A 144,179-nucleotide genomic window follows, 5' to 3' on the forward strand; every position below is an offset into this window, starting at 1 on the left:
GCTGTGCCTCTGTACTTCGGGGAAACCGCAGTTTTACAAAAATCAACACCCTTTTTATAAACCAGCAATAACCTGCTAGAAAACAGAATGGGGGAAATGTTCCCTCTCCCAATTTCACTGTCACTGAGGAAGGACATTTAAAGTAAGGGAGACCTACAGGATGAGATGGAGACAACTATGTGAAGTGGATGTGAGGAGGTAGGGATAAGCATTTCTGGCAGAAGGAATAGCAAGTACAAAGCCTCAAACCTTAAAGGCACTTGATGTCCAAGGGCCATGAAGGAGGCTTGGTGAGCGAGAGTGAGGCTGTGAGAGGAGAGAGTTCAGAGAGCAAGCTGGGGCCACTCCATGCCAGGCTCTAGGGGGCTTGGCGTGGGAAATCATTGGAGGCCTGCTAGCGAGCGAGTGACAGGCCTAGCTTATAGCAGAGCAAGCGATCAATGAACGGATGGTAAGGAACAAGAATGGACGTCAGGCGGCCAGGTGAAAAGTTGGAGCAGGTGTGTGAGCCATGAGGGTAGCTTTGGGGATGGATTCCAGCAAGATGCAAGTATTCAGTGGGCATGGAGGGCTGAGTTTCAGGCAGGGAGGAGTGCCCGAGGGCATGCACTTGCTGGGGCACCACAACCTGGATGGCTGTGTTAGCCAGCGGGGCTACGGCGATGAAATGCCACAGCCTGGGGCATGGGCATCAGCCGTGTGTTTTCCTGCAAGTCTGGAGGCTGGAAGTCCAAGACCCAGAGGCTGGCCCATCCGGTGCATGACGAGGGCTTCTTCTGGGCTGGCAGAGGCGTCTGCGGTCACTCCCGTGCACAGTGAGGGAAGCCTCTGGTACGGCCTCCTCTTCTCATAAGGACACCAGTCCCACAGAATCGGTGCCCCGTTTTCTGACTTTTCTATTACTTCCCCAAAGGTCTCGCTCCAAACACAGTCACATCCTGTGTGATGGCTTCATGTGCACTTAGGGGAAACCTAACAGTCCACCACCCTGCTTGGACAATCCAATGACCTTGCCTACCAGTTCTGGAGGCTAGACGTGCAAGAGCAAGGTGGGGACAGGGCTGGTGTTCTCTGAGGGCTGTGGGGGCCTTGCTCCCAGTTTCTGGTGCTTTGCTAGAAGTCCCAGGCATCCCTTGACACACAGAAACATCACCCCCTCTCCGCCTTTGTGTTACTTGCTATGTGTCTGCATCCAAACCCCCCCTCGGCATGAGGACACCAGTCTATTTATCAGGGCCCCCTATTTGAACAAGACTTTATCTGAACAACCCCATTTCCAAATAAGCTCATGATCAATCCTGGGGGATTAGGGCTTCACCACATGAATGTTTAGGGGACACAACATCTCACACCAGGCCTCTGGCTCGTGGCCTAAGCAGGGGAACAAGGCCTGTCTGCGTCCTAAAGGAGCCGGCTGTGGCACTCGCAGCCTCAGGGCACCACAACGTGAGCCTATTATTAGGCTTAAAATGTCAATTAGGCACCAAGCTTTGGAGTATAAACTGGGAAGTGGCCTAGATGATTCTGGTTCAGTAACGCCACGTGGTGTGAGACCCATTTTCCCCCGGAACAGTGCCGCAGTGGACAGAGGGGTACTGGTCTCTCTTGAACGAGCTTTTTTCATTTTCTTTGGACACACACACACTGGCGGGACTGCTGGGCCATATGACAGCTCCACTTAAACGTGTGTTAGGGCCTCTGTGCTGCTTTCCGTAGAGGCTGCACCAACTTACATCCCCAGCCACAGTGCACAAGGACCTCCTTTTCTGCACACCCTCAGCAACACTTGCTTCTGGTCTTGCAAGCAGCTGCTCCGGCGGGCATGAGGTGCGTCTTGCATGGTTTGACTTGCATTCCCTCTTCGTCAGTGGCGTTGGGCACCTTTTCATGGACCTATAGACCATGTCTATGTCTCTTCAGAAAACACCTACTCAGACCTTCTCCCCATTATTTAATTGGATTTTGCTTTTCAGCTACCAGGCCGTGAGAATGGTTCACCTCTTTTAAATATGAACCTCTTGTCAGAGACATGGCTTGCAAATATTTTTTCACTGGGTAGGCTATCCTCCTGTTGATGATTTAAGGGATGACTTTTCGCGAGGGCAAGCATCACAGCATGTTTGCGTGGCGACGGGGCTGGCGAACAGAGGGGAGATGCGGTGATGGGAGGGCTGGGATCCAGCACACAGGGAGGTTGGCCTCAGAAGAGAAAAAAGGATCGATTGAATACAGATGAAGACGATCAGCTTGGCAATTGGATGAAGTGGAAATTTCTACTCCATATCTCCTAATTTCTAAGCTGAATATGGACAAGTCAAGCAGGAGGGAAGATGAAAGACATGGAGGCTTGGAGCAGCGCACAAATCGCCGTTCTGAGGATGGGACTGGCAAAACACAAGTCACAGAAATCCCGAGGCATCCCAGGGTGAGGCCGAGATCATAAACCCAGAGGGGCGCCCTGGGGACCAGCCTGTGTGGTTCTCTCTAGCAGCGCAGACACGCTTAAGTGCAGGCACACAGAACACAGGGGTTTATCCAAGGTTAGGGATTTCCCAGTCAAGGGCGGAAGCGGGAAGAGGGCGTGACTGCAGGATAGGCCATGGCTCTCAGGGCACGTGGGGAGTGGAGAAGGGAGAGCTACGCGGGGGCGAACCAAGGACCGGCCTGAAATCCTGAGTAGGAGAATGTGCCAGAGTCTGGCCCAAAGTAGGTGCTCAAGAAACGGGGCCTGAAGTCACAAGGGAGGCCGCAGGAGAGCTGCAGTACTGCAACCAAACGCCAGGGGGCAAGAACTGGCAAGCAACGAGCCCCACTGTGCCCCACCTAAATTTGGGGGGCTGTGTGGCGAGCGCGCTAGTGACCCTCCTGCCACCTCTAAGCTTCCCTAGGGTACCGGGGGCGGGGGCATGATGGTGCCCACCCAAGCTGGAGCCTGCTGGAGGTCCCGCCAGATGGCTGCTGGTGGGATGGTGGGCAAGAACCGAAGGAAGCACGAGCGCTAAGACGCAGCTAAGGGAGCCACCTCCCTGCACCCGCACTGCGCTCCTGGAGCAGGTCTGAGTGTCCGGCAGTGCCCATGCCCCAAGCAAGCAGTGGACACGCGCTAGGTGCTCCTGGGCGACCTGAGGGAGAGGGAGCTGGTCCCTGAGACGTGCCGGCTTTGGGGACCATCAAGCGGCCTCGGTAGACACAGGCTGGCTCCAACCTAGAACACCCAGAGCTCAGTCCCCAGGGCCCGGGTAGGGGCTGACGCAAGGGAGGGACCTGGGAGCCTGGTGGAGAGGAGCGCCCATCACCCCACGGAGCTTCCCTGGCAACTCCCTTCCAAGCAGCCCAGGCGGGGAAGATGATGTGACGCGGACCACACGGTCAGCCGGCCGCACCTCGCGCGCTCCTTCCCTCGGCCCGGCCCGGCCCGCCGCACAGCAGCAAAGGAACCCAACAGTTCCGAGCACGAGGGTGGACCGGGGAGAGGGAGTCGGGGCCCAAGTGGCAGCATCCGCATGGGGGACGGGACGGAGACACCTGTCCGTGGAAGGAGCGTCTCCGGGGCTGAGGTCTGCTCCCAGCTGGGGACGGAGGCTGCCTGCGGGAACGCCCCCGGCAAGGCGTCTGCTCTGCCCCGGAATCGATGGCTTAGAGGCCAGTGGGGAGAACAGGGGTGGGAGATTGAGTTGGGGGGCCATAGCTCACTCCCAGCTAGGGCTGGGGACTGGAAAGGGGGCCCAACAGGAGTCCAGAGGAGGAAGTGGGGGTACAGGTGGCTTCAAGGGGGCTGGGGTCCTGAGCGGTTGTCAGCCAAGCAGAAAGGACAACAGATGGCCCAACTGGCCCGGAGGAGAGGGGGCACGCACGAGGCGAGGAGGGCATGCCTGTGGTGTGTGCACCCCCTCGGGGCCCAAGCACCCCGTTTCTGCTCCTTCGATCTGAGGAGGGAGACACAGGGGTCCAAGTGGCAAGGGACAGACACAGACAGACCTTTGTTTGCTCACTCACTCACTGGTCTTCTGCTCTAGGAGGCCCCGGATGCAGCTGGAGCAGCCTCCTGTGCGTGAGGGCGACGAGGCTGAGGTAAGATCACCTGCCCAAGGCTGCAGGGCAAGTGGGTAGCAGACAGAAACCCCAAAGTCAGGTCCAATGTCTTATCTTCCTTGGCAGCACATCCCAGAGGGGAATTGGCGGGCACTGCGTGCAGGCAGGGGAGCAGAAGCGAGGACAAAGCGGACGGAACTGGGTGGGCCCCTTCCTTCCCAGGGCACCTGCTGTCCAGACACCAGTGTTTTCCTTGCCCACCAGTTGTCCCAGGTTCCAAGCGCACATTTCCCTGGGGGGGCTGGCTGTCACCTCAAGTCCCACGCCATGTTAGCTGAGCCACCGAAGCCACCACACCCACCCTCCCCATGGGGGGGGCCTAAGCTGTTTACACCAACATGTGACCTCACGACTGTAAGTCCTGCAGGTCATCTGTGCTCCGCTGACCTTCGCCTGCACGCCTTTGACATGGTTTGATTCTTCAGGGTTGTGGGTCTTGCTGCATCAACAAGGTGATGTGGTTAATTACCCTGTGACCTCCAGGTCAGGGCCTCCCTCTGGGCAGGAAATGTCCACGGCCCTGAGAGTTTCAGTCACCTGGCACAGGGCTGGAACTGTCCATGCCCCTCTCCCTGCAGGGTGCCCACCGTGCCTGCCCACAAGAGGTGTGCTGAGGCTCACAGGAGTCCCCACGGGGACACTGGCCAACTGGAGCAAGTACGTGGCACTTCCCACGTGGGCCCGCTCTCTCGCCACCAAGCAGGTCCTCCCCGGGTTGGCCAAGGCATCCACGCTCCCAGCCTGGAGTGGCCCTGCCTCAGCTTTCCTCGGCTGCTGCGTGGTTCCCTCCCTCCACCCATTCCACCTGCAGCCTCGCCGAGCTGGGGGCTGGACTCCAGCCCGGGCCTTCTGCCCTCCCGGGCCCGTGAAGCACTGCTGAGGCGGCCCCCGGCACACAGCTCATGAAGAGCAGTGGTTGCTCGGGGTGTGCATCACCGCGGGCAGCCACACCGCTCAGGCCCTTTGCCTAGACCCCGTCTCGTCGTCAGCCACCTTGCAGCCGGGGTGAGAGGTTGCTGCTGCCCCGATGGAGGCGCGCAGCGAGGTCAGGAAACTCTGTCGAGGAGCCTGCGTCCAAAGCAGGCGCCAGTGAGTAGTGGGGAACCCCGGTGTGTTCAGGACCTGTGGCAGGATCCTGCTTCTCTGGAAAAAACCAGTGACTGAGGCTGGAGGTGGTGGGAGCAAGGCCACCTGCAGCCCCCCAACCCAGACGTGCCTTGTGCCACTCTCCCCCACACTGAAGAGACCCAGAGTGGAGCTGAGGGGCGGAGGCAGGTGCTCAGGAGCCGTCTGCTGCACATGACGGGCTGGGAAGGAGGGTGATGGACAGAACATGGTTGAGCAGCTCCAGGTGTGGGGTCCATTTGGCGGCTCCCTGGGAAAATGTGGTCTGGGCGGCCGAGTCCCCAGAACGGCTGGCAGCAAATCAGCACAGAGCGCACGGGGACAGCCATCGCCAAGTCCGTCTGGAGCTGTGCTGGGAGGCTCAGCCCATTCATGGTTTTCAGGCCCACACCAGAGTGTCCTTGGTAAAACCCGAGAGGTGGGTGGAGCCCAGAGGGCCAAGAGCATGGTGATCTGTGGGCACAGGTCTCCTGGAGCAGGAGTCCCAAGCCCTGGTCCTCCTCCCGTCCATACAGCCCCCGACAGCCGCAACGTTCAAAGCAGGCAGCCCCAGCACCCGGTGTCAGTAGCATGGTTTTCATCACGGTGGCCAAGCTCCCTCTCCTGTCCCGGTTAAGGCAGGGAAAGGCTGCCCGCCATCCTCCCTGGCTCACAAGTTAAAGTAACACAGGCTCACTCAGGTCTGACTGTGCCGTCCCTGAAGAACACAAGCTACCCCTCTTTCTGCGGCTGCCACTGCCACCCACGGGCCCCGCCGGCCCTGCCCCTTCCAAAGCCTGAGAGCAGACAGAGAGCGCCCTTGGGCTATGCCATCAGGCTATGCCCTTTGAGCTGAACTAAGGTCTCAGCTCAAAGCAAGCGGATGGGATCTGGAAGGCCCAAAGCAGGAACTGGACTCGAGGATGCTTAAGAGGTCACAAGGAACGTACCACTATCATTGGCCTTTAGTCCAACAGAACAAACTCACGACAGGACCACCCTGTGCATGCCAGGTGGGCTTTCGGCTGCCGCCCCCACCCCTTCAACCAAGTCATTCCTATGGGGGAAAAGCAGGTCCTCAAATCTTCTGGCCACCTGGCTCTGGCACTGAACTGGGAGCTAAGCAGCTGGTTGAGGCAGAGCCTAACAGTACCAGACTCCCTCAGCCCAGGGCTCATGTCTGAAGTCCAGGGTCCGGGGCAGCACGCATCACCAAGGCTGATCAGACAAGCCCTGCCCAGGCACACTCTACTCCCGATTCACACAATCACCACCACCCCCCAACCGAAGACCTTTCTCACAGGCTCTTTCGGCTGTCCATTCTGGTTGCCCTCAGCCACGGGAACAGCCAGGTGGGAAAGGCACTGTCTCCTGTTTCCGGTGTGTAGATGAGCAGAGTCAGTCCAGTGACTGGCACCTGCCCTCCAGCATCCAGGCTCCACCACGAGGCAAGGGAGGAGGCACAAGCACTGTCTCCCCAAAGGGAGTCATCTAGGCCAACTGTTTTGGGACATGCTGCCCTCATGTCATGGAAGGAACCAGCTCCACAGGGGTCCTGGCACACACCATGTGGGAAGGCCACAGCCACTGCCTCTGCAAGTGTGGTGGGGGGCTGACCCAGAGGTTGAAGGGAGCTGGGCCCAGCTCCAGGGAATGAGTGCTTCCCTCAGGCCTGGTCTGCTCACCAGTCAGCTGAGTCAGGGCCATTTCTAGGTTCCAAAAGCCACTTGTAAGTTCAGAGTTGCAGCAAAAGACCAATTTTATTCAATGAAGCTGATTATTTTAGCGCTAAGCACCTCTCTGTTACAGAACTTATTTCAGGTTCCCACCACCAGAATGTCATTACCACTGGGTTTCCCCAACAAACAGGGCTTGACAATCAAGGCTAAATTTTTGTGGTTTAAGACAGAATCACTTCTTGGAAACCACATTGTAAAATAACTTCCCAGCCAAAAAAAAAAAAAAAGGGTGTTTTATGTTGATACCACTTTTCAGCTTGCCCACCCCCGGTAGAGGAGATGTGTGAGGCTGGGCAGGGCAGGTGGGAACAGCGGTTTAGGACACGAGACCACGGGTATACCAGAGATTGCAGGCTGCCCTCACAGCTCAACTTCTAAGAAACAGGCTATATTCTACTAACAATTGCAACAAGAACTTAATCAAGGAAGAAAAGTTAAGTACCTGCCCCCCGCCCCCAACCCTCACTCCAGGGGACTCTTAGTTTTTGAGGTCCCCTGGTCTTGCAGACCTTGGCAGCCTACTTCTCCCTCCATTCAAGGACCAGTGAAGCATTGCTGCTCATCCACGTCGGACGGCTCTCCTGGCGCAAAGAAGCTCTCCTGGTCTGGCAGAGGGTCAGCAGCTTCCTGGAAAGCCTCTGGTTCTGGAGAGCTTTGGGCTCTGCCCGCAGGGGCTTGTACCTGCTGGGAGAAGGGAGACAAGGTAGTGTCCCTTGGCCCATATCCTAGTGATGAGGGGCTCCTTCTGTTCAAGTCAGCAAAGAAGAACCTCTTTGGAACACAAGCCAATGAGGTACGAGGCGCTGACAGGAGAGAGACCTGGGGTAACTGGGGTAGAGCCTCACCTCTCTCTTCAACAGTCCCTAGGTTTGAAGATCAGGAGAAGCAGGACTAGGCTTTCTGGAAGTTGTCTTAATGCTAAGGTTGCAGATCCCACGTCTCACCCCCAACCCCTACCAGGCTGCACTGCTAGTCACGGTAACAAGTCAAGGCCCATGAAACTTCCCTGGCCCCCATCCTTGGACCTGCTATTACTCTGGTTGAACCGAGTAACTTGCAAGCTGAGTCTAAGCGGCAGCTCTGGCCCACTTTAATGATGATGGGAGAGGCCAGGGAGGGGGAAGACGGACAGACACAAAGATGGCAGCACATGACACAGCTGCTGGAGTCCTTTTTGCTTGAGAAAAAGGAAACCCTAGGACTGGGTCTGGAAGGTGAAGCAAGAGTGCAGCCAGTAACACTCCAGAGGGCAGAGAAGACAGAAGCGGTAAAGGAGCAGGGAGGAAACCTGGAGGCAGCTGGAGACCCCGGGTAGTGGAGAGGACCCCAGTCAGGGCGGAGAGAGCTGGGGTGCAGTGGACAGAGGGCCCATTCTCCTGCCCGTGGCTGCTCCACTGCACTCTCCAATCTATATCACCTTCCAGGGGCTCCCTTCTTGCGCCCCTGGAATGTCTGCTCAGTTTAGGCCTGGCTGTGTCTCAGGGCCCATCCCGAGGGTGAGTGCCTGGAGAGCAGGGGAGAGGAAGGGGCTCGCTAGCGTTGGCTTGGAAATTGAGTCCCCCCGAGCTCTCCAGATGGACAGTCTTGCTAAGTTTGCCTTTCCAGAGGGCTGGCAGCCCAGCTCGACAAGATTTGTGCCTTTAGTAGTTTAAGATGCCAAATTCCTTCATTCTGCCTTAGCTAGCTGTTTTATCCTTCTTGTTTGTTAAAAAACAAAACCAAAAAAAAAAAAAAAAAAAAACTAAAGAGCTTAGGCACAGTAAAATCTCTGATGCCAGAGTCAAAACACCCTTTGTGAGTGCTGCCAGACTGAAAGCATGTGGTCCCAGAGGGGCCTGCTGGGAGCAGACCCTGCTGTGCGAAGCCACCCCACTACTGCCTGGGAGACATGGCCACTGCAGGTGGTCCCTGAGGTAGGGTTGAAACTGAAAACACAGGCACCCCAAGGATGGACACCAAGGACATCCCACAGAAGGATGCTTGTCTTATTTCTGGCAGGAGGAAACACACATACTGGCCCTGGATTTTTGTAACAGAACCAAAGATGCGTAAGTTCAGGAAGGGGCTTGGGCCAGGACAGAGGGCTTGGCATTGGGCGTGACTCTCTCCCCAGGTCACATTATCTTCAGGATTCCTTATCAGGTTAACTTACTATCAACTGGTCCAGCTCACTTTGTCACTGCAGCCTACAGCTCTCCCCTCAGCACCAATCCTACCAGCGCATGAGTGACCGCCTTCAAACGTACTGAGCTTTGCAGTGTGGCTTGTCATCTGGGGCAGGTAATCCCCTTGTGCACACACACCTTTCAGGGAAGGGGCCCAACTGCCAGGTAGAATCCCATGACTTGTGCTGGGGGGCAGAGGGGCAGAGGAGTTGTACCTGGAGCTGGGTGGTTTGATCCTGCAGGGTGACCTGCTCGCAGGAAGGCCAAGGGCTCACCTGGTGAAGCTGAGGCTGTGGGTCTGCCAAGTGCTCCTGCGGGGTCTCCAGAGGAAAGGTGTTCGAGTCAGAACTTATGGGAGACTGAGGAAAGCTGGTGGAAGAAATGGTCCCGGGATGTGAGTGAGACACCATTGACAGCACCATCAGGAAGGACTCCTGCTGGGCCTCAGGAAGAGAGCTTTAAGAGAAGTCCCCTGAGTCCAAAAATGGTGGTCCAGGACACACTGTCTCACTTATCAACATCCATCTGTACCCTCACTGTGGTCTGGGGAAAGCCTCAATTTGCCACAGAAGAGCAAATGTAAACATTGAGAGGAATGGCAGTCACCTGTCTCGAGGGGTTTTACTTCTAGCACGTGGATAGTCTGGTCCTACCATGGTGGTGGTCACTTTGATCTCATGCAAGTCACCTTGCCTACGCCAAAGTCAGTGATGTGCCCTTCGTCATTAGTACTGAGTAGGACTGCAAGGTTAACTTCCTAGCTCCAAGTCCAGTGTTCTCGCTACAACCCCAAGTATGGAATTGTTGGGATAAACAGAGCTTTCTGGACTGCATTGTAGACTCTGAGACTGCACTTTCATCTTGATGCTTGCCAGTTGGAAGACATAACACTACCCACCCCTTCTGTCAGGGTCCTGATTCTAAAGGAAGGCTCAGAAGAAAGTCTGGAGAACCCTGGGAGGCCTACCTCGAGAGAGCTGGCATCCCTGAAAAATACACACTGGACCATACAACCCCTTCATTGCTGAGGGGAATCTTTCTGGCATTTGGGACCAAAGACTTCATCTCTAAACAAAAAAATTTGTCTGTGTCCTCACAGTGACTCCCAGCACTGAGACCTTCTGTAAGCCTGGCTCTGTGTGTCTGATGGCAATAGAGTAACCACCTCACACCCACCGATCTCCTAGCGTCACAACAACCATCAGTGCCATGGAGACCCCTTCAAGTGGTGTCCTGCCATCGGCGGACTTCAGGGATGCTGGGAGATTCCCTTTAAACACCCTGCACCATGGGCCTGGGCCTTGGTGGCTGAAGCCAAGCACTTGGAGCTCTGCTCACTGATTCCCCAGCTGCTCCTATTTTTACTAAGATCCTCTGGTCCAACAGTGAGGCCCGGTGTGGACCATGCATGGAGGGGTAGAGGAGCCAGTGGCCACAGAGCAAGTTGAGTGTGAACGTTGATAAGGAGTGCCCGCAGGCATGTCACCTATGGCTTCAGGCATGGTGTCCAGATACAAGCAGCACCATTCCATGCACGTCTTACCTGTGAGCCCCATCTTGATCTCCAAGGCTTTCATCTTGATAGCAGTCAGAAGGCGGTGGCTCAGCTACTAAGTTGACAGGCATAACCTTATGCTGGGTCTGCATGAATGGAATGGGATCATCACAGAGGGGCACAGGTATGCTGGTCTGCTTAGACATGCATATCTGCAGCATCTGGCCCTCCACACTGACAACATGCTGCTCTGCTAGCTGTTCCTCCTGCATCTGCTCTTCCTGCATGTGCTGCTCCTGCATCTGCTGCTGCTCTACCTGCTGTTCCGGCAGCTTCTCCTTATCCATGTCCTGCTCTGGCAGCTGCTCCTCTTCCACCTGTTGCTCCAGTAGCTTCTCCTCATCCACGTACTGCTCCTCCATCTGTTGCTCTGGTAGCTCCTCTTCCTCCATCTGTTGCTCCCGCAGGTTCTATTTTATCAAAGGAAAGAGATCAAAGTACCTCAGTGTCTGCAAGAGTCTTCCAGGGACTGATTGAACACGCTCACTTCATTCTCCCAAAACACAAGTTGACAGCAGTCCTGCCTTTCTGGGCATCATGGTCTGGGTGACTATCTCCTTGTTTGGCTGGCGACTCCTGGCTGGGAGTAGCTGCCATCCAGCACATATGAATGTGTGTAAGTACATACGTGTTCAGATCTAAGGAGCTGCAGATCTTGTACCTCAGGCACATAAATTGTAGCCTACCGGGCAGTCACCCTCCTCAAGGGAACCAGGTGATCCCCAGTCTTCATGAAAGTGAACCCCTTTCAGCCACACAATTGAAACAAACAGGCTTGCCATACCTCAAGCTCCTCAGAGATTTTGACAGAGTGGGATGAGGCACCACGGAAATGTTTGACCTCCCTGAGATCAGGGCGATTTGAACGAGACCTCTTCACTTGTTTCTTGGGCACTGGCTCCAAAGTCTGCAGCTCAGGACTCTCAGGGCGGCATGAAGCAGGCAGCTGAAAGGATGCAGTACACAAAAGCCTTATTCAGTGACCACTACTTTCCTTAGGGAGGGCACAAGACACACTGAGCATGGAGTAGAGTGCCCAGGCATGCCCACGGGAAGCCACATGTCACTGCAGGGCCTGGTTGGGCCCATCTCAGTTCCTACAGCCAAGGAAAAAACACAAGATCAAGCCCCAAGTTCCCTGGCTAGAGATCAGTCCAGACGTCCCCCGCTGCTCAGAAGGAGCAGCCGTCACTACTAGGAGATCCTCCTGACTAGCTCTTTGACGACTGCCAAGCTGCCTTTCTCCTCTCCCTTCTGCCACTTACATGGACCTGATATCTAACCTGGTACTTGTGCCCCTGCATGGCCTGAAGCTGCTGCTTCATCGCTTCCAGTGCACTCCGTTGGCTGGTGAGGTCAGCCTGCAGCCGGCGAGTCCTCTCATCCAGCTGCTTTGTGAACTTCTTCATCAGTTCCAGCTCATGTCTGCTGATGTGTGGTGCGACTGGTGAAGATGGCTGTAATGGCTGTGGGGAGGAATCGCTCATGGTTCACATAAGGGGACACCAACTTCTCCAAATCCTACCATGATGCTTTATTTCAAAGGTTTGAAAGTCTGAAAATGCAGAGTGGCACTCCAATCCCGATTTCCAGATTTCCTTCACTGCTAGAAAGTCTGAAGAAATGTTCTTGGGGGCCTCCCTGGTGGTGCAAGGGGTTAAGCACCGCACTATGAAGCAATCTGCAGCCTCTGCAGCACGAGATCGATCCCCAGCCGGCCAGGGCGCTACCCACATGGAGCAGCAGACCTCTCCTGTCTCCCCGCTGCTCCCCTCAGCAGTGTATTTTGGTCCGTCTGCCTGTTCTGTTCCCCACTGTGTCCCTGGTGAATACTCTCACTCCCCGCTTCTCTGGCCTGCACCCCAGCTCTTGTATGCATAAATAAATAAATCTTTTTTTAAAAAAAAATGCTCTGTAGAGAATCCAGGAATTCTAAATGAGAAATGGATCATGGGGATCATTCTTCCATCTGATTGCTGGTTACTTTGACTATTTTAAACAAAAGTTATATTTAAGCTTTAACTATAAATTAATTCAAAGAAGAGAAAGCTATCAAGGGTGACAGCCTTTAACGTTTTAGCACAATAAAGACACGTTAAGGACAAAATGGATTTCTATAGAAATTTTCTTTTAGTTTAAAGTATTTTCCTAGCACTCCAAAAACCCATGCAAGGCAAACAGACTATTTTAAGACAGAGAAACTGAGAATCAATGACGTGCCAAGGTCACACTGCTGGGGCAATCCTCAAATATTGGGCTTCTGTGCTCAGTTCTCCCCACTGCATGGGGACACCCTGTCACTGGGAATGGAGTAACAACTCAGGCTTGGTGATTATTACACAGTTCCACATAACAGACTACAAATTTGTTATCTAGGCTGCCAATCTGATTTTAATAATCCTGTCTAATATAAAAGATGACTATCCAAATCTGTGGTTACATACCCAGATTTAGGGGTAGGAAAACCACAGAGTAGTTAGTCCAAAAGTTTTGATTTGGCTTCAGACCACGCATTGGTGCTGACACTTGAAGGCTGGATATATCTAACGTTCTGAAAGGTATGCTTTAACCCAATAAAAATTCCACTGGGAAAATCCAGCTGGCAGGCGTGGGGAGTGTTGCTTATAGGAAAATTGTCTTTCCGTGAGATAGACAGCATCTCCTCACAGGTGATAAGAAGCACGGATCTTAAAAACACTGCCTTTTCTTAGTAGTTAAGCTTCTCACTTGGCTCAAACTCTCTCAAGCACCAAGTGTCTGTGTATTTCATATTAAGAGAGGTAATAAGGATTCGGTCTTAGGGAACCTCCAACCTCCCTTTTTCCTAAGGCCCAATGAATTCTTATTAGCTTCATCTGAAAATCCAGTACAAGACAAATGGTGATAGTTTTAAAAAGACAAACAAAAAGAGCATGTTTTCCATAAAGTAAACCTTGAAACGAGAGTGGAAATGTAGAGCTTTGCAAGTTAGTGGTCCAGACAAGTATGTGAAGCAAGATTCCCAGGTGTACCTGAGGACTGATGTCAACAGCCACACTGGAGGATAATAGGGTCTCCTCTTCCACCTGGTCCACCTGTCTCTCATTAACCTGTTCTTCCTCTTCCTCCCTTCCTACCTGCTTTGCTTCTTCCTCCTTATCCACCGGGCCCACCTCTTCTCCCTGATCTAGCTCGTCTTCCTGGTCTGTTTCTTCCCCCTGACCTGCCCCTCCACCCTGGCCTGCCTCTACTTCCTGAACCACCTGCTCCATTTTCTCCATCTGCTCTGTATCTTCCATTTCACGCATCTGGTCCAAATCTTCCTTCTGTCCCACCTCTTCTGTCTCATTCACCTCATCCATCTGTTCCATCTCAGGTTCCAACTGAAAGCTCTGCAAAGATGATGTAGCTGAGAAAGAAAGCACAGTGGAATTCATGATTAAAAAAAGTGAAAGTACCAACATTATCGAAGAGATTATGTAGATTTCTTTTCTTATTTTCTTTCATAAGTCCTATAAATAGAAGAATAAAGTTTTATTTCACCTAAAGGAAGCCGTGCCAGGTACCAGGAATAATTCAGAACATTAATTTAAAAAGTTTTAAAAAGTTCTTCGTATTTGAAAATGAAGGTAGTGTGTGGTTTTCTTTTTAACCGCCACCCAGGTAAGCATAAACTGATACCCCAAATCACAAATCATTACAAAATTCCTTTGACTCTACTTTTGGAAATTCGGTGCCATGCAACTGACAAAGCCCTTTTAAGCCAAATCAGAGGAGTCATTTCTTAAAAATTAGGTACCCCAAAGCATGGGATTCTCAGAAATACTCAAGGTGCTCGAGGTGTTTGTGACACGATTCTCCTTCAATGGCTCTGAAAAGCACAGCAGCGGACACTATTTGAATAATGCAAACTGGCAGTGTTTTGGCGAATGCTTTTGCACTTTCTTTCACACACACATTTCCCGTCTTATCCAGGTCCCACTCCCAGGAATTGACCCAAGTGAGTTAAAAACTTATATTCACACCCAAAAAACCTCTTGGAAAAAAAAGTTTAGGATAGCTTTATCTACAATCACCAAAAACTTGGAAATAACCCAGATGTCCTTCTACAAATGAGTAGATTTTTTAAAAAAACACTGTGGTCCATTCACCAGAGGCAGTACGATTTAGGCGAAAAGAAAGAAAGGAAAAAAAAAAAAGGAATGAACCACTGATTCATGCAACATGAATGAATCCTAAAAACATTTTACTAATGAAGCCAGACTAAAAGGGCTAGATCATGTGTGATTCTGTTTGCATGATTCTGGAAAAGGGAACCCCGCAGAGATGGGTTGCAGGGCAACGGCGGCTGGAGGACGGGGGCACAGCTGAACAGAAAGAGATGACTCTAAGCAATGTGAGGGGTGGGGAGGGGGAGCTGTGCCGCTGGTATTGTGGGGGTAGATACATGACTTCGTCTGTGTCAAACCCATTATTCCTAATAATTAGTCATCATAAATACCAATAATTCCAATAAAAACGGTAATATCTAAAGAGTGAATTTTACTGTGTGCAAATTTAAAACTAAATTGCTCTTACACATTTCAGAAATCACAATCAGGATTTCATGGATTTTGACCCCCCCAAGTGCCCCATCAAATGTTTTGAAAGGATTTTTTAAAACAAAGCTTTGAGACGGATAGTAATAATGGAAGTGTTGCTATCTTAAGAGTATTTTAAAAAGTTGTTTGACCAATATATGAGGATTCCACAATACAAGTTATCTAAAATACGAAAAAATCAGATAATTGGAGCTCATGGTCTGCACACTACTTTGTATTTTTTATATGATATTCATGAAATATCTCAACCATTGAAGCTTATATAATGAACTAGCTCTGTTTTTGAGAGATTACCCAGTACAGCTTTGAAAACAAGAGGTTTCTTTGGGCTGTACCTATTACGCAATAGCAGAAAAGACTGCTTGAGTATGAAAAGATAAAAGGATTACTCCTCCTAAGACTGAACTACAGCACCCATCTTTAAAAGGGTAAAATTAAATGGGCTAGAATAGTGTGGTTCCCAAGCACTGAGCTATTGATGAGATACTCATTTTCATTGCTCTTAAATCATCATCTTAAAAAATTTACACGGGCCTCCCCGGTGGCGCAGCGGTTGAGCGCTGGGTTGCGAAGCTGCCCGCAGCCTCTGCAGCACCGGTTTGATCCCCGGCTGCTCCCCGGCCACCGGAGGAGGGTCCCACATGGCGCGCAGACCCCTCCTGCCGCCCGCTGCTCCCCCCCCAGCAGTGTACTTCGGTCCCTCTGCCTGCTCTGCTCCCCGCTCTGGCTCTGGTGAATTCTCTCACCCTCCTGCACTTCTGACTGTACCCAGTGCTTGTATAAATAAATAAATATTTAAAAAAAATTTACACAAGATGAACAAAGTTAGAATTCACGCTTGCAATCTTGCACGACTATAAATAGAAACCGCTTGCAATCTTGCACCATTATAAATAGAACATTTAATTTGAGAAACTATAATTAACCTTTTTTTTCCCTAACCTTTAGTCCCTATCCAAATAACCAAATGCACCTACCTGGCGATTCAGGTATGGTGTTCAGAGATGTGCTGGAGTCAGTAGGTGAATCAGAATCTATTGAAATTACATTAGAAGAATCTTGAGGTGCATACTGAGCAGCAGTTACAGTATCGATTTGATCCTAGGAATTTCCAAAAGAGGAAAAGATAACATTTCAATTTGGAGACAAGTCGATATATGAACAAGAGGAAACATGGGCAGAACACAAACTCTGAGGGACCAGCATTGGTTAAATCAACTGAATGCTTAACACAAAAACATTGTGAAACATGTCCTTGAAAAAACACTGTTGGCTGAGCACAGATCACGGGGGCCACATGCTATACACTGGCACTATCAAACAACAAACACAGTGTAGACATGCTAAGTACACAAGCAGAAGAAAACTGTGTGCAGATTAAAGTGGCGGTAAATATAAAAATGTAGATATCCCTTTCAGAGGTGCTGGGAGGTCACGGGTAGAGCAGCCAAGGATGGCGAGGCTCTCCTTTTCCATTCTTCCTTAGGAGACCCGCTGACTCCCAGGGGAAGAAGGCTGTGGAGAACCATAACCCTGCTGGGGGGACATGTTCGCAGAGGCCCTGCACTCAGCAGCCGAGGCGCAGAGCAAGGAAAAGTCAACAGGGGCTGCTTAAGCGCTCTGTGGTTTTGGTTTTATCTGTTTTCTGAGTCTGGGAGAAAGTGATGATGAACATTTATTGATTTGAACTAAGAATTCATTTAATACTTTTATTCTAATACCAAGAGCAGTAAATCCAAGAAAACTTGTATTTTATTTTAAACAATAACATCAGTTATTATATGACGCACCTAAGTAAGAAGAGTGAATTTTAATGTCATCTTCAAACAATAACGGACAAGAGACATTTGGCTTCCTTTACAGTAGACTGTCACCAGGTAATGACATTTTTTTCTTTTTTGAGGCAATGAAAATGGCATATTTTGTAACAGTTAAGAATGCACAGTTATTTAATAAATTTAAATTTTGCTGAGATTAGTTTACAAATTATAAATTTCTCTATTCTTCACTTTCTTTGCAAAGTTTAGTTCTAGATTTTATCTGAGATGACTGTATAAGATGTCAGAAAGAAACAGGATGTACACAGTGAAAACTGGAAAAGAACAAGTCAAAACATTTTTTTAATGATTTTTTACTATGTAATCTAGTCCCCCTCCACTAGAATGTAAGTATCTTGACAGAAGGGACTGAATCACTTCTCTCTGTATTCCCATTCCCAACTCCTGCCATAGTGCTTCAAATCATAAGTGCTTCCATTTTAAGAATGGGTGACTCCCTGAATAAACGAGGTATAATAAGCAAAGGTATATCCTAAGAGGTGATACTAAGCTTGTATTTCACTCCTGGAAAATCATCTGCAGGAATCAAAGTGACTTTTCTCTCCACACATCCAATCTCCCTCCCTTTTCCCAAGCCTTGTTTTTCCCAAGGCAAGGCTCCTAAAGGCACTTAAATAGCATTTTATGAGAGAGAAAGAGACAAGGAGAAAAGAATTTTGTTTTAAAGGATCAGGGCCACTGAGGCGGATCCCGCCACCTTCCCATTGTGGCAAGTGAGGCTGCTGTGCCCCAAGCAGCCCAGCGAGTCTGTCACGGGACAATGAGCTGGGGTGGGAAAGGAAGAAAGGAAAGGTGAAGAACACCAGACAAAGGTCTCGCATGTATTCATACATTGACTTTCAGTCCACCAGTTTTCCTAATATTATGTGAAAAAGTGAGGAGATTCTCTTGACTTTAAAGAAAAGGCAACGCTTGAAAAATCAATGTAATTTACATCAACAAAGGAAATAAATTATACTATGATATCAATAAATGCAGATGAAGAATTTGGTAAGACTGAACATCCGTTTATGATAAAACCCTTAAAAAACTAGATGGAACATGCCTCAACATAATAAAGGCCATTTATAACAACATAAATCATACCCAATGTTAAAAGAGTGAAAGTTTTCCTTTAAGATCTGGTACAAGACACTCTCCCCACTACTATTCAACAGAGTATTGGAAGTCCTACCGACAGCAGTTAGGCAAGAGAAAAAAAATCCAAAGGAATCCAAATTGGAAAGGAAGAAGCAAAACTATCATTATTTGCAGATGATATAGTATAGACAGCAAACCCTAAAGATTCCACTAAACTATCAGAAACAATAAAACAGCCTAGAAAAGTGGCAGGGCACAAAATCAATTTACAGACATCAGTTGCATTTCTATAAGCAAACAATGAGCTAGAAGAGAAAGAAATCAAGAAAACAATCCCAGTCTCTTATTGAAGTTTTCTAAATTCCTGCTATGAGTGAGACCATCCGGAATTTCAATACAAAGTAAAAATCAAAATCAACAAGCAACTATAAACCAGAGACACACTATGGGGGCGGGGGGAGGGGTGGGGAGCGGAAGGACTAGAGTCAAAATAAGGGGGGGGTGCAATTGTATGGGGAATATAACCATAATGAAAATGCATACATTGTGCAAAGATGAAAAAATGATTTAAGAATTACATAAAATAAAATATTTTAAAAAAAGAAAACAATCCCATTCACAACCACCGCGAAAAGAATTAAATACCCAGGAGTAAATTTAACAAAGGAGGTGAAGGACCTATATAGTTGTCACTTTTTTTTTTTGGCCAGGGGTGGGGCAACTGGGGAGACTAGGTCAGGACATAAAGCCAGGGTGATTCTCTTCTACAAAGAACCAACTGGAGCACACTCACCCAGCTCAAATCCCAGTACTTGAACTTTAGGAAATTATACAACTACACTGTGTAAGTGCACTATTCTGTATTCCTTAAAATAAGCATTATGCCGTTGAAAATGCCTCAATCTTTTCATTATTTAGAAAAACACTGTTGGGGTCCCAGTCACTGAACTGGGGTTTGACCTCTCTCATTCCCCCTCCTCCTGCTCTTTATCACGACCATTACCAATTTAATCACTGGCATCCTGCTCCCTGGATGATTTTCAATAGAAATGTATATACTTGGATGTTGATTAAGGTGCCCATTTTTGTGTGTTCCTATGTTTTACTTTATCAATATAAATGCACTGAGCTTAAAACTGTCAGAATTATCTGTCATAATGGTAATTGGTCTGGAAAGAAACAAAACAAAGAAACAATTTTGAAGCAAAAAGATACCAGTTTGAAATGCAATTAGGACTAAGGCCTGAAGACAAGTCTTTTAGGAGAGGCAGCTAGAAGCTAAAAAGAAAGAGGAGACAAGAAGGCAATTAACATGCTTTTACAATTTTAAGAGGACTTTGGATTCACTCCTATTCCCTAAATGTCTTCATAAAAAGTATTTAAAGAGAGAAGCACTAGTTTTTGGTTTAGATATAGTGTAAGCTTCAAAAGCAGGCTCTAATACCTGACAGTTATGTGAACTAAAAATGAGTGTATATTGCAGGGGTGGCAATCAAGAAGTATGGCCCCCAAATTATCACATTTTTCCCATGATTAGCTTAATGTAAAAAATGCTCTGCCTAATTTTTAAGAGGTCCTTGGTACTTTGCTTTTTGAAAGAGTACTATATGTAAAGATGACAGATTGACTGGATATGGAGGAAATGCTAGATAGAAGAGTAGAGTTTTAAAAAAAATACACTGCATTTAAAAATCATCTCTAGATCCCACCCTTGCGCCACCTACCACCTGTTACTGTGATTCCCTTGAGAGCGAAATTTCTCAAAAGGGAAGTACTCGAATATCACCAATTCGACTGGCCTCTCTTAAGCCTACTCAATTAGACATGTCTCCTGGAACCCCTCTGTGCTCTTACAAAACTTTTCTCAACAAATTCAGCAATGGCTTCCAGGTCCTAAACAGAATGCTCATTTCTGAGCTGCCAGCCTACCTAATCTAACAGCGCTTGACACTGTTCATCATTTCCTCACTTTCTCCACTCGGCGCATCTCTTAGCTCACTTGCTAGTCTCCTTATTGATCATCTGCTGATTCTTTTCCTTCTCTCTAATCGCTTAGATTTGAGGGTTCTCCAAGTTTAGTCCCTGGTCCTTCTACCTTCTATACATAGTCCCTTGGTAATGTCTTCTAAATTTATGCTTTAAGACCATCAAGACTGATGATTCCCAAATTCTTATCATCAGTTCAGCTTTGCATTGCCAATGGACTAACAGGCATTTCAAATATAGCATTTTCAAAACTGACACCTAAGTATTACACCCTGGCAAGCACCCTTAAGCTTATGACTTCTTTCACCATTTTCTCCACGTCAGTTAATGCAACACCATCCTTCCAGATCAAGCACCTCCAAGTCATCCCTAACTCCCCCTTTTGTACACATCTCATCCAAAGTCAACAAATCCAAGGGCTCTTCCTTCAAAATATATCTAAAATCCAACCAACTTCTCACAACTTCCTCTCTTATCTGGTCCAAGTCATCATCTCTCATCTCTCCATAGTCTATTCTCAACACAGTCACTCTTATAATAAACCACTAACTGGCAAACTTTAAGTAGGTTATTTAAAATCAAGAATCCAAGATTTACTATCTCTGAAAAACTGGAATGGTGATGCCTCAGAGGATTGCTGTAGGTCAGATTAAGCATCTAGCCCAATGTTTGACACATTAGAAGTCATCAATGCACTTCAGTTATTATTTTCTATCATACCGCTGTGTCAACCCTTACCCACAATGTGGAGCACTGTGCTGTTACTGAAGTTACTGGGGCCGTACAAAGACGGAACTTAGTGGTAAGTGAAAAGCAATGGTAAGCGATCATTGTCATTAAGTGACAAATACACATATTGATAAACTAAGGCTAAGTGAGAATAAGCAAATTAGACAGCAATTGTGCCACGGTGGTTAATTATGGTTTTCTTATATAAAAAAACAACAACTTTCTTTTCAATGCTATATTTACCTACTAGGTTTTCTAAGTTTTATAAAATGATAATTTTTAAGGGCCTCCCCGGTGGCGCAGCGGTAGAGCGCTGGGTTGCGAAGCTGCCCGCGACCTCTGCGGCTCCGGTTTGATCCCCGGCTGCTCCCCGGGCACCGGAGGAGGGTCCCACATGGCGCGCAGACCTCTCCTGCCGCCCGCCGCTCCCCTCAGCAGTGTACTTCGGTCCTTCTGCCTGCTCTGTTCCCCGCTCTGGCTCTGGTGAATTCTCTCACCCTCCCGCGCTTCTGACTGTACCCAGTGCATGTATAAACAAAACAAACAAACAAACAAATAAATAAAAACATGCCTCTATTAAAAAAAATGATAATTTTTAAATCCAGATTTCCTCAAAATACTAAGTTGAAGGACCGTACTCTTTACACAGCGCACACTGCAGTTGACTCACGACTGAAGAAGTAAGGCTGTCAGTTGTGTACCTGTTAGATGATGGTCAGAACTAGATGGGTGCCTCAGCCTGGTAGCATAACTACAAATTGCTTTTCATTTGAAAAGAACATTGCTCTGCTTAAATTAGCCTTCTATGTAATTTCCTCCCTGTTTCATACTCTCTGGAACAGAATGTCAGGTTAAGCAAAGGAACATCTTCAGAAGGGAGAAAATTTTATCTACATAGCAGTAACTTTTTCAATTACCAATAGTTGGAAAATACAATAGAAAATCACTTCATATTTACCCTATGAGCTCATAGTATCTCTTCCTTACAGAAAAACTTAAAATACTAAAAATATCTGCTGTTTGCACAGCCCCAGGAATTCGCAAATGCTTCCTGGCAAAATCATGTGTGCATCTAGTATTTATGAGTACCTACTATGTGCAGCAAGCCTTGTTCAAGGTATCTGGGGATATGCTAATGAACAAGACAACCCCTACTCTCACACAAGCTTCGTTCTACTGCAGGAATACAGACAATATACTTAAAAATGAAATTCCTCTGAGCATTATTACTATCCACACAAGGAAGCCTTTTCAGAGATCACTACTACTGCCGTATTGCAGGTGAGGAAACGGAGGCTCTCCGTGGCAAAACGACTGTCCTCAGGCCACGTAACTGGTAAGTGGCACATCTGGAACCAAACACTTCTCTTCTGGTATTGAGGCCATCTTCTCTCTGCAAGCACTGTCAGCAATGCAGTGAGCAGCCTAACAGCCTTGTTACATGAGCCCATGGAGTGGCAAGTACGGGGAAAAATCATTCACTGGGAAAACAAGACTTTCTGCAATGATTTTCTGTTCTTCTATAGCGTTTCTCCTGTAGTGAGATCTTATCTCACAGACTAGAGGTGCAGAACTTTGAGGGGAAACCCAGGTTTCATAGTTCTAATTCTGTATATACATCCTTGGAGGGTTCTCTCTAGTAACCTCTGGAGAAGGGCTATATGGGTGATGCCTATGGCTTAGCAAAAGGATGGCGACAATCCAGGCTCATCAGGGACTGGGTTCTGCCTGTGATGGCATGAAGCAGTCTCATGTGTCTACTCACAGTCTACTGAGCCAGGGAGGTAAATAAGCCTTCACTTTAAAATGTCTTACAAGACCAAAAGACTTTAAACAACAATCTCTCTCACAGAGCTTAGCTTAATTCTTTACAAAGGTTCAAAAGGACCATTTCAAATATGGCAGTTACTGGATGACAACAAAATGGCAACTGTGGCACACCCCTTAAACGTTCTGCTCATACGAGATACTTCTTGAAATTAAAGCTCGTGTACATTGGCAATGCCCACTAACTACCCAAAGAGTACAAAAACACTAATTTGCAGGGCTCTATGGACTCCTGTATTCATCTCAGCACTATTTACAACAACTAAGCTATGGAAATAACCTAAGTGCCCACAGACAGAGGAGTGGTTCAGAAAAATGCGATGTATGTGCGTGTGCACACGTACGTACACACAGTCTCTCTTTCTCTCTCCCTCCCTCTCTCTCTGGAATTACTACTCAGCTATAAGAAAAGATAAAATCCTGCCCTTTTTCAACAGCATGGATGGAACTGAAGAGGATAATGCTAAGGGAAATAAATCAGGCAAATATAAATAAATAAAGAATGGTCTCAATGTAGAATACAGAGAAACATAATGAAGGGTCATTCAAAACCAAACCAATGATAAACTCTCAACACCTGACAGCAACACTGAGGCAACCAGAGGGGGAAAGTGGTGAGTGTAAGTGGGAGGCAGTGGTAGGCAGGGTGTGAAAAGATGTATTTGTAGAGGTTTGAGAACCTGTAAGTCCTAAGCAGAGACAAAGATGTACCCCTACTGCACCACGATAAACACAATTTGGAAAAAGAATCATCACCCCACCAGGAAGAAGAATCTAAGTTTAGTCTATGGCTCTACTGTACGTACATCTTCTGCAGAAGCTTCACGTTCAGAGCAAACAGCTTTCATTCTAGAACTTCTTCTTTGGCCTTGAAGACATCTATAAATAGGTAAAAAGAGAGTTAAGCACATTTCACTTGCCATCTAACCCTAAATTTTCTATTATACAGTAATAATAAGGTTTGAATAAGAAAAATGGTATTTTTCTTAATATATAACATTGTTAATCTTGGAGGTGTCATTTTTCCTACAGAGTTCTCCTGCATGATCTGCATGATGTCTATGGAGGCCATCACCCAGACCCTCATTAGAATGAAGTCTGCTGCAGGTAGCAATACCTCTTTTTGACATTGGCGAGCAAAACAATCTCAAAAAAGTCACAGCATACAACGAATGTTCTTAATTTTTAAACCAACTGCAGCTACAAAAAATGCCTTCAAGTCAAATTTAATTTTGTTTCCTGTAATTAGAGAAAGTCTCCATTCTCTAGCTCATTAACAATGGATTCTATCAAAATTATAATTTTGCTCCAATGCCCAAGGGGAGACTGCAGCTCTGTGGCATGGGCTCTGGATGTCCGCCTGCCTGCACCATGTGAGTGGTAGATGTGGACAGGACAGAATATGAATGAATCTTGTTTTTAATAATGAAACTGCTGTTAAGCCTTAAAATGTTCGTGACTGAGACTCTGCTGTGGAAGTGTATTATTTTCCATTTTTCTCTTGCCGCTCACAAAATGAAAACGGCAATCTGATAACAGATAGGATAACAAGCAAGACCTTAGGGTAGTAACACAGTGACAAAATGCTGTGAAATCCTAACTCATTCAGAAGGCTGGACTAACTGGATTAATCTGCTTGGTTTCAGAAAGTGAATACTCATTTAAAGGGAAAAAAAATTTCCATCCTCTATTTCACAAATCCCAACCAAAAAATCCATTTTACTCACATCATTTATTTTCAATGGCAGAAAATTAGGAAAAATTTGGGGAGAAAATATCCAGGATTATCAAAGTACATAAATATTTGTATAGAGGAAGTTTTAATTATTTAAGAAAACATAATATTGAGGAAGTGTTAATTTAATTAGCATCAATAACTAGTTAATGAGTTACTTCAGTCATTTGTGTGTGATGGGGTGCTGTCTAGTAGTCCTTACTAGTTTGACTTTTAGCATCAAGTAACCTGGACATAAACAGTGTCACTCGTGAATCTGCCCCACATCAGCTAAAAATCAAATCCTTAAAAGATTATCATCTGTATTTTTTTTTTAGCTCAGATAACACTGATTCACAACACTGTATATAATTGAGAGGTTTAGAATCCTACCTCTTCAGATATATGTTCCCACCCCACTCCACACCCACCAGGGCACCCAGACTCCTCCACCATAGTCCATTGCTTAATTTTTTCAGTCTGACTAAATGTATAAGCCAGTTTAGTCTAACAGAGTAAGTGCTGGTAATTCACTTTATGACCTTTAGATCTTCTCCCTTGCAGGCTAAGAATGACTGACATCGATCTCCAGAACCCCGTGTGCACCATCGCCTTTAGGACAAGCAATCTGAGTGTCTAACAGACACCCCGACTTGATGAGGCCTAATGAGATGCCTACACCTCTCCCCTCTACTGTCTCTGACCTTGGAAAATAGTGCCATCCCCACACCCGGTCCACAGGACTGACAGCAGCAAGGCATCTTTGACTCTTCCGTTTCCCAGATCTTACTTTTTTTCTGACCCCCTTTTTTACCCAGTGAATTTCCCCAACACACATGCTTGGAACCTCTGGCATCCCCAGCACCTGGCACAATCAGAGCACTTATCAGGTACTTCATGAACTTCAGCCAAGTGAATAAAGGAATAAACTAACTGGTCAACTCAATTAAAATATCTGCACATCTGTCACCCCAGCCCTACTGAGTTTGACACAATTATTGTGAGGGACATGTTGAGGATTCTATGCATTCCTTGAAATCAAATAAATGTCTCCATATTACCTTCTAAATAGTAAAAATACCTACGGTAAACAGCATGGGAATGAACGGACTGCACGGTCTAAGAGATTGGCTATTAGCCATATGTGGCTAAATTAAAATCAAAATTAAATAAAATTTTGTCAGTCACAGTGGCCACATTTCAAGTGCTCAGTAGCTATGCATGGCTAGAGGGTACTGCATCAAAGCAGATTAAAAAGCATTCCTGGCACCAGAGAACGCTCTGCCGGAGAGTACTATACCAAAGGATATCATCAGTCTTACTGGAGGAGACACTGACTTTGACAAGAAAACATCGTAAGGCATTTATGTTTTGCTTTAAACCCACTAGCTTGGATACCAAGAATGTAAAATATGAAGGAGAGCAAAGTTTTCTAAGGAATTTACATATCATACTTTTCTGTAAGTTAACCTAGATGGCAGATATTACAATCAGAATGTAAAAGTACAAACACATACACTACGAAAGAAAAGCATTAAGGAGTATTTCACACCTGAACAAGCTTGCATATGTACAGAATTCAGGCTCAGGATATGAGGATATGTGGTGTGACAGAGGATTTGCCACCTTGTGCATGGCTGTCTTTGCTTAGCAACCGATGAAAACAGAAGTTTCCTTCTTCAAATTTTATCAGTTTATTTTCAGAAAGAAAGAAAATGACCAAGAACACTTTGCTAGATGTACTTACATGAAAAAAAAAAAACACTTTCTAATTTTACAAAAATAAGTATCTCAGTCTCATTACGTCAAATCTCAAAAGGTTACTCTCAAATTGTGCCCTTACATTTCTCCTACTCTCCCATGAACACTAAGTCTTCACGAAGGGCTGATCCTCACTGGGAAAGTACTCAGCACCGTGAATTACTTTAATGGAAGTTTGTCCGTGGCTCCTAAATACATCACTGCTACTTGCTGTCACTTGCTATCTAAATGAGACTGAATATGAAGATGTCCTGTCCTTCCTATGTCCATGCAATATAGACTAAGGTATATTTTGAACAGTGGAGCAGTCAGAAAACTGATGACAGTAAAAATCTAATTCCAATGTCTCCTTAATTTACAGCTGAGATGACCTAATCTGAAGCAACACAAGAAAGGAAAACCAGATTTCTTTTCTTGGCTGCAGGTTACAACCAAAGTTTAAGGCACTAATTTTCAAGATGACTCCAGCCAACGCCAGTCCACAGGTTCAGAGGAAACCCACCACCATCCCCTCATGCAAATGTGAAATTCTGAACCAAATTCCAGGCATCATCGTTTCCTTCAGGCCCAACTGCCTCTCAGATGCCGCCGACAATGACAGGTGCACGAAAAGCTCCAGGCCCCGCCCTCCCACAAGAGTCACAGTTGTTTCCTAGGGATTGTGCCTCACTCTCCTATCTTCCTCAGCCCCCATCATTATGTCCAACATTCCAGAGTGGCTATGGCAGGTGGACAGAAGCTGGGGTCACACACAAACTTAGGCTAAAACCTCAGCCCTGACACTTTCTAAACGTGGGAACTAGAACAGTCTTTCAGCTTCCCCGAAAGCCAGTTTCTGAGTGTTTAAAGTGATTCATAACACACACCTTGAAAAGATACAATCATGTTTAGAAAAAGCGCTTTTCCAAAGCATCCCAGCCAACGCGATCATCTCAAAGGCCCTCAGCCATTCTTACCCTTGATCCTGCCATCCACCTAGGTTTCCTCTCCACTCCACTGTCTTGGATGTGTAATACTGTATTTTGCTTTAAAAATGGTTCTTCCGCAATTTTAATTTTCTCTCCTAGAACTCAAAGATGAGTTCCGCAGGTGCTATCACTCTCCTATCCCCTCAGAGCCAAGACGACTCTCCAGTATTAAGATAAGCAGACTGGGATCGAGGCACATGGCGAGAGATCACCAAGGCCAACATGCTCCTTCTGGCAAGTGGGGGTAGGGAGAGGGAAAGGGGTGCATGTGGCCAACGGGCTTCGCATGCAGTGCACGTGTCCTGTCTTCTGAATATGTGGCAGGACCTTCTGTCTCAATATAAGAACCTTTTAGTACATTAATTTCCAAAAAAGTCTTCTTACTCCGTCCATTTCATAGAAAACATTACTTTCTAAAGGGCCAGTGTAAATTTCTCTAATGTGCTTTCTTTGGTTACACCAGTTTTACACACACACATCAAAAGAAGAAAAAATATCTTAACAGTGCTCAGTGGTATTTCCTCACCCAAAAGGAAAAACAATGGATGCACAATATTCACAGCACATAGAAAGTACACACAATTATCATAAAAACCCTAGTCTGGGGCCTCCCCGGTGGTGCAGCAGTTGAGCGCTGGGTTGCGAAGCTGCCCACCACCTCTGTAGCGCCGGTTCGATCCCCGGCCACTGAAGGAGGGTCCCACATGGCGTGCAGACCTCTCCTGCCGCCCGCTGCTCCCCTCAGCAGTGTACTTTGTCAGTCTGCCTGCTCTGCTCCCCGCTCTGACTCTGGTGGATTCTCTTGCCCTCCTGTGCTTCTGACTGTACCCAGTGCTTGTATAAATAATAAATAAATAAATCTTTAAAAAAAAAAAAACTAGTCTGATGTTCCCTGTACTCTGAAGGGCAAGTAACCTATGACAAGCAGTATCCTAATGCTCAAGAATAAAGGAAAGTGAACACTAAGTAAACAAAAGGCCATTGCTATGAAAATACGGTAGGCCATCAATAACCAAAAAAAGTCAAGGTTTTTTCATCTTAAAAGAATATGTTGTTGGGCCTCCCCGGTGGCGCAGCGGTTGAGCGCTGGGTTGCGAAGCTGCCCGCGGCCTCTGCGGCGCCGGTTCGATCCCCGGCTGCTCCCCGGCCACCAGAGGAGGGTCCCACATGGCGTGCAGACCTCTCCTGCCGCCCGCTGCTCCCCTCAGCAGTGTACTTCGGTCCTTCTGCCTGCTCTGCTCCCCACTCTGGCTCTGGTGAATTCTCTCACCCTCCCATGCTTCTGACTGTACCCAGTGCATGTAAAAACAAAACAAACAAATAAAATAAAATAAATAAATAAAAACATGCCTCTAAAAAAAAAAAAAAAAAGAATATGTTGTTATTGGCTTCTTCCAAACAGTGTAGAAATACTAAGCAAAAAACAAGTCACCTTTAGACTCTGATTACTGTTCTGTGGTCTGCTCCCTTTTCCTTTTCAAATGTGACAAGGCAACATATAGTGCAAGTTGGTGAGTCACTGGAACATGCCTGGACCCCAGCCTGGGTGCCGGCTACTAACACTACAGACATTCATCGGCAGAATGAATGTCAAGGCCACACAGTTCCCCATCATGTATTTGTGGAAAATTCATTCCAGGAGAAATTCATAAATCAGACCCGAGACTATACTGAGACCAGCGCTGTGTGGTGAGATGCAGCGTCTGCTGTTTCCACTACCCGGTCTTGTGGGCCCCTCCCCACAGAGGACAGGGCCTCCTACAGGGATGTGTCTCCTCCTCCAAGAGGACGTCTTCGAAGGACTAGCGCTGACTACTCCAAAGTGTTTTGATAATCCATCTGGTGCCGTATTTACCTGCAGCTTTCATTATTTTCACCTTCCAATCTATTATTTCTTTCAGTGTGAAATGGTTTGAAAACTTCTTTATGAATTAAAGTTCATCACTGTTCAGTCAAAATGATTCCCCGAACATAGCACTTCAAAGGGAGGAAATACACATAACATTCTGACATCACAAAACACAGCAGGACACACTTTTTTTTAATAGCGTCAGTGGCTTCAGAGCAACTGGCTTGGGTGTGTGTGTTCATGGTAAGGTTTTGCCAAAAGCTCATGTTTTATTAGGCATCTCAGTCTTTATACTTTATAATCTACTCTCAATCTTTTCCCAAAGATGACATTCTATGTGATTTTTTGGCAATTTTTACAGGACTATTACTGAGCCAGTTTGGGCAATAAAGCAAAGAAGGTCAGTCAGGCTTAAGAGTGTTAAAAGAAAGAACTTTATATGTGTCTTTGCTGCTTACTGAAGAGCTAATAAGCCTGTGTTGACCCTGTGGACATGAGATAGGACTTTAAATGTTGCTTTATTTTACTTTTTTATTCTGTAATTCAGCCACCTTAATTTCTAGTGGTAAAGCAGACACATGGCTTATCACATGCTTGTATCCTAGAAATCAGAAAGCAAGTTAACGGAGTAAGATGAGTTACTTTCTATACTGACAGGAAAAGTTGAATACAATCTGGATGATTCCCTCTTAGACCTTCTGATTCTCTAGAAGAGCTCATTGGTCCCTGCAATCTTGAGGCAAAGTGGAAGATGTAGACAGAAAAGTAAAAAGCAGGGCGGGGAGAGTTTTTCAGACACAGGTCAGAAAGGACTTAAAGAAGAAGAGCAATGAACTGGTTCCTGACTAGCGAGAGGGTCTGCACACATGAAATGGGCAAGGGAAAGTAAAATGCAGGTCTCCGCACTCTCTGAATCCTTGCTGTCTGAATATTTACTGCAGCAATCTTCTAAGTGACACTAACTTATTTCACAAATGTACTCAATAAATCTGTTTTAGGTTGCATGCAGGAATATGTCTGAATCGTGCACTCCTAAGCAAGAAGACAGCGTCCTGAGTTCATGCTGCTTACACATGTCACGTTTTACAGATACCCCTTTCTCCGCCCCAGCAGTAGAGAAGAGACCACTGAAGGAAATGGGAAGGCTAAGCGAACTAAAGATCCCATGCAGGGCCTCCCCGGTGGCGCAGCGGTTGAGCGCTGGGTTGCGAAGCTGCCCGCGGCCTCTGCAGCGCCGGTTCGATCCCCGGCTGCTCCCCGGCCACCGGAGGAGGGTCCCACGTGGCGCGCGGACCTCTCCTGCCGCCTGCTGCTCCCCTCAGCAGTGTACTTCGGTCCCCGCTCTGGCTCTGGTGAATTCTCTCACCCTCCCGCGCTTCTGACTGTACCCAGTGCGTGTATAAACAAAAACAAACAAATAAATAAAAACATGCCTCTATAAAAAAAATTCTTAAAAAAAAAAAAGATCCCATGCAGTAGAAAAGCTGAGTGGTCAAGCACATTTAGAGTTGAAAAACTTTTCGTTTTTGGCTTGGCCAGACACATGTTCCCAACTCCCATGAATACAAATACAATGAGGAACATCACAAGAAATTTGAGATTATGCAGAAAAAAACCTTGCTGGTACAACTGACCCTGGCATGAACAGACTTGCCACATTCAAGACACAATTATGAAAGCAGTCTTGTGTTAGTCTAAGTTGTAAAACACCAAACAAAGGGAATGCAAACAGCCTGCCACTCTGAGCTCTGGTTCTCATCCATTGCTATAAGTGTAGCTTCAGACAATGGTTCACATTTAAAATCCTCTGGACTCTCCTGCCCAGGAAGAGAAGATTCTCCCTGGATCATTAGATCCAGACATAGATGAACCTCAGACATTTCCTGTTTAACTCATTTCTTCTTTTGCTTCCCCCTTTAGGGACTCAATTTCATTCTTCTGATCATTGATTATTTTTCTCAAATCATTGTTTTCCTTTATGAGTTCTAACTCATTTCTTCTTCAAGCTCTTTCTTGCTAACCTCCTTCCACCGCTAAATAGTAACAATGACCACAGGGCCCCCTCCCCCTTGCCAGACCCCACACAAACATGCTTCAAGCATAAGAAATCTCTCAAAAAATTATCTTGCTTATTTTACATTACTAAGTATTAATGGCATGTAGTATGTATCTGTAATGTATTAATTTACATGTATGTGTCACACAGAAGGAAAATGTAATCTACACTCAGAGTTAGTGCACAGTACTATGGCTTACTACATGCAAACATGCCTACCACTGAGTTTATCAAGTATCACATAACCAGATGGTATACACATAATTTATACTTTGCAGAAATTCTTCACGGTTTGTTAAATAGGTGCACCAAGGGGTTATGCTGAGACTTGGCAAATTGATTTGCATTTTCTTAGGGTAACAAATTCATTTTTATTTTTCCCACCAAAAACAATGGAATATTGGTTTCTGTTCTCTGAATATAAGTTAACAAATTCTAAAAAACAGATTAATTTCACAAAAAGTAAGACACTTGTATAACAGTAGTTACCATAATGCATATTTCTTCTACCACTGAAGTGTTTCAAGAAAAAATAATAAAGTACTATTTTGAAGTGCATTGCCTTAATGTGAAAATCATTCAGTGTCTGTCAGTTAAGTTTGTTTTATTTACTAATATTTACTGATTTTTAATAAAAGAGTAATCATTTGTATTTATATTCAGTTGGGAAAATACAGATTATCTGGGAAAGGGAATTCACACTAGTAGACTGCTCTCCCAGATTCAATGACATGGTTCCATTATGATGGAAAAATATCTTTAGATGCTGTTTTTCGAGTTTGAGTTTTGTTTAACGACAGTGTTTTAGTTTGAGTTTTGTTTAACGACAGCAGCCTCTCACCTGCCCTCTTCAGATTGATACTCCTCATCCTCATCCAAATCTTGTGCTGGTTGAATGTCTTCACTGGTTTCCTTTGGAGTGAAAAACTCCTGGAGAAAAAACTGGCATTTTAGATGCTTACAATGAAGTATGTAGAACAAATACCTGTCACATTTGTATGGCCTGTGGTAAAGGGAGAAGCAATGTCACAGCTGATAAGCATATGATGTGAGAAAGAGGCCCTGTCACAGATGTGAGAACTGAAGATTTAATAGAAAGATTTAATGATTTGTCCCAAGACACACTAGATCAAAGTTGATACATTTCATTTCCCTTCCCATTATGCATCAGCCACACTGTGGGAAAAGACATTCTCCTCCAAAACGCCCTCTGTTCTCACAGGAGGTCTTCTCCAAAACAACTATCACCATGGAACAAATATCCTAGCAATCCAGAGAAAAACTAATAGATCACAAATGGAAATCTTTGTACCATAAGGAGGACTATGGTGAGGATAGCATGAGAATCAGATTTTTCTCTTGCACAGAGAAACAAGGATATTTGGGAGGTGACCCCCAAGATGAAATGTCTGCTTCTCATGGCAGATATGAGTGATCCAAAGCCAGAGCTGCCAGGAAGGGGTAATGGGTGGGACGATCAGAACAACAACTTCCTCCAGTTGCCTTTTTCTCTACCACTTTTATCACTGCCTTAAATTTGGAAAGATGATGACATATATCCCACCTCAAAAAGTGAATGTAAAGGTGTCCTTCAGTTTCTGAGATGCCGTCCATTAAAATCCACACTTCAACCTGAGAGGAAAAGCCCTCTGTGAACCCTAACAATAACAATCAAGCAATATGACAGTAAGAGTGACAGGGTGATTGTACAGTTCACGTTTACAGAGTGCTGACCATCCACGAGGCATATTTCATTTATCTCCACAACAACCCTAAAGGAGGTACTATTACTACTGTCCTTTGTAAAAAAGAAATGGAGGCCAAAAGATATAAGTGGCAAATCCTGCTGCTAGCTAGTAAGGACAGGATGAACCCAATGGCAAGAAGATTCTGACCCAGCTAGTAGAAAAAGTATGGAATCCAGTTGGTAGGAACAGGATTTGAACCCTGGCAGCAGGAAAAGGATACATACTAGGTAAAGGGTGAACCCAGCTGGTAGGAAAATAACTTGAATCCAACGTCTAGGGAAAGGATTGGAAGCCAGGAGTTCTTATTGGGAGGCCTCTCTTGTAAGGGGCAGTTTTTTGTGCTGTACGTCACAGTGTCATCATAATATTAACAGGGCATAAACCGAGCTTTTGATTTTTGCCCCCTGCACTTCCAAATCGCACTGGCCCAGTCCTATTTCATTCTTTTTTTTTTTTTTTTTAAAGATTTATTTATTTATACAAGCACTGGGTACAGTCATAAGCGTGGGAGGGCGAGAAAATTCACCAGCGCCAGAGCGGAGATAAGAACGGCAGAAGGACCGAAGTCCACTGCTGAGGGGAGCAGCGGGCAGCAGGAGGGTCCCACCATGTGGGACCCTCACTGGCGACCGGGATCGAACCAGCACTGCAGAGGCTGCTGGCAGCTTCGCAGCCCAGCGCTCTACCACTGTGCCACCAGGGGAGGTCCCTATTTCACTCTTTACTGGCACTTCCAATCATTGGGCTGCTCAGGTCAAAAAGCTCAGAGTCACCATGGAACCCGGCAATCCCACTCTTGGGCATCTATCCAAGGAACAAGAAAACATAACTACAAAAAAACATGTTTCCTAATAGTCCTAGCACCATTATTTATAATAGCTAGGACACAGCAGCCTAAATGTCTATCAATAGACAACTGGATCAAGAAGATGTGGTCTAGGGCCTCGCCGGTGGCGCAGTGGTTGGCCACTGGGTTGCGAAGCTGTCCGCAGCCTCTGCAGTGCCGGTTTGATCCCCGGCCGCCGGCGAGGGTCCCATATAGTGAACAGACCTCTCCTGCCACCCACTGTTCCCCTCAGCAGTGTTCTTCGTCAGTCTGCCTGTTCTGTTCCCCGCTCTGGCTCTGGTGAATTCTCTCACCATCCCGCACTTCTGACTGTGCCCAGTGCTTGTATAAATAAATAAATAAATAAACAAATAAATCTTAAAAAAAAAAAAAGAAGAAGAAGATGTGGTCTAGATCCACACTGTAGAACACTACTCAGTCATAAGGACGAAATGTGGTCATTTTCAACAAAATGGAGGGAGTTTGAGAGGATTTTGTGTACTGCAGCAAGTCAGAACAAAGAAATACTGGATCTTTACATAGCCGCAAACTAGAAAGTGTAAATTACTTACAAAAACTAGTGGATGTGAGTAAACACGCTGAGGGCTCTGACGGGGAGCGCAGGGAAAGGGACAAGGGGAGAGCAGGGATAGTGGTGGGGGAAGACGAGCTAGTAGGAGACAATACACAGTACTGGTTGCTTACCCTGGTGATTTAAAAAAAAATCAGAACCATGATTTAAAAGGAGCTTCAGTGGTAAAGATGGGAGGGCTAAGAAATGAAATGAAAATTTAGTATGAATCAATGAAAAACAAATGACCTGGATAGGACGGGCTACCCAGGGTTTTAGTCACTGCAATCTACACCTTTCCAAACACGTTGGGAAGCTATTTATCAGAATTAGAGACATTAAAAAAAAAGATGGGCCTCCCTGGTGGCGCAGTGGTTGAGCACTGGGTTGCGAAGCTGCCCGCAGCCTCTGCAGTGCCGATTCGATCCACGGCCTCTGGCAAGGGTCCCACATGGCGCGCAGACCTCTCCTGCTGCCCGCTGCTCCCCTCAGCAGTGTATTTTGTCAGTCTGCCTGTTCTGCTCCCCACTCCGGCTCTGGTGAATTCTCTCACCCTCCCGAGCTTTTGACTGTACCCAGTGCTTGTGTAAATAGATAAATGAATCTTTAAAAAAAAAAAAAAAGGTAAGAGTCATCCTTGCTTTTGCTCTCCACCCCATACCCAGCAGATGAGCCAGGACTTCGGGTTCTATCTCCCAAGTATTTCCTGAATCCACGCACCTCCCTCTCCATTGCCGTGGGCACACTGCTAGCCAGGCGCTGCCTCACAGGCCCCTTGCGCCCGTGCCGGTGAGCCTCTACTCTACTTCCCAGGCAGGACCAAACCTCACTTTTAAAAATAAACTCAGATCATGTCATTCTCCTGCTTTCCAGTGAGCTTGGGGAAACCCGAACTTGTTGCCAGGCTTCCGAAAGCCTCACACTCTAGCCTGCCTCCTGTACTTATTTTCTACTACTCTTCCCTCCTTCGCCTTCCTCTGTCATTCATGGGCCTCTGCTCCCTGGAACACCAAGCTGGTTGCTACTGCAGGAAGTTCCCAGCTGCAGAGCCCTCCCCTTGGCGTGTCCTTTCCTCGTTGGCTGGACCTCATCATCCCCAGGGGGTGGGGGGTTCTCTGCTCAAAAGACGGATCACCAGGGACAGAGACCACTGATTACTTGGTCTCAACTCACTACCCACCCCAGATAAGGCACATGACCCTGTTTCCTCACCCCCACGAGACCAGTCCATGCCATTTGTTTATTGTCTACCTTCCCCAGCACAGAGCCTGGCACACATTAGGTGCTTACTAAATTACTCAGTGCATAAATTCACTGAGCCAGAGTATCAGATGAATTTTAAAAACTGATTTTTCTCTTTAGAGATGGATTCTGTGAGTGCTATATAAGAAAAATGAGGGGGGCGCTACCTCAAAACTCACGTTGTGACAAAAGTCTGTCTTTGTCCATCTACCAAAATGCTCACTTCTCTCAAGATGTCCCAGTCACAGCACCTGCATACCGCCTTCATGTGTTATCAAAACCCCTTCTAAATGAGTGTGCACCTCCTCCTGGTGTGTCCAGAGATCCGCCACATGCTCCCCTCCTAAAATGCAGGGGTTGGTCTTTCCTCATTCATGCCTCCTAGCACAGCGCTCTGCACATACAGGGCCCTTTAGCAATACTGTGAAGTGTCTGAGTGACCAAAGGGGACATGGCCCTTCAAGGAAGCCCACGCTGCCACAACGAGGGGGACACACACACAACATACTCACCCGTAAGACCTCAGCCCGGAGAACACAGACGGACCCCACAAGATAAAACCTATCCTCCAAAGGAAGATTTGCACCATACAACTTGTTGTAGGGCTGGCTGGGGAAGAAGGTGGTGAAGAGCACCAAAGGCTCTAAGGGAGAGAGAGACACACGTGAAAGCCAGGTAGGTCACACAAGCAGACAGACACCCACCACACAGTGTTGCTAGTGACAATTTTCAAAGTCACAGATTTCTTTCCAGTCACCCTCCCACCCTGGTGGTCCCCACCAAAACATGAAGTCATTGCTGAGAAACAACTGTTGTGGGTTCACGGTGGTTTTGTTTTTGTTATTACTCTATGGATGGATGTTTTAGTCTCCAAAAGAAATTTAGTTCCTCTCTCTTACAGACCATGGATACTAAATGAGTGTGATATGTGGTCAATTAAGAATAAAAGAGTATCTTTTAAGAAAATATCTGACCTTTAGTTTACAAGACACATAAACCACATATCAGAACATCTTTGAGTGAGCTAATCTTCATTATTTATTTGCTCATTCATGCATCTGCTGTATTTTAGACCTCAGTGGCATAAAAGTGAGTGAGTTATAGTCCTTGTTTATGGCCTACTATGAACACCTAGTCTTCGCTCTTACTTTCATTTTCTACTCTCTGTCCTTTCCCCATCCACAGGCACCCACATCCACCTGCCACCTTTGACACATATCCTTGTAAAACAGAGTCTTGTTTTATGTACATATGTTTATAAAAGTGTCATTGTGCTGTCTCACCATTTCTTATTTTTTCAATCAACAATATGGTTTTAAGACTGAATTTGTGGTATGCATAGCTAGAGCTCTCTGCTTTTGGCTATTACAAAGTTTTCTGTATTGTGTATTTCCCAAATTTTACATGTCTGATCCCCTAATGATGCACGCCTATGTGGTCTCCAACTTGCTCCTAGAACAAGCAATACCATGACACCCTCAGAACAGACAGAGCACTCTGAAGTTTACCTCTGTGATATTTCTACGCAGCGATGGGACTGCTGAGCCATAGAATAATCAACACAAGTTACTTCAGCCCATCTCTGGGTGGCTTCACGAGCTTACATTCCTATGAACAGTCTGTTCATTCCTCACATCCTCACCAGTATTTGGTATTATTCACACTTCTAATTGCTACCATTCTGATGGGTACACAGCGTTACAGCAATGAATTTTAAGATTTTCATTCCTTGCTTGCTGGTTAAGTTTGAGCATCTTTTCACATATTGGTTGGGCTATTTACCTGATTCGAGTGCTAGATATTTTATAGACCCCAAATCAGCATTTATTTTAATTTCTCAACTTGCTGTTCCTGAAGCCTCAAAAAATACAATTCAGACCAAATTCACACTACACAGATTTGGGTTTTGATTTCCTATAAATGAAACTTTTTTTTTTCCTTCAAATTCTGAGATAGCAAACTTACCTCTTCCTGTCAGCGAGTGGACAGGATTTCATTGATCATTTTAAGTCTCTAGGCTGGTCCTTGAATGGGTGCTAGAACTCCAGTCCCCAATCAATGGAGCCAGGTGCTGACTCAGAATCACCTAGGCCACCACAAAATCAAATTTGTAGGTTTGATCTTCATGGTTCTGTACTTCATCCTTTATTTTCTGGCATCCATGGACTTCCCTTTCTTTTGAGCTTGGCTATATGCTTTTTAAAAATGTTTTAACAATCATGTCCTTGCTTTTGCAGAAGAGTCATTCTTATTAGCTTATGACCTCACCTGGTAAATTTCACTACTAATTTTTTGAAAGTAATCAATGTCTGTAATGAACCCTGTGTTATTTATCACAGAGTCTGAGCGCACCAAGAGAAGGGCATCTATTTTAGCAAAGAAGGGTTGAATAACTCATGAACTTTATCTACATCAGAACAAAAACAAAACTGCTTACCATTAGAAATATCTTTTATACCCAAGATGAATTTCACATATTCATAAGTAATGATGCCACCACACTGAATATTTCCTCTTCTAAAATGACAGCAAAACTCAATATGTCTTCCCACTAAAGGACAGACACAAAACAAAGTTACACTCGTACTTTACTGTATTCTGCAGGGTTATGTCATGACTATTTTCTTACTTACACTAAATTTTACAAGAATATTATTTTCTTTCCATGAACATTAACACCTGCACAGCTATCTAGGTTGTATCTGTAGACCAAGGTTCCAGCTGGAATGTTACTCATGTAACATTAATGCAATGTATAGTATAATGCATAGTGTTAACACTATACAACAGCTGAAATAATCCAGGTTCATGATTGAGGACAAGATTTAACAGAGGAGAAAATTTGTTAACACTGCAACTATAACTTGTGAAATTATATATTTAGTTAAATCGATATATGATCAGCAGCTATACAGGTTCTGATGTCTTTATTTTTACTCCTCCTCTGAGAGACTGTTACCTGTCTCTTTGAATCTAAGAGCACACTATTTGAAAGAAACAATCTGTACCTGAGCTTGACAGAGGATGTTTGAGAGCAATCTTTCTGTAGACTTCACTTTTTTCTACATCAGGCAGAAGGCTTAATAATTTTTTACCCACAACCTCATCCTAAAGGGGACGAGAGAGAATACTTTTTGTTGTATGTGCTAACACTACTATTTACGTCCTCTAGCTCCTCACCTAAAGGAAACACATCATTTCCCCCAGTTCAACTATCTTATGTTCACACTGGCACCTCTAGAAATTCCAATTCACATTGCCCAATCCTGCAACCATCACCTCCTAAATTTCCAGTGCACTCATGCAAGCACCCCACCTCTCCAACAAATACTCCACCTCCCGAGATCACCAGTCCACACACGAGCACGCACACGCACACATGCACACACACAGTGGGGCCAGGGATCCATTTATCTGGTTAATTCCAACAGTTCATTTACCTATGCCTTCACCCAATCAACTGAATGTTTGAAAGAAAATTCTAAAGCATGTTGTGTATTATTTCAAATGGCCACTCATTTCTGCCTAGAAATCATTCTGCATTTCCACAGTGAATACACTCTCCTGCTCTTAAAAGTGACTATTTCTTTTCCTTCTTCAAACCTCCAACCCCCCTCCCTCATATTCATCTGGGGATCTCGCTTATTACAGCAATAAACAAATAGGAAGAAGAAAACATTCCCCTACCACTAATCCTACCAGCTTGTCTGTTCTTGTGGTCTGAGACCAGCTTTACCTCCCATTCCAAAGAAAACATGATTACCTAGGTCTGGAGCACTGTCACAGCCTAGTGACTATTTAAGGACATTGTTTCAGAAGTTCTCCCCCTCATGTTATCCCTCTCCACTGGGTGTTTCCCACGAGCATGCAAATGTTATTTCACAGAAGCTATAATATCTGGCATCTTAAAAACAAAAACAACAAAAAGTTTAAAACCTTCCTTGACACCTCATCCTCTCCCCTCCAGCTCTAATTCTCTGGCCCAATTTGGAACAAAAATCCTTTAAAGGAACTGTATTTGCTATCTCTCATTTCTCCACCCCTCATTCTCCCTTAAAACCACACTAACCAGATCTATATCCTAACCACTCCACACAGGTCAAGCTTGCCAGTGACCTCTATATTCCCAGATCCAAAAAACAATCCTCTACCTTCATCTTACCTAACATCTCAGCATTTGATTCAACCGATCCTTCTTTATTCCTTGAAATACTTTCTTTACCTGGCTTTCAGGATATCAAACACGAGCGGACAGCCTTGTGCTTCACGCTTACTCCTTCAACATTTTTTTTTTTTTTTTGGCTGGATTCTTCTCTTCCTGACTACTTGGTAGTGGAATGTCTAGGGCCTGGTAATTAGACCTCTTCCTTTACTATATACTCCCTCCCTGAGTAATCACTTCCAAGTTTATCTCATTAAATACCAACTATCTGCTAATGACGCCCAACTTCCCATCTTCTGGCCAGACTTCTCCCCAGTAGGATTTCAATTTTAAAATACCAAAACCGCAGCTGACTGTTTCCATCACAAAACAAGTCCTTGACTTGCCTTTTTTCTCTCAAACCCCCACACACTCCAGAAGCAAGCCACTGGTTCTAGCCTTCAAAATCTCTCATCAGTCCACTTTTCAACCCTTGGTTTAAGCCGTCATCTCGAGCTTAGATCATTTTAACGGTCTTAGTTGCCTGGTCTCTCTGGGTCTATTTCTGTCTTGCCTCCAAAAAGCAACCAGAGTGATCCATTCCAAACCGAAGTCAGATCAGGTGATCCCTCTCATCATCATCTTCCACTGGCTACCCAAGTCATTCAGAGTAAATGCCGAAGTATTTAAAACGGCTTTTACTGCTGTATGTTCTGGTTCCTTGCATACAATTGGTCCGCCACTCCCACTCTTGCTCAGTGAACTCCTCACTCGTATTAAATACAAGCAAATCATCTTGGAATCCTTCAACTTGTTCTTCATTCAAAGCGAAACACTCTTTCCCAGATACTTGGAATGACTTTCTTCCTAACTTCATTCAAATCTCTACCGAAATTTAAGTTAAATAGCACCTACTCTATGACACTCTCTTCCTGTCCATTTTTATAATACTTACCACCACGTGACATTAAAAGCACATGTAAAAGTTTATCTGTATATTATCTGTCTCCCCCTACTACATGTAAACTGCATAAGAACAAAAACCACGGCTATCTTACTCACTGCTACATTCTCAACACCTATAACAGAAGTTGGCACAAGTGAGCAGTTGATAAATATGACTTGAATAAATGAGTAATACATGTAGCTGGAATATGCTGACACATGGATAAATCAAATATCACACGTTATATAAGTTTTTAATGTGATGGGAACAAAATAATAAGCAAACAAAGTAATAAAGTATTTTTGTAGCTGAATAATGCTTTTGAATGATGAACCACAAATTCAAATGAGTTTAACTGAATATTAATAATCTGCATTCAATATACAGACGTACATGTTTATGACCCATTTGCAAAAGCCAACCTATGAGTTGACCAATGCTCAAAAATGAACAGATGAATCCTGTCTCAACCAAGAAAAACCTTGGCTCAATGCAGAACAGATGCATCACCTTAATTTAGCAAACAAAATGTCATGAAATTAACAGTCAATAAATATGGACAGTAAAAGTCACACAGAAAGAAATTGACTTCCAAAAGGAAACAGATTTTTTCCATTAACCTTAACTTTTTCCAAAAAAAATGCTCAAATTGGTTTAGTTATGAAGTTCAGTTCTGGTGGCAAAGCAAATGATCTCTGCAGCACAGACTACTCAGCGTTTCAGCCTAACACATGCTCAGCAACGGCTGCGTGCCAGGTACATCCTAACCAACTAGCTCTTGTAATACCCTGGGGAAAGGAAGAATTATCCCTTATTTCATTCACAAGGAAACTGCTGAGAGGCCACAAGCTCAGACATGAGCTACACGCCCCAGCTCCATCCACTGTGTTCCCTGTTCCTTTCACTGTCCCATAGCTGCCTTGAGTCTAATTTGCACCAGGAGCAACCAATGTGCTACTGGGCCAGTTCTTGCATTTTGTACAGTTCCCCCCCTTTTTTTTTAACTGAGTACTGAGAGCTAAAAAAGATGAACCTGATGTTAGTTCTAATTGCAAAAAACATACAGTTCAGTAGGGCAGATAAGACTTGCATAAATAATTATGCAAAGTATAAAATAATGCCATAACAAAGAGGTACAAAGTGCTATGACTCACCAGTTCCTTCATTAGTAGAAAAATGAAGGACAGCATTGTCACGTCAAAGAATTCAAAGTGAGCTGTCCCTTTGGTAGTCTGCATTCCCTTGGACAGAAACAGTGGCAACGAGTTGCTTCTTAATTAGCTACATTCTTTATGAAAGGTGACAGCGACAATGAATGCCCTATGACTGACCATCGACTGAAACAGTGAACATAGTCATCATCCAGTGACCCTGCCCCTCAGTTAGATAAAGGGCAGAGACCTGAAAGTATTAACAACCTCATGTTATTTTTGTAAACCTTTTGGCATCTGCTCTTCGAGACAAAGAGAGCAAGGTGCTTAGAACTTAACGAAGCAAGGATAAATACCAGTGGAAAATCCAGGTTTTTCAAAAGCCACGTTTGCAAATACCTATTAGCTGGCCGATAAATACTAATTAGTATGACAAATCTCAGTCATGCCACAAAAATAAAATAATTAAATAAAGGAATTTACTCCACTGCACGACATTTGCTGAACAACCAAGCAAGAAGAGTATTTCTTGTTGGCAGAGACATTCACATTAAACATGCATTAGAAAACTGTCCAGCTGTAAGGGCACTGAGAAGAAGAGCCTCTGGGTGAGAGTCAGACTGCATCCTCAATCAAACAAGATTCATCGCTAGAAATTCTCTCCTGTGCTGGAAGCTTCACAGTGCAAATAGAGCAGAACTCACGACAAATCTCACCAACCAACCCTAGTATTTATAAGGTGCTAAAAAAGTCTCTTAAAATCTCAGTGCTAAAAACTCTTTCCATGGTGAAATGTATATTGTAAGTTTCGTCTGTTTAAGAACTGTGAAAGACAACAACTATTTGTTCCCAGATTAGTTTTTTTTTTGGGGGGAATGTGCTAAGGCTGCATGAGTAGGGGCACGCTGCTAGCAACAGAGGGTAATGACTACAATTCCGTCCCAAAGAGACCATCAAGGACAGCGAGGATCAGAAACGCGCGCTGAATACCCTGTGATGACGCCAGTCTCTGTGTCAGTCACGGTGCATTCTCTATCGTCATCACTTGGCTCTTCCCATGTTTTGGCCACACCCTCCCCCAATCCATCAGCAAAACTTATTTTACCTACAAACCCCGATTACCATGTTCACCTGAACGCAAGCCACCACCCCCTACTGCCTAGGCTACCAAAACAGCTCTCCAGTGGATGCCCTACCCCCACGCCTGCCCCACAGCCGGGTCTTTACACAAGAGCAAGTCATCCTGAGGAAGGGCAAGTTCAGATCACTATCCTCCAATGGCTTCCTCTCCTCTCAAAGGCAAAAGCAAAGTCATCACAGGGCCCTAAACAGAGCGGCCTTCTGTTACTTTTGCAGCCCAATCACCTCCAAGTGCTTTCTTTTTGCCCGCAGCACCCCAATCACAGCAGCCTCTCGACTAACCCTTCCCGCACTAAGCACGCTCCTGCTTGAGTTCCTTCTCATCTGTTGTTGCTTCTGCCTGGAACGTAACTGCTGTAGTTATCTGCACTGCTCACGCTCACTCTATTCAGGCAGGCCTCTGCAAGTGTCACCTGATCAGGCGAGCGTCCTCCAACAGCAATCAGAGCCCATCTGTCATCTCCACGCGCTCCTTTCCCCACTCCCCATGTGGTGAGTGACAGGGCTGAGTTTTAAACTCCAGATTATTAGACTCCAGAGACCAAGCTCTTTCCGCCGCACCCAACTATCAGTTTAGAGTTGTCCGGTAGACAGAGGTGCCTTGATTTGTTCACTGAACTTGTAGAATCCTGGACGCAGGCAGATACTGTGAAAAGGATCTGGTCCTCATATTAATATAAGAGGGATGACTAATGAAAATTATAACTAAAGCCTGAAAAAAGATTGCAAATTGTTAAAATTTAAGCACAGTTAGTATCTGAGGAGGAAAGTGAAAATGTACCTCAGGCATAGTCCTTCCTAACTCCATTAAGAAAATTTAACTTCATTTTCATTTGATGTTTATGTACAGACATAACATAGTTTAATTTCTAAGTATACCAATCTAAGGTAATCAAATCCATACTTTATGATTAGTTGTTCAAACCCATGTCCCAGACACCCCTACTTTAGGGTAACTCTGTGTGTCTGTATCTCAAATGTAGGGTGAAAGAGTCCCTTGAGAGTGAAAACTCTGAACCAAACTATATAAGGAAACAGGGATAATATTATAACTACCAGCATCATTGTGAAAAATATTCATGTATTAGGAAGTGACCAGTTTTAGTCAATGACTATTTTAGTTTAAAAAAAGCAAATCAGACCTGTAAAATGGATGTTGTGAACAAATCCTGGCATTCATTGTTTACTCAGTATGAGGTAGACTCTAAAGCAATGCACAAAATTAACACACCCCCCAGAAGAGATTCATCCCACTAAGGGCTATGTCGCAAAGCAGTCACCTCAGGGCTTATCCACTGATTCTGAGGAGGCTACCATTTCAAAAAGCACATTCTTCTTTGGGCATTGCCTTCAGAGGACGTTTACAGCCACAACCACAGATACACACACACATACACACACACACATCCTCTCTCTCTCTCTCTCTCTCTCTCTCTCTCATTTCATTACCCATATCAGAGTTCGGCTTTACGGATTTAAAACAAACCAATAGAGGTAATGATAAAACAGATGCACATTTTGACAACACTGTGAACATCTTTTCTGATGAGTTATATGCTCCTGAAAACAAATATTGAACCTTTAAACAACAAGCCAAAAATGATCACTTTCCAAAAACTGGAAAAACTTACTGGTGAATAGCCAAGAAGGGAAGAGATGTTATCAGCCACAAAAATTATCACTCCATCTGCGCTCAGTATTATCATAAAGCCATCTAATGACTAATGAAGAGAGAATAATAATGTAATTAAATAGTGGGACAATAATAAAATGATAGCTTTTATTTCCAAATGCATAAATAATTATATAACAGCACACTGAAAATGAATTGTAAATCTTAAACATCAATAAAGCAGGCACAGACTTAATTAAAATTCCATTATTCTGCCTCCTACACAGAATCTGTTTAACCTTAAGCATGAGATGTTTATCAGCTGATGTGTCACTTAGACAAACAAATTCGATGTACACCCAATTAACACGAAGCTCTCCAACACAAGCTAGGAAGATTCACTCAAGTGTGCAGGTTGTTTTACATTCAATTCAAAATTAATTTCAAAAATACTAAAACATCATGTCTAAATAATTATTTTAAAACCCAGAGCCGAAAAAATTTCAAATAACATTAGATGAAATGAAACATCATGAATGAAATACAGTATAAATAATAAAATCAGATTCAGACACAGAGAGTAGAATTACCAGACACTGAACATGGAATAAGTGTGTTTAACATGCTTAAAAATATGGGGGTCTCCCTGGTGGCACAAGGGGTTAAACACTGCATTATGAAGCAATCTGCAGCCTCTGCAGCATAAGTTCGATCCCTGGCTGGCCAGAGAGCAACCCACATGGCGCAGCAGACCTCTCCCATCTCGCCCACAGCTCTCCTCACCAGTGTATTTCAGTCAGTCTGCCTGTTCTGCTCCCCACTCTGTCTCTGGTGAATCCTCTCACCCCCTGCATCTCTGACCTGTACTCCAGCTCTTGTATGCATAAACAAATCTTTAAAAAAACATGCTTAAAAATAACCAAGGGTTATAGTCCCCATACAATTTCCACCCTCCTTGTTTTGATCCTACTCCCTCCTCCCCACTCACCCTCCCGCAGTGTGTCTCTGGTTTATAGTTGCTTGTTGATTTTGATTTTTACTTGATTAAAATTAGTCTTTTTCCTGGTCCCTTATTCCAAGATGAAAATGTATACACAGTAAGGCAGGCCGTGGTAATCTGTATTTTCACTAAGCTTCCTAGGCAATCCTGATGTGCATGTTCTCTTAATCACACTTTGGAAAACAATGTTCTGTATCTCCTCTTGCATGTATTCTACATACGAAGTGATCAAAGCACAAACCCCCCTCTTACTTGTAGTGCCATTCGGTGAAAGTCTTCATAGCTCTGGAATGATGGAATCCAAGCAGATGCTTCTGTAGATGTTTCTGCAGTGACATTGGCTTTTTAGAAAAAGGGAAAAACAGAAAGGGTCACATTAAAATGATTTAGCTATAGGTACTGGATTTTTCCAAAGCAATGATTTTACAGAAAGGACTTGTGAGAAGATAATGAGTGTTAATGAAGGACTCGATGCAGAACAATTGCTTATAAATAATTATAAACACACAAGTGTTTCAAACTAAAAAAAATAACTTCAAGATCTTCCAATTCAAGTTCTACTATACACATTATGACCTCTCCAAAACTTTATGATATTCAATCTCTGGTTCTTTCCTTTCTTGACTTAAGTCTTATGAATTCTTACAAGCACCCAGTGCCCATACAATGCCAGATAAGGTACAGGCTGTGTCAAGCACATGTAGACACCCCAGATCTCCCAATCCCCTGGCTAAAACAGGAAATTCCATGATTTACTTTCCTGTAATTAAGCTTGGAAGAAGGGCCCTTAGCTAGAAAAGCTGTAAGCCTATTCCCTCAGAGCTGCTGATACTTGCATCTCCCGTCAATCTTCCCATTCTTTTGTGGCAGCATTTCTGCACTTGGGCTTGACTACTCCACCAGCTTCATTAACATAGCCCCTCTCTTACACCTGTAATTCTATGCATGTCAATAAACATTAGCTTCTCCTCCTCACAAGGAAGTTACAGAGCCATGGCATACCGTTTTGATCCTTATTTAAAATGTGAAATCGGGCCTCCCTGGTGGCACAAGGGGTTAAGCGCTGCACTATGAAGCAATCCGCAGCCTCTGCAGCACGAGTTCGATCCCCAGCCCGCCAGGGCGCAGCCCACATGGCAAAGCAGACCTCTTCTGACTCACCCGCTGCTCCCCTCAGCAGTGTACTTCAGTCAATCTGACTGTTCTGCTCCCCACTGTCTCTAGTGAATCCTCTCACCCCCTCCCCCCGCACCTCTGGCCTGTGCTCCAGCTCTTGTATACATAAATAAATAAATCTTTAAAATAAAATAAAATGTGAAATCCCCTGACAAGGATCATTCTGACAGCAGCACTTGATTTCTTAGTGGGCATAAGTCTTGGATCCTTTCCTATGAGTAGATCTGTATAAAGAGGCCAAGCATGAGCAGAAGAGCTCCAGAACTCTAACAAGGGAATGAAAAGAGGAATTGCAACTGCATGGGAAGTAGAAATAATAGGAAAATACACCACATCAATTGCACAACTGCCTTTAGATCAGTATTCCTGACCTCTCCCAGCCTGGAAACTTAATTCTGGGCACATTTCCTGAAATGCAGGAAACAGCTCACCCATGGCACTCTCCCATAGATAATTACTGAAGTCACTTCCCCACTGACTTTCAGCTCCACCTAGTGACTTTTATCTCCTATACACCCTCCAAAGAAATAAAAAAGGCAGAAGTAGTAAGAAGGATGGAGAGCCAGAAGGAGACCCAGAGGAGGCACATGGAGCAAAAATACATGTGAAGAAACTGCACTTGCTTCTTGGCCTTGGACTGGTTCAAACAGTCCAAGCGGGTGAGAGACCCATGGGGAGGTTAACAATGGTGGCTTTTGTCTTGATTTTGATTTTGCTCTTTTCCTCCCAGACTTGCCTGCTGTTTCTGACTCTTTTGTATGGGTCTCCACTGGGATGTACCTTAGACTTATGGCAGGTTTTAGGGCCTCAGAGGCCCTGCTTTGGGCCAACCCTGTTTGGCTGGGCATTTACCCACAAGAGGATGGGTAACTTTGGGTGCTTGATTTGAAAACTTTATTGTCTTTTCTGTATTGCGCAGTTTTTGTATTAAAGTTCCTTTACATTATAGGTCTTACACACTAGGGTATATTTTTGTCTTGATGCAGTGGATGGCAGAATCTATTTAGAATGGGCAGGTTTTGGGTTTTGGGATACCCTTCTCCCTGCCCTGTAACAGAGTACAGATAGTTCCAAGAAAAGAAAACCAACGTATTCAATCAATCACTCGCTCACTGACAAAGGGCTTTTCTACCTCACCCATGAACTTGTTCTTGTTTTGCTTCTAGGCAGGCATCATATCCAATTCTTCACTACATCCCAGGCATTCAGCATAGTACTTAACTTACAATGGGGACCTGGTCATTCTTGCAAAACTGAATGAATTCACATGCTGAGTTCCTACTATGTGTCCCCTCTGCTTTAGAGCTCAGGAGACTGTACAAACAAGAAGGTAAGGTGACTATCCTTTTGTAGCTTATCGCTGGTGGGGTGGTAGAAAGATAATGAGAATAGAAAATGGAACCAATAATTTATACAGGCTGATCACTGAAAGCCCAACAAAGTAACATCGAAGCAAAGCTCTGAAGGACCAAAAGACAGCCATGTGAAGCAAAATAGCTCAGGTGAAGCAAGAAGTGCAAAGTGAGGCAGCAAAGAGATTTGTCCTATTTAAAGAAAGGAGGCCAAAATAGGGTCATGAAGGGATAGAGTAGTAAGAAGTCAATCTGAGAAACAGACAGGGCCAGGTCTTGTAGGATATATGGTAAGGAACTGGCATCATTCTGAGTGGAACATGAAATATTTTTAAGCCGGAGTGTGACACATGTTTTTAAAATATCACAATGGCTTTTTGTGTAAAACAGATGAAACTGGGGGGAGGGGGAAGGGTGGAAATAGAGAGTCTAGATAAGCAACTTCTTTAAAAATAACAGATGATAGCTTTGATGAGGGCTACAGAAATTGAATGAAGTAAATGGATTTGAATACCTTTTAGAGGTAAAGGCAAAAGAATTTGCTTGCAGACTGGGTAAGGAAGGGAAAGAAATGGAGATTTTCCCTTGAGCAGTTAATAAAGTAACTAGAGGTACCAGTTGCTGAAATGGAGAGAACCAGGGTTGGTGGTGAGAGGCTGCGGGTGAGGAATGGGGAGAGTCAAGAGTTCCTTCATGACCATGTTAACTTTCCTATTAGATATTCTGTGTGATGAAATCACATAGGAAATGCTCCGGCTGATTTAATGAGTATGATTCTCAAATATGGAGGTCAGAGAGGCCAGGGCTGGATACATTTTTAAAAAGTGGGGGTCACTGACATCCAGGCACCAATATTAAGGTATTGGATAAGAGTACCTAGGAAAAAAGTAGATAGCTAAGAGAAAAGGTCCAAAAACTGAGCAGTGGGCATATCAATGTTTATATGCTGAAAGAGGAAGTAGGGGACACATTAAAAAACAGAGAAGGAGCAGCAAATGAGCCAAGTGAGTATGTTATCCTGGAAGTCAAGATAAATCTGTTTTAAGAGGGAAGGAGTGGTCACCTGTCCAATATTTTGAAAGATCAAGAAAGATGATGACAGGGGGCCAATAATTTGGCAATGCGGAGCGATGTCGCCATAATTCCTGATAACAGTAGCTATACTGCAGTGGTAGGAGCACCCCCCCCAAAAAAAAAGAGACACAAAGAAGTGGAAACAGGATCTATGCAATCATTTCAAGCAGTTCTGCAATGCCCATGGCACAGAAGCAGGGCAATAAATAGCTGGAGGTGTCATGGGATCAAGAAAAAAAAGTTTTATAAGGTGGGAGACTTTTACAGCATGATTATATGTTTATGGGCGTGACCTACTCATGTGTTTATAATAAAGGATTATAGGTGCTATTTTGCACCTTGGGGGGGTCATATTTCCCTTAGCAATATTTATCATATGCCTTCAAGTACCTTAGAGAAATATGCATTATTATTGCCCAGATAGATTTCCATTAACTCTCATTTCTTTGTTCTACTTTTGCATGAATCTCAAAAACATTTTCAGTATAGACCATAAACAAGCTTACAAAAGCAGAGAAGCTAAATACCTGTGTATCAGAAGGTACTTTATATGATCCATTAGCCATTCATCCCTCCCAAAGACATGTAAGATAAAGTAATCTGTTACCCAGCTGTACCACCCACAGCTAACTCTCAACCCGGCTCATCAAAAAAAAAAAAAATTTAAAGACGGGTCTGGAGCTCAAACCTTCTTCTGGCTGAGGAAGGGCTGTGGTGCTTTCTGATGCTTTAGCTCTGTCTCCTTTTACAGGATAACCATGAGTTTGCAACATGTTGCGTAATTCTGCAAAGAAGGCTCTGAACCGGTCCTTTCTGATTTCAGATTCATCGGCCTTTTCCCTATTTGACAAAAACAATCAAGGTAATTAATAGCAAGGGTATATAGCTGGGAAATAAATAGAAGAAATAAGACGACAGAAAGGGATATGTTAATGTCAACACTTGAACAAAAATCCAGTCCCTGATCACTTATAGGACAAGAGTAACTGTCAACATCAAAATAAGGAAAAGAAAGCCAATCTCACCTTCTTTAGATTGGGAACCTGTAAGTTACATAGGGACCATGTCTGTGTCTCTCTCTTCTATAGCAAAGCCCCACCCAGAGTCTGGCACAATGGCCTAAGAATGACGTAATGTAAATGAAGTCCAAGTTAATTTGTATTTAATGGGTCTTTGTTCCCCTATATTTTCTTACCTGCTTTTACAAGAGTACTTCTTTCTGATTAAAGAAAATTATTTCTAAAGGATCTATAATTACTCAAGAGGCCCTCTCAAAGCCATTGCTCCTTCTCAGAGAGAAGGTGAGCAAGAAAACGCTAATTGAGGTTTTTTCACATTTAAAAAACACAGACTATAATGAAACATTTTGTCAAAACTTTTGATCAGTACACTGGAATTTACTTTAGGTGCTTTAACTAGAAAAATAAGGCTATTTATCTTTTCAAATGTAAATGAATTTAAGTATTGGCCAAGCCAAGGCCCCCCAAAAAGGCTTCTCTAACTACCAGGGGGTGTAAACCATTAATTTAGTGTCAGCTCTGGGCAGCCACAACAAGGAGAGGAAGACACAGTGTGCTAAGGGAGGCTGCCAGGTACACAGGCAATGTAGAATATAATAGGGATAGGGCTAGGAAACCAAATTTCCCAGAGTGAATCAGGTTTCTTCCAAGAAAGTAGGATTTTGCTACATGTGACAAGGGAAAAGAGGATGGGGGAGAGGGCTGGATGGAAATACCAGTCAATTATGAATTCATACCTCTTCTCTTTTTCTCTTTTCTCCTCATCCATTAGTCAATGATGTAACAGAATTCTGAAATCAAAATGGAGCAACATCTCGTTAGTAAATAAGTCTATGATTAAATCACAGTAAAGCAGTAAGGCTAATCAAAATTCTTAATCACAGAGCACCTTTCCCTCAAGCAATACTTCTTTTAAAGATAGAATGTCATTAACTACCAATAATCCTTTTTACATTATGCAGATGAAGACTTGCTTTATTATATGATCCTCAATGAATGACACAATAACATTACAAATTAATATTTGAAAAAATCACAACAAAAATATCCTTTGAAATTACACAACTTAATCCAAAAGGCAAGTATGTATATAGGGTTCAGTCTGTACACTTAAATTCTTTTTCACTCCCACTGACCTCAAGGACTCCTAGTGAAAAAAAAAAAATATGGATGAGGGTTGAAAGCTTCGTATCTAGCTACAATACCATGCTATAATAAATAAGAGTAAGAGAAATTCTGGGATGGGGATAAAAAGTAGTACAGAAATCACCCAAGCCCTCTGCTCTGAACTGTGTAATTACACTTAGACGTCACCTCAATTTCAAAGCCTCAAGGTAGAAGTCAGTAACATACAGCTACATATGTGTTCAATAAGAAGAAACTGCTAAATTATAGCGAGCATTCTTTAAATGATCTCAAGAAAGGAAGGAAAAGCTCAGGGGTCAAACACCAGGAAGACCCTGACCAAGCAAAGTGGGCGAGCAGAGCACCTGTGCTGCTGTTGGGTGGGTGCAAAGTTACGCACCACAAGTGTTTGGACTTGTGCCCTCTGGGGGGAAAGAGAATCCAAGCAGGAAAGTGGCAGCACAACCTATCATACTCTCCCTAGTCTAATGAAGATTCCCAGAGGCTAAAATTTCATGTTAAATATCTCCCACCAACAAAGGAAGAAAACAAGGAACTTTGTTTCAGAATGTTCTCTGGTGGGGGAGGCAGAAGGTACTACTGAACTGATTCAACCTGAGGGTTTCAGGAGGAGCAAAGACAAACCCTCTCTGGAGAGATGATCTCTAAATCCAGGTTCCACAGATAAGGCACTGCTAAAGATGAGCTCACCATGCAAAATTAAAAGATATCTAAGGAAATCTTCAATGTATTCCAGAATTAGAAGACACACACACACCACCACCACCCTCTGTAATAAGAGGCCACCGACTTCAAATGACTGAAATGTCCAAAAGTCATTATAAAGCAGTTGTGTATAAAAATATTTAAAATAGAAGAAACTGGAAACATGAGAAAAGACGACGTAGACATGAAAAAGAACTAAAGAGAAATTAAGTAAAGTGAAATTCTTTAGGCTTACTTAGGCAGTTTTTCTGTGTTCAAAAAGATAGATTAAAAGCAATGTATTCAAGGTACACCAGATGAAAAAATTAGTAACTGAAATACAGAGATAAGGAAATTTACCATATTACCTTTACAGAGAAATAATGAAGTGGGAAATATGAAACAAGAAGCTATGAGACATGAAGGACAGAATGGAAAGTCCCAACATATCTAATAGGAGTTCCAGATGAAGAGAACACAAGAATGGGTGACAGGCAGTAAAGAAATAAAAAGCTAAATTTTTTCCAGAAAGGAAAATATGGCCCAATCTGGTTAAATTAAAATACAACCATATCTAGAAACAACATAGTGAAATTTCAGAAAACAAAAGACCAGGTAGGCCATTCTAGGCCTACAAACAGCAAACCATATTGCTAGGATAACTATCAATTATGACAGCATGATAGATACTGACCCTAATGTAATTGAATTAGAAATGAAGAACAAAAATATAAATTTCTACACTTGAATATTTAAAACAATAGTAATAACAGTTAATATCCTAAAAAGTTCTAGAAATAAGAAAATATTCAGAAGGTAAGTATTTTATGAATATTACATATTAAGACCTACAAGATGCAGCTAAACAAGTACCAAGGAATTTATGCCCTTTATAAAAGTTCTTTAGGAAAAAAAAAATGAGTTACGTTAAACAGTTAACAAAACAGATTGCAAAAATAAAAAGGGAAAAAAAAACAAAAAACAAGGCAAGATAGGACAAGAAAACACAATAAATTATGTAGTGGGAAAGATCAAAAATACCTGATTCTTTTTAGAAAAAACAGTAAGACAAAACATTGCTATACCAAAGATGAAGGAGAGAATACTTATTTTGGCCTGGAAGTGCGTAACTTTGAAGAAAAGACATGGTAAAACATGTTCTGATCAACTTTATTCCCATAGATTTGAAAACAGAAGGCAAAGTAAAATATTGCCTAGAAAAATGTATTTTACCCAAGCCTGTTTAATATTACTAAGAAAATTTGAATAAATCTTATAAATGCAAAGAAATTAATTCTGCAAGTGAAAATTTATCCACAGGAAAGCCGCCTAAGTAAACCTAAACAAAGCAGTCTCAATGGCTTCACAGATAGATGTTTCCAAACATTTAAATAACAGGTTACCACATTATTCATGCAAATTATGCCAGAAAACTCAATTCATTTTAAAATGCTAGTGTATTTTTTATTCCAAACAGAAAAGGCCAGCATCAAAAGGGAAAATTTCATAGGTCAACTTTATTTATGATCCATATTCAAAATCCTAAATACCAAAATTAAAAATTTGGGCTAATTCCAGAAATATCAGGATAATTTCCCATTAGAAAAAAATGTAATTAAACGTATCACACAAAAAAAGGAAATAAGAATGTGATCATTCTCATTAGATGTAGAAAATGCATTTGATATAATTCAATACACAAACATAATTTAAAAATATTCTTAACAGACTTGGTATAGACAGGAACATCCTTAAACCAATAGAATCATTTGAAAACATACACTCTTAAAGGTGGAACAGTAAAGGAATTCTTTAGATTCAGGGAAAAAAATGAATGGGTGCTAAAACATTTACTGTATAATTCTACAGGTACTTACCAATGCATCAAGGTAAGAAAAAATGAGTAACTCTGGGAAAGGAAAAGTAAAATGGTCCCATAGAAAATCCAAAAGATTATTCCATTTACTAGAAGTAAAATAGTTCAGCAAGGTTGCTGTATATTAGACTAATATTTTAAGATTAATTCTGTTCCTATGTAGCAGCAACCAAAATTAGAAAATATTTCCTTAAAGATGCAAAAGCGACACAAATTTATAGGGACAGATGTTTGTGGCCATGGAAAAACTGATATGGGAAAAGCTGTCAAACAACTAGGCCATAAACAAAAATGAAAATGAACAAATTATAGGAAATACCTTTTAAGATACACTGGATAACAGTGCATGCACGTGATCCCTGCTATAGGAGTAAAAAATGAGATGCATAATAAGCTCAGATTTCTACCTAAAACTACTTCCAGGCCAAGGTTCAGGAAACAGACTCCTAAGCAGAAGACAGAGAGAAGAGTTCAGGAAGGTCAAGATGCCTGGAACTCGCGGAAAGGAATACAAGGAAGGAAGGCGCTGTGGCCAACAGGTGCAGAAATCTGAATGCAGGTTCTCTTGGCTTTTGGTCCTCGGAGTGAACTTGCATGAGCAAGGTAATACTCTTTTTTGAGTATTAACAATCAAAAAACAAAACAATACATACAATGAATTCAAAACTGTAACAATAACAGGGTTGGAAGAGAGGAATTTCATCCAGCAGAATGAAGGAAAATGACCAAAAAAAAAAAAAAAAAATGAAGAGAGGCTCAGTATGGGATAATTTCAGGAAATCTAAAATATATATAACTGAACTCCCAGAAGGGAAGACAAAACTAAACAACTGAAAAGCGACCAATTTCTTCCATACTGGATGAAAAATAGAAACTCACATATTCAAGAAGCTCAATGAATCCAAGAAAATAAACAATTAAAAATTCACTAAAGCACATCATAAACAAGTTGCTAAAAACCATCTATAAAAGGGAAACCCTAAAAAGCAAACATAAATAAAAGACATTTAATGTGGGGGGGGAGAGGGCAGAAGAACATCCTCTGATTTCTCATTGAAACAACCCAAAGCAAAAGAAAATGATACCTCCTTGATGTGCAAAGGAGGGGCGTCAACTTAGATTTCTATGTCCAGCAAAAACATACCCTTCAAAGAAAAGTGAAGATAAAATAAAAACATCTTCAGATGAACAAATTCTGAAAGAAGGCCCACACGCAGCACTATTAGACCTGCTAAAGGAAATAAATGAACACCTGAGCAACGTGGGAGCGAAGAGGCTGATGACTTCCCACCAACTCTCCTCCCAGTCGAAAATTCACCTACAACTTCAGAGTCCCCACTCCCCACTCCTTATCAGTGGGTTCTGCATCCAAGAATTCAACCAAGTGCAACACATGCTGCATGATTGAATCCGTGAAGGCAGAACTCCTGCTTATTAGTGAACCCATGTAGTTCAAACCTATTTTCTTCAAAGATCTACTGTAATTCAGGTAGAAGGAACAGATCTACATAGAAATAAAAACATTGGCAACGATATTTATGTGGATAAATATTTTTTTATCTTTCATTTCTTTAAAAGAAAATTGACATAAAAGCAAAGTATTGTAGGTTTCATTATATATACATAAGTATAACCTATGATAATAATACAAAAGACAGGAGGGAAGAAAAAAATCTGTTGTAAAGATTTTGTACTATAGGTGAAGTAGCAAAGCCTTAATTCATGGCAAACAGTAATAAATTAAGATGTACACTATAAACTACCCAAAGCAACAAATGAAATATACATGAGATGTAGATTATAAATCAAGAGATAAAATGGAATACTAATTTTTCATTTCATCAAAAAGAAAGCAGTAAACGACAAAGAATAAAAATCAAATGGGATTAACAGAAAATGTATAGCAAGATAGTAGACTTAAATCTGACCATAGTAATAATTATACTAACTTGTCAATAAATTAAAGACATAAAACATAAAGTCTGGGACTGTCAAAATTGGATTTAAAAAAAAAACCAAGCTGTGTGTTTACAGGTTACTCTAATCATAAAGATATGATACAAGTAAAGGGACAGAAACATACATACTATGGGTCCCAAATGATAGGAAGCACAAGTGGCTAATTACTGGACAAAGTAAACACCAGGGTAAAGAACGGTGGTAGGAAAAAGAGGGATATTTATAATGATAAAGTAGTCAATCAAGAAGACATACAAGTATATACCTAATTACAAAGCTTCAAAATGAAGTAAGATCTGAAAGAAATAAACCCACAATTACATTTGTCGAGTTCAACACACCTCACTGCTGAATGAACAGAACAAATAAACAGAAAATAAATAAAGATTCAGCTGAAGACTCAGAACACTGTCAACAAACTTGGATCCATCTGTTTATAGAACACTAATGTCAAATTACCATAGAACACACATTATCCATTCTCTATGAAATACTCATAAAGATTCAAAATACACTGGGTCAAAAACTAGTTTCAGTAAATTTAAAAGTATTAAGATCATAGAGATTATATTCTGTGAGCAAAGCAATTAAATTATAAATCAATAATGGGCCTCCCCTGGCGGTGCAGAGGTTGAGCGCTGGGTTGCGAGGCTGCCCGCAGCCTCTGCAGCACCAGTTCGATCCCCGGCCACCGGTGAGGGTCCCACAAAAAAAAAAAAAAAAAAAATATATATATATATATATATATATATATATATATAAATCAATAACAAATATGTGGAAAACCCCAAATATATGGAAATTAAATAACGTACTTCTACATAATCTGTGGGTAAAAGAAAAAAAAAAACTTTGGAAAGGTTTAAACAAAGGAAATTAGAAAATATTTCTAAATGAATAATAAAACTTTTAATTCCAAAACTTCAATAATCTGACTGCAATTTATTAAAATTGCATTATACATATTTATGGTATTATTTTCCTGAAGATAAATTTACTCTAATTATTCAAATCACCTTTTCACATTCTTAAATAACATTTTTAGGTTACTTCGTTTGAAAATAAGCTATCCAGTGCTTAATTAAAACGAAGAATGTGTAAAATCATTACACAGAAAATGCCTTTACTGAAGCATATCGAAGAAGATCTAAATAAATGAAAAGATATACCATACTTTTGGACAGAAAGTCCTACTATCAATTTACAGATCTCCCCAACTAATCTACAAATGAATGTGTTTCTGTTCAAAACCTAGTGTATTTTTTTGTTGCTTGCTTTCCTGCATAACCTCACACTTTAATTACAAAATTCCCACATAAAGCATGCCAGAAATACCCACAGTAATTTTGAAGACTGCCACCAATGGTAAAGGATCTGCCCTGTTAAACAGACATTGAGACTTACACAGCTAGAGTATTTAGGGAAACAGCAATGCAAACCTTAATGACAGAATAATGGGACAGAAGAGATCCATTAAGCAACAGATCCAAACATAAATTAGAATTTGATGCATGACAAAGTATTACACTTTTTCAAGTTTCTACGAGAGACAGAGATTTATGATAGTCCTTTCTGTGTACTGGCATTATAATTTTGAAGTTTCACTGTGATGTAGAAACTAGTTGTTGAAATAGCTCTTTTAATGTACTGGAACTACTGCAAGCTCTTTAAATACAGGAGTCATGCTTTATATGTTTTTGATATTTCCAATAGGACCCAAGCCTACACAGAGAAGACACAATGCTAAATATCTGACCACTTTCCTTATTCACCGGACAAGAGAAGCACAGATATCTAATTGCTACTACACTTTTGCCTCTCCCACTCAATAATCCACTACAAAACAAAGACTGTGATAGGAATGTACATCAGGGAAAGAACATGCAAAAACTGGGGGAAAAAAAGGCTAATTAAAAATTCTCAGACCAGAGTAGTAGCCTGACTATGCAAATAATTAATTTGCACAAAAGAGCAGAATTATGTACTGAGTGCCTTTTTCTAAAATCAGTGAAAAATAGGGCCTCCCTGGTGGCACAGGGGTTAAAGACACAGCACTATCAAGCTATAGACAGCCACTGCAGCAGGAGTTCCATCTCTAGCAGGCCAGGGAGCTGACCCACAGGGCGCATCAGACCTCTCCTGTCTCGCCCACTGCTCCCCTCAGCAGTGTATTTCAGTACATCTGCTTGTTCTGCTCCCTACTCTCTCTGGTGAATCTTCTCACCCCCAGGCCCCACCTCCACACCTATGGCTTATGCCCTAGTTCTTGTATGCATAAATAAATCTCTGAAAAATAATAAAATAAAATCAGTGAAAAATAGTCTAAAATCTCATCAAATTTTATTTACTAAATTTGATTTAGTATCATGAAAGGGTCATGCTTGCAAGGATTTCTTCTTTTGGGGTGGTGAGATCAGGGTGTTGTTCCAATTGAGTGTTAGTTTTCCAATGTATGTACACAGTTCACAAGTTCCTAAGAAACCACAGACTATTTAGATTATGAGACTATAACATGAGAGGATTTGTAGAATTAATCATTAGTTCCATGAGGGTGAGAATCACGCAGTTACATTCTAGTATAACAGTTATGATGACACAGGCTGTCAGCGCTCAGTTGGGATAAGATTCACAGTCAAAGGAATCTTCACTCTTAACCTCAACTTCAAAACTGCCCAGACCAACTCAGCACTCAGACTCTCTCTTCAGAATCCATAGCAGTATCAAGCCTTTTTGCAGACAAGCGATTTTACTGATCAAACCTGTATTCCTGCCATTAATGTTCTTGGAACATTTTGTAGGGACCCTATCTGGGGCCCCTGTGACATACATGACACGTGCCATCAATTCCCAGTCTAAGTATTTTAAGACAAAATGACATTGAAGGCTTCATCTTGAATCAGAGTCAAACTGAACACATCCTGAGAACTACTGTTCCATCCTCCTGTTCAATCATCCCTGGAGTTCTTTAGTCTAGGAGTTATTACTCTCACAGCTGCGGAAGGGAAAATGGGCTGAGCAACAACAGAATAAATAAAAAGATCACAATTTTGTCTGGATGCAAAAACTAGGTAGCAGAAAAACCTTAGAATAAGCAAGTCTCTAATATTCTAATTCAAGGATTTTACTTACATGTGTCAGGGCTGATGACTTCTCTAAAAAAATTCTCTACAAATTCAGATAAATACTTAAACTCGTCCACCTTTGCCTGTTCTGCTTGAGGATTTATAAAGCTGAATTTTAACTGTCACATGGAACATCTACATTCTTCAATATGAAATAGAGTAACATTTGCTCAGGACAAGGAGTCCTCACTCCCTAGATTATACTTCTTAAATCATGGAAACGCTCCACATTTGTGGCACTCCCCTGTGGATTTTTCACGTAGTTTTTAATCAATGTAGAGGACACTGAAAGGCATAATTCCAAAGAATCTGTATTATGGAGAAACTACCTGTTGTAATATCACCTGAAAAAGGTGACAATATTGCACCTGCCTTATTCACCCAATCTTGTACAATGTGAAACAAAAATCAACAAAACACTGTATAGAATAGTAGCTGGATTATAATAGCCATGTGCATCATTTTGGGGGGAGGGGAGAAAGAAAACTTTATGTACAAAACTAGGCCAGGAAAGATAACATTCAGAGCTATCTTTGAAAACATTAAAATATTTTTTTGTATGTCTAAAACTTGCTATAATTAGTATGTGTGACATTCGAAATTAAGAAACACTTCTCAATAATAATGTAAGCCAATGCTGAACAGTGAAGAGTGTGGGCTCTGGAATCAATTGGACCTGCGCTCAAGTCCCAGCTCCACCGCCTACTTTATGACCTTTGGTGAGCTCCTTTACTTTTATAAATCGCCATGATTTCAACTGCAAAATCTGAGTCACAGCACTAATATGTCAAGGGTTTTGTGAGGGTCAATTAATGTACATAAAATGGCTAACACTTGCCACCCAATAAATTACAGCTTTGATGAGAAAGACAAGAATTAACAGCTCTATAAAAGCTAAAGAACAGTGGGGACGATGCACTCTTCTCAGAGGGGAAGTAACTGCAAACAACTGACGATACGGAAAGGTTTCTTGATGCCACTTGCTGATACAAAAATGAAAAAACCCGGCCTCCCTGGTGGCGCAAGGGGTTAAGACACAACCTATGAGGCTGTCCGCAGCCTCTTCAACATGAGTTCAATCCCCAGCCAGGGAGCTACCCATATGGCACAGCAGACCTCTCCTGACTTGCTCACTGCTCCCCTCAGCAGTGCATTTCAGTCAGTCTGCTTGTTCTGTTCCCCACTCTATCTCTGGTGGATGGTCTCACCCCCCGCACCTCTGGCCTGTACCCCAGCTCTTGTATGCATGAATAAATCTTTAAAAAAAATGAAAACACCCTCAGGATATCACTCTCCATGCAGTGAGCCAGCTGGGTAAAGCTCGCGGCATCAGTAAGTGGTAGCTCAGGCCTCAGACCCGAGTTAGGCTGTGGTGATGCCTGACCTATGCCATCACAGTGAGCAACATACAACAGAAGAGCATGATTTTGTATATGGCACTGACCACACAGAAGGGACCTTTCTTGCAATGAGCCACATGGAGGCTGCAGGAGAGGAGAGAGCGGACTGAGACATCACAGGGGTTCAGGCCACAAAGATGAACAGGAGGCGCTGCGGCTACACTGGCAAGAAAACGTACTTCAGCTGCTGGGCCACCATGTAAAGGCTAAGGAGGGAAGCCGTGGGCAGCATCGGGGGAGATGTTGACTGAGCCAAGCGGCCGGACAAGTTCTGAGAAGGGCGTAGAGCAAAGGTATGCAGAGTACCACAGAGAGCGAGCGACAGAAGAACAGAAGGTTATGAGCATAGCTGGGGAGAATTCAGTGTGAAAATGTCACCAGTCATTTCTGCTGATACCAAATGCAATCGAGAGAAATATTCTGTTTCATAAAGAGACGATGCATGTTCATACTTTCACATCGGGAGAGGGTGAAGTTAATTAATGAATGTTCTAGAATTCAGGAACAACTGCCCTCTCTGTGGGGTTACCTGAATCCCGGGCAGTCACTGAGAGGCCTATCTGGCCATCTTCAGATTTGGTCTTATTTCAATGGCATCCAGATCCAGGCTCTGCTGACCAGGTTCCCCTCCCCCCACCAGCCTGTCAGTCAGCTTAACCAGACTGACAGAAAGAGAAGGAAACCCTGTGGCCTCCACACTGTAGTAATGACCAGAAAAGTGTTTAGTGCACATAAACATCATTTAAAGTGTTTATACAGAGTTTGAAAGAAAACCAGAGAGGTTCTGAAGAAAAGCAGAAGGCAGAGATGAATACATCTTTGGATATTACTCTGGTTACAATGTTTGTTTATTTTAAAATAAAAACCTCAAGGTATTTGAAATGTCATTGTAGAAGATAATCAAGCCATGTTTTGCAGTTATAAACTTGCTGTGCATTATCAGGATGAGCTCTTTCTTTATACAGAGAAATAGACACTTTTCACTAAACAATTACTTAAGTAAAGGAAAGTGAGCTTTCAAATCTCATGACTTGGCATTTTTATTTTTTAGCTTATGGGGAAAGGGTATGAGGGCATGCTTTGTCAATCTGAATGAAGCCACCTTCCCTTACATCAAGCTTATTAAAGATATTGAATCAGTGGAGAAGAATGAAACAGCAATCTTAATATAGACAGTAATGATGTTAAATGTGCATCGCATACATATATCTCAACCAACTCAGTGGAATTTTCCAATTTATTTCAATCAAAACTTTCCTCAAAAACTGCAACTCATAAGACTGCATTTCGCCAGTTACTCAGCCATCATAAGGGAACCTAATTTTCCAGTGGATAAAATCAAGACTGGAAATGAGCTTAGACTGGATCGTGCCAAGTGTGTGCCATGCGCCAGGCCACACAAACCAGGAAGGGCAAGTGGCAAAGACATGCTCCAAAAGAGATCAAGAAACAAGATCAGGCTTTCTGGTTCCTTCAGAGTACTACTAAGATGAGTCTCCTCTCTTCCAGAGTCTGAGTTTATTCCGCAAGCTCACTGCACAGCAGGGGCCTGGCCTGGGCGAAGTGGCTGGGGAAGCCAGGCAATGAAGGAAATGAGCCGTCTGGCACACACACACACACACACACACACACACACAGGGAAATGCCCTCTCACTCCTAGACCGAAGCTGAGGCTCATGGTGTGGCCCCTACTGAGGACAATTGTGCCCACTGTTATTTTCCAGCACCCCAAACTGTTTCTGGCAGAAAACCCACATTGACTGAATGTTTGGTATGTGAAGAAACACTGACTTCTACTTGGCAAAATACCTATCAGTAGCCACAGGCTGCCGAGTAGCTCTGACAACCCAACTAATCCCATTCTTATATGGCAGAGAGATTAAAAAAAAAGTCTAGGGGCCTCCCTGGTGGCGTACCACACTATGAAGCAATCCGCAGCCTCTGCACTACGAGTTCAATCGCCGGCCAGCCAGGGAGCAACCCACATTGCGAAGCAGACCTCTCCCGTCTCGCCCGCTGCTCCCCTCAGCAGTGTATTTCAGTTGGTCTGCCTGTTCTGTTCCCCGCTCTGTCTCTGGTGAATCCTCTTACCCCCCGCATCTCTGGACTGTACCCCAGTTCTTGTATGCATAAATAAATCTTTAAAAAAAAAAACTAGCAAGATGGCAGCCAAGTGAAGATGACAAGATGGCCTCCTCCATATTTACAACTAAATTGCAGCACAACAAGACGGACAACCCCTGAGAGATGAACAGAGGACTACCACATACATCAAGGACAATGGCCCAGAGGAAAGGGTAGGAAAAGCTGTAACCTAACACTTTGCAGAGACACTGGAGCAGCACAACCCATAGGAGGGAGGCAGAGCTATTGAGCAGAGCCTCCTACAGTTGCTGAGTCTGGGGCACACGCTTAATAGCTATTGAATTAAAGAGGAAATTAAAACAAATAAAAAGCACCTGCAGACTAGTGAATACCAGGATACACGCTACCAGATCCTATGGGCTGAAAAGGGTCTTAAGAGAGAAGGTAACTGCAATACAGACCCACATTAAGAAGCCAGAAAAATCCCAAATAAACTACTTAATATTACACCTAAAGCAACTTGAAAAAGAGGAATAAAGAAGACCTCAGATAAGTAGAAAGAAGAAAATAATAAAAACAAGAGTGCAGGGGCCTCCCTGGTGGCGCCAGGGGTTAAGACACAACCTATGAAGCTCGCTACAGCCACTGCAGTACCAATTCCATCCCCAGCCAGGGAGCTACCCACATGACGCAGCAGGCCTCTCCTGACTTGCCCACTGCTCCCCTCTAAAGTGTATTTCAGTCAGTCTGCCTGTTCTGCTACCCACTCCGTCTCTGGTGAATCCTCTCACCTCCCCCATAACTCTGGCCTGTACCCCAGTTCTTGTATGCATAAATAAATAAATCTTAAAAAAATAAAAGTGCAAGTAAATGAAAAGTTAAAAAAGACTACACAAAGTATCAATGAAACTAAGAGTTGATCAACAAAATTGATAAACCCGCCGCTAGGCTACTGAAGTAGAGAAATTACTGATAAACAGAACTAGCCATGAAAGAGATGACACAGAAATACCAAGAATCCTAAGAGATTACTATGAAGAACTATATGCCAAGAAATCAGTGGAAAAATTTCTAGGGAAATATAGTTTAGCAAAGACTAACCCAAGAAGAACCAGAAGAATTGAAGAAACTGATCACGATCATGGAAATGGAAACAGCAACCACAATCTCAAAAACAAAAGCCCCAGGCCAGACGGCTTTACAAGTGAGCTTTACCACATCTGAAAGCAGAACTCATGCCCATCTTGCTCGAATTACTTTTTAAAATCCACGAGGGTGTGTGAGGGCATGTCCCCAACATATTTCACGATGGCCACATTACCCAAGCACAGACGCACAATAAACACAGCACAGACAACAGATGCAGGATCCCTGATGAACATGGATGCAAAAGTCTTCAACAGAATAACAGCAAACTGGATTCACCAATACAAGGGTCACAGGTCATCATCATGAAGTGACACTTGTCCCAGGGAAATAAGAATGGTTGAATATACATATATCAATGAATATAATACATCAACAAAAGATGAAAATCATATAATCACCCACTTATGATAGAAACTCTAAGCAAGATGGGAATAGAAGTAACCTACTTCAACATAATGAAGGTCACTTATGACAAACCAACAGTCAGTACAATACTGAATGGCAAAAACCTGAAAACTTCCCCTTTAAGATCCAGAACTGAAAGAGTGGCTAAGTGCCAGCCATAGAGGATAAGGCTTTAATAAATATTTTTCAACTAACTGGGGTAAGAGACAAAATAAAATTGTGGTTACCAGGGGTTGAGAGGAGGAGAAATAAGATAATATTTAATGGGGACAGAGTTTCAGTTGGGGATGATGAGAAAGTTCTGGAGAGGATGGTGGTGATGGCTACACAACGCTGTGTATTGATACTTAATGCCACTCAATCTTATGCTTAAATAATTGTTAACACAGGGCCTCCCTAGTGGCACAAGGGGTTAAGACCTATGAAGCTGTCCGCAGCCACTGTAGCACGAGTTCGATCCCTGGCCAGGGAGCTACCCACATGGTGCAGCAGACCTCTCCTGTTTTGCAGTGTATTTCGGTCAGTCTGCCTGTTCTGCGCACACCCACTCTGTCTCTGGTGAGTCCTCTCATCCCCCGCACCTCTGGCCTGTACCCCAGTTCTTGTATGCATAAATAATCTTTTTTTTAAAAAAAGTAATTGTTAACACAGTAACTTTTGCATGCTTTACCACTAGAATAAAAAAAATCCAAAACAAAAATACAGTGTGAAGACAATGGGGGACATTTAGGAAGGTAGGTTGGGGCCACATGCAAAGAACTCTGAATACAAAGTTGAGGGGAATTGTGAACCTGGTAGCCTAGTGCCGCCGAGAGACATTTGGAAGTGTCATGATTTGAAAAGACAGTTTACAGAGATGTAATTGATACTGGTTTTTCACAAAGATCATGCTGAAGTGGATCAGGTGGCCAGAAAGAAGCTGAAAGAAGGGATGTCAATTAAGCTTCTGCTGTGTAAACTATCACCAGCCCAACCCGTGAGGAAATTCTCAGGCTTTCCAAGTCCTGCTAAATCAGAATCATGGCAGTCCCTAAGCCCAAGGAGAGGCCTGCGCACACCAGCTGTGAGAAGCACTGGGTCGGAAGAGCCAGGAGAGCAGGAAGGAAAGGCTGAGGGCCTGCGGCAGGACAGTGGCAAGTAACTGATTGCTGTGACATATCATCTCAGTCGCTCAGGAAACAGAGACCTATAGGTAGCCCAAGGTCACCTGGCTAGTAAGAGACTTGAATCTAGAGAGTCTGGTATTAAAAACTACATGAGACTGCCTCCCACCCCTGTGTCACTGTTTCCAAGACATCTTCCTGGATTTGCACTCTTTCCTTTAAAGATATGTCCTGTGTGCATTAGAATGTAAGCTTCCTCGGGGAGGGGAAGTCTTCCTCTGCATTTTATAGCCAAAGTTACAGAACTGTTCTCCATATAGACAAAACACAGGATTTTTCTTTAATCCATTTAAAAGCACAGAAGTTTAAAATATACAGAATCCATCACCTAGCACGAGAGTGCTGGCGCAAACTATTTGACCACTTTAACAATTCCCCTTTCTCTTCGCAATGCCCACAGCAACAGAATACAGTCCTATACACCCAGATAACAAAAGTGAGGATTCAGAATGCCAAAATTCGGGGCCCCCCTGGTGGCACAGGGGTTAAAGACACAGAACTATCAAGAGATCACCAGCCACCTCAACATGAGTTCAATCCCCGGCCAGGGAGGTGACCCACACATGGCGCAGCAGACCTCTCCTGACTGGCCCGCTGCTCCCCTCAGCAGTATGCTTTAGTCGATCTGCCTGTTCTGTTCCCCACTCTGTCTCTGGTGAATCCTCTCACTCCCCACACCTCTGGCATGTACCCTAGCTCTTGTATGCATAAATAAATAAATCTTAAAAAAAAAAAAGAATGCCAAAATTCAAAGGGATGTGGTCCATAGGAGTCTTGCGATTTTAGAGAATAAATGCTTCCAGAGAAATCCAGCCCATTCAACTTCCAAGGTGAATTCTGTATGAGGCTTACCAACTCTATCATGTCTTGAGATGTTTCAAAGGGTTGGCGTATGGACAGTGGCCTATGGAAGCCTTTACACAAAAAACAGACTCCAAACTTCCTGCAGGTAATGGTTAAAGTCTCACACTACCTTCAACTGGGAAAGTCACCTTCAGTTTGATTCCTAGTAAGGAACAAAGCATATTGACAAGACTTCACTTCCCAGAAAAGCAGAATTAATCTGAAATCTCTGTTGCCCACACGTGTACGCTGTCTTCGCGATAGCTGGAGAACAACAAAATCAAGGAAATTTACCCTGCAGAAATCCAGGTGACAAACAAGATTTTGAGCAGTGCTCGGTCAGCCCGCGGGACCGAGTGCCGTCCCCGTTCCCGAGGCACGTCCTGCAGAACCACAGCAGCCAACCCTTCCAGAAGGAAGCCTAAGCCCTGAGAAGGCAAAAGGAGCTTTACTGACAGAAGATCCGGGGGAACGGCACGTGCTGGCCTTCTGGCTGTCCCAAGGGCACGGTCCCTTCCTAACTGACGCCCTCCTCTGAACAGGCCCGCGCTCCACTACTCCAGGATCAGGATGAGACTGACCTACCTCGGGATTCGAAGAGCAATTTTTTTTTTTCAGTTTTACTGAGGAGTAGCTGACAAACAGAACGGCACATATTGAAGGCACCCGGGATGATGATCTGACCCGTGCACACACTGTGGAATGATGAGCACTGTCATGTTAATTAACATATCCATCACCTCACATAATTGTCTTTTTGTGTGCGATGAGAAGACTTAACAGCCACTCTTTTAGCACACTTCACGTACACAACATCGTATTATTATAGTCAGCAAGTTGCACGGCTTTTTCTCATGGTCCCTACACGTCTAGCTGTGCCACTGTACACCAATCCTGAGTTTCTATTACTCCGCTGTATTTAGTCTTCTTAACTGACCATTTCAAAAAAAACTAGCTAAGAAAGAAGCATCCAGAGATTTTTATCCTCGTTTTCTTTAGACCTTCTTGATTTCCCCTAGACTTGCTATGAATTCTTTGGGGCTAGGACACAGGAGCACACTGTAACGTGAAATACTGAAGTGCTGTGCTTTTTCCCAGTGCATTCCCAGAGCGCCTGCTCCATGCTGGGCTGGCAGTATCGGGCCGAGAAATCCGGAGATGTGGGCGATACAGTCTCTGCCCTCATGAAGTTCACAGTCAGTAAGGGAAGGAATACAAAGCAGTAACTACAACCCCATCACGTTAAACAGTCTGTGAATTCCAAAAGACATGTAAAACTGAAAAACACTGCACAATTTTCCACTTAATTAGGAAGAGGACATCGCTATTATCCTTTTCTTTGAAATTACAAAGAACTAGTGTGGGACTCCCTCAGAATCTTCCAACCCCTTGCCTGGCCCCTTGGAGATGACAGCACCCTCATTATAATTTTTTTTTTATATTAAAGCAATAAACCTCCCTTCGAGTGGGGCTCAGACTCAACCACATCTAACGAATTCAGTTTGACAGTGGTGAGAAAAGATTTTACAAAAATATTAAATGAGGTGATAACATCAGGCAACATGAAGCACTGACTAGATCCCAGACACTACTCGTATCTTCCCCGCGTTCCACATGAAGAAACTGGGGTCTGGAGAGGTTAGCTGCCTTTCACAAGGCCACCTGAGAGTCAGCGGGTAGCTGCGTGATCACTCGCTGGCGTGCCGCCTCTCCATGACTTGCACTGGCCCTTTCTCAACACTCCAGCCAATCTGCCAAGTGTCAGGTGCCATCCCCTGCCTACCCTCTTTGTGCCCTCCCTTGCATTCGCCATCCGTGACCTTGCAGCCACCTAGAAATAAGCACAAACAGCTCGTGTTTCTCTCAATTTTGGCGCCCCAGCCCCTCAACACATGACTTTGAAGTTCTGGAGCAATCACATTTATGCCCAATAACCTTTCTGCGATTGATCATGTCCTTGAAATTCAACAAAAATCATAAATATGCTGACAAGCTGTCTAAACACATCAGCGTCCTGTGCTGAAAAACATAGGGGAGTTTGGTTTCTATCCCAGACTGGCGAGAGCCCAGGCCCCTGACGGTGATTTGTGAGACCTCAGATTTAAATGTTTGAGACTCTCTGGTCTATAGCAAAGGGTGACAGTCTGGGGTATTTCAAGACTCCGCACGGCATCGCTCAACACTCTGCAGGCAGTAAGGATTCGAGATACACTTCGCGGACGCCCTCCCACCTCGTCCCCTCTCCCACGGCTGCAGGCGCCGGGCGCGCAGTCCCTGCCGTGCACCTCCGGCAGAGCTCCCCGGGGGACGGCGGCATCAACCGAGGGTGGTGCTCTGGGGGTCACCGAGATCCAAGCACACGTCGTTGAGAATGTCGTCCCCGCAGCCTCCTGGAGTCAGGTGCTCACGCAGAAAAACTCCCCTGTCCACCTTCGCAGTCACACCGTCCTGTGTCGGCGACTCCTGGACACTGCACGGGTCGGAGCGAACAGAGCGGCGTCCCTCGCCACCTTTCCTGCTCGGTCACGGACACTTTCTTCCTCTCCCTGCTCTTTCTCCCCGCCCCCCCCCCCCCCCCCAGTTAGGCCCTATGTTCCATTACCGGTGCATCTCTAAAAGAACCAACCTGGGAATTCATCAGAAATTAAGAATGAGAAACTCAGAGTGACTGCAAGAGAAGAGGGAAATTGTGAAAAAGAAAAGGTCAACAGAAAAAAAAAATCTCTCCTTGTGATATCCCGGTTCTCTCTACTAGATAGTCTGAAGTGAAAAAAAAAAAAAAAGAGTCTGAGCAAACTCCATCGTGGAAGTAAAGGCAGCTGCCCCTGCCGCCCACCACATCTTTCCTGAAGAGTCATGAGCGGGTCTAATCCCGTTTGTTCATTTAACAGGTGCGCGTCACCGCGTTCCACAGCAGCCTCCGGGGGATAAAAAGCTGAAGGAAATACGGGCCGCCCTCTGAAGATCAGCCTGGGAAATGGGTAACTAATTAGAACGCACGGTCTAGAATGTAATAGGCAAAATTACAGTTACACGAAAAGCTCTGGAAGCCGGGAGGAGGGACGAGAGCAGCGGCGCCCACAGGAACACAGAAACAGACACGGCGCGGCGGCGCAAGGCTGCTGGGCCCGGGGAGCACAGGCTTAGGGTAACACTGCCTCTGAAATGCCAGCCCTTAAATTCTGCCACAGGAAGCTCAGGCCCGCACAAAAGCCAAGGAATACCTTATTCTTTGACTCAGAGTCCACAGATCTGCATAGTACTTTTACAACTCTCCCACGACTCCTCACGCAGGGGGTAACATTTTCTTGCACACTGCATGACAATTTATGGAAACTGAAGGTTATTCGAGTCACTCACTTCTCAAACATTTATAAAAGTGACCAAGATACAACACAACTAAGGTACTCAGGAACTTACATCAAACTTTCATTTTTTTAAACTTATAAGCCTTTACTGGCTCATAAGATAAATACTTAATATAAAATTGTTCATATCACACCTACGAGATGTGCACACGGTGCAGCAGACCTCTCCTGTCTCACCCACTGCTCCCCTCAGCAGTGTATTTCGATCAGTTCTGCCTGTTCTGCTCCCCACTCTGTCTCTGGTGAATCCTCTCACCCCCGCACCTCTGGCCTGTACCCCAGTTCTTGTGTGCATAAATAAATAGATCTTTAAAAATAAATAAATCCAGGAGGCCAGTTTCTGAACAGACTAGAGGTACCACAGGAGTTCTTGGCTACCTTCACACCTGCTGAAGCCTAAATCAAACATCCATGGTCAGGTCTGAATTGTGCGGTTATCTTCTGGTATTATTCTTGCTCAGAACCTAGGGTTCTGAATCTTCCTGGGGAATTCCAAGAACACCAGAGCCAAATGTTACCCCTCATGTCTACAAAGCGATCTGATATATATAACCCAGACTTTCCTAAAGGTCATTGCTCCCACAGAACACTAACAACAATGGAAATTAATAGGTATGAAGCAAAAAATATTTAAAAATGAAATGTTCCTTGGTTGGGTACATTTGGAAGACGCTGACTTACATATAAAGAAGCAGATTTCTTAATTATAAGACATCTCTGGCCTTTTCATAGGGTTAGAAAAATCAGGAAGCTACGAGATGACTTCAGTGTATTCGTCCTGTTTTCAGACTGGGTCTCTAACTGCAGATGTTCCCATTTGTGTTTCATCTGGAAGATAGCTGTGCTCAACTGCAAATTTCTGACAAGGGACTAAGAAGGTCAAACCAGCTTTAGAGAGATGATGCCGGAAGCACAAGCGCACAGGCCCAGGAAAGGCGTGAGTCTAGAAGGTGGAGGCTGCAGAAGGGAGAAGACAAAGTAGTTGCCCGAGGATGGATTTCAGACGCGCTCTAAAGCAGACTGGCATGGGAAGGGACAAAGACCAAGTCAAAGGGCAGAGGTAATAAACACTACCATCAGGGTCTGGGGAAGCGGGAGGGAGCTGAAGGGGTTGAAGATCAGAAAGCCACACATGTTCTTCACTAAAGGGAAACTGAGTTATGAATGAATCTGGAAAGAAAATTCACCAACCATGGGTTCTCTTGGCTGTTTAGGCATTAATGAAATGTGCAAGAAAACAGACCCTCTACAATCTGAGCACACAAACATGAAAGATGGTAGACCGATAACTCGGAGATCTTTCTCAGTGGGGAGAGTCCATGAATCCACAAGACACGTGCACAGAGGCTATCTGACTAGCCATAGGAGTGCCCAAAGGGAGTAGGCTGCGGAGGAGAAGACAAAACATTGGAAAGACTCCAATGGAGAACGGCGGGAAGCAGCAGCATCGAGGAAGAGAGCCAACGCAAGCGAGGAGGTGAGCACAGAGGGAGCTTGGGCTGCAGCAAGGAAGCCAGGGTCAAGGAGAAACTGGGAAGGAACTGTAAACAGCAGATAAAAAGGAAATCTATTTTGCATAACGTCAAAGAACATCTTCAGCACTCCAGAACCCGATGTCACTTCAAGCTGTTTCATCTGAGGAACAGTATGTTCTCCACCAGTATCTTAAATGCAAGGAGTTTTTGCCAGTGTTCAATTCATTAGCAATGGCCTGTACAAACCCATGTTGATCTGCATTTGTTCTAGAAATACCTAGCTGGGGTGAACACCATGCATAAAGTCTATCTGCCTAGAAAGGCCAACTTAAGCTGGCCTGTCTCAGGGACACTCTGGACAAAGAAGAGGGAATTGCATAGGTGGTCAGCTTAGTATAGCTTCTGTCCGAGGCTGCACAGTGTTCAAAGGGCAATTCTCCAACCTGGCAGCATAAACCTAATTGAGAATTTTTGACCCCAAGACTTCAGTGGACCACTTTACTAGCTGACAATTCACAGTGGAAGAATGAATGAGCTATCTCCTTCGGGTAAAGTTAACAGGCCTGCCAGCTTACAGGAGAGGCAGGACAACGGTCAGCCACAGACCCAACAGGTCAGGTACTCTGTTCCAGAACGCCACCACCAGTGCTCCTGTATGCATGCTGTGCGCACACTTCTACAGACAAAGGTCCCAGCTCAGTCGACACATGGGAGAGGGGCTGAGGGATTTGGGGGAAGTAGGTCCCCACAATGCCTCCCAGAAAAACCAAAACTTTTCAGCACCACAGAACCCTTAGACAGTTTTGTAATCATTTCCCATTCAAATGAGGGGAAAGAGCCCGACTTTTGATTTCTTTTGCGATTTCATTTTTTAAAAAGAAATTTTAGTTTTCATATTTTCAAGTGCTGAATTTACCAACTAGAAGAGAAGAAACAATGCAAACATAACTCTGCAACCGAGCAGAAGACATTACCATTTCAGCTGGTTTCTTTCCAGTCTTTTTAAAGCAGCTGTGAAAACCCTGTAAATACAGTTTGTTCTCAGGAAAGTTCTAACTGGCCCCTATTTTTCAGCTACAAAGAAGTCTTTTACAAGTTGGGTGGTTTCTCCTAACTTATCTTAGCCTTACCACCTCAAGGTAACTCCCCAGCCAAAGCCCCAGTTCTCCTGAATTGTGGTCCTCTGTTCCATATACCCTAGGCTGCCTTATGCATAAAAGGAGAGAAACTGTCTCCCAGAATCTGCTGAATAACTTTTCTTTTTAGAAAAGGAGCCATGCCCACGAATGAAAACCCACATGCAATAAAAAGAATTTAAGATTGAAACGTGGGGCCTCCCTGGCGGCACAAGGGGGTAAGCACCATACTATGAAGCAATTCACAGCCTCAGCAGCATGAGTTCAATCCCTGGCTGGCCAGGGAGCAACCTACATGGTGTGGCAGACCTCTCCTGACTTGCCCGCTGCTCCCCTCAGCAGTGTACTTCGGTCAGTCTGTCTGTTCTGTTCCCCGCTCTGTATCCGGTGAGTCCTCTCACTGCCCCCCAACACCTCTGGCCTGTACCTCAGCTCTTGTATGCATACATAAAAATAAATCTTTAAAAAAAAGAAAAGAAAAAGATTGATATGACTTATATGTCAATAGCACATGAAAAATTAAATACACACACACACACACACACACACTAATTTGGTAAAAGGACCTCGAATTAGCCATGCAGTTTTCAATTCAGAAAGAGAGGCCACAGAACCCTGCCTCTTCCTGTATAAAAGGCTGGCCCTCTGCCCTCAGCAGGAATTCACCCCCATCCTCCAGTTGAGCCCAGATCTCTCCCACACAATTCCTTGCCAGGTACTGATGGTTCACACAAAGCACGGGAGAGAGCCCCTGCAAGTGCCCTGGCTCCCCGCTCAGCTCCCTTCAAACACCTCCTGTGATCACAGTGGTTTTGCCTGAAAAAATTCAACTTGTTTCTTCAGGAATCTACAGAAAAATGAGACAGTTCGCACTGAGTGTTTCCAGAGTCTTCATGTTGACTGACTATGAATTTGACCTCCAAGTACAATCATTGTGTGCAGGCAGATACTTTTATTTCACATTCAAAAGCCTGTCTGTTTCTTTAAAGCTTTCCCATTTTAAAATGCTGTGTGGTCCATGCCACTGGGCAAGGTCTCACCTAGGTTTCTTGAGAATATCAGCAAATAGAGCTGATCCAAGAGAAGGAAGAGAGTAAACAGCCTTTCCATAGTCCCGTCTGCACAGGAGTCAGTAATGTTTTGAAGCAGCCAGGGCTCTGCCTGGTGAGGAGAGTGAGGTCCCCCGACTCATCATTCACACCAAGGGACATGTGTTGCTTTCTAGGGAAAACAAGTGACTCTTAGGAGAGTTCATTCTCCCAAATGGGAGACCGGAAGTTAGAGGTAGGCAAGCTAGAAAAAAAAATACACTTACTTTAATTCACACTATGAAAATTATTAATCCAGTGACTTCACTAGAGATTGCAAAACTAAACCATGCTGTTCAAGCCAGAATGCACAGGCTCCAGTTCCACTCTGCACTAGTCATGTGACCTCAACAAGTCACCCGGCCTCTCTGAGCATCTGTAAAATGATGCTAAGGCCTGACCTCCCTACCTCACACATGGTCACCCTCACGAGGATCCGATACCATTAAGGAAAAGTCTGATGACAAGTTTAAGGTCTAAGGTACATTGCATACCCACATATTTGATGAATGCCTCAAATGATAAGGTTCACCTTACCAAGAGACAGGCAGCGCAGCTGGAAGACACACTGGGAGACAAGCAGTTGAGAAGACACACCTCTCAGATGGTTTTCTCCTAAAAAAACAACAGCATTCATGAATTCAATAAATAGTGCAGCAAGTAAAGCATACACCTTTCAAAATAAATTTTCAAGGGAAAATCTCAGAACATTGTGTGCATACATATATTATGGTTAAATATCAATGCAGAGAGAAGAACACTAATCAAATTCATGAATTTATGCTTTAATTTCCAAAGCTAAATATTAGCTTGATTGAGCAATATCTAGTGTGCCTCGATCTTGGGAATTAGCATATGAAAGCGCTGACTGCCCTTAGCTCTCTGCCCTCCCAGAGGTAGTACTGGTATATTTAAATATGGGGTACATTTATTAGCAGTCATGAACACTCTATAATCAAAGAACAACCTGTTACTTAAACAATGTGCTTAATTGTTATAAATAGAATCAGAAGAACACCTCATCAACCTCCAAGGCATCCCTTCCCTAGTGGGACATTAGCTAGACTCAAGTCAGGACACATCCTCCATAAATAGTGACGCAAACAACAAGAATATTCTATTTCTCATAAACGACACGTGTAAGTCAATTTTTATTTATGAAGTGTTTGGGGACAGTCTTACAAGCTCCTAAGCTCTCGGGAAGCACACTCGGCTTCCTTGTAGGTTGTAAACTGGGGCCCACTTCACCGGCTGCCTCTGTATGTCTGCTCTGTGCAAAACCCTGACAATCGCTTGGCTTTCAAAAGATGTTCTGGGATTATCACCTTTGAAACACAGCGGGAGCCCGTGTAGTGCACAGCTTGCCAGCGTCACATTCAGACACAGCCTCAGTCACCTGGGTGTGACAGGAGACAGCAGTTTTTCACGGCTGAAACAGGGAGGCAGGCATGACTCAGTCTTCCTACACCGGAGCTATAAAGAGGCATTAAGAGTCCACCGAAGCCTCGGCCAAGGGGGACTCTCCATGACTCCGGGTGTGTATTTCCTGCCCAGATTGCCCTCATGACCTCAGCCCCAGGAGGCTTCCTAGACATGCCACCAGTACCTCACACTCATGATTAAACCTGCCCCCCGCCACTGCTCTGGCTTCAGAGTTCCCCAACTCAATGAGCGGAACTAGCCAGGCAAGCAAGCCGAGCTACCAGGCCTCTCTGAACAGCCACGGCGCCCTCACCCAAATCTAGTCCGTGCCAGCTCATTCTCAGAGCACTTCCATGGCTCCCTTCTGCCTAAGAAATGAAAGACAGCTCCTCAAACCCACTCACCCTCCAGATGCCTCCTCCACCGGCCCCAGGACTAGCCCCCTCATTCGGTCACCTCCTGTTCTCCAGTGCACCACATTTCTCCACTCCTCCCTGCCTTGGTTCACACATGCCCTTCCTGCTGCCGGCTCCTGACAGGGCCCAACTCATCTCCACAGCCCAATCCCCTCTCAGGAAGGTGCGTGTAGACCAGGCCCCCCCAAGGCCAGCCAGTCACCCTGTCCTCGGAGCGCCCATGCTTAGCCACAATGCCAGCCCATGGGACAGAATCACTGCTTTCTAGGTGCTTCTGCCCCACTACACTGTGGGCTCCAGAGCGCAGCGCCTCTGGCTGCCCCCGGGGTGCCTGTGGCCCCTGAAGGAGCACCGGCTGGAGGGAGCTGACGCTAAACCCGCAGGGGGACACTACTCAGACTTCCACCACAGTGCGCTGCACCAAGGCCCCCCACCGCCGTGATCACCTTCTCAAAGGACGCGCTTTCCGCAAAGGAAAGAGGAGGAGGATGTTTAGCCGTTTTCTTTCCCGCCTCTCTAGAAACTCGGGACTTCTGCATTGTTTTATAAACAACTTGCACACAATGGCCCTGGCCAGCTGCTGCCTGCGGGGTGACTGAAACAAACCGCTGCCTGCCGCCTGCCACCTGCCTGCGCGGGACGGGGACGCTCAGGCCAGGGCGCTCCCTCCCCGCACGGCCACCGCCCCGGGGGAGGCGAAAACTCCGTCGGGCCACCCCGCGGGCTGAGCCTCAGTCTCCGCCCGACCTCCCGAGCCGGGCCGCCACCTCCACGCCGGGACCGCGAGGCGCGTGCGGCCGGAGTCCCGGGAGCCGGAAGCGCGCGGCCCGGCTGCGGCGTCTGCGGAGACCCGAGGCGGCTCCGAACGAGCCCCAGAAACGGCGACGTGCCCGGGAGTAAAACGGCGTCGGGGCGAGGGGGGCAAAAGCGCGGCCCCTGCGGACCAGCGCGCGCCCGTCCCGCCGCCCACTGGCAGCCCGCGGGCCCCGCCGCCCCCCAGACCCCGGCGGCCGCGCGCCCAGCCGGAGCCGGAGCCGGAGCCGGAGCCCGCGCCGCCCCGCCCCGCCCGCCGCGCTCATCCCGGGGAAGGGGAAGAACGACCCCAACTTCCCTTCGGGACGATGCAAACGCTCGCGGGAGGCCAGAGGGAGGCCACGCGACCCGTCCCGCCCTGGCACGCAAGCCCAGCCACCGCCACCGGCACCCCAGCCGCGCCCCCGGCCGCGCCCCCCAGCCAGGAGCATCTCCGTCCGCGGGCAGCACCTACGGGGCGAAGCCAGGTTGTGCGTGGCTCGCGGCAAAACTAGAGGCGCACTGGCACCAGGTCCCCCTCCAGCTGGAGGGTTCCTCTGTGCAACCACTGCAGGACACCCCGGTTCTAGTCACAGAAGGGCTCAAAGCCGCCGCCGCGGCACCTCCTGCCCAGCAGCCCTGAAGGCGCCCCCTTTCTCTGGCTGCAGGCAAGAAACACCCCAAACATCCCGATATGCTTCTCTCCCGCCCAAGCCGGCTCCAAGCCTCAGAGGGGATGGTTCCCAGAACGCCAGTTCTCACACTGGGGTGCAGGCGGTGGGGGGGGGATCCCCGCTGCGCAGCCCGCCCCCACCCTGGCACAAGTGGCCACTGATGCCCGCGCCTCGTCGCTCGGGGGTTGAGGGCCCCCCACACCCACTGTCCATCGCCACGTCACCGGGCCTCTCGAGCGAGCCAGTTGGGCTTCCAGCTCCTGCAGCCCGCCCGCACGAACCCCGCGCCCCTCAGCGGAGCTGGGGTTTAGATGCCCCCTGCAACCTTCTGGAAGTTTCCAAAGAATCCGCAAAAGCGGCCTCCAGAAGCGCCACCTAGGAGGGCAGCCCCATGGAGGCCTCAAAAACGCCAGCTTCCCTGGGGCACCCCACGGGCCCCCGACCAACCCAAGTGCAGGGGTGACGGGTTTCGGCGAGGCACCCACCCTGAAGCCACGCGAAGGGGCCTCACAGGCCAAGGCAGGACCGGCATTCTGAGGGGAACCCGCTGAGGAGACATCTGCTCTCTGAGGGGCCCACACCCCCCTGAGGGGACCCCCCGCTCACCGAGGGGCACCCCAGGGGTCCCCTGCTCAACCGAGGGGCACATGTTCTGAAAAGGCCCGCTCTGGCCTACCGGGCACTGGCTCACCGAAGAAGCACACACTCCCTCAGAAGACACCCGCTCTGAGGAGACACCCGCCCCTGAGGGAACACCCGCTCACCCAGGGTCCCACCCGCACCTCACCCGCCACGAGGGAAAATGGCTCCGCCGCCGCCAAGACTGCCCTCACCTCCTCGAAGCCTCCGAGGTCGCCCGCCACACAGGCCATGGGGCAGAGACAGCGCCCTCAGCGACGAGCGCGCTCTCCTGCCACGTCAGCCCCAAGTGGCACGCAGCCTACGCACCTCCCAGAATGCCCAGCGGGAGCCCGAGCATTTCCGTGCCCCCCCATCCAAGCCACCGCTTCCGGCCCCGCCCCGCCGCCCCCCACGTAGAGCCCCAGATACTACTTCCAGGGCCCCGTGGGCGTGGGGTTCCAGATACCACTTCCGGGGTCCCCCTCCCCCAGGGGTAGGGTTCCAGATACCACCTCTGGGGCCAAGCTCGGCTTCCACAGGGGTGGGCCCCCCCCCACCAAGAACCCCATGTGCGAGCTGCCCGGCCAGGGGTGCGAGCCAGAGGCTGGCCTCCGCCCCTGCGCCGTGGGGGGCCTCAATGGGACCCCGAGAGACCCACATCCCTCGGGGTCCAGAGTGGGTCACAGGCAGCGCCATGCAGGGTGGGCCTGGCATGAAGCCTGGGGATCCCAGCCCGTCCCCGCGGGCCATCGCCTGCTGTCCCGGACAGACGCCTGCCACCCTGCCCCCCAACTCCGTGGTCATCTCCAGCCGGTTGCTAAAAGCCCTGGCCGCCTCCCTCAGCCACCGGTCCTGCAGTGAATGCCTGGAGCACCGGAGTTAGCCCCCTTGTCTGCCCAGCGTGCAAGATCGAGAACCAGCTTTGCAATCCAGCACTTAATGCAGGACAAGAAAAGCAAATACTGATTTAACAGCACCATTAATATTAAGCTTTAGTCATTCAAAGTGCCGACGCCTGCCCCTCGGCCAAGGAGGACAGGTCCAGAGCTTTCCCCCTCGTAGGCGATTCTTCCTGGTTTCAACACCAAGCCACTCAAAATCATTTCACCACGTACACGTACATCAAAGCATCCTGGTGTACTCCTTAAATACATGTTCTTTTTTTATTTGTCGCCCATTCCTCAATAAAGGGGTGGGGGGGTACGCTGAAGGATGGTCTTCGGATGCATTCTTTTCTCCGTGCTAAAACGAAAGATCCTAAACTTCTTTGGCGTTCAGAAAGAAGCTCGTAAACTCGGCTTCAGGAGGCACATCTGAAAACAGCGTGAATTTCCCTAAAAGCGTTTTGAATAGAACATTCTGACTTGTCGCGGTCTTACAACTTTCGGGCCCCACAAACTTAATTATTAAGTGTAAAAGCTTCGGCATGGCCTGACGTCTGAATGACAGAGCAAAGAGCTGTTTAACGAGGCAGATCTTCATGTAACGCTTCTGAAATCCTAACGCACCACGTCTCGCGGGGGCAGAAAACCACGTCCCCTCTCCCCACACCCCTGTCCCTGGATTCTTTCAGAGCCAGATGACATGCAAGGGGGTGGTGGCAACCTGTACGGATCGATGCCTGTCATTTGCAAAACATGTCATCAGCATTAATTAACTTTAATTATGCAATTAGTACTGAGTTGTCAGCGACAACGTTCAAAAGAGGGACTTTAACTGCATTAATCCTAATAACGATCAGCCAAGCTTCCTCGGAAACGAGGCATGACTACCCCCCAAAGCAGAGAGATTAACAGCAACAGAGCAGAGTGGGAAGAGCTTGGGCTGAAGTGGAAACACTGCCTGGTCCTGGAGAATGTAATCAACGTCTCTGAAGCCAGAGCCCTCTCCACATCGTGCGGGATGATTAATGGTACTCGCTTCATACAAGTGGGAGGGTGTAATGGGACGGTACATGCAAATGCCTGGAAAGGGATCTGGCAGGACGGTGGCCCTGGTCAATGAGGCATTAATGACCATCAGGGACCACTATAAGGGGAGAGCTTGCGGACATCGGTCCCCCGCTGGACACACCATGGCGATTTGAGGACCTGCCACCTGAACCTCTGGCCTTGCTTAGAAGTACCTTACCTCAGGTCTCTCCCGCATGGAACTGGCCAACAGCCGTGAGTAGGCACCCTCAGAAAAACAGCATTCACGAGTAACTCTGCAGCAGGCCCCCAAAGTCCACGGAACTCTCCAAAGAAATTTCCTGGAAGACAAAACCAAACCAAACCAAATAAAACAAACTAAAACAAAACCCAAGGGATGTAAGGTTTTATCTCCGTGTGGTTCCCAAACTGCCAGTTGTTTGTTTTGTCTCCCCCAAATGGTAAGTATCTCATTCACACCTCTTGAGAGAAAAGAGAACACTTGTACCAAATTGCCATCAAGTGTCTCCTTGCCTGTGAGGAGACCTACACTCTCGTCCACCTCCGCTTCCTCCCCATGCGCATGGAGCTGGGGTGATTATAGCCTCCCCCGGCTGAAGTAGTCTGATCAATGCATGATTGGAGTTTCCACTAAAAGTCCCCCATTTTCCTGGTATAATATTAATATACAGTTGTATACCTTATTTAAGTATGGCCTGTTTTACTTGTGGGAAGATTCGGTGATAAATACAGGGGAGGAACTTAAGGAGCGCTCTTTTCATTTATTTTGAATTTGTAAAAAAACAATGAATTTGGAAGTATATAGCTTGTAGAGAATGGCCTGGATTTTGTTACGTACAACAAAGTCTCAGTCGACCCAGGAGCAGGTGCCTGCAAAAAGATCTGCTTCTAGAAGCCAGGGCTCTCTTAGGTAACATAGTTGTGGCTCCCTGGCAAAAATCCTGGAAACAGCCATGCTTTCTGGTGCTAAAAATGCCCTTTAGGGCCTCCCTGGTGGCACAAGGGGTTAAGACGCAACCTATGAAGCAATCTGCAGCCACTTCAGCATGAGTTCGATACCCAACCAGGGAGCTACTCACATGGTGCAGCAGACCTCTCCTGTCTCCCCGCTGCTCCCCTCAGCGTGTATTTCAGTCAATCTGCCTGTTCTGTTCCCCGCTCTGTCTCTGGTGAATCCCCAATGCCTCTGGCCTGTACCCCAGTTATCGTATGCATAAATAAATAAATCTTTAAAAAAAATGCCCTTTAGGCAAAAGCTGTGTGTACCCCATGGCCGGCACCACTTTAGTCCACGTCACCATCAGCTCCAGCCTGCCCGCCTGACTGGAGTGCTGGCGCCTTGTCCCCTCCACGCTGTTCTCCACCAGACAGCCAGAGTGCACCTCCAAAACTAAGTTCCTGTCACATCATTCCCATGGTGGGAATACTGTTGCCCAACCCACCAGCCCCTCCACTACTTCTCGCTGTCAAGGAAGACCCAGTCCTACCCTTAACTCCTCCGCCAGTGCTAGATGGGATGACTTCGCTCCTCACTCCACAGCAGTTACGTGCCAGATAGATAGACAGACAGACAGATAGTACTGATGATGTCTAGTTTGGGAGAGGCACCTAGCCACCATAGATGATGGTAGGTAGCTAGAGAGCTTTTACTAAATGTGATGACATGGGTGTGGCAAACTATGGAAGAGACTTGCTCTGGCCTTAAAATTAGGAGAAAAAAATAACGGTCCTTTCTGGTAGATCATTAACTAAAAAGACAAAAAAAAATCATAATACTTAAATATTGTCCCAAGAGAGTCTAAACACCTTTGTTTTATTCTTCCTCTAGCAGTTCTCAACCTAACAAGAGTAAGATTAGAACACTGAAATTACCTGTGTTCGCCAACCTGCAGGATGTCAGGGACCCCCAGAAGGATCTCATATCCAAGCCGGCCCTTACAGACAGCTGCCCAAGCCCCTCAATTTCTAGTCGAGGATATCGAAGCCCATTAAATCTTTCAGGAAGGATTATCCGGAATCTGAAGCTAGAAGGTTAGAAATAACTTGTATCCAGACAAGAAGCTCTGGCTGTTCTCACATTCTCATGGCCATATGTATTCTGCCCCACCCCCCAAAAGGTTACTTTCAAACACAGGGTGGAGAGGTTCCTAACTTCTTCCCAAATTCCCAACAAATAGAAAGATACATGCTCAAGTATATAAAAAATTGCATTCAATGAAAATAGTCTGAAAATCTTAGTTAAAAGATAAAACTGAAGAAATAGACTGAACTGTAGTCTGCAGGAAATGCTTTTACATGTAAAGGTGATGATAGTTAAAAGTAAAATCATGAAAAAGTAGATACCATGCGAATTCCAGTTCTCAGAAAGAGTGACAGTATTACATTAGACTAAGTAGACTGCAGATCAGGACTACTACAGAGTTCAATTCCAGAAGCCGGAGCAGAAAACAATTCCATTTACATAGACAAGAATGCAATCCATACATAGAAATCACCAGAACCAAGGAGGTGCCCCTTCCCACATACCTTGCCCTATGCATCTCGTCCATCTGGCTGTTCCTGAGTTACATCCTTTTATAATAAACCAGTAATCTAGCTTTTTAGAAAAAGAAGAAAGGACAGAAGGGAACGCTCCTGGGGCATTTGCAACAAGGAACAGCCTGGTTCAAGTTGACCTGAGAGTCTCCTGGCTCTGTGCCATGGAAGCCATTTTTCCTCTTATTAGATATTGAAGAGATCTCTCCTGTAGGTACATGGTGCCTGCATGCCCACGCACAGCCAGGCAGTCAGGGTTTCTGGGGAGTTACAGGTGGGCGTGACTAGATAGAGGAGGGTGAGTCGTCATCCCAATTTCCCAAGGCCAGACTTTCATTTATTATTTTATAATGGTGCCCTGAATATGCACAAACAGGATTTTTTTTTTTTTTTTTTGAATAAAGGACTCTTTCGCCACAGCTGCCTCCCAAACTACAAGTAATTCTTTGGGAAAGAAATGAACTCTCTGGCCCACAAATCCTCCCACGTGGGCAGTGCGTTCCAGTTCATTGCAGCTGAGGATCCCTGCCCTTCATCTGGCCCTCAGCGCAGACCTCTGGGCAAGACTGTGGTAATAGTGTTTTAACTGTCCTGACTCTCCCTGGTCTATCCAGCCACCAAAACCCACGAAGGTGGCAGGGGCTTCCCTGGGTTGGCAAACTGGCTTTGACAGAAGTTAGTTCCTCTTTCCCTCCCCAGTTAAACCCCAGGTCTCCGCTACACCTCCGTGTCTCCTGCCTCCTACAGTGGCACTACCTTGTGCCAGCCAGGCCACATTTTTCACCTGCCCAAGACTTGTGACTCTGAGCCTCTTGCTGCTTCTGGGCAGGTGCAGATATGACCACAACTTTGGGGCAGCTCACAGAGGGCAGGGACGACCCAGGGTTTTTCATCATCAGGTCCAGAGTGGTGGTGGTGGGGAGATTTGTGATTTGATGCTACAGTAAGTCAGAACCGTCTGTCCTCTGAGCTGCCTCAGCTTCTTCCAGAGCCTAGGTGATCCCGCACGGCTCTCGCCACACCCTGGCCTCCCTATAGCTCCAGCCTTGTTTGCCACTTCTCTTCTGATGGGAGATCTTAGGCAAGTGGTGCCTCCCTTCACCTCTCTCTCCTTGAAGTGGCTGGCACAAGGCCCCAGAGAGGTCCTGCCACCCAAGCCGTCCTGGGCAGCTCAAGCCCAAAGCCAGGCTTTGGGCACAGAACCATACGACGTTTTGTTTTGTTTTTACAGGAGAAAACATGTGCTCCTGAAGACTGTAAGCCAGGCGAGCTTGGCCCTGCGGTCATTTTTTTTCTTCAGCTTTTGTGTAGTTATTTGTGGCTTCGGTTGCTATGGAAAGAAAACACCACTTACCATGACAACTGTAATAGTTTAAGGCGCGCAGCTTGCCTCATGCCACGAAGCTTCAAAACCATCGAAACGTGGAGGGCTTGAAAATCCCTCCTTCACTACAATCAACCAAATATTCTTCTCCCCAGAAATGCCACATGAGTATTCTCCACTTTCTCTGGGTCACCTGTCACGAGAAGCCAACAGACATCACCAAGGAATAACCAAGGCTGGAAGCAAACGAAACTTCAGGACAAATTCAATGAAAATGGTCAGAAGGTGTGAAAGCACAAGTGGAGGCTCCTGGGCTCCTATTCCGCTCCAGAGTGGCCCCATCCCCGCACTTTCTGTCTCTTGGTGCTTTTTACCTCATTTTGCAGAAGAGAGAATCAGACCCAGGAAAGTTAAATAACTGGTCCAAATTGATGGAGCTGGATTCAAAGCCAAGCTGGAGCAGCTCCACCCAGCCTGCTGCCGCCCAGGTCGTCCTGCCACCGGCCCTTGTAGTCAGTCAAAAACTGAGGGTTCGCAGTGACCTTTTTTTTTAAAGCAGAAAATGAACATTTCTTGTTAAAAAAAAAATTGATCCACAGCTGTTGGTCTCCTGGTCAATAGAGCCGGGGAACCGCTGTAGTCCCTTGTCTTCTGCTCCCTCTGCCCTGGGTCAGATCCACAAGGTCAAGTTTCGAGGATGGGTAGCGGGCAGTCCCCCAGGCCCTGCTGAGACCCACTGAGATGGCTATGCAAGTGACAGACACGAGGAGGATGGCAAGCGTGGGGAGATGCTGGGGCCTCTGCGCACTGCTGGTGGGGAAGCAGAAAGGTGCAGCCACGTTGGGAAAAATGTCTGTGGTTCCTGCAAAGCTTCAACAGAGAGCTGGCACAGGGTCGCGTTTTCCCTCCGAGGAGCGTGCTTCAGAAGAGTGACACTTGGGTCCACACGAAATTGATCCAGGAATGCTGTGTGATATTATCCGCAACAGCCAGGAAGTGGAAACCCCGGCGTGCCAATGAACGAATGAATGATAAGGGAAAGACGGCTCTCCACGTCGACAGTGGAGTGTCGTGGTGACGAGCAAAGTACCAAGAGGTGCCACAGGACGGCTGACGCTGCGGGACACGAGCTAGTCACCGAGGGACCAACTGTCTGATTCCACTTCTAGCCCGGTACCTAGGGCGACGGCAAGTGGAACGGAGGGCTAGTGGCCATGGCCCCGAAGAAAGGGGGAGGGGGAGCTGTTTCCAGGGACAGGGGTCCGCTCTTGGAGGCGAAGAGTTCTGGAGCTGGGAGCACAGCAATGACCGTGTGTTTCACGACTGAAGCACACACTTAAAAAGGGAAAATTTTATATGTGAATTATCTATCAATTAAAAATTTGATACGAGAGGGCCTCCCCAGTGGCGCAGCGGTTGAGTGCTGGGCTGTGAAGCTGCCCGCAGCCTCTGCAGCACCAGTTCAATCCCCGGCCACCTGCAAGGGTCCCACATGGCGCGCAGACCTCTCCTGCCGCCCGCTGCTCCCCTCAGCAGTGTACTTCGGTCCTTCTGCCTGCTCTGCTCCCCGCTCTGGCTCCGGTGGATTCTCTCACCCTCCCGCGCTTCTGACTGTACCCAGTGCTTGCATAAATAAATAAATAAACAAACAAACAAATAAATAAATAAATAAAATTTGATACGAGAAAACTAGCCACTAGGAGGAGATGGTGGTGTGTACGTTAGAAACAAAAGGGTAGGCAGGAGAGGAAGTTGATCATTATGGGGAATCATGAAAGGTAGTGCACGGACCTGCCTGGCCAGGGCTTAGCTCATCGTATCGTGGAAGCAACCATCACCGCCACGGTGCCTCAACCCAAGGGTGCGCTTCATGCAAAGCAAAATATACATGTATCCTCATGATTAACTTAGACATCACACTAAATGAGTATAAAACGCAATTGATAATCAGTCATCGCGGCTAACTCGTCAGTGGCTAACTGGAGGGTACTAGGAAACCATTATGATGTGACTATACACTCATAATCTGTGTGAACACAACCCAGCGAGTTACATCACCGAACCCTACTCTTTCTAATAAGATCTGCCTCGTCCAGTTTTATCCAGTTACCATCCATTTTTATCATACCCTCGATAATAGAAATCTCTGCAGACTGCTAATGGCATACTGGGGTAAATTAACAATAACCTACTGGTTTTGTTAGAAGGGCATCAAAGCTCTTGATTTATAGCAAATATGGCAAAAGTTCTTGGCTACCCCGCGCAACAAATCATCACGAGCACTTTAGAAGAAAGAAAGGCGAGGAGATGCTGGGAAAGTGAACTGACTCCGTGGCACTGGGGCTCTGCCCTCCCCAAGTTACTGTTCTCTGAGGTGCAGCTAATGGTCCCCTGAGGGGCGGCTATGTTGAATCTAGCTGGTGAGTCTCTTTGTCTGGCAAGTTTGGCTTCTTTGCTTTTCTTTCTTTTTTTAATTTTCTTTTTTTCTTTTTTTTTTTTTTTTTTTTTTTTGTAGAACTAGGGTGCAGGCCAGAGGTACACGGGTGAGAGGATTCACCAGAGACTGAATGGGGAGCAGAACAGGCAGAACCATGAAATATACTGCTGAGGGGAGCAGCAGGCGAGGCACTTGAGGTCTGCTATGCCATGTGGGTCAGCTCCCTGGCTGGGGATTGAACACATGCTGCAGATAGCTTCATAGTGCTGAGACCTAACCCCCTAGGCCACCAGGGAGCCCCCCTGCTTTTTTCTTTCCAGAAAAGTTATTATTTTCCTTGCACTAAAGAAAATGACCAAGGAGGATACATATGGAGCGAAGCTACTAGGGTCACTCTAGATAGCTGTCAAATTGAAGTAGACCACAGGACAGGAGGGAGCTCAGAGGGAGACATGGACGGATGTGAGATATAGGACATGATAAAAGTGGAACCACTGATGTGGGAAAAGATAATTTACTCAGTAGATGGTACGGGAAAAATAATCTGGTCATTATGTGCAGAAAAATAGGTTTCTAGGTTTTCACTGAACAACCTGTGCAGGTGAATTCCAGGTAGTTTTAAGAGTAATTCTGAAAGGAAAAAAGAGTCACATCAGAAGAAAAATTGCAAAAAAAAAAAAAATTGTCTTTGGAGTAGGGAAAAACTTATGAAACAAGACTCCAAAACTGAAAACATGAGGGAAAGATTAATTAATTTGATTATATTAAATTAGGACTCTCTGTTAATGAAGGGCACCACAGGCAAAATTAAAGACAGATGGGAGAATGGGAGAAAAAAATTGCAATATTTAAAAGCAACCAGGATTGGGCCTCCCCGGTGGCGCAGCGGTTAAGCGCTGGGTTGCGAAGCTGCCCGCAGCCTCTGCAGCTCCGGTTCAATCCCCGGCTGCTCCCCGGCCACCGGAGAAGGGTCCCACATGGTGCGCAGACCTCTCCTGCCGCCCGCTGCTCCCCTCAGCAGTGTACTTCGGTCCTTCTGCCTGCTCTGCTCCCCGCTCTGGCTCTGGTGGATTCTCTCACCCTCCCGCGCTTCTGACTGTGCCCAGTGCATGTATAAATAAATACATAAATCTTTTAAAAAATGATAAAACATGTTTAATAAGACTGCAAGTGAAAACTGGTGAGTTACCCATCCGCTTATCTATCTAAATTTCTCTCTTTAAAAAAAATTTTAAAAATAAAAAATAAAAAAAAAAATAAAAGCAACCAGGATTAATATTTTAAAGGCATCACAAAGATGATAGAAAGCCCGATAGCAACGTGGGCAAACGAGAAAGAAAGAAGACATTTGTAAAAGAGGAAACCCCCAGAGTAAACAAACATGATACTCCAAATCATTCATTTATGCCAATTAAAACATCTAGGTGAAATCACCTTACATCTGTGGGCCTGGGAAGGTGAGAAGGTTAAAGATTGGCAGGCATGGGAAGAGCCCCAGCACTGGACTTGCTCGAGGTTTGCCTGGGGGCGTGGGCAAGGCCAGCCGTGGGGAACAGGGAGGCACTACCCAGCCAAGTCCAGTACACTCGGTGGTGCAGCAGTTACTTTTGTAACTGTGTTCATATGTACGTATGTGTGCATGCATGTGTGTGCATACATATATGTAGTCTCAACTTGCACACACGTTTATCACAGCACCATTATACAGAAGCAATCCAAATGTGCCTCAGCTGAAGAAACAAAAGGGGTCCATCCATAAACGTGATGTTATTTACCCCCCAAACTGAATGGAGTACCCATTCGTGCTACAATATGGATGACTCTTGACGACATTATGCCACATGAAAGAGGCCAGAGACAAAAGGACAATTCGTATGGTGCCAAAGATGAGGTGTATTGATTAGGCCAATCCATGGAGATAGAGAGCATATTGGTGGTGCCAGGAGCTAGGGGCGGGGCAGATGGAACGTGACTGATATTGGGTGTGGGGTTTCTTCTCGGGGATGGTCTCAACTTAGAGCTTCGTAATGGTTGCACGATGGGGCAAGTGTACTAACACCAGTGTGCCTTCTATGGGTGCATTAATGGTGTCGGAAGTATATTACAATAAAGCTGTTATAAGAAAGGAATGAATGAGTGAATGAAATAGACAAATAAAAATATAAGCAGGGCTGTGCATGGCCTCAGGATGATAATGTGCACAGGGACTTACCCCCACCTGAGTCGTGAACATTTACTTTTGTATTGCTTTTGTCTCCTCCCTCTAGAAAGTCAGTTCCATGAGGGTAGGGACTTTGTTTTGTCCACGGCTGTATCTCCAGGGTCTAGGGCAGGACCTGGTACCGACAGTCACATGAGGAAGGGGCAGAGTCAGGAGCATCCCAGAAGAGATGACAGGTCACTTTGCAGAGACCTCTGTAATGTGAAGCAGTGGAGGAGTTTTCAGTAGCTGGAGAGAAACAGATGGGCATTCAGAGAATCCCAAACCTGTCCTGGGTCCCCAGGAATTCCTAAGGGAAGCCAGGGCATGTAGCATAAGGGGAAAGAGTTTTCAGCAAATCGCTCAACTTAACTGCAAAACCAGTTCCATAAAGAAGGATTTCAGACGGTTGCTCAATAGATTCATCTTCCTATGTGACTGGAAAATACACTCTTTAGGAAGGTTACTTTTTCTAAATTTTCTCTATTTGCATTTTGTTCTTTCATGTTCAATTATCATGCATAATTTAGCTGCATGATTTAATTAATCGCCAAAATGCAAAAGTGCAAAATTTTATGTATAAATAATTAGTGACACAGGCAAACACTTGTTACTTTAGAAACTAACAGCTGGTAGCTAATTGTGCTTAGAATTAACTAATTGTAGTTTAGCAACTTCTGGACTTGTTTTATATTCAAAATAGATGACATCTTTTTAATTTAAAAAATTATTCTAAATTTAAAAGAAGAGAACATGTAAGTGAAAGGTTATAATATGATTTTGTAAAACATGCAGAGGAAAACTATGTGGAATAAAATCTAATTAGAACACTAATTAATGTACCATCGAGAGTAGATGAGATGGAGTTTAGAAACTGTTTACTGTTATAATTAACAGATTCCATAAGATTGACAAAGTCCAGTGGGAGGAGATATGGAAACATTCACAGAAAGTAAAACACAGAAAAAACAATGTGAGGAAAATGAATGTGTACCCAGTGCTTCTAGACATCCCGGAGGAGACATGAGCGGGAAAGGGCCCAAACGAAAACCTTTTCGGAAAGGGAGCTAAAGAGAACTGTGGTAACTCAACTGTGGTAACTTGGGTAAGGATTTGGAAGTCCAGGTGTGCAGCAGTGGAGGGACGGAAACGTCTTGCTTCTGTGTTACAGCTAGCCACTGGGCAAGTCATCCTGCTAGCGAGCCAGAAAGTTCTCGCAAAACATCCTGGCAGCATCCATGGACGTTTCATCTCTTTCCCGAGCATCTCCAAAGGGGAAAAAGTCTAAGTGTGAAAGTTCTCCTTACAGGTTTCCACACTATACCAGAGCTTCCAGGACTGGAGAACGCATAGTAAAATCAACATTGCATAATAAGAAGACAAAGTTATGACGATTATACTAAATAGGGAATATAAAAAGACTGCTCCCTTCACTGTCATGTTTGGGGCTTTACAGACAGCAGTTTAAAAGTGTGAGTCATTTCTCATACTGCATCTTTTACTCTGTCGTAAGCGGGAGAAGACTTAATGAGCATCTTGGTTAGAGACAAGATACTTGGGGCAATTTTTTGTTATGGCAACTTTACTGTTTATGGTCGATAACAGCGTGAACACTGCTATGCACATTCTGACTGAAATTGAATCAACTATATTTGTGACAGCTGGATTTTTAAGACTAGCATGCAGATGATTCTTTGAAATCCTGCTATGTTTTAGACAAATCATGTATTTTGGACACAGCTTGCCTGTCAAATAAGAATCTGAATTTTTATTTTTAAATTGTTTGAACCCTCAGCTTCCGGAGGCGCTCGGCTTTCCCTACGTCTCTAACACCAGTCACAGGGACAAACCCTCCTGTGTGGAAAGTTCAGTCCTTGGGAAAGAATTGGTGATAAACCAGGCCTCCCAGGACGGCTAGCTCCAGTAAGAGGATGGTGGAAAGCAGCCGCTGGTCGGCATCGCTGCCCTGGACATCACCCGGGAATCTTTTGACTTTTGCTTGAGTTTTCATTCGCGTTGACCAGTCTACTCTTGGTACGTTCCAACAGCTCCTTTTACTCCCTCAGCTCTTCTATGATGTCTGAGCCAATCTGGTGAGTCTGTGGCCACCGACAGGAATACTCACTACTCTGGGTGGTCCGGTTCAGGCTTGTGCCTCCCAGGAGCAATGCCCTGTGAGACTGGCAGACTCGTGTGACCATTCTTGAAAGCTTACAAGCCCTGTTTCATGTCCCCACATGTGGCTGTCAAAGTGTTACATGGCAACCCCAATGTGACATGGGGTGACCTGATCGTGGGTCCTCACCCTCGGGCTTAAAGGGACTTATGATACAGTTAACAAGTTTGTCTTTCCCCCATTTTTTGCAATTCCCCTTATCTAGCATTAACAGGATTGATGACTTGTCTTTCCCATTTGTTGCAGCTTCCCCTCCCCTTGGGAAGAAAAAAAAGCTGGCGCCCACCGGTTTCCCTGTAGACCCTTAAGGAAAACAAGTTGGCGATCACCCGTCTCTGTGCCTTGACACCTTCCCCTTCCCTTAAGATGAATGAGCTGACACCCATCCATCTCCCTGTTGAGCTGGCGCCCACTTGTCTCTGTGCGGACCCCTTCCCCCTCCCCTTCGCGGATGCCTACCCATCTCCCCCTGTATAAATACCCCTGCCCACTGCCTAAGAGCAGGACGGTGGTTTTTCGGACATGAGTCTGCCTCCCTCCTCATTTGTCGACAAATAAAACCGCTTTCCTTTTCCTCAAACTTAGTTTCCTTTTATTGGCTGAGGGAAACTGAGGCCGGCGTTCGGTAACACTTACAATGAGACCAACTGCAGACACACACAGAGGGTAACAAAGGGTTTATTTACAAAAAGGGGGAAGTGAAGAAAGGACTAACTCAGGGGGAGAGAGAGAGAGAGAGAGAGAGAGAGAGAGAGAGAGAGAGAGAGAGAGAGAGAGAAACTGGTGACTGTGTCCTACCAGTTCCGCTGAGCTGGGACCCCAATAGCAGAGCTGAAAGCCTGCGAAAAACCCAGGACCCCCACGACCCACAGGTCGGGTTCTATCAAACCCGGCAGCTTAACTCCACCCCCAGCTCCCAGCACCCTCCCCTGGGAGGTGGGGACATTGTGGGATTTGCAGTCCCTGTTGTGGAGTTTGGTCAGGACATCTGTGCCCCCAACAAAAAAGGTGTACTTCTCACCTCCTGGTGGAGTTTGGCAAGGTGAAGTTCTGGTAGGTTAAAGGCTTAGGGCTTCCCTGGTGGTGCAAGGGGTTAAGTCTCAGCACTATGAAGCCATCTGCAGTAACTGCAGCATGAGTTTGATCCCCAGCCAGGGAGTTGACCCACATGGCGCGGCAGACTGTGGAACCAAACTTAGCCGAGGTTTCGCCATTTTGTATATCCATTTTGTTAGTCCTTGCACAGCCACATTACGGAGATAGTTTCAACAGTCACAACCCTCACTCCACTTGGTGACAAAAAAGCAGACCACCCCAGCCGCCAATGAGGGCAGTCTTATCCATAAATGGGACAACAGCTCTAACCATCCAATCAGTTTGAAACTATAACCGTGCACGCCAAAATGCCTTTGTAGTAGCCAATGAGTAATTGCCAGCTTGTTTCAAAATTCGCGCCTGCTTGTGACCCTATATAAGACCCCTGCTTCCTCTGTTTGGGGCTCTCAACCTCTGCCGTTGCATCGGTGCGTGTCGTGAGCCCAAACTCGAGCCCGTAATAAACTCCTTTGTGTTCTTGCATCGGCTGTCTGTGTGTCCTTGGGGGCTGCACTGGTCGACGTTGGGCACAACAAGACCTCTCCTGTCTCCCCGCTGCTCCCCTCAGCAGTGTATTTCAGTAGATCTGCCTGTTCTTTTCCCCACTCTGTCTCAGGTAAATCCTCTCACCCCTGCACCTCTGAGCTGTACCCCGGCTCTTGTATGCATAAATAAATAAATAAATCTTTTTTTTAAAAGGTTAGAGGCTTAGACAACATAGGGTTACAGAAAAATAGGGGTGCATAACAGTTCCTCTTCCTTTTTTGCCAGCATATCATTTGTGGGGGTGTCCCTGGCTCTGGCTGTGCCGGAACAGCAGCTGTGGAGGTTCTGGGCACTGGGCCCACTTCTAGCCCAAAGGGTCAGCTGCCCAGCTCTGCAGGCACCAGGGCTACTGGCCCAGGACCAGATGCTTGGGGGTGGGGGCGGGGCAGGGATGTCCTCCAAGAATTGAATGTTTAATCAATCTATATAAATATATCACCTAGATCTATATCTTCAGTGAAAAGCAAAAAACGATACTCCTATCCCTGAATCCCGCTCTGGTGGTATTTACTTTCTTCTCCACTAATTTATTCATAACCATACAAATTAAGCTCGCGGCTTTCATTCTCCATTCACTTTGATTCTATAAACACATATTGACTGTTTACTATTCACGAAGCCACATCTCTTATTGGGAACATTTCATCAGAAATATTTCAGCAGCAGCTTGTCAGAGAGTCTCCTTAGAGAAATGCATAGAATTGCCACTTTACATACAATGCCTTTTAGACTGGGGGAGTTGGTATTTACATATTAATCAAATGAAATGCACTATTCTTCAACCCTTCTCCCCTACCAATTTCTAGTCAAAAGAAACAATTTTTAAATTGAAGTCATATCATTTTTCCAAATGTTTGATATAGCTGTTTTTTTTGTGTCTATATTCTGTTTCCTTTAAATCCCATTCAAATTTCACCCCTGCAATTAAAATCCCCATCTCTTTTGTCTAGCACTTATTTTCTGCTTTTCCCTGACTACCTTGCATATTGATCCATGGTCAGAGACATGGCTTTGTGTTGAATTATCTATTTATGATAATACACATTCTCTAAGGCTTACTTCTCCAGCCAGATGGTAATTTGGCATGAAATGGGAACCAGGCCTGCTATTTCATCGCTTTCCTACAGTCGGGCTGGCAGCAAGAACACAAAAAGGAAATGTGGACCAATTGCTCGATAGCCCTGTGGTATAATCTGCACACAAACTGCAAGCAATTGATACACATATTAACTTCTTAAAATTCTGGAAAAGCTATATAATCAGTCATTCCAAAATGCAGTCAACTTGCAGAAATCATCGTAGAGACCAAGAGTTGTTCTGAAATATTCAGAAGTTGAGCTTAAAGAATGTGTAAGATAGGAACGTTCCTTCCTTGTGTTTACTGCATGGAGGTGGAGAAACAAGTCACCCAGAGCCTGCAGCCAAGAAGAGATAGGAATTCTGTGCCCACAGGATGCTGCCTGCTTCCAAGCTGAGGATTTTCAATTTACTTTAGAACCTGATACTCTCCCCTGAATCGTGTTCACCTATGTCTGTATGCCCACCCTCAAATTCTCATGTACGGGTTACTTAACAAAGGTAAGTCACACCTTGAGACCTACCAAATAGGAAATGTCAGTCTCTCTTCACCCAATTTGTCATCACCCAGAATTCGTCAGTGAAGAATTTGTAATATTTGGCAGTGGAGAAAATTCACAGCTGACCAAGCCCTGCCTAGCGTCAGCCCGGGGAAATATGGCAGAATCAGGAAGAAGCATTTACAAATTCTTAAAATTACCCTCTGTTTACACTTGAATTGGGAAGACTCAACAATTCCTTTCAATTTCAATTCCGCTCAATGGTTTAACCAGAGTGTTTCCATATTGAAAGCATTAAGTGGAATAGCTTCTGGCTGGAAAATACAAACAAGTTTCAGTTACCTCAATCACTAAGAACTAGAGGAGGCCACCCTGCCTGATGAACAAACAATTAGCTTTCTGCATTTGTGGGGTGAGTGAAAAATGGTCTATCAAGCTGCTACCGCAGTATGCATTGCCCTGCATTGCCCATCGAGGAACTGACGATTCCCCAGCCCCACCAGCCACTGAGGGGTAAATGGTCTGTGCCTTAACTTCAGTGTCCAAGTCCCTTTTGGGGGCTGGCTTCCTACAGCCTTGTGCGCTGCCTCGCATTTCCTGGGAGGCTATCAGTTTCCCCTTTGAGGTTTCTCCTTTTCTGACATGAATTCACCATTTTTTCATGCCTACTGCTTAAAAGTGGGTTCATGTGCAACAATCCTCCTGGGGGACTGGGCAGTGTTCCCAGTCGAGCCAAAGAGCAGAAAATGATCCCCCACCAGAATGTCCTCCTGTCCTGCTCCGTCAAATACGCTCTGATTTAGATGGCCCTCCTGGACAATGTTGCGTGTTGGTTTGTTGGTGAACATCACATATCTCTTTTCAACTCTAATTATGTTTATTTGAACTAGTCTTAGTTATGGTCAGTGGTGAAATGTGAAGGCTAATTCCAGCAGATGTTTGAAGGCAGCTCTGCGGGGCGCCTCTACCCAGGAGCCAGGTGGAGGATGAAGGGAAGGTGCCGGAGGTCAGGGGCGGAGGTAAATTGACATCAGCTTCCAAGGAGTGAAAGCAGAATGAAACCAGAGACAGCCGGAGGTCTGCTCCTGGGAACTGAGAAAGATGGAGTGTTGGGGTAGAACCTGCGTGGGGGAGACGCGGCAGGGAGGTAAGGACTGAACGGGAGTGGGGGTGTAACAGGGTGGTCCCCAGGAAAGGGGGAGGTTCCAGGTTCCCTGCCCCACCCAAGGAAGGGTGGAGCTGAGCAGGAAGAGGAGAAGCTCCAGAAGAGAAGGAGGAAGGAAGCAGGATGGAGCAAGGAGACTTGGAGGAGGCGCATGGAGCCTAGAGACACGTGAAGAAACTGCGCTTGTCTTTTGGTCGTGGACGGGGTGACACAGATGTGGGTGAGACCCGTGGGGAGGTGACAATGGCAGCTTTTATCTTGATGTTGATTTTGCTCTTTTCCTTCCGGGCTTGTCTGGTTGTTTGTGACCCATTTCTGTGGGTCCCCACTGGAAGATGCTTTAGACTTGTGGCAGGCTTTGGTGCCTTGTTCTGGGCCGATCCCATATGGATGGAGTTTTACCCACGAGGGGACGGGTAACTTTGGGTGCTTCATTTAGAAACTAGACTCTTTGCCTTACCTGTATTGTTTCCTAGTTTTATTAAAGTTCCTTCCCATTAAAGTCACCTATGTTTTGTGTTGATGCGGCGGATGGCAGAACCCATTTAGAATAGGCAGGTTTGCGGGGGTTTGGGCTGCCCCTCTCCCTGTCCTATAACAGGGGCAGAGCTCTAAAACTACAGTGAGGTGTATGGACGGACTGAGGACAGGCCAGATGCAGCCTGATGGTTGGTTGGCCCCGTGTGAGAGAATGAGGTACAGTAGGGTGTGTGTACTATTTCCCTGCACACGAGTGCACCCACACAATGTCAAATACCATTTTGAAAATGCACCTCCTTGATGGGAAAAACAAGCTGCAGAGAGAAGACTCGGACTGCACGTGCCTTCATCTGGAACAGTGTGATAAAGGGAGGTTCGGGTTCCCTGCCCCACCCAAGGAAGGGCAGAGCTGAGCAGGGGGGAGTAGGCCTGGAGGAGGCTGGCAGAGCCGAGACATGTGAAGAAGCCGTGCTGGCTCCTCAGCCTTTGACTTGCACCAGAGGCCCATGGGGAGGCTGACAAGGGCAGCCTTTGCTTAACTTGGGTTTTGATTTTGCTTTTTCTGTCCCAGACTTGTCCGGCCCCTTTCCTATGGGTCGCCACCAGAAGGCGCCTCAGACGTGGGGCAAGCTTTTGGGCCTCAGGGGCCCTGCTTTGGGCCAACCCTGTTTGGCTGGGCATTTACCAAGAGGGAATGGGTGACTTTGGGTGTTTCATGGAGAAACTATTTTAACCATATTCTTTCTCTTCTCTGTATTGCACACTAATTCTCTGTTGCACACTAATTGCATTAAAGTTCTTTTCTACTGAAGGTCTTACGTACTAAGAGAATATTTTGTCTTTATGTGGCAGATGGCAGAGCCCATTTGGAACAGGCAGTTTTGGGGTTCAGTGCCCCTCATTCTGCCCAATAATACTGCCTGAGGCTGCTTGTGCGTCACCCGTGCCCCATGCATGAAGGGCCCAGGAGCATTCAGTGCCCGCTCATCTCCTGTGCACCAGCTCAGCCAGGACCCTTGCCCCTTTGTTCATTTCAAACTAGATTGATCTGCATCTGAGAGATGTATCTACCAAAGGGGACAGATGATCCATCAGCAGATTCGTGAGCTATTAAGCAGCTAGGACCTCAGAAATACAAAGAGTATTCAAATGAAGGTAACCTTTCTGTGCAAAAAGGTCCCTGCCAATTAAAACTTGGGAAAGTTGTCTTTGTCCCCCTGTGGAATAGCATGCTTGTTAAGTAGGTACCATTCCATTATGCTGAACTTTAAATTGAATATTCAAAATATTTACGTAATACCTCTTCAAACTAAATTGAAAATTTCGAAAACATATATATTCAAATTACACTCTTATTGTGTGAAATTAGAGGACATGGGCAAAGCATTACTTTTGTTAGAGAATAGGAGACCTTTTCATGCAGTAATTTCAAAGGGTCACTTAATCAACAGAGAGATCTCTGGGGTTGTGTTTTGTGCGTGTCACCAACATTACCCTGGTGTTGCATTGGCAACCGCCTGAGGAGTATACATTGTGTGGTTTGAAAACAGGGACTAATAGGAATTGTTTTCTCTATAAATAATACATCAGAAAGAAGATGCAGTCCTTTTCACTATTACATGTCATCATTCTAATCATTTTGGAAGTATTGGACACACATAATCTTTTTCCCTTTTTATGATTATAGAAGCAATTGTGTCTTTGCAGAAAAATGAAAAGTTTGAAGAACAAGTTTTTAAAAAATCTCATTAGGCCGAAGCAGTCCTGACACTCTCTTGATGCATTTCCTTTCATTTGTATTTCTTTTACATAATTGAGACGGCATTGTGCTTGCAATTTTATGTTCTGCTTTCGTGAGTTAAACATAATAAGTTTTTCTTCATGTTATTAAATAAAATTCTGCAAGCTGACTTTAATGACTGTATAATAACGTGTTATACAGAGATACTATAATTTGTGTAAACATGCTTCTACTATTAGACATTTAGGTTGTTTCCCTTTTTCCTTACTATAATGTGATAATCATCTCTGTGCACAAAAGTCTTGCTTTAGAATGGGTGGCTTGGAGACGGGGACAAGTTCTGAGAAATGCTTCATTAGGGACTTCATTGTTGTGGGGATGTGACAGAGCTTTGTAATTGCACAAACCTCACTGGTACGGTCTTTGGTACACCTAGGCTAGAAGGTGTAACCTGGAGGAGTCAGATCTGTGGTCCATTGTTGACCAAAATGTCACCAAGTGACACATGATGGTGATGTCAAAGAAATGGTGTCCATCCATCTATCTTCTCAGAACAGAGTCCAAGGAATGGAGTTACTTGCAAGGTCAAGAAAAGCCTTATGGCCCTCAATACATAGAGTCAAAATGTTTGATTATAAAAATGACTAAAATATTACTTTTCATAATGACTGAATCTCTTAGCCAAATTATCCTTTGGTTAATTCTTCAATAGAATCGAGAACTTGAATAACTTTTCCAGAGACCACATTTACTTACAGTTGAGTTTTGTTTTTAACTTTTAGTTCTGGACTTTCGATATCAAATAGCCAATTACTTAAGATGTATGAAAGTATTTCTAGAATTCTGAATGGTCAGAGCTCACAAGCCTCTTGGTTAATGTCTCACTTCAATCCTTCTATAGACGGAAGCTTGAGGAGCAAAGAGAGTAGAGGCCATGACCAGGTGACACAGGCAGCTGAGACTAAGCTGCAAGGGTCCGGAATTCCCACCCAGCATTCTTATGGCTCTACACCACACTGCAGGGTTTTTAAATAGTGAAAGAGCTTACTGTTTCACTTGAAGCATTGAGCAAGCCAGCCCATGAGCACTCTATTTCAATAACAACAAGATAAATACTTTTATCACTATTAACCTAAGGGTTCATAGAGCAAGGGATCTGGAATGGAAACTTAAGAAAGTTTGAAATTAAATGTCTAAGGACAATGGGTGTACATTGTGGATACTGAAGAGGAAAGTCTTGTACTACATGGCGAACTTCCTTCTAGAACATTGCTAGCCAGGCTTATAGACTCCAGGCAAGAGATGGAAGTATACCTCTCTAGCAAAAATAACCATCTCCTCATAAAGAAAGCACAGAAGTGGACAACTGGGGAGGAGCCACAAAAAAAATGAGCAGGTCTCCATCATTTGATGAGCTCTCTTTCCAAGCAGAGTCCAGTCAGCATTTCAATGCACCCCTCTTAAACATGAATGAGCTATTTGAGGAAAGCATTTTACGTGAAAGACAAGATCAAAAGCAAACAAGAAAGGAAACGGAATGAAATAGAGACAAAGCAGGGAACAAAATATTTTGACAAATAGTTTCGGTAAGAAAGTACTCATTTATGCATCAAGAAGCGAAGTTCATAAAAAGCATTTGGAGGCTGAGAGCAATCTCTTGGACTTGAAAAATATGAAGACAGAAATTAAAATTTAAGTAAAAGGATTAAAACATAAAATTGGAATTTCTCAGAAGAGAGAAAATGACCACAAAATGGCGGGGGCGGGGGTTAGAGAATTAATCCAGGGGATTCATTATCATGTTCATAGGAATACAGATAGAAAAAGAAATAACATGCACAAGGAAACGGTTTAGAAGTACGTACATTCTGCTTTTGGCGGTGGAAGGCTAAGCCTAATGTGGACCATCTGACCCGTGAGAAAACTGAAAACCTCCAGTGAACTAAGGAAAAGTTTGCTGCCTGAGAGCCCAGGCAGCCAAGCCCGTGCGGACTTGCCTCTCCCAGCTCCTCCGACCTGAGCGCCAGCTAAATCCTGGAAATAACACCGGAAGAGGACGAAGCATCCGGGGGGATGCGAGAGGGATTGGCTAGGGCTCCAGGGCAGGAAGAACACCAAGGCCAGGCCCTCAGGGACCATGCACTCAGGGAGGAAGGTCACGGGCAGCACAGGCAGGCTCCTTCCTGCGGGGATCCCCCGGGGCTCCTGCCGCAGCAGGAGGGCGGTTGGCCTCACCTGCAAGGGGGTTAAGCAGGAGCTCCTCTGACATGCCTGGGGGACACGTTCCTTTGCCCTTCGGCCTGAGACTCACTCAGAGAAACAGAAAGGGGTGGGGGGCGGAAGGTGGGGGAGGGGAGCTGCCACAATAAGTGACCCTGCCAGGAATGAGCGCCCTCTTAAAAACACTCCTTCCAACAGTCACGGACTCCCTGAAACAAGTGGAAAAAAGAAAAAAGAGAAAATCTCAGCAAAGATATAGAACTTAAAAAAAAAAAAAACAAAGGAAAACTATAGACATGAAAATAAAATAGCACAAATCAAAACTTAGCTGGGTAGGCTCACTAGGAGCATGGAACTGACAGGGGGATAGATGCAGAGAGCCCCAGGGCCCGTCAAGAGAATGTGCTCAACCTGGACAGACAGGAAATGACCGGGAACAAATGCCCAGACCTCGGGGACCCGCCCGCAGCAAGAGCCAACGCCGTGGCACGGCGCGCCAGGAGGGATGGTCGGAGGAAGTAGGGGCTGAGCGGTACTTGAAGAAACACTGGGAGCAAACTTCCCAGACTTGGCAGAGGATGTAAACCAAGATTCAGGAGGCTGTGACAAACCCAAATAGGAAAAAGCCAAAGAAATCTAGGCCAACGCACATAAACTTTCCTTTTGGAAGAAATTTTGGAAAATAATCAGTGATAGGTAAATAAGAACAAAACCAAAACAAATGAAAAGTACAGTGATTATTACCTTCGGGAAAAAATAAAAGGGGTACAAGAAATGTATTCACTACATATTATGTAGCACAGATTTTAGCATGGGGCCCACGGTACGCTACCCCGAATTGTGCCAAAGTGGTGTCCAATTATTTTGAGTTAAAGTTGTTTGACAAATAACTGGGACAAGAATGATACTCAACCCTTCCTGTCTTCCTGGAAGCAGGAAACAAATCTCCCCGGAAAGGTGCCCTCCAGGTAACCGGGCTGTGGGAGCGAAGCCTGAAGGCCGGGCCGGCCTCAGGTGACTGGCGGCCGCCCCCCTCTGCTCCAGCACGTCCAGCACAGTGGGCGCCTGGGCAGGTGGCTGAACTTCTCAAAAACTCAATTTTCTGATCTGGAAAATACTAGGGTAGCGAACATTTTCCGTCGAGAGTCAGACTGCAGCGTGTTCGGCTGTGTGGGCTGAATGAGCTCGGTCTCTAGCACTGGCGCTGCCAGCGTCACTGGAGCAGCTGTGGGGGGTGTGCGGCGTGCGTGCGTGTAGCTGGGTCCCGAATCTCACTCCATCTTCATTTACAAAAACAGGTGACTGGAAGCCAGCTTTGGTCCTGCGTGGGCTGTTATTTACTGGCCTCTACATCAGTGTTTTGTGATAATTTAATTAAATACAATAAAATCTGTGAAGTACTCTACAGAGAAAGTGAGGGCAGTGTAGAGAATGCACACACATATTGTGTGTGTGAATGTGCACACGCACGTGCGTATTATTATGCTGGGGGGGGCTTAAAGAGTCTAACGGACACTACACACCCCAGACGTGTTCCTGCTACTTCATGGGTAATGAATTCAGTCCATTGGGTGTTAAAGGCTGAGTGTCTCCCTCTCTCTCTCCCCCCCATGGAATGTGTTGGAAACTGTTCCCTGCACTTCTACTTTCTGGAAGTTTGAGGATTGGTGCTCATTCTTCTTTAAACGTTTGGTGGGGTTCACACATTTCATAGGTCCACTCCAATGTCTGATTTCTTCTTCAATCAGCTGGATGCTTTGTATCTTTGTGGGGATTTTCCCATCTTGCCTTGGTCGGTGACTTCCTTGCCACGCAACTGTTCACAGCATTCTTGGGTGATGGTGATCCTTTTTATTTCTATCAGATCGTTAGCGACTAAACCTCATTGGTTCTTGCTAGCAGTCACCTGAGTCTTCTCTCAGTCTTTTTGGTCTACCACCTGTCGAAACATGTGACCATTTTCTGGATCTTTTCAAAGAGCCAGCTTCTTTGAATAGTTTTTAGGTTCTTTTCTCCCTCCCCACCTTCCCCTGTCCCGGGGGAGCTGCAGATCTCTCCCGCAAGCTTGCCCACAGCAGTCTCTGCCGCTAGGTGCTGGGAGGGGATGAGAAATGCAGGTAGCCTGGCCCTCCAGGGGAGAAGTCCTGGCTCTAGGCCTGAGGCTGGGGAGGGAGGAACCCGGCTCTGAGCTGCTTCAGGGGTGGGGGATAGGAAGACCCGCTGGAGCGGGTGGTGGATGAGGGAACTTGGTCATTGCTCTCACTGAGCTCGAGTAGATGCTTCCCAACGGAATGCTTTCCTGGTCCCTGAACAGCGCGCGCCCAGAGCCTTTACGGGCTGAGCTCTCGGGCAGCGGGCAGCACTCAGGGCGGTTCCCGGGGAGAGGGGCCACAGCTTCTCCCGTTACCATTGCGCACATCGCCTCTCCAGTCTGGGGTTCCTCTCGCTGCCCAGATAATCCCTTCCAGTTCCGACGGGCCCCCTTTCTTGTGCCGGGTCCCCTCTGGACTTGCCCAGCTCTTTGTGACGTCTTTGCCTGTCTACCTGGCCCAGCGTCGTTCCGCCCAAACTTAGTTCCCTTTCCTCTGTCTTCATCCAGGCCACCTTGCAATTCTATTCTTCTTGCTGCTGCTGTCTGATCATGTCTTTTTTATCGTGTTTCTGTTTGCTTTAGTCATGGAGATAGCCCTTGACAGTACTGAATATAATTTGGGGGGCTAGGCTCACACCCTTCAGACATACGTTACCATAGGCCGCCATCAAAGCGCCCACAGCCCTGCAGCACCATTCACTGCTCGCCGCCCCCCCTCCCCACCTCCCTTCCCTCTGGTAGCCTCCACACCACAGTCAGAATTCCCTGCCTTTGGGGTTTGATCTGGTCTGGGTACTTTTAAGGCAGCGGCACCCAGGAGCACCAATGCGAGGTTGGGGCTGCGTGATGAGTGGAGAGCAGAGCATGACAATGGGGAACAACCTGCTTGAGGTGTGCTTGAGTGAGACCTAGACCCCTGAGAATCTGTGCATGCTTATAGATTTACTCCTCGGGCCCCTGCCCATTCATCTTAGATGCTCTGGGGCCACCTAGAGGCCAAAGCGCAGTGCCCAGTGGGGCAATTAAGATGAGCAGGGCAGAGGCTATTTCCCTGCTATGAAGACAGAGGTTGGGGGGGTTGCGTGAGGCATCGACCTTGGCTGGCAGCTTCCTGGAAAAGCCAAGACATCAAGGGAAACGTACTTGGTTTGGTGGTGTGTGTTCCCTGGCAAGAAGACAGTTACATTGAAAGCTGACTGAGCAGCGGCGGGCCAGGAGTCCTTAAACTTGTTGAGACAGAGAGGCCCTCACTTGGGGCCTGAATAAGAGTGGTTCATGCGTTCACGAGCACCACCCCAATTGAATAGCAGCTCTGCTCTCGTCCATGGCCCCGTCAAACCTGAAACACGGCCTGCGCCCTGTAGGAAGCAGGAGGTAGAGATACTGCTGCATGTGCGGGAGCCCACACAGTTCAGATACTCTCTTCTCCGATGTCTGACTTTAACGCAGGGAAATAAATAAGTCAACCTGGTGGTGGAGGAATCCACTTGTCTTTTGACTTGCCTCTCCCTTGGAGGAGCTGAATATGTGTATGGAGAGGCTGCATGGCAGATATGCCCTGAAAAGCGCTGATAATGTGGCCCATAGTTCAGAACCCAAACCACTTGGTGAATAAATGAGTCTAATTTCTTCATGTCAAACACCTTCTTTTCATCTTCCAGAAACTGGTGGTGGAGCTTCTAAGACTTGGCAACTTCAAACCCTGGACCAAGTCAGCTGGATTTCCACAAAAACAAAAATCCTGGGCGTCCCCAGTGGTGCAGTGGTTTGAGCACAGCGCTGTGAAGCTGTCCACAGCCTCTGCAGTGCGGGTTCAATTCCTGGACAGTCAGGGAGATTCCCACATGGCACGGCAGACCTCTCCTGTTGTGCCCGCTGCTCCCCTCAGCAGTGCTTTCGGTCTGTCTGCCTGTTCTGCTCCCCACTCTGTCTCTGGTGAATCCCCTCACCCTCCCGTGCCTCTGGCCTGTACCCCAACTCTTGTATAAATAAAATAAATCTTTTTAAAAAATTAAAAACAACAACAAAAATCTTAAGTCCTTGACAGAAAATTCTCTGGAAGTCTGAGAAGGCAAAATGCCAGATAGACACTGTACTGGTGGCCGATGGTCTCTGTGGCTAAAAGCTCCACCTGAGGCAGGAGGGCTGCCTTTGGCGCGCACCGGGGCCCATGAGAAGCAGCCGCAGCAGCCTTGGTGATGAATGGGGCTGCCTTGCCAATGCTGCACCCAGGTTCCTAGAACAGGATGGGATGGGCAGGAAGCAGGCAGCAGGCGGGGAGCCAGGGCGAGGCGAGCATGCTGCAGGTTGGCTGCCATCGGGGGCTCCGGGATGCTCGCTGACGTAGTAGGAAGAAAAGAGTGCCAACAGCTTCCCCGTGCAACAAGCTGACTTTGGCCGAAAGATGATGAATTCTGGGATAGAGGCCCAGGAACTAGAGAGAATCTTGGCGTTGTGACTGCCCGTCAGGCTCCAGGCTATGGCAGATGGCATGAAGTATCCAATATTTGAAGATGAGAGTAAGCTGAAGGCAGCTGTGGACAGGAGCCTGAGGAAAAATATTACAGCCTGTCCTTGAAAGACATTGCCTGGCACCTCCTCTTTTTGCGCAGGTGGGACCTGGAAGCCAAGAGAGGGTCAGAGACAAGGTGCAGTCTCACAAGCACTGAATGGCAGAGCCCAGACTGAGGTGAACTTAGGGTGCTCCGTGGTCCACCCTTTGAGCAGGGTGGTATTCCCAGGACAAATATGGCTCACACAGTGGAAGACTGAGAGAGGTGCAGGGGGTGAACAGAGGGTGATTAGGCCAGGCTCAGCCAGGGTGGTGAATGAACACCAGGAAGAGCCAGAGGTGCAAGTCTGGGAAGCCGTCATTTCAAGAGCGCACTGAGCCAGACTTCAGTAGACTGTTCGTCGAGGGCAGAGAAGGGATTTTACTTCCTGCCTCCCCAACGCCAACTATGACACCCTGCCCCCAGTAAGTCCCTCAGAAATATGTACTGAATGGACAAAGAGGAGTCCACAAAGAAGACGAGGGGGGAAAGGACACTGGAGTGTGAGGAGAACTAGGACGGTGCCATGTCACAGCAGGGAAGACAACGGGGAGCTTCACAAGTGGGGACTCCACTGTTAAATGCAACATAGAGGCCCAGTGAGGTCAGGAGCGATGAAACACTTCCAGTCACCAAATCTTGATCTCTAATCCTGACCTTTCCCAACTTGAATGCCCAAGTCATGGCAGACGAGCTCCACCTCATAGAAACCTCATATTCAAACAGAGCTTGTTCCACAATGTCCCATGTCCCCAGGTGAACAATACCTCTTTCAGCTCTTGGTTCTCCTGTTCTCTCTTTTATAAATGGCAATACTGACTCTGGGTAACAAACTGGAAACCTAGAGGTAATTCTAGCCTCACCCTACTCCTTCACCAGCACTCAAACGCCATTCACCACTGGTTTACCTCCTTACAGTGCTCACATCTGTCCACTCTGATTCTATTCCTCTATCACTACCCTGGCCCACCGTAATCTCATGTGGAAATTTGAAATAACCTCTCACCTGGTCTACTCACATCTGCCCTTGGTTCCTTACAAGGTTTTTTTGTTTTTTTTTTTTTAAGATTTATTTATTTATTTATACAAGCACTGGGTACAGTCAGAAGCGCGGGAGGGTGAGAGAATTCACCAGAGCCAGAGCAGGGAACAGAACAGGCAGACTGACGAAATACACTGCTGAGGGGAGTAGCGGGCACGGCAGGAGAGGTCTGTCATGCCCTGTGGGACCCTCGCTGGAGGCTGGGGATCGAACCGGCACTGCTTAGGCTATGGGCAGCTTCGCAGCCCAGCGCTCAACCACTGTGCCACCAGGGGAGGCCCTCCTTAAAAGTTTTTATCCAAGAATTAACTTGAGGGATTTTTTTCTTTTTTTTTTTTTTTTTTTTTTTTTAACATTCCACAATGTTTTATTTTTTTTTTTCAAAAGTGATATTGTGCTTTTATTTCTTTTTTTTTTTTTTTTAAATATTAAATTTTATTTTTATATTCCCCCATACAATTGCAAACGCCCCATTCTGACCCCAATCCTTCCCCTCCTGCCCCCCACCCCCCAAAAAGTGTCTCTGGTTCATAGATTTTTGTTGATTTTGATTTTCACTTTCTTATATTCATTTTCCTGGTCCCTTATTTAAGTTTTCTAGATTCCTGCTATGAGTGAGACCATCCGGTATTTTTCTTTTTCTTTTTGGCTTATTTCGCTGAGCATGATCCCTTCCAGTGCCATCCATGTTGCTGCAAATTGCATGTGTTTATCTTTTTTGAATGCTGAGTAATATTCCATGGTATATATGTACCACATCTTCTTGATCCAGTCATCTATTTTTGGGCATTTGGGTTGTTTCCAAAGCTTAGCTATTGTAAACAGTGCTGCTATAAACATAGGAGTGCAGGTGCTCTTTGGAATTGATGTTTCTGTGTCCTTTGGGTAAATACCTAGGAGTGGAATTGCTGGATCATATGGAAGCTCTATGTTTAGTAGGTCCAGAAATCTCCACACAGCTCTCCATAGTGGTTGGACCAGGAGGGATTTTTTTCAATTATAATTTTTTAACGGAAATGTGTACTTATTTACATTTGGAACAACTCACTCTTCTCACATACATTTGGAACAACTCACTCTTCTCACACAGTTGGATGAGTTTTCACAGCCACCACAGAGTCACACAATGCCTATCACACCCGAGACACAGAAAAGGTCATACTACTACACTGAAATTTATCTCACCCTACCCCTTTGTAGTCACACCTCCTGCCCCCCTCATGTAACCCCTGTGACCACTGATCTTGTCTCCATCCCTACTGTTTTGACATTTCCAGGATGTGATAGGAATGCAGTTACTCAGTGTGTGGCCTTTTCAGCCCGGCTGCTTTCCGGAAGCAGAATGCATGTGAGAGTCACCTGGGCTGTGGGATCAGTAGCTGCTTCTTCTGACCGAGCAGCAGTCGGCTGGCTGGGTGTGTCAGTTTACACATTCTCCCATTGAGAGATGTCTGGTTGTTTCCAGCTTTTGTTGACAATTATGAATAAAACAGCTATAAATATTCACATACAGTGAACTGAATGAAAATGAGTTTTCAATTCCCTTGGGCAAATGCCCAGGTCACACGAGAAGAATATGCTTAACTTAAAAGAACAAACCAACCTGCCAAGCTGTCTTCCCAAGTGGCAGGGCACTGCACCCCGCCAGGGTGGGTGCCAGGCATTTATCAGGTTGATCTGCATATTTTATCTATATTTTTAAAAGATTTATTTATTTATGCATACAAGAACTTGGGTACAGGCCAGAGGTGTGGATGGTGAGAGGATTCACTAGAGAGAGTGGGGAGCAGAACACTCCCCCTACTGCGGGGAGCAGCGGGGAGACAGGTGAGGTCTGCTGTGCCATTTGGGTAGCCCCCTGGCTGGGGATCAAACTTGTGCTGCAGTGGCTGCTGATAGCTTCATAGTGCTGAGACTCAACCCCCTTGTGCCACCAGGGAGGCCTTTATCCATATATTAATGTCAATCATTCTCATATACAAGCAGCACTTCTCACTGCGGTTCTCAATAGCATTTTCAAACTGACTGACGATACCGCACATCTTCTTGTACGCATATTTGCCTCGACAGCTTCCATTTCTCTCCTTCAGCGAAGTACCTGTTCCAATCTTGCTCCATTTTTCTAACTGGATTCTGTGCTCTCATTTTTAAGAAGTCCTCTGTCGGATGTGTGATTAGAAATGTCTTCTCTCAGTCCATGGCTTGTATTTTTCTTCTTTTCAATGTCACTGTAGAGGAAATGTCTTTAATTTTTATAAAGTCCAATGTATTACTTTTTCTTTTATGGATCATACTCTCAGTATTGAATGTCAAAACATGTTGGCAGCTCTCTCACCGCCTCTGACTATGCAGGTGACTCTCGTTTCTTCTCTTCTTCCTAATAAACTGGTCTTTTTAAAATGTGAAAAAAATACAACCATTTTGCACTAATTACCATATCAGACAAGGTAAAAGTCAAGGTGCGTTTATTTATTTTTTTGCATGTGGAAACACAATTGTTTAACCACAATTTCTCCCTCAAGTTGTCATCGTGGTTTGGTCAGGAACCAGTTGGCTGAACCGATGGGTCTCTGCCCTGGCGACCTGGGGGTTGACCTCTGTCAGTGCTGTGCCAGCAGGATCACACCTCCTGCTTCCTTTTTTTTTAACCAAATTTAAAAATTCTATTTCACATGCCTTTCCACGTAAATTCTAGAATTAGCTTGCTGGTATGTACAAAAAACCTGCTGGGATTTGCTGGGCACTGTGTCCACACATCAGTGTGTAGAGAATTCGCACCTTCACAGTGTTGATTCATGAGCGCGTTGCGTCCTTCCATTTACTTAGATCTGATGTCATTTCTTTCATCAGCGTTTTGTAGTTTCTCAGCACAGAGATCCTGCACATCATTTCTTTGCTTTACATCTAAATAGTCCATATTCAGGGTTACTATAAATGACACTTCTGCACATTATGCGGGGTGAAATAAACCAGTCACAGAAAGACAGAAACTGCATGACTCCACTAATACAAGGCATTAAAATAGTCACATTCCCAGAAGCAGAGAATAAATAGTGGTTGCTGGGAGCTGCAGGAGGGGGACATGGGGGAGTGTTCGTTGCTCAATAGGCGTAAAGTTTCAGTCTCACAAGATGAATCAGATTAAAGACCAGCAGTACAGCTGAGTTAACAGTACTGTCCTGCCCTGCGTACTTAAAAGTTTTTAGGAGGGTAGCTCTCATATCAAGTGTGATCTTACCACAAAAAAAAAAAAAAATCAAAGCACAGAAAGGGGCACAAAAACCATGACTTTAGCTATAATTTAGTCGCAGCGATGTCGTCATGGGCTTGTATACATCCAAAGTCAGCAATTTGAATACGTTAAGCACGTGCAGGGGGTTTGTATGTCAGTTATATCTCAATAAAGCTATTAATGAGTTTTAATTTCCAAATATCATTGCTCTTATATAGAAATACAACTAATTGTTATATATTGATCTTTTACATTTGTGACTTTCCTAAATTCAATTTTTATTTTTTTTCTTCCTTACTGAGAGGTTGGTGGTTGACAACACTGTGTATGATTTAGGGAAACTCAGTGTTTCTTAACAAGAAAGGAGTCTGGTCAGTGTTCGGTCTGCAGCTATTTAGTAGGATGACATTCTCCATTCGTTGGAAGCCATTACTTGCTTAGATCACAGGGCCGGAGGCGATAATCAGCACTATTAGGTAGGTGGCCTAGAGGTGACAGTCTTCTTTGGGAGGAAGGACACCATCATCCCACATCCTACACCCAATACAGGTTGGCACGATCTAGAACCTGATGTCGCTGCCCCCCAGCCCCTGTAAACACAGGCAGAAGGAGCAGACCCCTTTCTTCCGAGCCTGCAGAATGGTGTTGAGAAGTTTGTCTCCAGTGCTCAGGCCTCACGCGGTCCTCATCTCAGCGTCGGGGCCACCGTGGACCTTCTGGTCTAACCTCCAGCGCCCCAGGACGCCCCCTCCCTCCCGTCCCCCCCCCCCCGCTGGGCTCCCTCCCCCGGTCAGACCACAGCAGACACGCAGGTGCCACGGCGGGTACTTTATTGTGCTCGTCCCCAGAGCTGCGCGGGGCGGGCGGGCGGGCGGGCGGCTGGGGCGCTGGGACGTCGGCTGTTCGGGGCCCGCGGGGTCGGGGCCCGGGCTCTGGAGCGACAGGGGCCCGGGCGCGTGGCCATGGCCCTGGGGCTCCTGGGCCGCCGCGCCCTTCTAGTCGCTGGAGTCGGGGCCCGGCTCCCGCCGGGACTCGGGCCCGGGCCTTGGCGCGGGCCTGGCCTCCTGGGTTCTCGCGGAGGGGCCCGGGGCGTCCTCCCGGGCCTTCCTGGGCGGGGCCCCGGGAAGGGCCGTCTGCAGGACCCGGGTCTTCTCGGCGCCCTGCGGAGACCACGGGTGAGCCCCGGGACGCACTGCGGGGCGGGGCGGGGCAGGGCAGGGCAGGGCAGGGGTGGACCGGGCAGGGGGTAGGCTGGGCCAGGCAGGGCAGGGCCCGGGCCGGGCCGGGCGGCGGGAGCCCAGGGCCGGGCAGGGCAGGGGGCAGGCGTCTGCAGGACCCCGGTCTTCTCGGCGCCCTGCGGAGACCACGGGTGAGCCCCGGGACGCGCTGCGGGGCGGGCAGGGCAGGGGTGGACCGGGCAAGGGGTGGACCGGGCAGGGGTTGGACAGGGCAGAGCAGGGCCGGGTCGGGCCGGGCAGGGCAGGGGGCAGGCGGCGCGCTGGGCTGGGGCTGGGGTGGGGTCCGCTCGCCTTGCCCCTGGGTGAGCGTGGGCGCGGGGGCTGGCAGCGGGCCCTTCTCCTCCTCCGGGCCTTGGCCGGCCCCGGGCGGGGCTTCTTCGCAGCGCGCGCGGCCCTCTGCTCGCTCTCGCCATCGCTGGGTCTGCTCTGGGCCTCCCCCGGCCCCTGGGCGTCCTCTCTATGTACCGCCCTGGACAATGAGGGGCCCCGCCCTTGGCCTTTGTTTGCTCAGCAAGGCCCTCCCTGACCTCATAAAGGTCCATCCCCCAGGTCATGGGGCAGGGGAGATGCTGGCCAGGCCGAGGGGTGAGGGGGTGGGGAGGTGGGTCAGAGGGGACTCTTTAAAGGGGACTTTCAGGGATGACCCCTTGAGAGTCTTCCAAACTGACCCACCACCCTCCTCATGTCCCATGTCCTTTGAATCCCCTGTTCTGCTGCCAAGAACAGTAGTTCTAGCGTCATGCCTGCAACAATGCTCACTACCTTTGCAAGTCCTCAGCCTTCTCCCCAACTCAACACAAGGCCCTCAAAGACAGAGCCTATGTCTTGCTTGCCTTTGCATCCCTCACTGCAGCTGATGCAATGTCTGTGAACACAGGTCTCTGCCACACACGCGACAGAACACTGACTTTATTTATTCACTTATTTTTATTTTTTTTTATATTGAGGTAGCATTGGTTTAAAATACTGTATGACTTTACAGGAATAGGTTCACACCTCTTCAGAGATATGTTAGCATGCCACACCTACCCCCAAAGCACCCATAACCCCCACCATGGTCCATTGAGCCCCCTCCCCTCTTTGTATCCATCCTTACACCCTGCCCTTATGATAGCCTGAATTCTACAGTCGTAGTTCCAGAGTTTGTTTTGGTTTAGTTTTGTCTGCTTCATTATCTTTCTTTATATTCCACATATGAGTGAAATCACCTGGTATTTGTCTTTCTCTTTCTGACTAATTTCACTCAGCATCATCCCCTCCAGTCCATCAATGATGTCACAAATGACAAAAGTTCATCTTTTTTTATAGCTGAGTAGTATTCCACCGTGCACATACCCCACATCTTCCCAATGTGCTGCTCTGCTCTGTCCAAGGGTGCACAGCTTGTTTTCATAGCTTGGCTGTTGTAACTATGCTGCAGTTGTCCCTTCAAATGAGTGTTTTTCTATTCCTCGGGAATAGAAATGGAATTGCTAGATCATCTGCTAGATCTATTTTCAATATTTTGAGCAACCTCCATACTGTTTTCCACAGGGACTGGATCGGTCTACATTCCCACCAACCGTGTACTGGGGTTCCTTTTTCCCTACTCCTACGGGGTGTCCCTTCTTGGATAATGCTGAGTGACATAAGTCAGAAGGAGAACGACAAATACTGGATGATTACACTCATGTGGAACACAGAAACAAAGCAAAGAAATAGAACTAAAAACACATCCTTTAATATATGTTGTGATGACAGTGGGTTAATATACACATCTGTTCATTTGGATTCTACTTTAAATGTTATGGGGAAAGATATTACTGAAAAGAGCTTACAGCCACTAATTGTGAGGCTCTCTCCCTAATTAATATGCTCATGAAGCCTTTCTTGTGCATCTGCTAGTGGCGGGTGCAGCCCTAGGCCATGGAAATGCTGCAGACACAGGGGAGCAGGCCCCTGTGTGTTGGCCTGTGTCTGTAAGGCCAGCTCTGCTATTGTGGGCTCTTGAAGAGTCACTTGAAAGTGCTCTCAGAATGCTTCTGTGGGACTTTCCATTTTCTAGCATGTTCCACTTTGCAGAATTGTGCCCTTGTCTGGTACACCTGGGCAATGTGGAGCCTGCCTGCTTTTAGGGGCTGATATGGTGGCAGACCACCAAACTCACACAGGTTCCTGATATTTTGCTAATGATGCAAATATTTGTTAAATTCAATGAAAAAAGCAGGAATACCAATAATAATATCACTTCGCATTCATGTTTTTCAAAGTCAAAAGAAGTCAAGTTGGTGTGAGCCTTGGATCCTACTAAAATCATCCTAACACTGCTTTTACAGAGGAAAAGTAATTTAATTTTTAAAGTAGGTTATAAAGTTCAAAACAGAACAACAACAAACTCGACTGAGATTCTGACATAAAAGTGGATAACATTTTGGATTTTGTTGCATAAAAAGAATAATCAGACCAATTCTTCACTACACATTTTCCATTGTCCCGACAAAAATAACTACTATGAATTTCTTAAATGGTTGATGCAAAATGCTGTCGACTTTCTGACACTAACTACCCTTTTTGTGAAAATCTCTTTCAAAATGAAGAAGGTGGAAAGTATTCCTTCATAGTCTCTATGATTGTATTAACAGTTCTTCAAAGAACAGTGTTGATTTAAAAATCAAAGGTACTGGGGGAAAGCCCAAACTGCAAAAATATAACTTCAAATAAAATATTCATCAGTATCAGAGTCAATATAATTCCAGGAAAGAGGAAAACTCCTTTTCTTGTTTTTTGCAGTCAAAATTGCTGATACTGTTATCCTAAACTTGACTACATTGCAGACCAGTAACCTGGGCTTTGCAAAAGTCATTTCACTACCACCGAAATCCTGAAAACAGAATCATGTAAATGCTTAGGAGAGAGAGAGAGAGAGAGAAGTGTCTGTTTGAAGAGCGAGGCTTGCTTGGCAGACATGAGATTTCTGCTTCCATAGACCATGCACCTTGAGACCCCAGGTGGGTGAGCCCTCGATCCCCCAAAAGGAATCCATCTCCAGAGTCAGCTCAATGACATGATCCCTCCAGTGGAATAAACTCCATGTTAATAGGGTCCAGTAAATGGAAGCCAAAACACCTGGCTAGAAGTAGGTGGTGCCCTGGCAGCTGATGACTGGTCTGTTAGCCCAAACCAGGATGTTGTTCCTAGCCCCCAGGAACAGGACACTCTTGCATGGTCCTTGGACATGAGAGTGGCATTTGCTGTGTCAAGGCCCATGAGTGGCTCTCTGGAGGCACCTGTGGCTAGGGTGCGGCTCAACAGTTAGTGGTGACCAAGCCAGACTGAGAGCTGGTAATACAGATTCCAGTACGCTTTGATGCCCGGGCTTCGTGGCCCGCCACTGCTGCAGTGTGGCAGAGATAGGCATTAAACAGGATTCTAGGTGCAAAGGAAGAATAGAAAGAAAAGCTAAGGGATGTTGCTTTAATGCAATAATACTTTCAAAGATGTTTCTCCATAGTAAGAATGCCAGTGAGGAAAATGACAGGGGTTTGACATTTTTCTTGTCTGACTTAAACATGACTCATCACAATGATGAGAAGGTTAATGCATCCAGAGAGCTGAAATGCCAGAGACATTTAAAAAGTATATTGATGACACCATGTCAGTCTTTTGAGTTGTTAGCATTCTTAAAAACTATAGGGCATGGTTACAAATCAACTGAAGCAGTAACGATACATAAAATAATAACAATACATAATACCGTGGGAGAACCGCAACTTCACTATCTTAATTTCATGGTCATTAAAAGAAAAATAGAAACACAATTCAATTCTATGTAGATTTGGAAATCTGGTCCCAGGGATGAGAAGGGGCTTGCCCAGGTCAGTAGCAGTGATGGAACTGGATCCAGAACTTCCTGGACACTGACCTGTGCTTTGTAAGATCCACTGTCCCCGTAAACCTGCCAGGAGCATCTTCTCTTATTGAGGGTGTGTGAATTCTGGTGCATGGCTCATCAAAATTTATAGAGCCATCAGTGTCTGCAATAAAATGCTCAGCTAGATTTCCTTTTTTTAATGAAAGTATTAAAAACACCAGTCGCGGGAACGTTGTTTGTTTGCAATATCTCCTCCTGTTAAGCTTGATTTAGTGTTTAAGCAGAGACATCTAATCTCATAAAATCTCAACAGTAAATAATTCAGGTTTCAAATCAGATAAGGTAGGAATTCAACTTCCAGATCTGTGTTCCTGTCTCTAATTGACAACGCAGCCTCTCGCTGCCATTTACACAGGGAACCGGGTGGCTCTCCTGTAAGCAAATGAACGCTTTGGATTAAATGCTGTTCAGTTCCCTTCTGCTGTGTGTTTTCTTTAAACAATCAGAATCCGCAAATTTCTCAAATTCAAGCAAGTATTTGGATTTGTTGGCTGAACTATTTTTTTATTTCTATGTGGAGGTGAAAGAAATCCACAGAGTTTTGAAGTCTTAATTATAACTGAGCTTTATATATTTAAATTCTCAACACTTAAAGACAACATTAGATATTTGGATGCTGTGTGGCATACACTGGAAACTTGTCTGATTTCCCTTGGGCCAAAGCAGGGAGCAGCATTTCAATCACTTGCTCATCCTGATGTTGGACTTTCCATGGCAGCAGACCCCCTCCTGGTGGCCCGTTCTCAGCAGGGCACCGGGGCAGACCAGACCCCAGACCTGTGGCTGGAGGAGAGGAAGGTGCTGGGCAGCACCCGGAGGACTAAACTCTTGTCCTATCCTTCACCACTGTGGTCTAGAGAGAGCGGGATGGCAGGGCCATTTGCGTGGCCTGAGAGGGTCATGAGAGGGAGGGCTCCAATGGGAGACGGGCTGGGAGTTGGCTCTGAGGAACGGGAGCATGTCAGCAGATGCTGGGGTGGGCTGGGACAAAAGAGTGTCCCAGGTGGGGGCAGAACAACAGCCAGGCGCAGAGGTGGGGAGGGCACTCGGGGCTGGGGACTGAATGCAAACAAGCCCATGAACGCTGATTGCCTGTGTCGGGCGGCAGTCAGGTTCGCAGCGAGGCCATATGGCCGGCTAATTAGAGGAACGCAACGCAGCGCTCCCAGGGCATTAAGAGAAGCTGCGCGGCTCGCGGTCCAAGGCGTGTTTCTGTGACGATGTTCCAGCTAATGGCGATGGCTTATGGACTATGGGCTAGCTAGGCCCCACTGGAAGTTTCTCTCAAAGCTAATAATGAGAACTGGGAGCCCCAAGGACCCAGGACAGATGCAGAGTCTTCCTCTGTGTCTGACAAGGTATAGTTTTTCTACTTGCTTGGAACTTTGCAAAATCTTGAGAGTGGGAGAGTGAAGGCCAAAGCCGGCTGTCTCCTTTGGGTGGCCCCTTAAGAGCTGCACAGGAACCCTCAAGCTGCACACCTCCAAAATAACACTGACTGATGGGGAGATGTGCAGACAGGCTCTGCGAGTCAGGCTGGGAGATGTAGCTCTTTAAAACTGCCCTCCAAGCAGAAACCACGGGTGCAAGCCAGAGCAAACTCATTAGAAAAGGCAAGCAAAGTATTTTGGGCTAAGTCTGTACAACAGGCATGTGAAAATAATCCTGGGAGAAATTCCCATCTTCCCTTTTCCATTGGGGCCCAGCACAAAGTTGCCTCCACTCCCCGTGGAGCAGCCGCAAGCCCTCTTGCGGGGTGACCCGGTGACTGCGCCCCGCACAGTGCTGCTTGGCAGTGCTGCTGGACAGTGGCCACTGCTCTCGGGTACTCACACTCGGAATAAAAAGAAGGGGTCTTTATTACTGTCCGTGAAACTTAGGAGCAGAAGTTGAAGTCATAAAAGGCCATACTTTTTGCTACTACACACACCACCTCAGTCTCATCAGTTTGTTTCTTTTCACTCAACTATGATGCACTCTACCCAGCAACCCAAAGAATGTGGGAATCACACCCGCAATAAAACCCACCCTTCTTACTGTACAGTTCCATCAGACTTGAAAGCACAGAGTTCTGTGACTATCACTACCATCAAGTTATAGGACATTCTAAAACCCCTGTAAGTCCCCTTTTGCCCCAGTATAGCCAACCCCTTCTGACAATCCCATTCCTGGAAAACAACTGCTATTCCTTGACGATTATTTATTTTTTTAACAATACTCTTCTTTTTTTTAAAGATATATTTATTTATTTATACAAGCACTGGGTACAGTCAGAAGCGCAGGAGGGTGAGAGAATTCACCAGAGCCAGAGCGGGGAGCAGAACAAGCAGACTGACGAAACACACTGCTGAGGAGAGCAGTGGGCGTGGCAGGAGAGGTCTGTGCACCATGTGGGACCCTTGCCAGCTGCTGGGGATGGAACCGGCGCTGCATTGGCTGCGGGCAGCTTGGAAGCCCAGCGCTCAACCGCTGCGCCACCAGGGGAGGCCCTCCTTGACAATTATTGATCTGTTTTCTGTCTCTGTAGTTTTTTTCGTATAGAATTTTATGTAAATGGAATAATGCAGTGCACAGCATTTCAGTCTGTCTTCTGTAACTTAGCATAATGCATTTGAGATTCAACACTGTGGCCATGTAGCTCAGTCATTTGTGCCTTGTTATGACCGCATAATATTCCATTGTATGGGTTGCCATGATGTGTCCATTCCCCATCTGTACAAAGCCCATTAGAGTCATTTCCATTTTGAAACTTATAAATAAAGCCTTTATAAATGTTCACATGTAAGGTTTTGTGTGAATATAAGATATCTGAAACTCAACATGTCTAAAACTAAGTTATTCATCTTTTTTTCCAACCTGTCTAACCCATGAATTTCCCTTTCATATGTGGATAGCAATTCTATCCTCCCAGTCACTCAGGCCAAAAATATCTGCATCAAACTTTTCACTTCTCTCATGCCACAATAGTCAGAGTAATTAGAACGTTCCCTAAGAACAAAAGCCCAGGACCAAATGGCTTCAGTGGTGAATTCTTCCAAACCTTCAAAGATGATCTAATACCTATCCTTCTCAAACTCTTCAAAAAAAAAAAATTTGAAGTGGGGGAAAGCTACCAAAGACATTTTATGAGATCAACATTACCTTTATCCCCAAATCAAACAAGAACAGTGCTTTAAAAGAAAATTAAAACCATAGACTACTATCTGTGATGGACATAGGTGCAAAAATCCTCAATAAAATGTTAACAAATTGAATCCAATAATAAACTGAGGAACTCGTCCATGATCACCAAATATAATTCATTTCAGGGTTGCAAGTTTGGTTCAACATATGCAAATTAATGTCATTCACCACATCAAAAGAAAGAAATATAAAAATCACAAGATCATTTCAATAGATGCTGAAAAAGCATTTAATAAGATTCAACACCCGTTTATGATAAAAACTCTGAATAAAGTGTTATCAAAGGAGGGCCTCCCCTGGTGGTGCAGCGGTTGAGCACTAGACTGCAAAGCTGCCTGCAGCCTCTACAGCGCCAGTTCAATCCCCAGCCGCCGGCAAGGGTCCCACATGGTGCTCAGACCTCTCCTGCGGCACCCACTGCTCCCCTCAGCAGTGTGTTTCGTCAGTCTGCCTGTTCTGTTCCCCGCTCTGGCTCTGGTGAATTCTCACCCTTCCGCGCTTCTGACTGTACCCAGTGCTTGTATAAATAAATAAATAAATACATCTTAAAAAAAAAAGTGTTATCAAAGGAACTTATCAGCATAATAAAGGCCATATAGGACAGACCCACAGTTAACCTCACACTCAGTGGTGAAACACTGAACACATTTTCCATGGGATCTGGTACAAGACAAGGATGTCCACTTTCATCCTCACTGTTCAACTTAGTATTGGAAGGCATAGCCGGAACAATTAGGCAAGCAAGAGATTCCAGACTGGAAAAGAAGATGAAAGTATCACTATTCACTGATGAAATTTAAGGGACTCTATCAAAAAACTATTAAAAATTATAAATAAATGCAGTGAAGTGGCAGGATACAAAATCAGTACACACAGTCTATTGTGTTTCTAGATGCAAAGCAATTAATTAGAAGAAAGAGAAATTAAGAAAACAACTTACAATTGGACCAAAAAGGGTGAAATACCTTGGAGGAAACTTAACAAAGGAGGGGAAGGATCTGTACACCGAAAGTTGTAAGATATTGTCAAAGGAAATAAGAGAAGACACAAACGATCTGTTTCTTACAAATTAAACATGCAACTTGCATACAACCTAACGACTACACTCTTGGGCATTTATTCCAGAGACCTTCAAACTTAGGTTCATACAAAATCTCATACATGAGTGTTTATAAAAGTTTTACAAGTAGTAACCCCAAAATTGAAACAACCCAGATGTCCTTCAACAATGAGGAGATCAGATAAAGCGAAGGACAGTCAACGTGGGATCTATTCCCCAATCCCAGAGAACGAACTAATGATGCAGACCACAGCCTGGAGGACTTTCTGAAGAAATGTGCTGAGTGAAAAGGCCAATCCTGAAAAGTTACACCCTGTATGATTCCATTCACAGAACTTTCTTGAAACGATAACATTACTGAGGTAAAGAGCAGGTAAGTGGTTGCTGGGGTTGGGGAAGGGGCCAGAGCGCCCCTGGAGGGGTGGGTGCTGAGGTGCAGTGGGGAGGATCCCTGTGCTGACAACTGGTGTGTTGACGATGCTGCTGCTAGAGCCGTGAACCTACCCAGGAGATCAAATTGCGAATTAAACACGCACACACATGCACACAGGAGAGGAGGGAATGAGAACACACAGTAAAACTAGAAAATTTTGCATGAGAGCCATGGATTGTATCCGTGCAGGATCTTGGCTATAAAATTGTACTAAAGTTTTGCATCCTCTGACAAAGCTAATGTGCAGAATAGTGAATACACCAATAAACTAAAAACTCAACCCACTTTTTAAAATGGGCAAATGACACAGACGATTCCCAGAAGAGAGAACGTGGTGGCTGTACATGAGGAAAGAGTCCACCGGTCTGAACACCTGACACGAGTCTGTGCGCCGCCACAAGCCTTTCCATACCCATCAAATTGGCAAAAATATAAAACATCTGACATCAGCAGGCGTTGGCCAGGAAGTGGGAGGATTGGGGGTCGAGCACACGCTGGCAGTGGTAATTTAGTGCAAACACTTTACAAAGCTATTTGGCAACATCAGTAAGTTACGGATGCATGCATTTTGTAACCTGACAATTTCCCTCCTAATCTATAACCTAGACAGTGGCTTGAAATATTTTTGGTCGGGGCCTCCCCAGTGGCGCAGCGGTTGAGCTCTGGGTTGCGAAGCTGCCCGCAGCCTCTGCAGTGCCTGTTCGATCCCCGGCTGCTCCCCGGCCACCAGAGGAGGGTCCCACATGGCGCGCAGACCTCTCCTGCCGCCCGCTGCTCCCCTCAGCAGTGTACTTCGGTCCTTCTGCCTGCTCTGCTCCCCACTCTGGCTCTGGTGAATTCTCTCACCCTCCCGCGCTTCTGACTGTACCCAGTGCTTGTATAAATAAATAAAAAATAAATCTTTAAAAAAAATATTTAAAAAAAATTAAAAAAAAAAAGAAATATTTTTGGTCATGAGTCACAGCATGAAATTATTTTAAATTGTAGCCCAGTGTATGTTTATAATTGAAGGAAAAGTTTTGTGAAAATTCTTAGCCTGAAGGCAAAGTCCTCTGCGAGTGTCTGTTTTATTCCATCTTGTTGTGACTGCTCAGCGTGACTGGCTGTTTCCCGGTCCACTAATGGTGAGGTGCTCAGCCTTGGTTTTTAAATGTCCATTGCCCAGGCCACAACCCAAACACAATAAAATAGAATATTTTTTGGGGGGGTGACCCTACATCAGTAGTTTTGAAAGTTTCCCACGTGATTCTAATGGGTAGCCAAAATGGGAATCATCTTGTTCATGAGTTGCAATGTGATGTTTGAAAAAACCCACTCTGCTAAAATTCCACTCAAATCTGTAGGCTTTTTAGCCAGTGTTAAATTTTGTTTTGACAATTGTACTGTGGTTATGCCCATCACAGGGGAATGAATGAATGTGCCATGCTATATTCCACGGTGGAATACTATACGCTAGTGAAAATGCACATACCGACAGGCCATAGCCAACATGAATAGAACACATGGCACACAGTGAACAAAGGAAGCTGCAGAAGTCTAATCCAGGGCAGGATGCCATGTTTTGAGTCTTAAAAACATGCAAAACGAGATTAGACTTTTTATTCAGTCAGTCAAATACACAGAAAGGCGTGGGAATGAAAACGACCATGTTCAGAATGACGGAATTGGGGTAGGTGACACACACCTTCAGCGACACTGTGGTGTTTTTGCTTCTTCCACTGAGGGGCAGGTCTATAAGCATTGCTTGTGTTTCTCCTGTTTTCCTCATTGGCGTGTCTCACATATTTCATGACAAAAACGTTAATGCAAAGCGCTGGGAAGTCACAAGCTGGGATGGAGAAGAGAAGGGCTGCTGGGAAGCTCTGAGTTTGGGGGCGAGTGAATGGGCCATTCCTGAGCTGTACCCGTGGGGGCTTCTCTCAGTGAAGGGCCCAACTCCTACACCCAGACTATAGAGACAAATTCTCCTTGTTGGTACTTTTTGGGGTAGGACTGAGATTAGGCCACAGGGCCGTGGGAACCATTCCTATCAGCCACAAACCTTTGTCTGGTACAGCCCAAAGTCTGGAGACAAAGGCCAGGGTAGGATGAAGGGGGGCAAGGGCAAGGTGATGATCGGGGCTAGAGGGCTCCAGGGCCTGGGACTGTGCCAACCCATCCATCCTGCTGCTGTGCCACACTGCCGTGCTTCTTCCCTCCCCTTGAGAGAGGGAAACCCACCCTCACACCATAAGGAAAGTCTCCAAGGAGATGCTACTTGCAGAAACTTAGGTCAACCCAGTCATGATTGGGGCCATCATGTGAATCCAGCACAGCAGATTTGAATCCCAGATGGGAATCTCCTTGTTCAGGGCACAGCACTAAGTAACCAGTGAGACAGTAAAAGTACAAGAGATCCAGAAGGTTCAGTTATCAACGTGTAGCTGCTGATACGGGGGTGAAGGGAAGGCTGTTGAGGATGGGGGTCGAAGGGGGAACTGCTGCACCTAGCAGCTCAGTGGGTGTCGTTCCCACACATGCCAGGCAGTCAAGGGGAACACTTGGGTTTGGATCAGATGATGGTGATTTCATCTTTCCTTCCGCACAGGCTGAGTTGGAAGCATTTAGGGGCCATGAGTGGAGGTGTCCGAGAGGCAGGTGGCTCTAGAGGTCTGGCATCGGGGAGAGGGATGCGTTTGGGCATTGCCAGCATAACCATGGGACTGCGTGTGGACTAGACAGCCCAGGACAGAGGCTTGCCCATGGAGCAGAGAACGACTTAGCAGACAGCTGCATAACTTCTTGTTTAATGTGCACCTAGTTGCTTCCCTGGAACACATCCATGAGAGGAAAAAGGTAACTCACTTTGCGAGTCAGATCCCATTCATTTTCGTTTCTGATAGGGTATCTTTGTGACTGCAAATGCTCTATATTTGCACAAATTCAGGCAGTGAAACTTACTAGAGAGAAGTTTATCCAAACTGGGCTTGTGACGAAGATAACAGCACTTGATGAAAAGAACTTCGTTTCCTAGACCACTCTGAACAGCTCTTCACCTCATTTTTTAGAACCAATCTTTTTAGGCAAAAACCTCTTTGGGCCAAGTCTTTAGACAGTGGGTTGGAAAGGGCTGCTTAGCTGATGGGCTGGAGAGAATAATCAGACAGCAATTTATTTTTCTGGTCCTAGTTGGAAAATCGTGATGAGCTAAGTAGAAGCGCTCTGACCAGCTATGCACAGGCCTAATTTTCCGTGTAAGCGGCTGATGACAGAGCACGGCTCCCATAATGGAAACTCTAACTGCGCGGGATAATGAACTGAGAGGAGGTGAGAGGCTGTTGATGGACTTGCTAAAACCTCAGCAATAGCTGAGTGAGGCTGATTAGGGGACCTTGAGAGCCCACGTGACAGCGTCTTTCGCATTTTAAGTTCCTTAGAAGAGGCCCATAGCCTCAGCTCACAGCCTTCCTTCTCTTTGTGCATGATGAGAAAATGGTGAGGGCGGGGGTGAATCGGAACAGTTCCTCTCTCCCAGGGAGGCTGGCGGCGGTTCGATGAGGTGAGGGTCCTTGATGCTGTCCCTGTTCCAAGAAAGGTGCTTCAATCCTTCCACAACAAAGAAAGCCCGCTCCCCCCCACCCCCAGTAACAGCCCTCTCTCTCTTTTTCCACTTCTAGAAGCTGCCCGTTAATGAGAGGCGGGAAGGACTTCTGCACAGTGACTCACAGGGACACAGCCTCTTCTAAGGCCTGGGGGCCCACTCCAGGAGGTGAAAGGACAGGCGTTCTCAGCGGGGGGCCTCCATGACTAAGCACATAAAAGTAGTCCTATGACACAGCCAGCTCCCTGTGGAGGGAGTTTGAGGAAAATCTGCTTTACCTGCGGCATTTGTTTTCTAGAGCTGCTGTTAAAAAAAAAAGTAGCACAAACTGGATGATTTAAACCACAGGATATTTTTGTCTTGGTTCTGGAAGGTTGAAGTTCAAGATCCAGGTGTGAGCAGGGCAGGTTCCTTCTCAAGCCATGAGGGAAGGCTGTGGGCCAGGCCTCTCTCCTTGGCTTGTCGCTGGCCACCTCGCCCTGGGTCTCTTCACATGGTGTTTTCAGGGGTGCCAGTCTGTCTGTGTCTGAGGGCCCCCTTTAACAGCGACATGGGTCCTATCAGACCAGGGCCCACATGAACAACAACTTCATTTAGCTCAATCACCTCTCTAAAAGTGCTCGCTCCAAATAAGGTGACATTCTGAGGTACGGGGGGTTTGGATCTCAACACATCTTTCTCTTTTAATAATAAAATAAAGGATCAAGTGTATTGTCCAGCCTATGTGCAGTTTTCTCCCTCCACGGGGTACAGACCTGTCTCTAACTCCTCCTTTGTCTCTTTTTGAAATTATGGTTAAAAAAAAAAAGTAAAACTGAGCATTTTAACTTTTAGCTCAGTGGGGCAATAAGTATATTCACACTGGGAAGCCATCACCACTTTCCATCTCCAGAACTTTCTCATCTTCCCCGACTGACGCGGTCCCCATTAAATACCACTCCCCCCACCCTCGCCGTCCCTGACACATGCCCTTGGACTTTCTGTCTCTCTGAGTTTGATGACATGAGGGACCTCAACCCAGTGGGACCCTACGGCCTTTGTCCTAGTGACTGCCACGTCGCTTTTACTTGCGGGAGGCCGCTAGACCAAGTGTGACTATAACCATTTTTGCATGAAGTTTTAAATGGTTTCTGTTTTGCTCAAAAGCCCACGGATCCATCAGGAGCTCTCCGACTTGCCAGGACAGCAGCGCACCCCGGGTCCACACCCCCCCCCACCCCGTCCTGCCGGCACCGGAAACAACGTATTGATTTCAAAAGCAACCCACATGGCATGGCAGACCTCTCCTCTCCTGTCTCCCCGCTGCTCCCCTCAACAGTGGGTTTCAGTGGATCCACCTGTTTTGCTCCCTGCTCTGTCTCTGGGGAATCCTCTCACCCCCCGCACCTCTGGCCTGTACCCCAGCTCTTGAATGCATAAGTGAATAAATCTTTAAAAAAAATACCACCTGAGCAGAATCTAGTGAGGAGCCCCGCATCACGACACCCACGGCCGCTGATCACAGCACTCACCCTGCAAAGAGAAGCTTCAAATCCACGTAAAATGAGAGAAAAGGTGAGTCCGTTTTGTTTTCCAGACCATTGATGCTAGAAGAGCCCTTCACTGAGCCCTTCACTCATTCCCAGGGCTGCAGGGTCACCGGGTGCCACCAAGAAGGTGTCTCCTCTCATCCCGCTTCTGCATGACCAGAACGAGGGGCCAGTAGACTGACCCCACATGCCTCAGGCTCTGGACCCGCTGCCGTTTCCCCACTGGGTTCAAGCAGATTGTGATAAAGACACGTGCCCTCACAGCCTACGTTTGATTATTGCAGGTTTTCGTGGCACAGGTTAGGGTCAACAGGCTGGGGAAAATGAGGACACACCAAAGCCCGGGCAGCAATGCCTCTCTGTCAGACAGAAGTCCCTCTGGGCGCCTGGCTGCCCTCCGAGCCCTGTGCCACTGTGACGGTGGGGCGCCCTGCCCGGAGCCGGAGCCACAGACTGAGAGCAAAGCAACCCCTGCTTCCCTTTGGCTCCTGTCTCAGGGCACATTGGAAGTGCCCCGCCTCTTCTTAGATGCAAACTGGACCCCCACCGTGCTCGCTCTGTGCCAGGAGAGAGCGGGAAGGGGCAGCGATGGGGTGCAGTGATCCCCAGGAGCATGACACGGAAGAGCACACACTCTAGATTTTGCTTCCAGATCATCCCTGGCAACTATGCAGAGATCAAGTGAGACCAGAGAGGAAGCGAGGGAGCAGGCCAGGGGCGCAAGGAGGGAGAAAACACAAGCAGCTGATTTCAAAGCGCGTGATACACACATTGGGCCGACGGGCTCCGCTCAGCTGCACGTTACAGTGACGCGATCGTGGCCGGAAGCAGACATGGCTTTCAACAACAAATACATATACTCTGACAATAAAGTTAAAAAGTAGTATTTTCACTTTTACAAAAGACTCAGTCTGGCCTCACCATCTTCCGGAATCTTCCCCTAATCCCTGATTTTTGCTGCTCTTGCCCTCCAGTGTAACGAAGCGGCTTCCTTCTTATACGCTCAAAGCCCCTGTCCATGCCTCCCTGGAAGCCCTTTCTGGGCAGTCTCGTCCCACGTGGCCGTGCTGCTGTCCTCCCAGCCCTCAGCACTCACCGGGAGCCACGTCGCACCCCTCTCCCTAGCCCTGTTGCTCCATCCAGGGCCTGGTAAGCCAACGGCACTTGGTTCGAGTTACTGAGCCCCTCGACAAGGCCAAGCCAGCAGGCGTGTATGGGCTGGGTTGGCTCAGGACTCCAGGAGGCTGCCTGGGAGGAGCACAGCCATTGTGGACAGTGCGGGCTGGGTGAGTGACCCTTGGCCCTGACCCTGCACCTGCCTTTGCCACCGCTCCACAGCCAAGGAGAGGCTCAGCACCTACTTAGTGCTTCTCCGAGCGAGAGGCTGGAACTGCTGGGCTGTTATTAATCCTGCTGTTTGGTTTTAACAGTTGACTCACCCACAGATTTAACCCGAGCTTTATTTTGATAGCCCTTGCTTCTGTCCCGGGTGTCATCCATTAAGCCATGGCAAGCCCAGCACTTGGGTTGAAGCAGACATCAGCTGAATTCCACGAATAACAGCTCAGAAAAGTGCTAAAAACAGCACACGGTTCAGTATCCAACTTGGCTCCTTTGCCACCAGCCCTACAGACAGACCAGATAATGTTACATCCACAGGCTCTGAAGTGCGATGGCCCCTCGGCCAGAGCACTTGCATGCCAAACAGTTGGGAGCCATTGAACTGAGGTGACAAGCATTTGGGACAAGGACATAGGGCCAACTTGAGTTATAAATGCTTTTTCCTAAGTGAAAAAAATTTGGGACATTTTAATCAGGTCTTAAATTATGTTTATATTACCAAAGGGAAAATTTATTATTAATGAGGAAGGATGTTTCAAGTTTCTGTGCTTCCTTTTTAGAATAAATGTCACTAAATTAAGGACCAAATGAGCAGTTTATTCATACCTAAGACTCGCTTCTGACTAGATCCACAGTAATGTCAGGGCAGGGAAGTTTGACAGGCCAGTTTTCCTCAGGCTGAGGGGCCCAGAAAAAAGGGGAGTGTGAGGAGGCATCCTCAGCTACCTCAGGAGCCCCACCTGGGTGCATGGGCCTGGCTTGGCAGGGTGAGCTCGCCTCTGGCTCTGTTTGGCTGGTGACCTCAGGCCTAGCCTGGGCCAGCCCGAAACTGCGAGCCTGCCAAAACCAGAGGAGTTGGGAAGACCAGTCTTCTCTCCAACCTCCTCAAGGCCATGAGCTTCCTGGAAAGGTACTCAGGGCTGCAGGCAGGTGTGGGACAGAATCCCTCGACCCCCACGCACGAGCAGGCAGGCGTGCATGTGCACACACCCTGGCAGCTGTGCTCACAGGTTGTTTAAAAAAAAAAAAAAAGGTTAAGAAACAACTGGACTCATCAAGCTCTATGATGCTTTGCCCTCTTTTGCAGCTTTCTTGGGTCCACACTTGGCCAAGCGGTCAGTGGAAATAGCCCATCTGATAAGAATTTGGGTGACAACTGCTGTTTGATTTTGACCTGGGGTCTTCTTTTGTGTTTTAGCAATTACCAGTTGTCTCCAAGGCTCCCTTCTCCAGAATCCAAACAAATCACATAGGTGAATGGCAGCCCAGCAGGTACACAATTTCTGACTCACTAGATGTTAGTCACATTTTCCCCACTGGGAAGATCCATATTTTCATGACAAGAGCTTCATATTAATTTTCAAAGTGGATTCAGTGATGTCATAATTTCTCATTTTGTTCAGTCCTGAAGCAAATAGTCATTCCCTGTAGACAGGCATGCACTCGAGCAAGTAATTACTGTTATTTATTATGGAGGCAGAAGGAGCAATAATATCTTCTTTTTTAGCATATTCCCCCAATTCATAATAAGGAGATTAATAAAAGATTAAGGAATAATGAACGGGTAGCTATTATATTATGAATCATTCCTTTATTTACTGTTTGCAGGTCCTAGGTAAGAAAGAATGTTGGCCTTTGAAAGATAAGAAGCCCTTTCTGGAACTTTTTAAGCTAACCCCTCACACATGGTGGCAGTTCTGTGCGCTGAGCTGGCCTGGCGGGCGGTGAGGCTCGCCTGGCCAGGTCATTGGGCAGAGACCACCGTTCAGCCCATGGATCTCAGCAGCTGCCAGGAAGGTGCGGGCAGGAAGCGCAGGGGCTGCCAGCTAGAAGAGGAGGCCAGAGGAAAGCCGAGAACGCCGCCTGGGAAGACATGCTTCTAATGGCTACCGAGAATGCGGAGTTTCTCCAGCATTTGCTCTTCAGTGACCCATGGGCCAGACGTGAGCTTCGGGCCCCCTAGAGCATTCTGACTAGAGCGTGCAGCCCCGGGTTGCAGTTGGTAAGCCGGTGAGCCACCAGTGCCAGAGGCAACTGTGCTGGGGCTGGCGGAGTAATGAGATGGGCGCACGTTTGCAGGTGTTTTTATTCGAGGCTCATCTTTCTAAATTGTAGTTATTTTCCACAGAATGTAGCCTTTGAGTGAGATGTGCTATTTCACAAAGTGGACCACGGGAGAGGATTGAAGTCTTGTCTGTGTCCTTCTCCAGAATCAATTTTAAAGTAAGTGCCAGTAGCCAGCAAATAGGAATAATCTAAATAAGGGTGCCTGGAACTCACCCCTGCAGCAGGCAAAACAACTTCCAGGTGTCACGGCACTGGCCCTCGCATGCACGTGAGGCCACAAGGCACAGTGACCCTGGCAGCCAGCCAAAGCCGTTCCTGGAAACCCAGGACAGTGCAGACTCTCCCTAGCGTTTCTGCTTTTCCATCAGAGACGCCTGATGAAAATGGAGAAGCGTTAGGTGCACACACATTGCTCCATCGCTGTGGGCTCCGTCTACCCCGGCCTTTCTGAAAATCAAGGAGGCACACAGCTCAGCACAGGAGTGTGTTGCTGCCTGTTCTTTCATAAGACAAGCTGCGTGACCTGTGCCCACACCTGTAAATCACCCGCCCGCCCTCTCTGCAGGCGCTCCTTCCCCTGCTACCGGGGGACTGCTGGTTTTGCTTGGCTGAAGGAGCAAATCATGTCACCACAAAGAGCAAGTAAATATGTGCATGTCGGGGGACGGGGGCACACCTGGGGATGGTGGGATAACTAGGAGGAGGATGACATATGTCCCAGCAGACCTGCTTTGCTAGTTTTCTGGAAAACAAACCAACCGAGCCAAAAAGGCTGCCGGGACAGCCCACCGATGCCCACCACCGCCAGAGCAGCGCCGCCCGCCACCGCTGGTACCGGGCCAGCCCGTAACTCAGAGAACCTGGCCTGTCGCGCGCCACCATCCCCACGTGGAGTGCAGCCTCTGAGTTCCCCTTGCTCAAAGGCAGCCCCAAAAGCCCACACCAAGGCATCAGGGATCCTGCCCCGCAGGAGCCATCATTCCTCGCCCTCCTGCCTCCGCAGGCAAACACGTGGTGCCTGCCCGTTGTGTGGCCGGGCTACATGTCCACTGCCGAGCAGTTTCTGATTATAAAACAAAAAGTGATTGTCAAAACAACCCCCGCCTTGGGACCTTGTCCCCACTTGGGGCGCTCCGGCATCCCACTGCGCCTCGGTGCCCAGGCTTAGCTCGCCCTGCTCGCCCATGGTTGGCAGCAGCCGGGCTCCTCCTGGCCCTCCATGTGCCGGGACCACGCACTGCTAAATACAGACCCCCCCGGCAGCCCTCTCTGTCAGCGGAGCACCCCCGTGCTTTGGGCAGCTCGCTGTCACCCAAGTCAGGCGGCACCAAAGCAGGGCGGCCAGCTCCTCGGGGTGCACCAAATCTACAGTGCCCCGCACCGCCACTGCCCCCGGGGCCGCCCTCCCCAGGCCGCGGCCCTGTACCCCGCGTCCAGACGCACCTATCAAAGACATGCGCAAGGACTAGTTTTCTTTGTCTGTTTGTTTTTCTTGGTCTCTATTTCTTTTCCTTTCTGTGTAACTCGCATTTCAATGACTTGCTGGGAGAGGAATAAAATGAGACTCAGTTGGACCTCATGAGTCATGTTTCAGCGGGGAACAAAGTGGTCTGGCTTCAAAAAGCAATTTAATTAATTTTGTTATGTGCTGTGGAAATAAGCTTTTAAAGATGATTCAAACAGTTACGTGCAACTGCCTAAAAATAAGTGAACAACGCAAATGCCTGTCTGATTTTTTGGTCTGGAAATGCTAAAATAAAAAGGAACATATTTTAAAATACAGAATAACATAAAGTTTCTGTGCATTATTTCAGAGGGAAATAACCAAAGTGCAGTCTTAACTGGCTGGCTGGCGAGCGTAAACAAGAGCGGACAGGTCGCCGTGAACAGCCGGCCTGGGTTTGAACAGCCCGGCTCTGACCGTCCAGCCTCAGCTCTCCCCTCTACACCTCAGTTTTCTCTTCTGTGAAACGAAGGCGCCTCCTGTCGTACCTGTCACTGGAGTTGAGGGTCAACTAGAAAATGGGTCCGCAAGCACTTTAGGAAGTACAAAATGACATTGTTCCTCTCACTCGTGAGGCACTATTTCTTCCGAGTGGAAAAATAACACTGCGATAGGGGGCTTTTAAGCAAACCACTGCCTCTGCTTTCTTGCCCCACTTTGTCCATGACGTGAACATCTGGCGCAGCAGCAAGGACGTGGAGACTTGCTCCTCACCTCTGCACCACAGCCGTGTCTGCCCCGTCGCCTGGGATGGCGGCCAGAACGCGGCGAGTCCTGCTTGATTCATCGCCCCCCAACAGCCGGGCCGTTGGTTTTCCTGTAAAGCGTGGCCCAAATCCAGCCACCTGGGGGCGGGGGGCAGTGCCTGCTCCTCTGGCCCTTCTTCCCTCCTAACCGAAGCCTTCCCTGCCTCGGGAAATCCCATCGCTCCTTCCCTCAGCTCCAGAATGGCCACGGGACCCACTTCAGACCCACTTCAGACCCACTTCAGTGGGATTTCAGCTATGATCTGCTAGACAGTTTCTGGGAAAAAAATATCCTCAGTTTCAGGAGAGGGGAAAACAGCATTTCTGGGGAGAGGCAAGACATGTCAGGTCCTGGTTTATGAGTGCATGGGCACCCCCTTTCCAGCCTCCTAATCTCATTCAAATAGGGTTCTGAACACCCATGCTCACATCCAATGGCCTGTCCTGAGCCTTGGCCTCCTCCGCCGCACCCCCACCAGCTTACAAGCCCCAAGTGCTGCAGCTCTGCGCCGCCCATACTGAACTCCCGCAGACCTCTGGGCCTTGGCACACGGCCAAGCAATAGGCCCACTACCATTGCCCCGTGTGCCAGACCCTGCATCCCCCCAAGTCCACACACTCTTACCTTCCCCACCTGATGTCACACCGCCTGGCTCTGCCCTGCATCAGCCATGCCCTCCTTCTAGCTCCAGCCCTCCCGCATCGCCACTGCCAAGTCGTCTGCTTTCCCCACACAGCTAGGCGTCACCTCACCTATGGGGCCTTTAGTGAACTTCCTCTGCCTTTCCCCAGACACCTGGCTCCTGGGGGTCTCCAGCACCCCATATGCAGGCCCCCCGGGGCCTCTACACAGGGAGAATCCCTGCTTATTCGCCATTTCTCCTTCCAGTCTGGAAGACACTTGTGTTCCTTTGGGCACCGGGTCTGCACGCTTCGCTGTTCTCCCAGCTCTGGATGTGGCACATGGAAGGTACTCGCTAATTAGTTGATTAATTACTACAGGTTTGATCTCATTAGCCCCCGGGAAAATGAGCTCAAGAATTACGCAGACTGAGATGTGGCCCGTGGAATCCCATCTAACTGACTCTTCCCCATGGATGTCTGAAGCCAGTCAGTCCCACCAGTGATCGCCGCGAACCTTCACAGCCTGATGATTCAACCAAATATTGAATTTCCTAAGTTTCCTTCAAATTTACTCAAAACTATTCTGAAATATAAACAAACGGCTGTTTTTAACCTTTAGTGCCAGCAAGCTGCTTGTAAGAGCGCGGAGAGAGAATGTCCATATCTATTAGGAAAGGAATTTATGAAAAGGAGGGTCAGACACCAGCAGCCTAGCCCCTGCAGGCGTGGAGCTGGAGGAGGGCGCTTCAGGGGTCTAAGGCACAGTATTCCTTCCGAAAGGTGATAATTGGCCCCTTATTCACCAGAAGGCTCCATTCCCATGATTACACATTAGTGATTTCCTTTCCAGTGCTGTGGGGAAAAGGCTTCCTTGGTGCCGACGGCAAAGCAGAGGCCGTTGCGTGACATTCCGTGAAGCGACGACACTGTGTTTCTCATGGCTCTTCTGGACATCGGCCTCGCTGCTAACATGCACGGCATGAATCTCGAAGTATCTTGTTTACCGGGGACCAGGAGGGGCCATGTGAGGGGCCTTTTAAATCACCTTAATTTACCCCCTTTAGCAGGAAAGCGGTGTTTCTAAATACATTCCAAGCTGCTTAAGCAGATGGTGAGAACGTGCTTTACACGCTCATGAGCACAGATTCCGTGCTACCAAGGGGGCCAGCCTGGGGGTTGGAGGACTGAGGGGCAGTCCAGGCTGCTCCATAACATGCTGTTGGACCTTCGGCCCTCACCTGCCCCTCTGGGCCTCGAACACGCACAATGGAGAGTAAGACTGGACCAGGACGGCTGCTTCCGGCGGCGTGAGGCATTTATCAAGTTTTCAAGTACATATGATTGCAGGCTGGTGTTTCACAAACTGGATATAAGCAGTTACACCCAGTGCTTCCGATGATTTGGTAGACTAGAGAAGAGTGCATGAAATTAAACAGAGCGACAATGACCTTTCTTATTAAACATGGTCACGGCCCACGATTGAAGACCAAGATATGTTGAAATAAAAGCAATCTGTGTCTAATTACTAGGCTTGATTTTTAATACCCAGACTTCTAGATTCCCCCCCATATGCTCATCTGATAACTGGAAAACAGTAATTTCAATACTCCTGTCCCTCCGAGTAGCCACTTCTCCAAGTGCACACACACAGTTAATACATGCGCACAGGGGGACTGCGGGCCCCATGTGTGAGCTACCCCAGAGTGCAAGAGAAGCCGCTGGGGCCCCTTCGAGTTACAGCAGCAGTGATGATTAACAACTGATTCGGTAGAAAATTACTTTGTGCTTTCAACGCCTGAACTACTGCCAGACAGGGGGGAGTCAACAAAAGAATGCAGTCGGTCGGCTAGATTGAATCCACAGGACATATCCCAGAAGACGCTGTTAACAAGCTGGGCAAAGGGTGGGCTTGCTCACCAGGTAAAGTTAATAAAAGACCCTTTGACCAAGATTTCCATGACAAAGCTCTGCTAATTTTCGCAGGAAGAATCTGCTCTGGTGGTGAGTCACTGCCCTTTTCCTGGCATTATTCTAATGCTATGAGATAGAAGAAAAGGTCACAATTTAGATCAATGCCATCTCTGGATGACAGAGAGGATGAGTCACCAAATGAAATTAATGCTGAAGCGTGGCTACCACTCTTCTTCTGTACGCGCTTTCCCCTGATACACTCCATGCACAGCACAGCCAATGAGAGACTTCAGGAGAGTTGGTTGCTAGGTTTCAGCCTCATCCAAAGTTCTTCGTTTTAGTACAGACAAGAAATGCAGAAAATTTTCAAGATGATAGATACTATTAAATGTACCATGAGGCCATCAAAGGGCTCTGATGTCTGTAATTGACAGGAGTCACTCTAGAGACAGACATAAAATACGAAAAAGAAAAAAGCAAACAGAATTGCAGGAGCTTTAGAAATCTTCCTACGCACTGCACTTTACAGAAGACAGTAAGATTCAGAAAATGACTTTTGAAGATGAAATGCTGGTGGCAAGAAGGGACCAGAACCCCATTTTCTGTCTCCCTGCCCAATGTATGTTTCCCAAACACCAAGCAGTCTTGATTTACATATTTACTGTGTAGACTTTAGACTTCACAAAATATTTCTTATCTCTGGCCATAGAAGCAGCAAGCACATGAACAAAATGTCTTTAAAGAATATCTGAGTTTGTTAGGTGTTTTCATCCTTATTAAAATACCCACTATCAGATATGCTTTAACACCTCGCCAAGAAAGATCCACAAATGGCAAATAAACGTAAGAAAAGCTGAAAATCAGGTCATTAGGGAACCACAAATGAAAGCAGCGATGAGGACGTGGAGCAACAGGAATTCTCCCCCCTGCTGGGGGAAGACAACACGGCACCGCCAATTGAGAAGACAATTTGACAGTTTCGTGCAAAACTAAACACACTCTCACCACACCGGCCAGTGGTCACGCTAGGCGTTCAAGCAAATGAACTGGAAGTCTAGGTCCACGTGAAAACTTTCATACAAATGTTTATATCAGCCAAAACTTGGAAGCAACCGAGATGTTCTTCAGTAGTTGAATGCACACACTGGAACATCCAGATAATGGAACATCATTCAATATCAAAAGCAAATACGTATTCGAATCCAGAAAGGACATGGCGGAAGCGTCAGCGAATATTGCTAAGTGAAAAAAGTCAATCTGAAAAGACAACACACTGATGATTCTAAAGATAGATATGACATTCTGGAAAAGGCAAGACTGGGGACAGTAAAAAGATCGGGGTTGCCGGGTGGGGGGACAGTGGAGGGATGAAAAGTTGGGAGCATAGAGGATCTCTAGGGCAGGGAAACTATTCTGTGTGATACTATAATGGTGTATAGATTTGTCCAAACGCACAGAATTGTACACCACCAGGTGTGAACATGAATGTAAACTATGCACTTTGGGGGATTATGACGAGCCAGTGTAGGGTCACCGCTGTGAGATGTTGACGGTGAAGCCCGCATTGAGGGGAGGGAAGGGCGTGTGGCAACTCTGCCTCCTGTTCAGTTTTGCTATGAATTTAAAATTTCTCCAAAAATAGTCTATTTTTTTTAATATGTAGTTTTCATTTAGGATCTTCTACAACTCACAGATTTTGCAACAGGAAATTTAACACAGCCCACTGTCCCAGTTTACAAGGGCCAAGCTGATAGCTTCCTAGAAACTCCATTAAACAACCTTTAGAATGTGCAAGAGAATGGCTTTACCCCAAAGAAGTTGATACTTAATACAGAGATGTCATTAAGCGCCAAAATCCACCTTGCATTTTCATAATGAAAATAATATTCTCACACTGATATTTTGTTAAAATAAGAACATGTGTGTGATGAGGGTTCGGGTGGCTTGCTTCGTGAGTTCAGGGTAACGTTCAGACATCTGTTGTGTCTGGCTAGGGGCATCCTGCTGAAATAGTCATCCAGTGGTCTATGCTAAACCTCTTGGAATAGAGATGATCATGAGGTTTTTTTTGAAGGTTATTGTAAATTGATTATTAGTAGTAAAATCAACACCAAATGAAACATAACAAGATAAACATGATCAGTTGGAATTGATGGGACCGGTGCAAATTAAACTCTTAAAACACACTGTATGAGCAGAAAGGACACCTTCTAGAATGAAAATTACATCTACTTCTGAGAGAGGAAAAGCCATGTGATCAAAGAGATCAGATATGAATACATTGTGTTGAGGGCAAGATATGAGGCCTGCTTCTGCAGCTCAGCTGCCAGTAGCGTGGGGGAGCCCTTGCCGGGGCTGTACCGGCCTCCCAGGCCTCCCCCTGCCTCCCGGGACTCCCCTTCCTTGGCAGGCCCGGCTGCCTCGGGGGCATAAGGAAACGGTGTATATTAATGTCAAACTCCAAAGGAAAAATTCTAAAAAGGGACATAATCTGGTGTAACGGCAGGAATGGCCACAGGGCAGGTTCTCTATGACCCAAACAGATGGGCGAAGGAGGAGTCCTGGAGCACTCGGTGGCTTTTCAGCCTTTTTATTTTTTTTTCCTGTGGGACCCTCGCCGGCGGCCAGGGAACGAACCGGCACTGCAGAGGCTGCAGCCTCGCAGCCCAGGGCTCAACCGCTGCGCCACCAGGGGAGGCCCCTTTTCTAGCTTTTATTGGGATTTACCAGGCACACAGCAGACAAAGGGTGCTGGGGCCTGACAGCCTCCCGGCCCCCAGCAAGTTTTCACTCTGTCTGGGCTCTCTGGCCTTCTCTCATGTTCTCTCTGCTTCTCTCGTGGTTCTGCTGGCGTCCCCGTGACGCTGCCCTTATAAGCCCAGTATTAACCCACGTGAATCCCACTTACGCATGCCCACACCCCACTCCAGGTGCTGCCATCAGGCATGCATTCAGGACAGCAGGGATCCATCATCACTCCTAATGGTGGGAGGGCAGAAAAGCCTGATACTTTTTATTTACCCTACATATGGTTAAAGACACCTGTGCCAGGCGTGGGGCTGGGCACTGTGCAGAGTGTGAGAGAAACGGATCAGTGGATGCCTGCCTTCGGGCAAATGCACTGGCCACTAAACACTGGGGGTGGGGGTGATGCTGGTTTTGCAGCTGCCCCTGGAACTATTACGCACAGCGCTGGGATGCTGGGGTGCTGCTGCTTTGAGAAGCTGGTGACATCCCTGGCTCCTGGTTCTCCTGCTCCATCTCCAAGGCCAGAGTGCTCACATGGCACCACTGTCACTCTGCCCTCAGCATCCCTCTTCCACTGTTGGAGATCTAGATTGGCTTCTTGAGGCAGCCCTAACAGATGACTGCAAACTTGGTGGCTTAAAACAACGTAAATTTCTTTGCTCGCCATTCCATTCTGGCCATCAGAGTCTGAAATCCAGGGGTCAGCAGGGCCACCCCCTCTGAAGGCCTCAGGGGAGGATCCTTCCTGGCTTCCTCTAGCCGTCCTTGCCTGGTGGCTGCGCCACTCCCAATTTCTGCCTCTGTCTTCACATGGCCTCATCCATGTGGGTCTGTCTCAAACCCCTCCAGCTCCCTTTTATAAGGATACATGTGACTGCACTCAGATTATGTGGGATCGCCCAAGGTTACCTCATAAGCACAGTTCTGATAAACTCCTCTCGAGATACATATTTAATCATCTTTTCCTATCTAAGGTAATATTCATTCTTGCCATATAATATTCAGGTCCTAGGCATATGTAAGAGCCTAGGTCTTGGGGTGCCATGTTTCGCCTACCATGAGAAACCACTTGATTGCATTGGGCCGCCCAGATACTCCCAGACACTCCCTATTTAAGGTCAGCTGATGAGCAGCCTCGCTCCGTCTGCACTTCTAATCCCCCTCTTTCAGGTCAGGTTTTGGGGAATAAGACGTGAGCATTCTTTTTTTTTTTTTTTAATGATTTATTTATTTATGCATACAAGAACTGGGGTGCAGGCCAGAGAGGTGCGGGAGGTGAGAGGATTCACCAGAAGAGTGGGGAGCAGAACAGGCAGATCTATTGAAACGCACTGCTGAGGGGAGCAGCGGGTGAGGCAGGAGTGGTCTGCTATGCCATGTGGGTTTCTCTCTGGCTGGCTGAGGATCGAACTCATGCTGCAAATGGCTGGTGATAGCTTGATAGCGCTGTCTTTAACCTCTGCTCCACCAGGGAGGCCCAAGACATGAGCATCTTTGCATCAGTCTGCCTCCCATGCAATGTGGTATAACCATTGTGGGCAAAAATGCATTCCCCCAAATTCATATGTTGCATTTCTAACCCCCAGGACTTCAAAGTGTGGCTGTATTGGAAACAGGGTCTCTAAGGAGGTGATAGATATAATTGAAGTGAGGTTATTAGTGTGAGCTCTGATCAAATACTAGTATCCTCACTGGAAGAGATGGGTGCCCTGACAGAGGGAAGACCAAATGAGGAACAGGGCGAGGACGGTTTCTGCAAGGCAGAGAAAGGCATCAAAAGAAACCACCCTCCTGACACCCTGACCTCCGACTTCTGGCCTCCAGAATTGTGAGAAAATGTATTCGTGTCGCTTAAAGCACTGAGTCTGCATAGTTAAGGCACCCCGAGCACACACTACAGGCAGGTGCGCAAAATGTTCCATCCATGACCGACCTCGTCCTTGGCAGCGGCCCTTGCATGTGCAGCCTCGCTATGTAGGAGGTGACACCGCCGAGGTCTGCGTGATCACGCTTTGTCACATCCGCACAAACGCAAACTTGCTAAGGACACATTTCTCAGAACAAATCTCTGTTCTTTAGCGATGCCAAACTGGTATTCGGTCATATTCACAGGTCCCACCCATATACGAAGGGAGGGGCTATACAAGCTGGGTGCACCAGGGAGGGGGTCCCTTGGAGGTGCTGGAGAATTTTGCCAACCACAGACAGCAACCCCTTCAGACCCATTATGGCCAAGTCAGTTGGAAGAACTGGTTTAACTTCACTAGCTGGCTTCGTTTTGCTGAGCTTTCTGTGTTTCCCACTTGACATCTAATCTGAACTCTAGGTGGTTCAAGGTGAGTTTGGAGTAAGGAGGGCTGAGCCGTGAGAGGAGCCACAGGACTGTCTCGAGCTAGAAGCAGCAGGAATACTTGGGGAAAAGGCATGATGCTCTCGGTGTGTCCTTCATCCAATTTTTAGGAAAGAAACAAAATACGCAAATGCGAACAGACTTCATTTTTCACAGCCCCCAAACATTTTCATTTTCTAAAATGAGTATTTTTAAAGCAACAAAATCTGGCTATGCAAGATACATTTTTCTTTAAAATACATAATTTCTGTAGTTTACATAAAACTGAGAAAATCAGATTCCATTTCTACTCTAACTTTCTGCATCTGTGCATGTTAACCTGACCGGGTTGCTGGTCATTGTAGAACCTGGGTGCTGCCCCCTCATCATGGTCTGCAGGGCACGCACAGGGGGTCCCAGCTGGAGGTACATCCCAGGAGACCTGGTGAAACTGTGGGGCCCAGGCGCCAGGTGCACATGTGCACACCCAGCAACACGCCTCTTTGGGCGCCACGCTCACCCGCCACGTGGACCTGCGTTTCCAACCAGAGGCCATAGGGGGTTGGTGATAGAGGGTGTGTGTTTTAGGGCTTCAAAGCCGAGTGCAGATTACTGGGAACAAAGAACCCCAGAACCAGGTGAGATGACAGATGGCCCTCCTACTTGTGCCAGTCTCCTTCTGAGGCAGAATTTGGGGCCAGAGCACTGTGTTGGCATCTTGCCACTTACTGGGGAGCAGAAGGGGTACTCAGCCCTCATGCAGCTGTCAGGTCTTCTGGAGATTGTTCCTGCCCCGGCCCACCGCTGGCATTGTCTCCAGAGGCCATGCCTCCCACCCCCACCGCTGCTTGTGTCCGTGCCCACACCCAGAGCCACGGCTGAGGAGCCAAGTAGAGCAATGTCACTCCAAATGATGGGGCTGGGGCTGCTTTCAATCGAGAGTTGAAACTGGCAGGTGAGAAAGAGCCGGCAGCGGGGAGAGGGTACTGTTCCCCAGAGGAGGGAACAGCCAATGTGAAAGCTGTGATTCTGTCGGGGGTGGGGCGCACAGAAGTCTGGCAAAGTTGGGCAAGAGGGGAGCAAATGAAAAACGAAATGACGCCAAGTAGCCTTACCTGCAGGCCGTGGATGGAGTCTGACGACGGGCGCCGCGGGTGGCTTCTCAGCAGAGGTGTGGCACGGTGACAGGTGTGGCGTGGCGACGGGGCATTTCTAAGGGAATCACTGAGCTGCTCTGGGGTGAAATGACAACCAGAGCCAGGCCAGCAGCAAAAGGCAGTCAGAGGTGCCAAGCACGGAGCGAAGCCTCCCGCCCCAGGTGGAAGCAGTGAAGCTGATGAGCGGCAGGTGGGCCCACAGAGTGTGGCAACCCCCTTCCCTCCAGCCGGCCCGGCGCTCCTTTGAGGGACCTCCCTGGCTCCTGTGTTTCTCAAAGGGCCCCTCGAAATGCATCAACGGCAAAGCCGCAGGTGACTAGACGATGAAGTGAAAAGGTGGCAGCAGGGACAAGTATTTGGGAAACCATTCCGTCTTCTCTGTCACTTCCTTTACTTCTGAAACCACAGATTTTCATTTGTTCAAACCGTTCTGTTAGGATCCGCCTCTCTCCAGAGAGCCCAGAAGTGAGGATCCTTAAGAAAGGGAGGGCATGAGAGGGGCGCAGGGACTGTTTCTTGGCAACCCAAGGCTGTTTCTAGGCGGGCCTGTATTCACACTTTTTATTGCACGTAATTCACTCGGTGAAGCAAAGTCAATACGGATGGTCGGAGACCCTGGAGAAGACTCCTGATCTTAAAGTGAGCCTTCAACACGGCGGGCGTGGGGTCCCACCTAGTGTGAGCCGCCCTTCCAGTCGTGGCAGCCCTCCCGCCCCAGGCTGGGCACTCTGCAAGGGCCAGCGGCGCGCGGGTGCTGTAAGGTGTCGGCAGAGAGGCAAAGCGAAGCAGTTAATAAACGTAAGATGGACGGAGTCAGGACACAGAGGGGCATCGCGAACATTTTTAATGACAACAGATGGTCAATTTATACAAATTACAGGCCAGAATATAATGAATACAAAATCCATCCAGAGAACAGTTAGAAAAGCATCACTTACAAAAGTAAATCTGATTCAAGTGGCGAAAGAACTCAGGCCCCATTCTCATCATCACACACAGCTTTCCACGGAGCGCACCTAAGCCCCAGCCCTCGTCAGGGCGCTATCAACACTACCGTGGCGTCAATGACTAGGGATTTAAAGATTCTACCACGTTTAGCATCAATGTCAAGAGACATCTCGTAACAGGTTCACTATGCAAAACTCAAACGAGAATATGTGAACGTTCTTTGCAAACTGTAAGGTGCTGTGCAGATGTTAGCTATTGCTATTACTGCTCAGTGAGATGTCACTGAACTTGAGACAAAGGAAGACTAGTCTGTGTAACTGACAAATATGACCTAGAGAACATCTTAAAAGGGACGCAGCTGTTACTTTCAAGTACACGTAGCAATAAAACAGGCAAGGGCAGCACGGCCAGGAGCCACGGCCAGTTGAGGCATTCCAGGCCACGCTACTGAACACATAGGGATCAGCTACTCATACATTGCAAGGAACAGTTGTCCTTAGGTTCCCAAAGTCCCTGCAAATATTTACTTCCTCAGATGACCCTTCCCCCTGGCAAAAAGGAAGACGAGATGCCGCCAAGTCATTAATGAGCCCTCAAGCGTGGCTCCTGCAAAACTAGTTTAGACGTGAGGGCCGAGCCCGAGCTGCAGCTGAGCCCGCACACAATGGCCGCAGCAGTCCGCTTCCCTTGAGCAGAAATAAATGATGCACAGGAACTTGTCTGGAGAGAAATCCAACTAGACTCTTTCACCACAGGCTCTAAAGCCTTGTTTCACGTCTCTTCAGCTGGCACCTCTGGTGGGGACACCTTAACCACTTAACTGTTCCGACTGGTCTCCTTGGGTGTGCTAGCTGTGTCCGCGACGTGTACACGCGATGGAAACTAAACACCAAGCAAGTGACTCAGTTGCGTCTTTCAGCAAAGCTGATGAGATTTTTGTGATGGAAAGTCTAGCACGTAAACGTGCTACTGTTCGAGTCCCATGAAGCAAGTTTTTTCTATAAGGAAGATTTAAATTTTCTTTCAACAACTCAAAAGTGAATTCTGCTGCTACAGGTAAACTGGTACCCGCTTGAAGAGTTAATGACATCAGATGCATTCCATAGCAGACTTTTCATCTGTTAGCACAATGGGGAAAAAAGACTTTATCCTGGAGGCAACACGGGAGGTGAATGAGGAAAGCAATGTGCTGCAGGAGATGGGGTCAAAGCAGCAGCTTATATTGTCCCTTCGCTACGCTTCCTAATTGAGGTTATTCCTACACTCAGCTTTCAAACAATAGTGAACGTGTACCTGCCTTAACACACTGATAAGGGCTCGACTGTAGTGTTCCTTTCTCTACATCTGGCAGTATGTACACTGTGCAGAAGGAAAGCTGTGAAACGTCCTGAAAAGTAAATCTGTATGTCAGACACCACATTATTTCAATAGCAATAAACTAGTGAGTTGACAGTTAAAATCCTAGGAGAAAATGAACTGGTTCGAAAACAAGTCTATATTGTAATAGTCCTAAATACTGACCCTAGGTCTGACTCTAATTTTCAAACACTCGGTACTTTTTTCAAGAGGAACTTACAACTGCTTTTGTATATATCCCTGATTCAAATACTTGCAGAAAATACCCATTGTATCCACTCAGCAGGTGACTGAAATCAAACAAAATAAACCAACATTAATATTTTACAAACATCATGAGGTCCTCAAAGTACAAGAAAAACCCTGACATTATAGAAAAATAAATTAGGCGAACAACAACCCTAAGTAGGACAAGGCATCTGAAGGAGCCATCTAGAAATCTACCACAGTGCCCCAGACCCAACGAGAACATCCTACAATTTTATATTAAATTTGTACAACTTTATACTAAACCTGTAACTTTTTTTTTAAAGAAAAAGTTTACATTTAGGATAATTGTTTAAAGATATTTAAACTGTAGACAAAATTTAACTGCAAGAATAAAGAATAGTCCTACAATAACCATCTTGTATTTTTTTCTCAACAATTTAACACACATAAGTACTTGGCCTTCATGCTTGACCCTCTCCTTACATCGTCTAGTCCAGTTCCACACCAAAAACAGGGGTGAACAAATAAATTTGTACTGGCAAACACTGAGAGCAAGGGCTGTTGGAGAAGGAATTATCAGCAACAGGAAATCTGAACAAGATATCTAGTTAAAAAGGGTAGAATGTGCTTTCTTAGAAAATGGCCAACAGCCACTCATGTGATAACATGCATATAGCTGTTAGGTCAAGATGGCAGAATCTAAACTTAAAGTGTACACGGGACTAGTCTTAGAAATGTAGGCAGGGTGCAAACCAGAACAGTGATTCTCTCCAGGAGCCAACGTTACAGTGAATTCAAAATTTTTTCCTGTATTAATATGCATTTTTCCAGATGTTTTTAGATTGCGCACAAATAGTAACAAGTGTCTGGAAAGAAGATAGACTGAGGATACCGAAGTAAAATCACAGGATCTTGTTCCATCAGAAAAGACCTCAAGGATGATAAAACTATGTGTGTGTGTATATATATATATATATTCTCAATATATAGAAATATCTGGGCTACAACAGCTCTGATTTAAAAGACTAGTCTGGAAATTCCAAGAATACTTCCTGGGTGATAAAAATAATCAATTTTCAAGATTTTTTATACTCCCTAAGTTTGCAAAAAATGAATACATTTAAATGTCAGTCCCTATCACATACATTACTTAAAAAAAAAAAAAAAACAAATATGCCACAGGAAAAACAAATTTAAAGGGCATTTACACAAACCGTGTCATTAAAGCCTTACTTCATCACTGAATGACAAAGCAAAGCAGATCAGGAGTTAGTCCTGCAAGCAGCAGGCTAGGCTTCGGAGAGCAGGCTGCGTGCCCAGGCAGCTAACTCTCGGCTTTGCTACCTGGCTCTTTCAACAGAGCAGTTCTTACAAAACGAGTGAGGGGCACAGCCTACCTTCTCATGAAATACCGTGATGAAGGTTCCTGCTGACCAGGTGCAAAATTCCTCAGTGACACTCAGCTTTGCCCCAGGCCCAGCACTTAGGCAGCCGGCCCTGCGTCCCTAGTCCAGTGACCTGCTGTTTCCGCCACAGGTAGGAGAGCACTCCAGCGTAAAATGACCTTTAGATTTGCTTCACTGCGTACATCTCAATGTATGCAAAGGAGTAAAATTCAAAACCAACCAAAAGACAAAGTTCTTCAAAACATTTTTTTGTTGTAAGATAACCATATCATCCCCAGCACAACGTGGAACTAATTGAACATACTTCTTTGTAACCAACTGCACTTTTCCAAACTCTCAGTTGCAAATGACAGGCTCATACAGTGAAAAGTGATGACAAAAACCATGGTTAGAAGGTGAACACTTACACTGTCAAATGTGACTACTGAAGATGGATTTTAATGTGTTCTTTCAACTTTATTGAAATCATGAATATCCCAGACGCGATTACCATTTCAAAAAATCGCTTTAATGCTATCAAAAGATGATGTTCACATCAATCCTGTTTGCCTTCACGCCACTGTCTTGAGCCTTCATTCCAGGCCACATAAACAAAGAGGGCCAGCACCACGTGGACGGCGACCACGGCCACGATAGCAGCATAAAAATAGCTGTCCCTATTGGACATCCCAAAGGCGCCTATCAAGAGAAAGAAAGTTTTTGTTTTATTCCAAAACTTATCAAAGTACAAAAAGCAAGCATACCAAATTTTATGAGCTACGTATTTAACCAGTCAGGCAATTCAAAGTATTACTGTGGGGAATGATAAATGAAGTATTCTCTTCAAGACCTGAATACCTTCTACAAACGAAACATTCATTTTGAATGAAAAATATAACTATCCCTTCATTTAAAGGTTTCAATATAAAAAGGAAGACTTAATTTTCTCTTCGTCCCAAGGTCTGCCACCCCAGGTACATTCCCCCAAATTCCTCCTCCCATGTCAGCCAACTCTCACACTCAAAGAGATATTAAGAAAGGATCTACAGGCTGAGTCACAGAAGACCATAAACTGTCAAGTGCAGTAACTATAGGTAATGAAAAAGCTCAACTCACAAAATAAGATTCGTTATAAGCAACGTGATTTTTGAATAGCAAGACAGTGAGAAGAAGCAAAGTTAAGAACACCCTGTTTACAGATACAGAGTCATAAAAGCTTAGAATTTAAATCTAGTAAGAGGGAAAATGGCTTGTTTTATGATCTACGATTACCTTCAAATACGTAGGATTTAGTTGTGAAATACAACCCAATAGGTACAGTGATCATTAAAGCCGTGAAGAACAGGAGCGTCTTCAGAGTAGATGCTAATGAACTTTCATTTCTGGAATAAAGTAAACAAAGAGAAAATCAGAGCCTGTACAGCCATTTCTACCATTCTTGTGTCCATACACGATCCAGGCACCCATAGAGAAGATGCTGGAAACTAGGCCCCAGCCTTGGAAACAGTGACCACAAGAAGAAGAGCAGAGTCAGAAACTCCAAAGTGGAAGATCTTGGAGACCCAGCTGTGGGTCACCTCTGAGACTGCCATTCAGACCCAGGGTGAGAGGAAGCTTCAAAGTGCTATGCAAACTCACATTTTAATTACAGAATTTATAATGGAGGCAGCAAGGGAGGGTCACAGAAAACAAGTAATAAATGTTCTTCACAAAGCATCCTACCAATGACTGACTAAACATGGTACAAGCAAGGTAGGACAACCACAAAGAAAAACCAGCCTACAACCATCTGGGTGCAACTTACTCAAATTTCTTTGTAATTAAATAACTGCAGTAACATTTAGTTGGCATGGCTGCATTAAAACTTTGATGTCAAATGGCATGAGTTTCTCTTTTTTGATTGCTGAATAATATTCCATTGTGTATATGCGTCACATCTTCTTGATCCAGTCATCTATTTTTGGGCATTTGGGTTGTTTCCAGGTTTTACCTACTGTAAATAGTGCTGCAATAAACATAGGTGTATAGGTGTTCTTTTGAATCAATGTTTTTGTATCCTTTGGGTAGATTTGCAGCAATGTGGATGGAACTAGAAGGAAGTATGCTCAGTGAAATAAGCCAGAAGGATAAAGAAAAATATCGGATGGTTTCACTTATAGCAGGAATATAGGGGAACCCATAAGACATCAGTGTAAAAAAACAGTAACAGTACAAAACACAACAAAGCAAAAAGGGACAATTATAAATCAGAGACATCCTGCAGGGGAGGAGGGAGAGGGATCAAAGGGAGGGAGGGAAGGAGGAGCCCCGGGGACTGAGGTGATGGTGCACGGGTGCCCTGGGGAAGGAGACTATGGGGACTACGTGGGGGGGGGAGCAAATATTGTTTAAAAATGAACGATGATGTAAAAAATAAAAAAAATAATAAAAAATCTTTGATGTCAAAATACTTTCACTCAGAGAATTCTATTTGTCCAGATTACTTTGAAATCAAGGAACTAATCCAGTGGAAATAAAACTATTCTGAAGAATGCAATTAAGCTTTTAAAACCATATACTTAAGAAGTCTGATAAACCGCTACTTAAACATGAATATAAAGATTATTATAATAGCACAAACAAAACTGGGTAACAGCAGAATGTCCTGTAATGGGAAAATTATTTTACAAATGCTATACATCAGTACAGAGACATTAAAAAGAATTTTGCAAATATTCATATGACAGATGAACAAGGCAAATTACAATTCATTGTGTCTGCCTGGGGTCTGCAAAATAAGACCTGTGAGCCCACCACCTATTTCTGTAAATAAGTTTAACTGGCTCTGAGTTTATGGCTCCTCCAGGACTGTTCTGGAGCTACAGAGGCAGAGCTGAATAGTGGTGTCAGGCCCTATGGAGGCCCCAAACGGAAAATATTGACTATCTGACCTCTTCCTGAAAAAACTTTGCCAATCCCTAATGTAAACTATTCCAATTATGTTAAAAGTATATGAAAAAGGACTCCAGATTAATATACAAAATTAATAGTGAATTTGAGATTACGGGGGAGGGGGGGAGCGAGGACACACTGGACTACAGTGGATGCCCAAGGTGGGGCCTTGGTGGCGGGTGTGGGACATACAGCTGAGGAGTGAACCTGCACCTCTGCATCACAGACAATGATGGAAACCAATGTCACCTCAATAAAACCAAAAACCAAACCAAAATCTAAAAATTAAGTTAGTTTCCCATTTTCAAAATGTTCTTTAATGTTGTTTTATTGAATCCTCAATAGGCAGATACAGGTCCACACCTGTCCTATGCACTGCGGCAGACGAGCCACGCTACTCAAAGTGAAGCGGGAGTAAGCTCTCTGCAACCCTGGGCGCGCACACCTCACACCTGCAGCTTCACCGGGATGAAAGCACTAGAGCGGCCATCATGTAGTTAAGGTGTTTTTCCCCTTGAATTTAACCATCCTGACTGTCCTAATATGCTTCTAGCTTTCTGCTCAGGCCACATTTGAACTTTGTTCTCTTTCGGGTAACCCTCAGCTAGCAGTTCTGGTTTTTATCTTTAGGAAGGAAACGGCCCAGCCTTCAAGGTCCCCCCAAAATAGCCTCCCCTTGAGGCACCTTTCCTCATAACACCGGTAGAAGGATCCCTTGCTCTGTTCTAGGGCTCCAATCACACTTAGCTCATACCTGTCGCAACAGCACTTAACGTGAC

At 46.0% G+C, this 144,179-nt stretch overlaps 2 protein-coding genes across 9 annotated transcripts in view; both read right to left on the reverse strand.

The window, feature by feature from the left end:
• Window positions 1-6,924: 6,924 nt before the first annotated feature.
• PASD1 (PAS domain containing repressor 1) lies at window positions 6,925-80,790 on the reverse strand. Of its 8 annotated transcripts, none has more exons than XM_037511815.2 (20): window positions 80,669-80,790; window positions 78,996-79,116; window positions 73,478-73,555; window positions 50,779-50,832; window positions 49,711-49,862; window positions 45,673-45,761; window positions 44,440-44,529; window positions 38,439-38,538; window positions 37,868-37,981; window positions 35,943-36,073; window positions 31,885-31,973; window positions 23,502-23,574; window positions 16,213-16,336; window positions 13,898-14,043; window positions 11,939-12,121; window positions 11,440-11,601; window positions 10,913-11,065; window positions 10,644-10,741; window positions 9,376-9,469; window positions 6,925-7,619 (listed from the first exon to the last, which is right to left on the reverse strand). In XM_037511815.2, exons 4-20 carry the CDS (start codon window positions 50,808-50,810, stop codon window positions 7,470-7,472), a joined length of 1,980 nt encoding a protein of 659 aa, XP_037367712.1. In that variant the 5' UTR covers window positions 50,811-50,832; window positions 73,478-73,555; window positions 78,996-79,116; window positions 80,669-80,790; the 3' UTR covers window positions 6,925-7,469. The 8 variants fall into 8 exon arrangements, with proteins under 8 accessions (XP_037367712.1, XP_037367711.1, XP_037367716.1 ...); XM_037511814.2 differs by lacking the exons at window positions 78,996-79,116; window positions 80,669-80,790 and adding exons at window positions 74,266-74,336; window positions 77,078-77,186; XM_037511819.2 differs by lacking the exons at window positions 78,996-79,116; window positions 80,669-80,790 and adding exons at window positions 74,266-74,369; window positions 77,078-77,186 and having other exon boundaries at window positions 13,988-14,043.
• A 56,587-nt stretch (window positions 80,791-137,377) lies between these two features.
• VMA21 (vacuolar ATPase assembly factor VMA21) overlaps window positions 137,378-144,179 on the reverse strand; it is a 9,973-nt gene continuing 3,171 nt past the window's right edge. Inside the window, exons 2-3 of the mRNA XM_037511820.2 lie at window positions 141,742-141,851; window positions 137,378-141,168 (exon numbers count right to left, since the gene is read on the reverse strand). Of these exons, the coding sequence (XP_037367717.1) occupies window positions 141,026-141,168; window positions 141,742-141,851 (253 nt within the window). The 3' untranslated portion in view covers window positions 137,378-141,025. The remainder of the gene's footprint in view (window positions 141,169-141,741; window positions 141,852-144,179) is intronic.

The sequence above is a fragment of the Talpa occidentalis genome, unplaced genomic scaffold (assembly GCF_014898055.3).
Source record: "Talpa occidentalis isolate TD23 unplaced genomic scaffold, MPIMG_talOcc4v2.1 talOcc4.15, whole genome shotgun sequence".
NCBI lineage: Eukaryota > Metazoa > Chordata > Mammalia > Eulipotyphla > Talpidae > Talpa > Talpa occidentalis.

Excerpts from the sequence above, each read along its gene's own strand:
- PASD1 (XM_037511815.2), bottom strand. The coding sequence starts at position 50,810 with ATGGATGAGGAGAAAAGAGAAAAAGAGAAGAG. Across the intron at positions 31,974-35,942 it reads TCCGGGCTGAGGTCTTACGG|GAGTTTTTCACTCCAAAGGA; the intron begins GTGAGTATGTTG and ends TTTTTTCTCCAG. Across the intron at positions 11,066-11,439 it reads AAATCTCTGAGGAGCTTGAG|AACCTGCGGGAGCAACAGAT; the intron begins GTATGGCAAGCC and ends TTGATAAAATAG.